Source organism: Garra rufa, chromosome 9, assembly GCF_049309525.1.
Source record: "Garra rufa chromosome 9, GarRuf1.0, whole genome shotgun sequence".
Lineage (NCBI taxonomy): Eukaryota > Metazoa > Chordata > Actinopteri > Cypriniformes > Cyprinidae > Garra > Garra rufa.
The window spans coordinates 16043214-16187392 of NC_133369.1; the positions used below are offsets into that span (position 1 = coordinate 16043214).

At 35.9% G+C, this 144179-nt stretch overlaps 5 protein-coding genes across 5 annotated transcripts; 4 read left to right on the forward strand and 1 right to left on the reverse strand.

The window, feature by feature from the left end:
* Positions 1-6001: 6001 nt before the first annotated feature.
* Positions 6002-22818, forward strand: capn7 (calpain 7). The gene is made up of 21 exons (XM_073847057.1): positions 6002-6419; positions 6603-6711; positions 8610-8767; positions 9786-9853; positions 10063-10269; positions 11207-11293; positions 11991-12117; positions 12274-12359; positions 12625-12718; positions 12846-12992; positions 14031-14137; positions 15408-15528; positions 15606-15750; positions 15962-16061; positions 16154-16289; positions 16379-16454; positions 16561-16706; positions 16790-16852; positions 16943-17073; positions 18187-18279; positions 21471-22818. Exons 1-21 carry the CDS (start codon positions 6318-6320, stop codon positions 21613-21615), a joined length of 2448 nt encoding a protein of 815 aa, XP_073703158.1. The 5' UTR covers positions 6002-6317; the 3' UTR covers positions 21616-22818.
* Positions 22819-24529: 1711 nt separating this feature from the next.
* sh3bp5b (SH3-domain binding protein 5b (BTK-associated)) lies at positions 24530-47888 on the reverse strand. The gene is made up of 9 exons (XM_073847364.1): positions 47623-47888; positions 46531-46593; positions 43548-43676; positions 32711-32875; positions 32502-32632; positions 31678-31720; positions 31196-31415; positions 29832-30143; positions 24530-25942 (listed from the first exon to the last, which is right to left on the reverse strand). The coding sequence occupies exons 1-9, from the start codon at positions 47701-47703 to the stop codon at positions 25749-25751; spliced, it is 1338 nt and encodes a 445-aa protein (XP_073703465.1). The 5' UTR covers positions 47704-47888; the 3' UTR covers positions 24530-25748.
* A 4614-nt stretch (positions 47889-52502) lies between these two features.
* On the forward strand, positions 52503-65440 carry mrps15 (mitochondrial ribosomal protein S15). Its single transcript, XM_073847124.1, has 8 exons — positions 52503-52722; positions 61600-61662; positions 61768-61843; positions 61966-62014; positions 62203-62287; positions 62390-62448; positions 64854-65045; positions 65136-65440. The coding sequence occupies exons 1-8, from the start codon at positions 52578-52580 to the stop codon at positions 65247-65249; spliced, it is 783 nt and encodes a 260-aa protein (XP_073703225.1). The 5' UTR covers positions 52503-52577; the 3' UTR covers positions 65250-65440.
* Positions 65441-68654: 3214 nt separating this feature from the next.
* oscp1b (organic solute carrier partner 1b) lies at positions 68655-80354 on the forward strand. The gene is made up of 10 exons (XM_073847211.1): positions 68655-68890; positions 72086-72240; positions 72575-72742; positions 73294-73374; positions 74367-74470; positions 75493-75621; positions 75836-75905; positions 76097-76236; positions 79051-79114; positions 79318-80354. Exons 1-10 carry the CDS (start codon positions 68779-68781, stop codon positions 79435-79437), a joined length of 1143 nt encoding a protein of 380 aa, XP_073703312.1. The 5' UTR covers positions 68655-68778; the 3' UTR covers positions 79438-80354.
* Positions 80355-84568: 4214 nt separating this feature from the next.
* On the forward strand, positions 84569-110903 carry stk40 (serine/threonine kinase 40). Its single transcript, XM_073846751.1, has 11 exons — positions 84569-84764; positions 87752-87878; positions 88211-88296; positions 89847-89990; positions 90974-91198; positions 92668-92720; positions 100745-100860; positions 104810-104954; positions 105823-105942; positions 106196-106280; positions 107670-110903. The coding sequence occupies exons 2-11, from the start codon at positions 87761-87763 to the stop codon at positions 107886-107888; spliced, it is 1311 nt and encodes a 436-aa protein (XP_073702852.1). The 5' UTR covers positions 84569-84764; positions 87752-87760; the 3' UTR covers positions 107889-110903.
* Positions 110904-144179: the final 33276 nt, after the last annotated feature.

Genomic DNA, 144179 nt, shown 5'->3' on the forward strand with positions numbered 1-144179 from the left:
GTCACTTTTTACAGTCTGCATTTAATAGACTATAGACTTTAATGTCCAGCTGTAATAGTCATCTAATGTCTTATCTTTAAGAGACTACAGGAGATTAAAGACTAAGTGAGTCCATCTGTTGTGGATGTGTGTATATGCCGTGGCTTGCAGCAGTTTGACTCATTCAGTATTTAAAAATCAAGAGATAATCTTTAACAGTATGTGTTCGAGTTGAATTTTTGATTTTATTCAGTTCTTCTTTACCATAAACACTAAAGTCAAATAATGTTTTCCTTGTTTATTTCTCATAAAATCATGAAAGCCACATTGAGTATCAACAACCGGATAACAAAGTCCAGACAGATTATTTAACATATCTTGTAACCCTAGAGGCCATAGTTTACAAGTCCATTACTATAAAACAACATTTTATGGTCAACAGCTCCTTCATATCAAAAGCTTAAGGTTAAAATTACACAGCATGAGATGTGTTTGTTTATGGATGTGTGTGTGTGTGTGTGTGTGTGTGTGTGTGTGTGTGTGTGTGTGTGTGTGTGTGTGTGTGTGTGTGTGTGTGTGTGTGTGTGTGTGTGTGTAGATTTGTGTCCACAGGTGGAATAGTTCAACACAGTGAAACCAGGTATAAGCAGGGTCTAAATCACCCATCATTGCCAGCTTCTAATGCTTCTTAAACACTTTCACTGACTTTAAGCTTTCTGTTGGCCGTATTTAACAAAATAAATAGATAGATAGGCTAGATGTGTTTTTTATGGAATCATGCTAGTTGTTATTGTGGTATGTTCAAAAACATTTTCATCCAAATTTTGTTTCGTTTGATGTTGAGAAATAAAGACTGTACACACATTTTACACATCCAGTTTTATAGGGCATAATTAAACTAAATGGTTAACTCATGCATGCTTGTGTACAGATGTTTTTAAACAGCTGCAACATGAGCGTAATTTTCCAGACATAGGGGAAGTTTTATGAATTTCACAAATAATTCCAACGCATTTTATTCATTTCTGCTGGTGGAAGTGGTGGGTTTTCCCACACTCTGCTACACGAATCATGGCGATGTCCAATTCGTAAATGAATCGTTCGAGTCTGATCTTTTCAGTGGATTTACAAAATGAATTGGACTGAACGTTTTGTTCAAATCGGAGTAAAGTGGTCAGAAACTCATTGAACCAACAACTATTTTCTGTCAAACATGTTTTTAGTTTTGTTTATTGAAAGTAGCCTATGAATTAAATTTCGGTTCAAAATGACTGTGCTCTGTCTCTGTCTAGGGAGATCCTAATAAAATTTAAATGAAAATAATTCATGTCCACGTTTAATTAAATGAAGATGACTTCACAACACAGATTTGTCACGTTGAAGGAGATGAGAGATGGGTCCAAATGCAGGTGAAAAGGGTTTTTAATTAAACAAATAAACAAACCAAGACAAAAGGCCAACACGGCACAAAACTAATAACTAGAACACAAAATAACAAAACTGAGAACAAGATCAAAGGCCAGGGATATCATGAACACAAAAGTACATCAAAGACACAAGACAATGCAGACCTGAAAACGGAATGAAGAGTGAGGCTGTATCCGAAATCGCCCCCTATACCCTATTCACTACTCCCTACATTAGTCCACTCGTACAGTTCACTTGAAGGAGTGAATGAAAACCAGCGAGTGAACTCGGACACTAATTGCACCGGAAGGACTGCCGCTTTTGCAAAGTATTGCTTTAACAATAATTTAAAACATAAGGTTCGAGTAGTAAGATTAAAGGATTTATCTTGAACTATGTCAAGGAGTTTACGTATAAACCCTGGTCAAACAATTTAATAATCAATTTACAACGAATTTGTACCTGTGTTGTACGCTGTATTACGCAGTGGACAAGCGCGTTGTAAAATGAACAGATGGATGATGATTCAGCTGCTGGCGCCATCGTCTGGCGAGACGCGGGAATTCAGTCGGCGCGCGACTCTCACAGTGCATTATGGGTTATCTCTAGCTGTTGAGGGTACATCGGTTGTACACTCGTTTTTCCGGTGCATTGTGGGATTGAATGAGTGTACTCGGGAACGTCCACTATGGTTTCGAATACCACTTAAAATGGCTGTCCCCTCAAATAGTGCCCAAATAGGGTATAGGGGGCGATTTCGGATACAGCCTGAGTGTTCTTATACAGAGTCCAGATAGTGAACAGCTGTGAGTGAATCAGTGTTAATGACAAAGACAGGTGAATGCCATCAGGAAGTGCAGTGTAGGGAAGGGAAAACAGCGACCCCAAGTGGCTGAGGGAGGCCCCACAGCCCAGATCATGACAAGATTATTTTAACCATGCACGGTCTAAAACAACTTGGCATCAATCTGTTTGCTTAAACAGAAATATCTCTCCTCACTGAAATGAATTAATCAAAAACAAAAACAAAAAACAAAAAAACATTTACCTGATATTTGGGCATGTTTGTTTGCAACATCAAAGAATGAAAGAGGCAAGATCATACTGCTCTACTATGTCTATTTAAAGTATGCACAGACTTATGGGAAATGTAGTCCCAAACTCATACATCACTCTGTCACATGAGTTAAATATGGCAGCTTTGAGTCACAAATGTTTCAGAATGAAGTGGCTGTCGCTCATGTACTGTTTGTAATCATCTATAGACCTCCACAATCAAATATTATGTTTCTAAATGAGTTTGCAGGCTTTTTGGGTAGTGTAGTAGGCTAACAAAGTTTGATAAAAATCCTACTACTGCATGGGGTGATTTTAACATTCATTTTTGTTGCACCAGTAAGACACTTTTAGGGACTTTTATAACCTTACTGACTCACAACATTTTACTCAGTGGGTAAAAGGTCCAATACATATTCAGAGACATACTTTGGATTAGGTTTTCACTCTTGGTCTTTCTATTTCAGATATCAAAATTTGCAACACTGGTTTTTCTGACCATAAATCTGTTTTATTTACTACTTTTCCTGGACAACCTGTTGCTACAAACTTGCAAATTTAAAACACTTGACACAGCAGGTGCAGCAGACAGAGCAGTTTATACTCCACTTCATATTTCTGGATCAGTGGATTTATTGCCTGGGAACCAAAATGCAGATGAGTACCTTATTGCCCTTATTGGTCAAAATACCTCTTCCACTGCTCCTTTAATATATTGATATATTGCATCTGGGTTCAGTCTGTCCATTTAAATGCTGGTGATGTTCAGTATCTCCCACTTAAATCTAACCATATAAATGCATTAAGAACTTTGTATGCATGTATTCAGGAATGTAAAGTCTGTGTAAAGGCAATTCAAAGAATTGTTTGTAAACACATTATATATGGCCTTGATGGAATTGCAGTCTATTTTGGAAGGAGAGAAACTATACTAAAAGGGTGGAAGGTGACTTTAGGGACATGGTAAATGAACTAAAAGAAAAAATAACTACAGTTTCACATTATTTATATGTATGATTAGATGCGGTTTAGCCTAGTCTATAACATTATTTAAAAATATTAGGTTTTTATAATTTCGTGGTATTATATTTCTTATGTAAGTTGATTACTCTGCCCTAAGGACATGATAAAATTGAATGCCTATATCAATAAAAGCTGTGTAAAATACAATGTCTATTATCTCTATAAGTGATTAATAAGACCTAAATATATAATTTGAGCCATTTCTTATAAATATGTGACTCATTTTAGAGAAAATATGAGTAAGTCAATCATAGAGACAGAAAAGTCACTGTATAACAGGAATGACATATACATTTTGCTAGATAAGACCCTTATTCCTCGGCTGGGATCAGCCTTTAAAGGAACACTACACTTTTTTTGGAAATAGGCTCATTCTCCATCTCCCCCCGAGTTAATAAGTTGAGTTTTACCGTTTTGAAATCCACTCAACCGTTCTCCTGTTCTGGCGATATCACTTTTAGCATAGCTTAGCATAGATCATTGAATCCTATTAGACCAATAGCATCGCGTTCAAAAATGACCAACGAGTTTCAATATTTTTCCTATTTAAAACTTGACTCTTCTGTAGTTATATTGTGTACTAAGACCGGCAGAAAATGTAAAGCTGCGAATTTCTAGGCCGATAAGATTAGGAACTACACTCCCATTCCAGCGTAATAGTCAAGGAAGTTTGCCGTAACATGGCTGAAGCAGGCGCAGTAATATCACACAGCACATGTGCAAATGCTAACCTAGCTGGGAACTAATTTCAAGCACTGCGTGATATTACTGCGCCTGCTTCGGCCATATTACGGCAGCAAACTTCCTTTACTATTACGCCGGAATGGGAGTGTAGTTCCTAATGTTATCGGCCTAGAAAATCGCAGCTTTACTTTTACCGCTGGTCTTAGTACACGATATAACTACTGAAGAGTCAAGTTTTAAATAGGACAAATATTGAAACTCATATTTCCAAAAAAAGTGGAGTGTTCCTTTAAGGCTACATTAAAACTGCAATTTGGACCTTCAACCAGTTAGCCACCATGGAAGTCTACTATATGGAGAAAAAATCTGGACTGTTTTTTCTCAAAAACCTTAATTTCTTTTCGACTAAAGAAAGAAAGACATGAACACCTTGGATGACATAAGAGTGTGTAAATTCAGGTCATTTTTATTTCCTTAAACATATTATGTGGCTTAGTATTATTGAATTTAGTAGATGTTAGTAGATCTTCTGATTTTTTTTGTCTTAACCCTTGGACGAGATAGGGCCGATTGCAGAACAGCAGAACCATACGTCACAGCAGTCACACGGCAGCAGCGCCACGGCAGCAGGCTCAGACGGTAGTGGGCGGAGTCTCCATCTGAGATCGAAAGTGGGTGAAAATAATGATCAACTTATATTTTTCAATATATTTTTAAACAGTATAAACTGAGTACAAAGCTCAAACAAAAAACAAAACAAAACTTGAGCAATAGAATGTTTTTATTTAGTTAAACTATATTTTTTACATAATCATTTCAGTATTAACCAATTTTTCATTGTACATAATACCATGTACTATACACTATACCCATCATAAACTGGATTTTCCAAAAAATATTACAAAATCAAACAAAACATATAGCACAGAAGGCACACATTTAACAACAATAATAACCACACATTACTCGCCTAACTAAATTAGTTTAAACCTAAAATAAATCAAAACTCTTTAAACATGCAATTAATCCAGAGGCATGATTTGTTCACACACTCATTAAGGAAATGTCCATATCATCCTTAAATTCAAAGTGAAACATGAAGGGCTCTTTGGCCAGCAGACTCTCATCATTTGTTTCTGCCATTATAAAAGTTCATTATGTTGCTGCACATGAAATATAACGCGAATAACATTAAATAAATATTTTTTTATAAGGTTACACACTGATTATTTATAACTTAAACCCCATTTTTCTACCCATCCGTTGGTCGCGCATATACGCCATGTTTGTAGTTTTTTACACTTTTTATGCGTATTTGTAGTTCTAATCAAATCCTCGTTCAACACGCAATGTGTTGTGGGCAATATAATAGCCGTTAGAGTGCGCATTAATCCGTACTTCGAATTCTAAAGGTAAATTGTAGTAGACCGTCCGGAAATCTTTGGAATACTTTTTAGGACATACCAATTCTATTTTCGAATACTATTTAGGACGGATATTTTGTGGGACCTGATTGGGCTGCAGCAGGAGACTCCGCCCACTACCGTCTGAGCCTGCTGCCGTGGCGCTGCTGCCGTGTGACTGCTGTGACGTATGGTTCTGCTGTTCTGCAATCAGTCATTATTGGTTTGGACAGCACTTTGGTCAACCTATGGTTGTTTTTAAATGTGCTACAACAAACAAACAAAACTTGTAATATTAGAAGTAAGGGTGTCGGGCACCACGTAATGAATGAAATAGGAACCACTAAGTTGTTTTTGAACCGGTTCTTTGAAATGATATTTGAAGGAACCGATTCGCGGAAATGACTCGGATGGCATCAGCTCTGCAAGCAATGACGCGTCGTGACAACATCAGGACACGCCCACCGCATCCGGAAGTACTGCGGGCTTGAGGATTTGTTTTGATGTCATCATAGCAAGTTAAATCGTTGTGGGTTCTCGCCTTATTTAGAGTAACTAAGTTTAAAACCTCATTGAAATCAGTATTTTTCAGTCTTGCCTCATTTTATTTCGGAGTTCGCGGACGGGAAGTTCACGTAACGAGAACAACTCAAGAAAGAAACGCAAATCCTCGGAGGAGCTGCTGTCTGTGATGAAGAACAGGTTAAAATGATTTGCCATACACCCGTTAAACTGAACTCGGTTATCAGGCAGTAAACGTCAATCATGGATTTTGCGGCTCTTGAACTCGATGCTATTAAATTTGCCAAATCAGCTGTACTTCATGACCAGAAGGGGAAATACAATGAAGCTGTTTTCTTCTATAAGGTAAGATTCTCCTGTTTGACATTTAGAGCTTATTTACCTTAAATTGCCTTGAAAGGTTTTATCCTTCAATGGAATTATCAGCTTGTTCCATGTTATGGCAATAAACAACTTTCACATTCAAATTAATGTATATTTGAGTTGAATTCATATCAAATCACATATTTTCTTTTGGGTTCTGAACAGGAGGCTGCCCAGGCTCTCATCTATGCTGGCATGGCTGGATCCAAACTAGAGAACATTCAAGACAAGGTGAACGAGTATCTGGACAGAGTACAGACCCTACTCAATGCCGGTTAGTTTACATGAACATATCTATTATGATTTATGAAGTTTTCTTTAGGGCAGAATTTTTTCTGCCGCTCTTTGTGGTCAGCGAAAGTGAAACCTCCTCGTTGTCGTAGATGGAGGAAATTTTGCTCATATTTTCCGCGGCCCAACCTTTAGAAAGCTTACATAGGTCATACCTCATTTGAAAGTGGTGTGAGTAACACAGCATTTGGGAATCACCAACAAATGCTGTCAGATTTTCTAGTTCACAGTTAATTTAATTCTCTTCCTCGTTCTCTTGTGTTATGTAATTTGAGAACAGCATTACAGTTGAGTAGTTTACAATAATGTTCTCTCATTAATTACTCATCTTTAGGACATCGCAAAATTGTATGAATTTCTCCCTTGGAACACAAAAAAAGATTGGATACTGAAGCTCTCAAGCTTCAAAATAGATAGTACTTTATATTCTGAAATATTCTAAAATGTAGCTTTGTGTGAGGAACAGACTAGAATATAATTTTTATTCACTTACAATCTTCATTTCAGTGAGCTATTAACCGCTGCTAAAATCAAATTTATTTTCCCCTTCAATGACTACTTTTTCTTTGTAGACCTTACTAAATGAGAATTTTGGATCATAAATTAATTAAATTTAATTTAATATATCAACATACCCTGTTTCTCTTAATGAAAATGTCTAAAAACAGGCAACACTTTTTATAAAAAAAATTGGACATACACTACCAGTCAAAAGTTTTTGGACAGTAAGATTTTGAATATTTTTTAAAGAAGTCTCTTCTGCTCAGGGCTCACCAAGCCTGCATTTATTTGATCCAGAGTACAGCAAAAACAGTAACATTTTGAAATATTTGTACTATTTAAAATAACTGTTTTCTTTTTGAATATATTTTTAAATGTAATTTATTTCTGTGATTTCAAAGCTGAATATTTGGCATCATTACTCCAGTCACTTGATCCTTCAGAAATTATTCTCATATTTTGATTTCATGCTAAAAAAATATTTATTATTATTATTATGTTGAAAACAGCTGAGTAGATTTTTCTAGGTTTCTTTGATGAATAGAAAGTTCAGAAGAACAGCATTTATCAGAAATAGAAATCTTTTGTAACATAATAAATGTGTTTATCGTTACTTTTGATTTTTGGTCAAGCGTCCTTGCTAAATAAAAGTGTTAATTTCTATACTCCCCCCTAAATACACTGACCAAATGGTATAGTGTATAATGTTTTTTATTTCAGATAAATGTTAATCTGTAGATCTGTCTATTAATCAAAGAATCCTGAATAAAATTACCCAATTGATAATTGATAAATATACCCAAATGAAATATTGATAATAATAGTAGTAGTAATAATAATAATAATAATAATAATAATAATAAAACTTACACTGGAGTAATGATGCTGAAAATTTTGCTTTGATCACAGTATTAAATTACATTTTAAAACATATTAAAATAGTAATCACTTGTTTTAAATAGTAAAAAAACTTCAAAATACGCTTTTGCTGTATTTTGGATCAAATAAATGCAGGCCTGGTGAGCAGAAGAGACTTTAAAAAAAACATTAAAATCTTACTGTCCAAAAACTTTTGACTGGTAGTGTAACTAAGGCAGATGTCAAGATTTTCAGTGAATAAGAACATAAATATATTTATTTTCTGCACATTAAGGCACCTTATGACTTAAGAAGATTTAGAATATAGTACACAAGTATTATGGACAACTTTTATTGTGCTTTTGCATACTTTTCAAAGCTTGCAAGCTTTGAAAGTCTCCATTCATTGGAAATGATTTTTTTTCAGGTTGAGTAAATGAAGGCATGATTTTTGTGTGAACTAATGCTTTAAAAGGTCTGTGTTAGAGCCGTTCATTTCATTGACTGAATCCCTGTGATTAGTTCAAGCACAGAGCACTGACCCTCTGAAGAGTAAGCATCAACTGGATCTGGAGAGGGCGTACTTCCTGGTGACACAGGCTTTTGAAGAGGATGAGAAGGAGAATGCAGATGAGGCTATTGAGCTCTATACACAGGCTGTGGAGTTGTGTATTCAAGCGGTGAGTCCTTATGTAAGGGGAAATGATACACTTTTGTTCAAAATTCTCAAAAAAGGACAATAAAATCAAAAAGATTTGTTTATTTTCTTTTGTTTTATTTAGCAAGGACACGTTAAATTAATAAACGTTTGCACTGTTACAAAAATTTCAGTTTCAAGTACACTACTAGTCAAAGGTTTTTGGACAGTAAGATTTTTAATGTTTATAAAGAAGTTTTCTCTTCTCACTAAGCCTGCATTTATTTGATCCAAAATACAGCAAAGCAGTTTTTTTAAAATAATGTTTTCTATTTGATTATATTTTAAAAAGTAATTTATTCCTGTGATCAAAGCTACATTTTCATCTTTATTACTCCACTCTTTAGTGTCACATGATCCTTCAGAAATCATTCTAATATGCTGATTTGGTATTATTATTATTATTATTGATTTGGTATTATTTATTATTATTATTATTAATAATAATGTTGTTGTTATTATCATTATCAATAAATATATAAGTATTATTTTCTTTTTTTGGGGGGGGGGATAAATACCTTTATTTAGAAAGGAAGTTTTAAATTGATTAAAAGTGATTACAAAGACATTTATGTTACAAAAGATGTCTATTTCAAACGCTGTTCTTCTAGACTTTCTATTCATCAAAGAAACATGACAGAATTCTACTCTGCTGTTTGTAACATAATAATAATAATAATAATAATAAATGTTTTTAAACAGCAAATCAGAATATTAGAATGGAGTAATGATGGTAAAAATGCAGCTTTCAAAAACATACAAAAGTCATACTAACACCAAATTTATAAACAGTAGTGTATATAAAGAACGATATAACTAACTATATATGTGGCCGCTTGCAGCAGTTCTGAAGTAATAAATTGTCAGTCTTTGGAACAGGTGGTGGTGTTAAGTTGGTTGTTCTGGTTTCATATCTCTTACTGCCGGTTATATGGGCTTCTCTGTAACCAGAAACTAAGCCAAGCCCTGTAATCTTTGAACTCTTTCTCTCTCCCACACAGTCCAATGAGACGTCAGATCAAGCACTACAGGGGAAACTGAAGCAGCTTGCTCGGCAGGCTCTGGACAGGTGCTTCACTGTTTACTCTAATACTAAGATACTACTACTCCAGTGTATTAGAAATGAAATACCACATAATCAACAGCAGTATCAACAGCAGTTGTGGCATATTGATGATTACCATTACCAACACTTTTGAAAATTGAATATTGCACAATCAGTACAATGCACATTTTACCCATAATGCATAATCTTTTCCTCTCATTTTCCTTTTTCAGGGCAGAGGGACTGAAAGACTCTCTTAGTAAACAAGCAAACCAGGACAAGTCTGTCTCCTCAGCATCCAGAGGCCCTGCTCAGGTGAGGCAGTTCTTTCCGCTAGGGCCAGACTTCTCCCTCCAGGACAAAACGCAGCCGGTCCGAGCAGTGCAGTCCAGTGAGCCACAGGGACAACGCTATACAGCGGAGGAGATCGAGGTGCTCAGGTAAGCGCAAAGCAAGGATGATGTCTGATATCTAATTGTGCATTCTCAGTTCCCCTGTTTACATTTTGATCACCTTAACCTGGCATCTAACAATCATTACAATTAATCTTACAAAAGTGATCATTTTATTCTAATGTTAAATGTATCTTCTTCTTTTTTTTAAATCTCAAAATAAATATCAGTTTTCTTCATGTTGTACATTTATATTCTTGTGATGCCTAAATTGGCTTGTGGCATTTAAAATAATTCTTTTTTTAATGTATAATGTTTAACAATATTATATAATTTTAATATGGGTTTTGTACATTTTTGTAAATCTGTTTTGTAAATCTTAAAATTAATATATATATATATTTTTTTTTTTTTTTTTTGTGCTGTACATTTATAATGGTGTGATGACTAATTTTATTTATGGCATTTAATATAATTAATTTTACATTTTATTAATATTATATCATTTTAATATGGGTTTGTTAATTTGTATAAATCTCTTTTGTAAAGCTCAAAATTAATAGCTGTTTTTTTTGTGCTGTAAATGTATAATGTTGTGATGCCTAAATTGACTTGTGGCATTTAAAATAATTATTTTTACATTTTTAATTGTAATTTTATTAAGACAAAATATTCTATAATTTTAATATGGGTTTTGTAAATTTTTGTAAATCTCTTATGTAAAGTTAAAAATGAATATCTTTTACTTTTTGTACAGTACATTTATAATGTTGTATAATGTGGCATTCAAAATAATACATTTTTAATTTTAATTATAACAAAATATTATATAATTTTGTTATGGGTTTTGTGGATTTTTTATTTGTATTTTCCAGAAATATTTCTTCATAATGCATAAAGAAAATTTTTTTTTGCTCTAAATATAATCTTATGAAATTATATTCTTACTTATTTTATTTTTTTATTTTTTTGTTGTCTTTTGTAGAAAGACCTCCAAGATAAATGGAATAGAATATGTTCCATTCATGAGTGTTGACCTGAGGGAACGTTTTGCTTTTCCTGTTCCATTCTCGTGAGTATTTGATGTGATTGTGTACTTCATACAAGTGCAGCTGTTTCTCTGACATTTCACTAGAATTTTTGTACCCTGCAACAGCTGTATTTTACTTTAACTCACACTACCTTTCCAAAGTTTGGGGTTAGAGTATTATTGTTTTAAAGAAATGATTACTTCTATTCAGCAAAGACACATTAATTTGCTGCCCCTATTGTCACTTTAATGTGTTTAGAAAAAGATTTCTATTTTAAATAAATGCATTTTTTAAAACCTTCTATTAATCAAAGAATCACATTTTCCACAAAAATAATGAGCAGCACACACACTTTCAACATAGATAATAATAAACAGTTTTATGAGCACCAAATCCGCACATTAGAATGATTTCTGAAGGATCATGTAACTGCTGTTGAAAATTCAGCTTTGCATCACATGAATAAATTACGTTTTAATATATGTTGAAATAGAATCCAGTATTTTAACTTGTAATAATATTTTACAATATTACTGTTTTTACTGTATTTCTAATCAAATAAATGCAGCCTTGGTGAGCATATGAGACTTCTTTCAAAAACAATAATAAAGAAAATCGTACCTATGCCAAACTTTTGATCAGTAGTGTGTTTAAAAGCAGTAGTCCTAACACTGAAATGTAGCATTTGTGTCAAATGACTATTTTTTATTTTTATTTTTATTTTTATTTTTTACATAGGGACAAATGTGGTAAACTGGCTCTGTCACCGAAGCAGAAAGCCATATTCTCACGCTGGGTTCGACCGGATGACATCTGCAATAACCCCACCATGATCTACACCGTGTCCAGCTTCAGCATCAAGCAGGTCACACTTTATGCATTTTTATGCTAAATTTGATATTTATTTACATAAATGTTGATATAATTTGATGACTATTGTTTAAAGCAATTTTGCCATTTAGAAAGCTCTGTTGTTTGTTCATCGCTGATGTAATGTTCTTTTGTTTGTTCATGTTTACAGACGGTTGTGTCAGACTGTTCCTTCGTTGCCTCATTGGCCATCAGCGCAGCATATGAGCGGCGCTACAACAAAAAGTTAATCACAAGGTACTTAGGTGCTTAGGCCTCACTGTTTACGCTAATAGTTTGACTCATGTCTAACCCTTGGATTATGAAGCTGGCTGCTTTTTGCATGCTTCATGGACTGAATCAAGCTTTAGAGTGTCAGGTGTCCTCAGGCTGGAATGTAAAACATTCCTGAACAAGCATCTTCACTTTACTATAATTGAAATGAATAATAATTATATAAGAATTATAGAAGTGAATTGGAGTTCCCACAATGATAAATGTTTATTTGAATGTTTGTTTGTAGCATCATCTACCCACAGAACAGGAAAGGAGAGCCAGAGTATAACCCTTGTGGGAAGTACATGGTCAAACTGCACATTAACGGCGTCCCTAGAAAGGTACGCAACCTCTCCAAGCCCCACCTCCTCAAATAAACCACGGTTTTTCTATTGTCGTCTTCATTGTTTGAAGATGAACAGGTTCAGGATTGTTTTGTTATAGTTCAGGTGTGTTTCTCTCTGTCAGGTGATTATTGACGACTTCCTCCCGGTGGATCGCAATGGCGAGCTGCTTTGCTCTTACTCCAGTAATCGCAATGAACTCTGGGTGTCGCTCATCGAGAAGGCCTACATGAAGGTCATGGGAGGATACGATTTCCCAGGCTCCAACTCTGTGAGTGGCACTTCAGACTCAAATGCTGCTCTAAACAACATTTTTGTTCACCAAGTTTAAAGAGATAGTTCACCCCAAAATGAAATTCTGTCATTAATTACTCATTCTTATGTTGTTCCAAACCCATTCATCTTTGGAACACAAATTAAGATATTTTTGATGAAACCCGAGAGCTTTCTGACCCTGATTAGACAGAGCACAGAAAGGTAGTAAGGACATTATTAAAATAATCCATCTGACATCAGTGGTTCAACCACTTTCTAAGCTACGAGAATACTTTTTGTGTGCAAAGAAAACAAAAATAATGACTTTATGCAGTGATTTGTTTTCTCACAGGACAGCTTGTTACTACTAGTACTATGGCGCATTCTTTGCACAAAAAGCATTCTTGTAGCTTCAAAAAATTACAGTTCAACCACTGATGCACATGGACTATTTTAACAATGTCCTTATTACGTTTCCCTTAATTTGTAGAAGATGAACACATGATTGGAATGACTTGAGGGTGTGTAATTAATGACAGAATTTTCATTTTTGGGTGAACTATCATATTTAATATTAATTGTACAGAAATGTCAATCGTCTTTAATGTCAGTTGTACAAAATAAATATGAAGGGATGCACATGTATTACAATTCTGGCTGATTTTTATGTTATGCTGAGGGTGACTGAACAACCCATAAAATTAACGATTCTTTGATCAATAGAAAGTTCAAGAGAACAGAGTTTATTTGAAATAAATCTTTTGTTACAATGTGAAAGTCGTTACTGTTACTTTTGAACAATTTAATGCAACCTTGCTGATCAGAAATATAAATTTAATAATTTTTACTATAATATACAATATTGTGAAATTAAATTACAAATGAATTAATTTATCACATTAACAACACTGATTTTAACTGAATTGAATGCATTGGATTTAAAACGGGATTTAAATGCTACAAGTGAATTTAGGCAACACAACCATTTGGGATTATATTCTGCATTATTGTCAGTGATAGTGTTTGGTGACACTTTCATGTTTTATCTTTGTAGAATATTGACTTGCACGCTCTCACTGGCTGGATCCCAGAGCGTATCGCTATGCACTCAGACAATCAGTCCTTTAACAAAGATGACACTTTCCGCATGCTATACCAGAGGTAAGCAAACATTCACAGTACAGACACAGTCCACTGGTGTGTATCGATTTCTTTTGCTTTAGTATGTAGCTACTTCAATACTTTACTGGTCTTATTGCACTTGCCTATCTTGATTCTGGGCATAAATAAATTCAGAGTTTTATTTATATATTATTCATATAACATTATAGTATTTAGTAATATTTGTATTTTTTTCCATTGTTATATTGTTAGTTTCGTTTTAATTCTGCTTTGTAATTTTTATTACTTTTTTTGTATTTCATTTAAATTTATTTATTTAAAAATTAATATTTTTGTCTTGTTTCCAGCCAAAATATCTAAAAATTCTTAAATCAAGAAGGATTTTCCAGACGAGTAACAATTATTATGTTTTCAGAAAAAACAAGTAAAAATTAAGTGCGTTTTTGCTTAAAACAAGCTAAATAATCTGCCAATCGGGTAAGCAAAAATATCTTATTTTAAACAGAAAACAAGATCATTTTTCTTACCCCATTGTCTTGTTTCAAGCTAAATTTAATTTAATTTGACTTGTTTTTTCTGAAAACTAGACAATAATTGTTACTTTCAAGAATATCCTTCTTGATTTAAGAATTTAGATATTTTGACTGGAAAAAAGCCAAAAAAAATCTAAGTAAGAAAAGCAATTTTTGCAGTGCACATAATGAGAACATATACTAAGACTTGTGTGTTGCAACATGTCAGTTCCAATATTTTTGGCACATCATCTTTTAGTTTCAGTCTTTTTGAAAATCTTACGTCGAATTGTGCCTTGTTTGTAAACCAAACCTCAGTAAAATAAAGTGAACGAAGGACCAAGTTCACCCACTCTTTCCTAATGTTAGGATTAGAAGGAAGGCCATGCAAAGACTTTTTTTCCCACAATTTGGTACTGCACAGTGTCTTTGGTTTCTGCATAGACCTGCGTTTGCCTCTCTCGTTATTTACACTACATGTGTGAATCGGTGGGCGGGGCTAAACAGACAGTGATGTAAGCAGGCGTTGATCTGCTTCTGTGGAAGTGGTGTTTAGTCACACTATTATGTCATAAAGTGACACATTCCACAACCTGACGTTTTGGAAGATTGGCTTCACTATAAACTTTTTAGACTAATGAAAAAGTTTAGAGTTCTGAAACTTACAGGATTATTTATAGTACAATGACCTCTTATATATCAATAGATCAAGGGAATTTCTTAGTTCATGACCCCTTTAATGGTTTCTGTTTTAGTTAACATTACAATACTTGTGTGTTGGTAATCTATTCTGGCAGGTTTCACAGAGGAGATGTTCTCATCACCACCGCAACAGGGGTCATGACTGAGGAGGAGGGGGAAAAGTGGGGTTTAGTGCCCACACATGCCTACGCTGTCCTAGACATCAGGGAACACAAGGTGTGTTAAACTCTTGCTTAGTGAGGACTCATGACTATGACAACAACATCATCATGAGCTCCTGCTTGTTCTCTCAGGGCAAACGCTTCCTTCAGCTGAAGAACCCGTGGAGCCACCTCAGGTGGAAAGGGCGATATTGCGAGCGTGACGAAAAGAACTGGACACCAGATCTTCTCAAATACCTCAATTTTGACCCCAAAACTGCACAAAAGTTTGACAATGGTAAGTCAGTGCTAAACTAGGAATGACAGAAGACATAAATGTGACCCTGGACCACAAAAACAGTCATAAGGGTCCATTTTGAGATTAATACATCAAATGAAAGCTGAAACAATGTATTGTTGGAAACAATGTATTGTTTCTAACTGGTTATGTGGTCCAGGGTCACATATTGTAAAAGAAGTTGTTATTGACATGTTTGTTGTTCTTTAAGGTGTATTTTGGATCATCTGGGAAGACTTGTGCCAGTATTACGACGTCATCTATTTGAGCTGGAATCCTGCACTGTTTAAAGAATCCTCATGTATTCACAGGTCCGTCTCATTGTGATTACATCTATATAGATGTCTATGAGGTCTGATTATTATAGATAATTAGAAAACATATGTGAATTATGCTATTGCAGTAGCTGGGATGGCAAACAGGGTCCGGTGAAGGATGTCTACAGTTTGGCTAATAATCCTCAATTCAAGCTGGAGGTGCAGTGTCCTCAAGGGGGTGCTGCAGTATGGGTACTGCTCACCAGACACATCACTGACAAGGTACTGCCACAGATTACAGTGCAATGCATTACAATCATTGTATTACAGTGAGTTCTTACAATTTTCCTACTTTCATATTCACTCTCAAGGATGACTTCGCTCAAAACCGGGAGTTTATTACTTTAGTAGTTTACAAGACCAATGGAAAGAAAGTCTATTATCCAGGTAAGCGAGCACATCATTTGAGAAATAAAATATATTTACTTGAATATATCATTATTCTTTATAGTTTATAATTTAATGTATGTGCTCGGTCCTTTTTTTTCTGAAGCTGAACCTCCTCCCTACATTGATGGCATCAGGATCAACAGTCCTCACTACCTAACCAAGTTCAAACTGACTAGTCCTGGAACTCACACCTTCACCCTGGTGGTCTCTCAGTATGAGAAACAAAACACCATCAACTACACACTAAGGGTATTACACAGTCAAGTGTGATGGATTTTATTTTCATAGAAATTAAACCCTATTAACCATTGCCATGAATATGCCATTTTCAGGTGTACTCGGTATGCAAGTTTAATTTCTCCAAAATCCCAACACCCTTCACCCACACCAAAAGAGTGAGTTAACACCTCTGTTTATAGTATTCTTAATGGGTGTTTTTGTTGGAACCTATTTCCAGACGGTTTAACACCTCTCTCTATATGTAGATAAATGGCCAGTGGAAGGGGGCCAGTGCAGGAGGCTGTGGAAACTACAAAGATACCTTCAAGAACAACCCCATATACCAGTTCAACATGGACAAAGCAGGCCCTCTGCTAATCGAACTCCGTGGCTCCAGGTCAGAATGCTTCAGATTTCAACGGTTACAATAGGAGTACTAAAACAATTGTAGTAAGCATATACACTACCAGTCAAAAGTTTTTGAACAGTAAGACTTTTAATGTTTTTTAAAGAGGCCACTTCTGTTCACCAAGCCTGCATTTATTTGATTCAAAGTACAGCAAAAACAATCACATTTACTATTTAAAATACCTGTTTTCTATTTGAATTTATTTTGAAAATGTAATTTTTCCAGTGATTTCAAAGCTGAATTTTCAGCATCATTACTCCAGTCACACGATCCTTCTAAAATCCTTCTAATTTTCTGATTTGCGTTAAAAATAGTTTTTAGTGTTATTATGTTGAAAACAGCTGAGTAGATTTTTTCTGGTTTCTTTGATAAATAGAAAGTTCAGAAGAACAGCATTTATCTGAAATGGAAATCTTTTGTAACATTATAAATGTCTTTTACTATCACTTTTGATCAATTTACAGCATCTGTTCTAAATCAAAGTATTTTTTCTGTAATACCCCAAAAATTATACTGACTCCAAGCTTTTGAATGGTACAGTGTATAATGTTACAAATGCTTTTTATTTCAGATAAATGCTGATCTTTGGATCTTTCTATTCATCAAAGACTCCTGAAAAAATGTACTAAACTGTTGATGTACTCAACTGTAATGTTGATAATAATAGCCATTATAATAATCTTTCTTGAATAGCAAATCATCATATTAGAATGATTTCTGAAGGATCATGTGACACTGAAGACTAGAGTAGTGATGCTGAAAATGTAGCTTTGATCACAGGATGAAATCACATTTTTAAAAATGGTACATTTTTGCTGTACTTTGGATCAAATAAATGCAGGCTTGGTGAGCAGAAAAGACTTTGACACCTAAATATCAGTCATCTTTTGGCCATTAGAAGAGGGTGGGATTTCATGGGTTGTTGGATTTCCCTTGACATGACGTGGGTAGGGCCATCCTGTACTACATTACGGAAGAAACACCTACACACATTCAGATCCCTTCTGTCTTTCTCTCTTTCTCTTTTCGCTGGAGAGTGTGAGGATGTATGATGTAGCGTGATGCCTGTGAATATAAATGAGTTTGGCTTTCTCTCTGCAGGCAGTACAGCGTGGGCTTTGAGGTGGTGACTGTTTCCGCTACAGGGGATTCTGGATCATCAGGCACTCAAAAGAGAGGGAGCGGGGATTACCGGTAAAGAAATACTCTTTGAAAACCCTGCGTCAACTTCCATTCTTCCATATGAGACGCATTGGCTGTGTTTGGGATGGGATGCTAGTGTATTGCTTATTGCACATTGCACTCAAATACAGCCTACTACAGTATGCTTTTAAAATTATTATGTAAATGATTGCACACTTATATAATTCTCTATCTGCAGTATGCTAAATATCATAATCTCAGGGTTTAATTCTGTTATTAGAACCTAGTTACCTGTAAAATAAAAATGGTTATTTGGCCTTTTTAAATCAGTTTTGTGTTGCAACATTTTCTGTTTTATTTTTTAATTATTCCAGAAAATATAAATAATTGTGGCTGGTTATACTTGACCTTCTATTTTGCAATGTGACAAATGAACCACAAGTTAAGCTTGTTTTAGGAATTGAGGACAAGTTGAGGATTTTTGATTAATAGAACGTTTAAAAAAAAATCCTTGCTCAATAAAAGTACTCAGTCCAACTTTTAACAGTAGCACATATATTTTCCAAGACCCATATAAGACTGCAAAAATAGCAAAAATAATATGGTAGCATCAGCATGCTATTCTGAACACAACCTTGTATATTTTATTTTAGTTAACTAACAGTCAGCTGGCCCGTGTTCCACTTTAGCATAAGCATGCAAATGCTTGAAACGCACAACCTTTTCTCACAAAGAAATCTAGGTCAGAGAAAGTTGATCATTTATACAATAGTCAGATGACTGCAAAATATGTTTGAGAAAAATATATTTCATGGTTTATATGGTTTCATGGTCTCATCCTGATAGAAGCAGCATGGTTGTTACCTTTGTTGATGGTCTGCAGTAGTTTAAAGTATGGAAGCCCGTTTCTGCAACTTAATAAAATTTTTTTAAAGTTAATTGTGACTTTTATCTCACAATTCTAAAAAAGTCAGAATTGTGAGATATAAACTCACAATGCTGACTTTTTTTTCTCAAAATTGTGAGTTACTAAATCAGAATTCTGAGAACATATCAGTCTTTTTCCTCCTCAAAATTGACTTTATATCAGTTTATATCTGACAATTCTAAAAAAAAATTAAGAATTGTGAGATATAAACTCGCAGTTGCAAGAAAAATAATTAGAATTGCGATAAAACTCGCATTTTTGTGAGTTTCATATCTTGCCATTTTGACTTTCTAACTCATAATTGTGAGATTCAATCACAATTCTGAAAAAAGTTAGTTGCGAGGAAAAAAGTCAGAATTGCAGTACAAACTCAAATTTGTAAATCTGAAAAACTCACAATTCTGACTTTATTTCTCGCAATTGTGAGTTAATATAGGAATTCTGACTTTACAACTCGCAATTGCGAGATTATATAGCACAATTCTGAGAAAAAGTCAGAATTGCAAGGAAAAACCCAGAATTGTTATAGAAACTCGCAATTATGAGTTCTAAAGTCAAAATGGCGAGATATAAACTCACAATTGCGAGAAAGTCAGAATTGCGAGATATAAACTAGCAATGCAAGAAAAAGTCAGAATTTTTCTCGCAATTGTGAGTTTATATCTCACCATTTTGACTTTAGAACTCGTAATTGCACATTTCTATCACAATTCTAAGAAAAAAGTCAGAATTCTGAGAAAAAAGTCAGAATTGCAAGATATAAAGTCGAAATGGCAAGATATAAACTCACAATTGCAAGAAAAGGTCAGAATTTAAGAAGTTTGTAATTCTGCAATTCTGATTATTTTTCTCGCAATTCTGACTTTTTTCTCAGAATTGTGATAGAAACTCGCAATTATGAGTTATAGTCAAAATGGCGAGAGATATAAACTTGCAATGCAAGAAAAATAGTCAGAATTGCGAGTTTTTATCTGACAATTCTCACTTTTTCTCGCAGTTTTTTTACAGTTTACTCTCTAGTTTATATCTCATATAAACATGAGAAAAAAGTCAGAATTGCGAGATATAATCAGAGAATAATAATCAGAATTGCGATACAAACTTCTTAAATTCTGACTTTTTCTTGCAACTGAGTTTATATCATAATTCTGAAAAAAAAGTTAGAATTGCAAGAAAAAAGTCAGAATTGCGAGATATAAACTTGCAATTTTATGGTAAAAAAAAAGTCAGAATTGAAAACTCACAAACTCATATTCGTGAGAAAATTGAATTGAATTGAGAAAATCTGAAAAATCATAATTCTGACTTTATTTCTCTTAGTTGTGAGTTTATATCGAAATTCTGACTTTACAACTCACAAGAAAAAAAGCCAGAATTGTGATAGAAACTTGCAATTATGAGTTATAAAGTCAAAATGGCGAGATAGTCAGAATTCAAAGATATAAACTTGTAATGCAAGAAAAATAGTCAGAATTGCGCTTTTATATGACAATTCTGACTTTTTCTCACAATTGTGAGTATATCTCACCATTTTGACTTGTAATTGCAAATTTCTATCAAAATTCTAAGAAAAAAAGTCAGAATTGCAAGAAAAAAAGAATTGTGAGATATAAACTCGCAATTCAGAGAACTTTTTCCCCCTTAAAATTGGACTTTATAACTCTCAATTGCGAGTTTATATCTCAGAATTCTGAGAAAAAAGTCTTGCGAGATACAAACTCGCAACTGAATAATCAGAATTGCGATACAAACTTCTTTTTATATCTTGCCATTTTGACTTTCTAACTCATAATTGTGAGTTTCTATCACAATTCTGAGAAAAAAAAGTCAGAATTGCGAGATAAAACTTGCAATTGTGAGGAAAAAAGTCTGAATACAAACTGACATTTGTGAAAAAAATTAATCTGAAAAACTCGCAATTCTAATTTATATAGCACAATTCTGAGAAAAAGTCTGAATTGCAAGGGAAAAAAAGTCAGAATTGTAATACAAACTCACATTTGCGAGAAAATTTGTGATTCTAAAAAAAACCTTGCAATTCTGACTATTTCTTGAGATTTATAACTTGCAATTGTGAGTTTATATCAAAGATTCTGACTTTATAACTCGCAATCGTGAGTTTATATCTTAAAGCTCTGAGAAAATAAATCAGAATTGCAAGTTTGTATCAAGCAATTCTAAGAAAAAAACTAAGAAAAATAGTTGCAATAACATTTTTTTTACAAATTCAGTGGTGGCTTCCGTATCAAAGATTTAAGTGTGTGTAACATTTTAATCTACCTTATACAAACAAATGTACTCTTTTTATCTTCAGATGCGGTTTCTGTTATATGGAAGTGGAGAACATGCCTGCCGGGATTTACAATGTCATACCCACTACCTTCCTGCCCAAACAGGAAGGTCCGTTCTTCCTGGACTTTAGCAGTGCCGCTCCACTGCGGGTTTCTCAGCTGCAATAACCGTCCCAGATCATCGGCCCACCACATTGTTCTGCAACTATGAGACACTGAATATGCTCTAGACAGCACTCATTGCTCACTACAGCATGGATACGCTCATTTACCAAAATAAATAAGCACCACCCACAGATGGTACCTGACATAGTGCCATATTTGTCATGTTAGCGTGTGATAGATAGTGTACGACTGCTCTGACTCCTGTGCCGTTGCAGTGCCATGCTTGGAGGAAGTGTGTTCAATCAGCCAAAAACACACTCCTCTAAGTTCTGCAGTCCAAAGTTGCATTCAAAGATGACGATGGTGTGTGTGTACACTCGACCTGAAATGACTGTTTTTCCACTCAGGAGACTGCAATAAAACAGGGATGTATATTAATGATGTCTGATGATAGATCAGAGGGATCTATTTCTGTGTCTGTATACTAAGGGCTCTTCCTCTGGTCTGTTTGCTGATGTCCAGGTAGAAAGACTTCCAAGTTGCAGGGCTTCTCTCTTCAGTGGGCACAGAATGAGTGCACTTTTATCAAAATGTATAAAAAGAACAACGGAAAGAGATATGCATCTATCTAAAGCATTGTGGGTTTTTATTTTATTTTTTGGTTTGTTTTGTTTTAGCTTTTTTCCCCATCATGTGCAATGCATCAAATGTCAGCTTGCTTTGTTTGAGTCACTGTCTACCAGCACAACAGAGTACTGTACGTTTACAGAACATAATAATCATAAATTCTGACTTAAGGTGATGCTCTGTAATGGGGATTACTTGAAGTTGCTTTGATGTATTTATTTGAGATTAAAATGAAGGTGTACAGACATTATAATTTTTTTTTACCTCACTAATTATTTTACAATACTGTTTTTTATTAGATAACTAACAATGGATATTACCATATACTTTTTCAGCATTTGTTGTACTTAGTTAATTTCCACATTTACATTAATCTATATGGCAGATGCTTGGTTTATATTTTGGCTGTATGTGTATTCCCATTACTTTTTTTTAGTTAAGTAATGCTTCTATTGAGCAAGGATGCATTTGATTGATCAAAAGTGAAAGTAAGGATATTTATAATGTTACAAAAGATTTCTATTTTAAATAAATGCTGTTCTTTTAAACTGAAGAATGGAAAAATGGCTGCTGAAAATTCAGCATTGCCATCAAAGGAATAAATTAAATTTCAAAACATATTAAATAAATTAATAAATGTATGTTTATTACCTAAGTCAAACTTTGAATAGTAGAGCGTATGCAAAATCACAGCATGGCGGGTCGTCTCAGGGAGCGGGAATTTCGACGCAACGCTTCTGTTTTGTAATGTGAGGTAAGATGTATGTAGCTAAATATTAAATATTTGACAGCTCTTTTATGTTCAAATGTTAAACGACCAAAACGTTTGAACAGTAAAGCGTATGCAAAATCTCCACAGCATGGCTGGTCGTCTCAGAGAGGGGGAATTTCGACGTGACGCTTTTGTTTTGTAATGTGAGGTAAGATGTAACGTACAGTTGAGCTCAAAAGTTTAGACGCACGTTAGACAAAACGTTCATTATTTTAACAAAGCTAAGAGGGATCATACAAAATGCATGTATTTTTTTTATTTAGTACTGACCTGAATAAGTTACTGAAATAATAGTTGAATTCTTAAAAATTACCCCGTTCAAAAGTTTACTTTAGGCTTGATTTCTTAATACGGTACGTGTTGTTACCTTAATAATTCACAGCTCTTTTTGTTTAGTGATAGTTGTTCATGAGCCCTTTTGTTTGTCCTTAGCAGTTAAACTGCTTGCTGTTCTTCAGAAAAATCCTCCAGGTCTCACAAATTATTTGTTTTTTAAGCATTTTTGTGTATTTGAACCCTTTCCAACAATGACTGTATGATTTTGAGATCCAGCTTTTGACACTGAGGACAACTGAGGGACTCATATGCAACTATTACAGAAAGTTCAAACACTCACTAATGTTCCAGAAGAAAACATGATGCATTAAGAGCCGGCGATACTTGCATGTTTCCCAGAAGACAAAGTAAGGTAAATTTACCCTTATCTTCAATTCAATTATGCTCTTAATGCATCACGTTTCCTTCTCTAAAGCATCAGTGAGCGTTTGAACCTTCTGTAATAGTTGCATACGAGTCCCTCATTTGTCCTCATACAGTCGAGGTTGGAAAGGGTTCAAATACACAAAAATGCTGAAAAACCCAAGAATTTGTGGGACCTGAAGGATTTTTCTGAAAAACAGTGGGCAATTTAACTGTTCAAGACAAACAAGGGACTCATGAACCACTATCAATTAAAAAAAAAAAAAAAACACCGCTGTGGATCATTTAGGTAAGAATTAAGAATCAAGTGTATGTAAACTTTTGAACGGGGTCATTTTTCTAAATTCATCTATTACTTTCTCTTGTGGACTATATGTGAACATCTTTTATGTAAAATATCTTTTTCGGGTCAGTACTAATTAAAAAAAATAACATGCATTTTGTATGAATCCTCTTGTTTTTTTTTAACAGTAGTAGTAACAGTAATTTTCTGTGATGTAAATTAACTACTCGATATTCCGCCATTTTGAATACTACCTTTTCTTCCCGTAAGAGTGGCCGCAGCCATTTATAAATATTATGGGTGTAGCTTCCAGTCTCATCAGCGTCCAGCTCTTTTTAAGCTGTTTTAGTTAGTGTCAAATTAGTGTCTTGCCATATTGTTTTAATGCATTGTCTTAATTATAAGCACAGTGGTTTGTAGTGCAAACTGTTTTACAGTTTACTGCACGTTGTTATTCTTCTCTTATTTAACCGGAAGCTTCACCCATAGGCGTACTTTTGCGTTAAAGACTATTCACAACTCAATGTGACGAAACAAACATTATGCACAATATTGAAATAATAATGCATCAGGTATCATTTCAGGTGTCATTTTATTTCAGTCTGAAAACAATTACACAAGCTTTGTAAACAACAGACTAAACGCCATAGACCACTTAAATACTGCTACCAGGTTTCTTTCCTCACCGTCGGTTCTCAAAACGATAACAACCGAAGAACTAACAAAACAAACTGGAGGAGAATGTTCGAAAAGGCCACAAAAAAAAACAAAAAAAAAAAACACACAAGGTCACACAGCCTACTGTCTAGACCTGAAGCTGTGCCATCTGTCTCACCGCCAAAGCTGAATGGTATTCAGTAACTGTCCCCTTCATCAGTGCAGCAAGATCCCCCACCGAGACCCATCCAATCATTCCCATAAGCCTTCTGCCCCCCTCACAGTGCAAGTACAGTAGATCCAGCATTATATGCTACTTTCCGAAACACTGCCCTCCACAAAGACATTGTGAATCTAAATCTATTGCTTTTTCTATTAACATTGAAAACAATGATTGTTCTTTACACAGACAGAGAGAATTGGGCGGCATGCGGTGGATTTGGCTTGTGAAGGAAGGTGAAAGTGACCAGTACGGATCAGCCTGTAGCTGCGGCAGGTCTCCGGATGACATTGAGGAGGTGACCTGCGATGCAGGTGGTTGGCTTCACTTCCTTGTGAGTCACTGTTACAGCGCACAAGTTCCTTTTTGAAGATGGAAATCTTTGTGAAGGACATGCAGGTGAGTCTGTTGAGCATCAGGCTGAAGTGAGATCATGCGCAGATGTCCTACATATACAAGAACTCAGTAACATGGTACTGCCACACAAATGACTCTGTATATGTTCCATGACACGCTTACAAATACATTAAAGACAACCAGTGGCATAAATCTAGAGCACAATGAATCTCTAATGCATTTTATAAGTAAAAAGACAAGTGCTCCTTAATTGACAAGTGCTAACGCCAGCCTTAGATCTTAACTGGAACGTTAATTGTGGTTTACACAGATGTTTGTCATCTTTTCAAAGCTTCTAAACTCAGTTCTATGCCCTTCCAAATGGCAGATTTGTCTCCTCAGCGCATTGTGTCACGGGTTGTTTTTCTTACACTCGTGAGATCGAGTGAATGTTCAGTCTGAAAGTTGGCGGAACATTCTAGACAGTGAGAGGAATGGGCTGGGATGACACACTGGTGAAGTGGAGGACGGGTGGCTGCCAGTGCCTCTCGCACGGAATGTGGATGAATGCATCAGATACGTTGGCGTAGCAGGCATTGCGGTCACATCCCATCGAGTAGGATTGTGGCTGGGGAGGGGTGCTGAGCCACGTTTTTTCTGCTTTCATTTCGGCTAAGTTTTAGAGACAGCAGGCGGAAACGGCTATCCAGGCCAAAGGTTGTTTTGGTGTTGCTGATGCTGTTATTGTTATTGAGAACGTTGTCCAGCACGGCCTCGGCACCTTCTGCTCGCTCACCTGTACACAAGGCAATTAATCAACCACACGGAGCAAAATAGAAAATGCAAACAATATACACTGCTGTTCAAGATTTGGGATTAGAAAGTTTTTTCTCTGATTTTTTAAATCTTTTCTGCTCAGCAAGGCTGCAGTTATTTGATTAAAAATACAGAGAAAATGGGAATATTGTGAAATATTATTGCAATTTAAAATAGTGGTTTTCTATTTTAATATACTTTAAAATAGAATTTATTTTTGTGATGCAAAGCTGAATTTTCAGCATCATTACTCCAGTCTTCAGTGTCACATGACCCTTCAGAAATCATTCTAATATGTCGATTTATTTTTTTTTAGAATCAGTGATTTTTTTTTTTTAGAATTATTTGATGAATAAAATGTTAAAAGGAAAAGCATTTATTTCAAATAAAAATGTTCTGTAACAATGTACACCACGGTTCAAAGTTTGGGGTCAGTACATTTTTTTCTTTCTTTGTTGGAAAAAAATTAATCCTTTTTATCAATATAACACATCCTTGCTGAATAAAAGTGATAGTAAAGACTTATATTGTTAGAAAATATTTCTATTTTGAATAAATGCTGTTCTTTTTAACTTTTTATTCGTCAAAGAAAGAAGTATCACAGGTTCCTAAAAAATATTAAGCAGCACAACGGTTTCCAACATTGATAATAAATCAGCATATTAGAATGATTTCTGAAGGATCGGGTCACACTGAAGACTGGAGTAACGGATGATGAAAATTCTGTTTTGCATCACAGAAATAAATTATATTTTAAAGTATATTAAAATAGAAAACTGTTATTTTATTTTTGTAATAATATTTCATAATAATATTTTTTCCCTGTATTTTTGATCAAAAGCATAAGAGACGTCTTTTAAAAACATTAAAATCATACAGATCCCTAGCTTTCTAATGGTAGTGTATGTGTATATTATAGAAATGTTTTGATTTTTACATTTTTAGTACTTTTTAAATAAATTACACAAATATATACCATAATACAAAAATAGTTCACTATATTATAAAATATAATGCAATGTTTTAATGTAATGCTTACTACAATAAAATGTTGTATTATAGTATTTTATAATGCAATATTTTATATTGTATATATTTATGCAATCTATATCTATATCTATATATATATATCTATATATATATATATATATATATATATATATTAGTGGTGGGCATAGATTAATTTTTTTAATCTAGATTAATCTAGATTAAATCTTGAAATTAATCTAGATTAATCTAGATTAAAATGGCTAATTTGAATTCTTCTGAAAGCATTCAGAATATGTGTGCTACCCAAATAATGACTAAAAGTAAGTCTTTGAGAACGGGTTTCTCAAGCCAGGTGGCGCATTAGACCAGGCGCTCATCTCCTGTTTCCAAAATGCATTACAAACTGCTTGACAATTGCATTTAAAACACAATTAACTATACAAACTTGTGTAACCAAGTACTTCTGCGCAAAAGGCTGTACGACGTGCGCGTTCCAGTAAAATATACAGGCGCGCGGGTATGGATAGCCTATCTGCGTGCATCTTACAAAAAACTGCGTTGCTTTTAGAAGCGTCAATTCAGTTGTTGCATATAGTATAATGTCTTTATTTCGGGATTATCAAAGTAAATTATAACTCAAACTTGAGATTTTACTGGGGCACAGCAGATTTTCACTGAGGCACGTGCCCCAGTAAAAAGGGTCTAGCAACGCACGCACCTGCCCTGAAGCGGCTTCATAACTGCATCCATGTCTGCACGTCTCATTTGATGTGGTAATTTCACAGAAGTTGAAGACTCGTTCTCGCCCCCTACATTGCAATTCAACTAGATATCCGTCATCCGCGCTAAAATATCAAGGTGAAAGTCATCATATCTTGCGTAGTTTAGACCCAGCTCCCAACCCAACTTTGAGAATAGATTAACGGCGATATTTTTTTTATCGCGCGATATGAGTCTCACGTTAACGCAGCACGTTAACGCCGATAACGGCCCACCACTAAATATATATATATTATATGTACATTTTTAGAATAAATTCATTATACATTTAATTTTTTTTACATTGTGTAATAATATAATCTGTTTTAATTATTGCACAAAATGTGATCTTTATATAATCTAAATTTTAAAATAAATATTCTAATGTAATATTTAATTATTTTTCTAGATATTTATATAAATTTATGTGTTAAATGTGACCCTGGACCACAAAACCAGTCTTAAGAAGCATGGGTATAATTTGTAGCAATTGCCAAAAAAAAAAAAAAATAGATGGTATGGGTCAAAATTATATATATATATATATATATATATATATTAGGGGTGGGCATAGATTAATTTTTTTAATCTAGATTAATCTAGATTAAATTTTGGAATTAATCTAGATTAATCTAGATTAAAATGGCTAATTTGAATTCTGCTGAAGGCATTCAGAATATGTGTGCTACCCAAATAATGACTTAAAGTCTTTGAGAATGGATCATAAAGCTCATAAAGCTGTTCTATGATAATTTGTTGATGAAAATAAATTATGTTCAATTAGATGTACTTGTGTTTACTAACTAACTAACACTGAAATTATTTTTTCTCCCTATTAGATTGTGTTTTTTTTTAACGTCAACACCTACCCAGCCCATTACATGTTACACCGTACTTTTATTTTGACAGGTTGCCGTGAAGTTTCTGTGTCATACAGTATGATATGATGCTAGTTTTCTCAAATGAAACAGTAAAGTGACACTCACAGCAGTTTGGGAGATTGAGTTTATCTGTTCATGTGAGATGAAAATGCCAAAAATTACCGGGAGCGTCACGTGTGTTTCAGTATGCGTGTAGTAAAAGCTCGTCTCTGCAATGCATACATACAGCTAGGCAAACGGAACATATCGGATTCATATTAAAACGGTCTTTTTGCATTTCAGTTTTCACATACACTAGTCCATATCGCGATTTGAATTAAGTGACAGACCAGCATTTGATTTATGAATCCAAAAAACGACGAATTTACGTGGCATTTCGCTATAGTAGATTCTGTTTTCATGAATGGAGGAGGACGTGATCCCGTCTGTGTTTTGGCGGAGGAGACTTAAACGCGCGACCGTATTCTACAGTCTTCGGTATACATCCGCGTTAAACTATCAAGGTGAAAGTCATCATAGCTTGCGTAGTTTAGACCCAGCTCCCAACCCAAATTTGAGAATAGATTAACGGCGATATTTTTTTTTATCGCGCGATAAGAGTTTCACGTTAACGCAGCACGTTAACGCCGATAACGGCCCACCACTAATATATATATATATATTTTTTTTTTTTTTTTTTTTTTAATGCCAAAAATCATTAGGATATTAAGTAAAGATCATGTTCCATGAAGATAAACTGCCTACCGTAAATATATTACAATGTAATTTTTGATTAGTAATATGCATTGCTGAGAACTTTATTTGGACGACTTTAAAGGTGATTTTCTCAATATTTCGATTTTTTTGCTACCTCAGATTCCTGATTCTCAAACAGCTGTATCTCAGCCAATTATTTTCCTGTCCTAACAAACATACATTTATTTAGCTTTCAGATGATGTATAAATCTCAATTTCAAAAAATTTACTCTTATGACAGGTGTTGTGGTCCAGGGTCACAAATGGACTTTAAAAACAGCAAATTTTACCAAATAAATTTGTTGTGCTTTTTCGCACTGAAACGCCACCTAGCTATCCATCAGTGTGATAAATGAACCCCTATAGAGGCCACAGGTGCAAGCAGGCAGGAAACCAAGAAAAATGACATCGTCTCGCAGGAGAAACAAGAGCAGGTCTAAATACAATCCCTCATGTGCAAGTGCAATGTTATTTGGGTCCCAATGCAAACTAAGAATATCTTACCCCTCTCTAGGTCGCACTCGGGGGAGGAGGCACCGCTGCATTCGCTGCGTGGGCCGAGGATGGGAGACATTAGGCTGAAATCAGACAAAGAGACGGTGCTGGGCAGGTCCAGACTGCAGGGCCGAGAGGATGGGGTGGGGGAGGTGGAGGTCGGAGAGCCAGAAGAAGAAGAGAATGAGGAGGAGAAAGGACAGGGCAGGTCTAGAGGGCTGTTTGGCCCAGAACTGAAGCTACTGTTGGACTGAGTCTCAGAGTCTTCCTCGGACATAGCACTGGTGCTGCAGTTTTCATCCTCGTAGGACCCAGATGCCACTGCAGGAAGACAGAGAGGACACTAAAACATTATTCGGTGGGCAAATATTTTTTGATTGAACTAATTGAGGACTCAGATAATTCTGTGTATCTATATATTATAGATAGACAGACAGACCATATATGTTATGTGGAGAGTTACTACATACAATTGAGGTCAAAAGTTTACACAATTTCTTTGTTTTTTTCAGCATTTTTGTTTATTTGAACCCTTTCCAACAATGAGATCCATCTTTTCACACTGAGGACAACTGAGGGACTCATATGCAACTATTACAGCAGGTTTAAACACTCAATGATGCTCCAGAAGGAAAAATTATGCATTAAGAGCCAGGGGTGTAAACTTTTGAACAGAATGAAGTTGTGTGCATTTTTCTTATTTTGCCTAAATATCATATTTTTTTTATTTAGTACTGCCCGAAGATATTTTACAGAAGATACTTACATGTTTCCCTGAAAAAAATAAAAAAAATTACATTTACCTGATCTTAAAATTCAAAAAGTTTTCATCGCCTGACTCTTAATGAATGGTTTTTCCTTCTGAAGCATCAGTGAGCATTTGAACCTTCTGTAATAGTTGCATATGAGTCCCTCAGTTGTCCTCCGTGTGAAAAGATGGATCTCAAAATCATAATCATTTGGAAAGGGTTCAAATACACAAAAATGCTGAAAAACCAAAAGAATTTGTGGGACCTGAAGGATTTTTCTGAAGAACAGCGGGCAGTTTAACTGTTCAGGACAAACAAGGGACTCATGAACAACTATCACTAAACAAAAAACAACACAGTATTAAGAATCAAGTGTATGTAAACTTTTGAACGGGGTCATTTTTATAAATGTAACTTATTTTCTCTTGTGGACTATATGTAAATGTCTTTAAATATCTTATTCAGGTCAGTAGTAAATAAAAATAACATGAATTGTGTACAATCCCTCTTATTTTGGTAAAAAAATTAACATTTTGCAGATTCCGCAAGTATGTAAACTTTTGACCTCAAATGTATGTAGCTCTGCTTGAATGAAAATTCAAGCGCAAGATAACTAGGACTCACTTGAGATTCCATCAGACTCCATTTTGAAGCCAGACAAGTCTTCACCAATGACACCGTCACCTTCTGCACCCACACCTCTCTCCCGCGGGCCTATGCCACAGGAACGTCTGCGCTCATGGATCTCATCAGAGATCATCTCCAGGTTTCTCAGAGCTGACTTATATTCCCCTTTAGCCTGCGTTAGCTTGGCCTGGAGGTCATCCACATTCTTCTTCAGTTGCTTAAGAGGGAAGCGCAGAAAACATTGAGCTAACATTGAAAAAAAGTATATGGAAACGTGGCCTAATAGATTGAAAACATCTTAATTTGTGTTCTGAAGATGAACAAAGCTCTTATGGGTTTGGTACGACATGAAGGCGAGTAATTAATGACAGAATTTTCATTTTTGGTTGATCTAACCCTTTAAAATAAGATAAAAACTATTTGCCATCAGGGTGGAGAAACAAACTTAATTCAAGACATTCTCAGAAAGTACAACTTACCTCAAGCTGCAAGTAATACTTTGCCTTCATTTCAAAGTAGGGCCTGAAAGAGAGAGAGAGGGACGAGAAAAAGCGATTAGAGCTACTGTAAAGACCTATAAATAGCATCGTACATATCACCATGGCAACTGTTCACATATGCTGACACATTAGGCAAATGCTGAGTGAGAAGATAAGAAGGGTTGAGCTCCTCTATGATCCTGTTGAGTCACTATCAATGGTGAGAAACCCACCCTTAGCTAAAGCTCCCCTCAGATATTCACAGGTTTAACATGAGCCTAGTCTCACGGACGCTTGACTCGCAACATAAGCTAATTACGGACAAAAACTACCTACTCAAATTGGAAGATGTAAATTTAAATTTTTTCAGGTGCAAAGACTATTACAAGCTTAAATTTGACTCTGGACCACAAAACCTTAAGTAGCACGGGTATATTAGCAGTAGCCAAAAATACACTGTATGGGTCAAAATGATAAAATTTTTCTTTTATGCCAAAAATCATTAGTATATTAGGTAAAGATCATGTTCAATGAAGACATTTTAATAATATGCATTGCTAAGAATGTCATTTGGACAACTTTAAAGGTGATTTTCTCAATAATTTGATTTTTTTTTACGTTCTCAGATTCCAGATATTCAAATAGTTGTATCTCAGCCAAATATTGTCCTACCCTAACAAACCATACATCAATGGAAAGCTTATTTATTTTGATGTATACATCTCAATTAAAAAAAAAATTGACCCTTATGACTGGTTTTGTTGTCCAGGGTCACAAATGGTTTTATTATATGCTTGTGTGTTTACTAAATAATTGGTGCATACTTAGACTTATTGATGGTGCGTTTGAGCTTTTTCTCCAGCTGTTTCATTCGAGTCATGGCAGCGGTGTATTTCGCAGCAGTCTCCTTGTGCAGTAGCTCACTGCGTGTTTTTATCTGCTCGGCCTCCATCACCTACAAACCAAAACATGCATTTTTTTAGTATTTTCTTGTACACCTCGATCTACCATCCCACACCTTAGCATCACTCACTCGCTGTGTTGCATGGTTAAGCATCTCCTGCCAGGCAGAGTCAAATTGCCGCTTATCATCCTCCAACAGCCTCTGTTCAGCCAGGGCGATGGTCTCTTTGGCCGCCCGCAGTACCTCTGTTGCCCTCTGGAAGTCTTGTGTGGATCTCTGTGCTTCCAGCTGAGTCTGTGGAACAGGTAAAGGGCAGTAGCATCAACCTCGCGTGTCTAATGATAAAGACAGCAACCAGCGCTCTGTCATGATTAAACTTTGAGCAGGACAGTGCTGACAGATTGTAACCCCCCTGCTCAGATTACCAGCTGGCTGGAGATCATGAGGCTCAATGCCTGACCATTTCTATCAAAAACACTGCTGCTTCTTGTAGCTTTATAACATTACGGTTGAACCACTGATGTCACATGGACCATTTTAATTGATGTGACTACCGGGCCATGAACATGGTAGTTGCATTGCTGTCTATGCAGTGATCAGACTTCATCAAAAATATCTTAATTTGTGTTCTGAAGATGAACGAAGGTCTTACGGGTAAACAAACACAGTGCAGTGCGTTTGTAATCAACAATGTCAATAATCTGTGAAGCATTTAGTGCTAGAGATGGAGAAACTGTACTCATGCACAGAATCTCCTTTATGGTGACATTTTAAAGCCACTCTTGAACTTCCTTTATGGTGAATTAAAGCCAGCTATGCTAAAGCCGTGCAAACATAATCCTTTTCTATTCCTTCACTTTTTAACTTTAATCTCCACATTACTCCCACTGACAGAAAAAGCCTGCGGAAACCTCTTACCGACTCAACCTACTTAGCCAAACAAAACTGGATACGTTTTCCGACCAATGGCAAGGAGGCAGTTTTACACTTTGAAGTGATTTACAGTGTAGAGAGACCATGTAATCAACTCAATTTAGAGAAAATCATACTGTAATTCATACAAGGTTGATGTTCTGCATTAAATCTATCTATCTATAAATGCAAATTAATGTCCCAGTCACATGTTAAGCATTTTACATTCATTCCAAAAATAACTCAAGGCAGTATTAATTTAAACAATATACACTAACGCTCAAAAGTTTGGGGTCAGTAAATTTTTCTTCTTTTTTTTTTTTTTTAAGAAATAAATACTTTTATTCACCAAGGGTGTGTTAAATTGATAAAGTGATAGCAAATACTTACATTGTCAGAAAATATTTATATTTTGAATAAATGCTGTTCTTTTGAGCTTTTTATTCATCAAAGAATCCTGAAAAAAATATTACAATTTCGAAAAAAATACTTTGCAGGGCAACTGTTGCAATATATAATCCAATATAGATCATTCTAATATAATTCTAATCATAATAAATCAGTATATTAGAATGATTTCTGAAGGATCATGTGACACTTAAGACTGAAGTAATGGCCGATGAAAATTCAGCTTTGCATCACAGGAATAAATTACATTAAAGTATATTACAATAGAAACCATTATTTTATATTGTAATAACATTTTGCAATATTACAGTTTTTTTTTCCTATATTTTTGATTAAATAAATGCAGCACTGATGAGCATAAGAGACTTTCTTTAAAAACATTACAACTCTTACTGACCCCAAACTTTTGACTGGTAGTATGTTTTATTTGTGAACTTATGTTCAGCTATGGTTTTAAATAGTTAACTTTTAACTATTTTTAAAATGTTCTGTTCATCAAAGCTCTGTAAATATTGATCACAGGCACAGATTTAATTTAAGTTTATTACTCACTAAAAACTCCTACAAATCATGTTTTCATGCCATTTTGTGTTTTATTTTGATGCAAAGTGGTTATATCCAAGTACAGTTTGTTTTCTTACTTTTTTTATATTAGTCGTTCCATTATCGCCATTATATTTTTCATTCAGAATGATTTGTGAACATGCATGAACAAGAGGCGGGATTTATTGCACGAAATAATCACAGCCGATCATAACCAGTCATCTCCAATCATATGGATATCATAATGGAGGCATTGCCTCCTCTCACATGACTTTTCCCCATTTATTCTCAATTGCTTTAGGCGGTCTGTTAAAACTCAATGGGCTCAGGGGAGATGAGAGAGATGCAGACTCATGCTGTAACTTCACCTGCTGCTGTTGCTGTTCGACTAGGTTTCTTTAGAAAAACAAGTCATGTTTTACACTTTTTAATGTTGTATTTCGTAATATTGGTGTCTTTTTATTTTTGCACTACACATTTTTTTTCTCATCCAATATTTTTAGGAGGCACTGCCTCCCTTGCCTCTTTGGAGGAAACACCCCTGATACAGACCTGTATAAAGCATAAGGTGCCTTTTGAAACCAAAAAAGGACAGCATGAATAGTCTATCAAACATCTTGCTTTGTTCTAAAGAAGAAAGTCATATAAGCTAGTCATAGCAAATATGATGACTTTCATAATAAAACTAAACAGTTTGAGCATGTATGTGATTCACATCTCTACTATAAGACCTTGAAAGCTATGAAACGGTACACACTGTAAATCGCAATCCCACGGATAATGCAAACATTTTTCTTTTTATCTGTCCTATCATTGTCTTTCATTCTTCATTTGAGACAGCTCAATCCATTTACGCTTTCTTTCCCTCTTTCTCCATCCTTCTTCACTCGCTCACAGGCTATTTTTAGCTCCGGCTTCAAAGTTGATGTGATGCTGCCGCATTGCCACGGAGAGCTGACAGCAGGGGATCTCTGCAGATGCCAGGACAGACCTCCAATCCAATCAGTAAAGGACACAGATGGATAGAAGGGCTGGCGTGGTAAGTTGTGAAATAACATGAAAATGTAAAAATGGCCAGTACACTATAAAGAATTCAGTAGGTGTCAAAACTTTGGATGCTTTCATGTTCATGCAAATGAAAAATTTAAAAATAATCGTTAAAATTATGTTCAGAGGTACTCTGAGGTCAAAAGATATTTCCTGAGGAGTAGCGTGTTAATACTAGCTGCTTCAAATCGGTTCCACTACACAGAAAGGCATTGAAATTAGCTATAGCTAACATATAACAAGTGGCGCAAAATGATTTTGTTAATATGTGATTTCAGTTCACAACAGAAAAAGTACTTCTCTCTTTGTTTATGAAAAAGTCCTATTAAATCAAAGCTTTATCCTCTTTCGAACCCTGACTTTATTGCCTGACCAAAAATAATGCAGAGGTGGTCTCAAAATGGGATGTTTTGGGTTCAGGGTGACCCAGTTGACATGCTGTTTTGATGTTATTAAAGGATAACTATTGCCAAAATGCAACCTGTGCTGTTTTTTTTACTGTAAATGAGACAAACATATATCTAAAAGCATAATTACGACAAACAAGCCATTTTTGAGATTGACCGTGATTTCGTTTTGTGGTCAGTGGCCGGTGAATGGGAGTACTAAGGGCATAACTTTGAGCGCATCAAAATCGATATTTTTACAACACTAAGGCGGCTCGACACACCATGAAACTTTGCTCTAAGTATCGCCTGGGTCTCTACACATGAACTCGAGCATTGAGAACATTGTTTGTGTACACAGCGTTTACTAAAAAGTTTTTGAACAACTCACTTTCACTGTTTGGGTTTCCGCTCGCGGCCGTCTTGCCAGTCAAGAGGTGTCGAACTCCGAATGCGAGGATGGATAGCTCCTAAAACATATTTCCATATAAATGCATGGCTAATATGTTGTTTTGTCGCAAGTGAAAAACAATATTAACCTTCTAGTTGTAAAAAGAGCCTCATATAAGCCTAATATTTCGTCCTATGGAGTCCATTCATTCGCATTCGGAGATCGACACTTCTTGACTGGCAAGACGGCTGCGAGCGGAAACCCAAACAGTGTAAGTGAGTTGTTCAAAAACTTTCTTTTTAGTAAACTCTGTGTACACAAACAATGTTCTCAATGCTGGAGTTCATGTGTAGAGACCCAGGCGATACTTCGAGCAAATTTTCATGGTGTGTCGAGCCTTCTTAGTGTTGTAAAAATATAGATTTTGATGTGCTCAAATTTATGCCCCTAGTATTCCCATTCACCGGCCATTGAAAACAAAACAAAATCAATCTCAAAAACGGCTCGTTTGTCGTAATTATGCTTTTAGATATATGTTTGTCTAGTTTACAGTAAACAAAACAGCCCAGGTTGCATTTTGGCAATAGTTATCCTTTAACCAATCGTCCTGGATGAGACTTGAAAATAAAATAATTTGTGATGTTTTTATGCATCTCATTTCACATGGCATAAAAACAAGGTCATTGTGACTCTTTCTGACCGGGAAATCATTCTACTGCAGACTAATGCTTTTATTGCTTCACCGAACACTGGGCCACTGGGTCTTCGAGTTTAAACGTGTTCGAAAAATTCTCTAACTTGTAAAGATTGATCGAAGGCTGAAGGCAACAGAGGGGTTATGACTCATAAACTGATGTAAATCTGCAGTAAATCTGCTTTGGTGTTCACCATTACAACAGTTTACCACCAAGAAAGCACACATTCAACCAAGCAAGCACCCACACAGTCCAATTCCCAATTCCCCAGCAGAGGTCATGAGGGCTCCTGCAAACGGACACAATTTTCACCCTCATTCCACTGTGTACTCCAGTTTATTAACTTTCTGCCAACACATATGCCATGTGAGGATGTGTATGGCAAAAATAATCAATCACAAAAGAGATGGAAAGATGATAGGAAGCCACATATGAGATAAAGGCATTTATAACCGCCTCTCTTGACTTATAGCCAAACATTGCAGAATATTATCTAAGGGGTTTCATTTCACTCGCACAATATGACTCAATGTCTGACTGCCAAAATTATGTAATAAAGGGACTAACAGATTTTCCCCACATAACAGAGCAAAGAGAACTGAATTTAGCACCGTTGCCACCAGATTTCCGAGCTTTAGAAAAGTATTAAGAGTTCAAGAAAGTTCGATCCAAGAAAGGATCATTGTGGTTAGTAGGTGAATTAAAGGTCTGGATTAAGTTTATTTGATGCAGGATTTAGGATCAGTTGGATAATAGTAATGCTAATATTGTGTGTTTCCACATATATGGGCCATTCTAATGAATTGGTCCAAACTACTATCCCACAACCAAAAAACACAAAAGCATTTAAGTATTAAAATCTTAGATGTTTACTAAGATCCTTTTATTATCTATACTAAGATCCTAAATATGATCTAAACCCACAATAATATTTAAAATATCAATAAGCTTAATATATATAAAATTATTATTTACTGGGTATTGTTTATAATTGGGAGGTGGCTGTCCTGAACCCTACACTGAAAAAAATGATTCATTGGTAAGTGGTTGCAATCAATTTATTTTAGCTACATTTAAATAATCAAAGTTTGTTGACTAATTTGAATTTTTTTTTTTACTTAAATGCAGCTAAAATAAATTGATTGCAACTTCTTATCTTAAAAAAAAAAAGGAAATTCAATGAATCATTTTTTTTCAGTGTAACTACTAAATTTCAACTTACGAAAATGTTTTTAAAAAAAATGTGTTTTTAACTACACCCCTACATTTATGGTCAGGAAATATTCATGTGTCCCTTTTGCTCAGAGCTACATGGTGAGTAGATAGGCCCATCATTTGGGATCAAAATGGGATGTTTTGTCCAAAATAAAGTATGCTGAATGTTAGGATAGTGTTTGGTTCAATGTATATTCAAACTAATGAATCCTTAAGTTTGAAATCACTATGATCTACTTTTTGTGTTTTACAAAGAAAAAAATGGATTTAAAACATAACGAATCTCATAAATCAGACTTGAAATATTGTTAAAATTGTAATTGTTATTAATTTACCTCTGAAAAATTTGAATAAAATAGAAGTAAGCTAAATCTTAATAGGTCAATATAACCCTTCTTATTAAATTATATATTGCTGTGTTTCAGTAGTGACAAATTTGGGGAGAGGACAAATATTCCAAAACTTTCTGCAAACACAATATGAGAATTAACTGCAAAATTACTAGAAATTTGGATATTATACAATTTTCAAAAATTGTGGAAAAGGACATTTTTTCCAAGACGTTTCTAACTCTTGACTTTAATCCAATTCTGTAGAATGGCCCACATACACACACACTTTGGGTTTACATGTTTTATGGGGACATTCCATAGGCATAATGGTTTTCATACTGTACAAACCGTATTTTCTATCGCCCTACACCTACCCTACACCTAAACCTAGCCCTCACAGGAGATTGTGCACACTTTTACTTCCTCAAAACTCACTGTGCATAATTTATAAGCCCGTTTTCTAAGAAATGTCCCCACAAGGTCAAAATTTACTGGTATTACTATCCTTGTGGGGACATTTGTCCCCATAACGTGATGAATACCGGGTACACACACACACACACAGGTTTACATGTTTTATGGGGACATTCCATAGGCGTAATGGTTTTTATACTGTACAAACCGTATTTTCTATGGCCCTACCCCTACCCTACACCTAAACCTAGCCCTCACAGGAGATTGTGCACACTTTTACTTCCTCAAAAAAACTCATTGTGCATGATTTATAAGCCTGTTTCCTCATGGGGACCTGAGAAATGTCCCCACAAGGTCAAAATTTACTGGTATTCCTATCCTTGTGGGGACATTTGGTCCCCACAACGTGATGAATACCAGGTACACACACACACACACACACACACACACACACACGAAAAGCACAAACACTGCTATAATCCTGGCATTAGGAGAACACTAGGTCACATTTAGGGCAACTGAGGTAGTCATAAAGTGAAGGAATTTATATTTAAACAATTTTTATGAGAAGGCAGAAGTGCTGCATTGGCACTCTGAGAGAGTTCAACATTCGCACAAAGCTGCAGGTGTTTTAGCTGTGCCGCCCATCTGACAAGAGCAATGGCTAATTCTCAAACTGAAGTGCTGAGTGAGACCATTGAAATCATTATTGGACATGACAAATCGGCAACATAAAGATCCTTCCCTGTGTTCAAGTGCACTCTGAGGACACATGGCAAAAGGATTTCTCTGGCTCTTCTAAAACAGAAGGGTTCAGTGTCATATGTAGACATGTAGTCTAATGTTTACAGCATAAGCGTTAGTACTCATTTCCACGCTCTACATTGCGCTTATATAATGATTAGCTAAACACGAGGATAGCAAATCATTATGCAAGTTATTTACACACTTGCAAAAGTCTCAAAGGTACAACAGCAAAAAAACAGACCGTTTAAGAGTTTTTAAAAATCTATTGCGTTAAAATGAATCAAAAGTGACAAAAAAGTATAACTTATAACACGTTTTAAAGCTTAATAATGTTAATATCCTTGTAAAATCATATACAAGCATTCTGGAAGAGCATTAAACTGTAGATAGAAAACTGATGTACATATAGAAGGAATATGTGCGTGCATTATTCAGATGAGCTCTTAATGAGAAATGTGTACTGAATTATTAATATCTGAACAGTGCTGAAAAATCTTTCAACCTCGAATAAGCAGACCAGTCATACGTGGTGATGTTACGGTTCCTGCATTCATTATACTTCATCGCTGATTCCATCTAAACTCAAGAGTCTTCAACTGCTTTCAAAGCTGAGAGACACTGACAACTGCTGCAGAGGCCTTGTGATCCATGAATTTTCTGCTGGACACTTGACGAGTGTACACTAACCTTAAAAGTGGGACAATCTAAACTCAAAGCACAGATTTCATATTCATATGAGAAAATACACTTGGCTCAAGCTTCTGAAAGTTATAGTACAGCTTTATGGTACATGAGACTGACCTCTTAAAAACAAGACAATGCATTTTATTCAGAGACACTGGAATGTACCAGATTTACAATATGCTGCAGTCTAAAACCACCACCTCATTCTCTGAATATAGCACAGTGTAAAATCTGACAAAAAGGGAAGTGATAAACCAAGAACAAAAAAAAAATTGCTCTAAATAAGATATCATTTGAATTAGAGGTGGGATTTACACTGATGGTTTTGACAAAAACTGGCAACATACGTCATAAGTGGCAACTGGAAATTTCTAAATATACTGGAGGAAATTTCTAAATATACTGGAGGAAATTTCTAAATATACTGGAGGAAATTCAGGGGGAGATGGTCAATGAGATAGAGGGGTGGGGGAAAGAAAGACACAGCAAACTGCAGAGAAAGGCAACAGTTAAAGCTCCACTGCAGTCAAGTTCACTGCAGAGAGACACAAAGAAGGGAAAAGAGAGACATGATGAGGGACTGAACATGCTAGAATAGACAAGCCTGATATCCATTTTATACATATGAATACAATATAAAATTGAGAGTAATTGCTTAGAATTGCTTCTACACCTATTTTTTTTTTTCAGTGTAGCTTAAAGGTGCCATAGAATGAAATCTGGTGTTTGCAAAAGACCACTGAAAAATAGGTCAATCCTAACATAACACCGACTATTACGCAATAGCCCCAATCGTTAATAGTTACGCCCCCAATATTTGCATAGCCCAATCATCAGAAGTTCTGCGGGTAGGCTATTGTGAAAAAACAAACTGAGGACAATAGCGAATATTGCAGATCACAGGAATAAATGTTATGTTCCAGGTTGTGCAGGGATTGTTAAGTGCAGGGATGAGTTGGTGTCTGTACTCAGAAAGGCACGGAAAACAAATAACGCATTCTAATAAAATAAAGCGAGCCACTGAAGGGACATGGTTAGCTTCTTGCTAGCGGTAGTCTGTTAAATTGCAGTACATAAGATTTCACCTACCACATAAACAGAGTAAGGAGAGATGACTGTGCGGATGATGGCGAATGATTTGCAGATCCTGATCACCGCTGACAAGCATCTAAACTTGTCAAATGTGCTAAGTACTGCCGCTGTAGTATAACGTTGCACAAAGCATGTGTGATCACCAATCTCAAAAATGAAATTAAAAAGTTATCGTGCTCTGCATATTATTAGCGGCTTGAGCTCCGTAATTAAATATATATTTTCCTCCATGTGTTTCCTTCCTGCTGTGTGAGAGCCGCTCTGTGAAACAGCCAATCAGAGCAGAGCTCATCATTATTATTCATAAACCTTCCAAATAAGGTAATAACAGACCATTTCATTCTAGGGACAAATCCTAAGGTTGTAAATGGACTTGTAAAACAGTTTCTGGAGAATTTTTGCCTTTTCCTATGCCATATACCTTCTATATAGATATCAAAGAACAATTTAAAATATTGTATCAATGCATTCTATGGCATCTTTAAAGAAATAATTTACTCTAGAATTCAAATTTCTTGATAATTTACTCACCACCATGTCATCCAAGGTGTTCATGTCTTTCTTTCTTTTTTCAGTCGAAAAGAAATTAAGGTTTTTGAGGAAAATATTCCAGGATTTTTCTCTATACAGTGGACTTCAATGAGGATCAGTGGGTTGAAGGTCTAAATTGCAGTTTCAATGCAACTTCAAAGGGCTCTACACGATCCCAGCCGAGGATCTAGCAAAACGATATGCCATTTCCCCCCAAAATATAAATGTATATACTTTTAACTACAAATGTACAAATTTAACTTATGCATTACTTAATCGTGTTGAAAAGGTCAGACATGGTTAGTTCTTCGTCTGTGTACTCCGGGTCAAAAAGTTAGGGTTGGGCGAAAAACTTCTCATTTTCTCCTCCAACTTTTGTAAAAGGTGTTTGGGTGTTTAATGCATGAAGTTGAGCTAGTGCAGGACAAGCATTTGTGGTTTAAAAAAAAGAAAATGTTGTTAGAAAGTGACTGTTTCACTAGATAAGACCCTTATTACTCGGCTGGGATCATGTGGGGCCCTTTGAAGCTGCATTGAAACTGCAATTTGGACCATCAACTTGCTAATCCCCATTGAAGTCCACTTATATGGAGAAAAATCCTGGAATGTTTCCCTACAAAAACCTTTTTGACTAAAGAAAGAAAGACATACACATCTTGGGGATGAGTAAATTATCAGGAAATTTTCATTTAAGGAGTGAACTAATCCTTTAATGTGTGACAAAAATGTCTTGGAAAGAGGCATCTAGTGTATCAAATTAGAATAACCTGTCATTATGAAAGCACATCCTTCAACGGAATGAAGACAGTCTAAACCAGTTCAAATGAATCATCACCACATTCTTCATAATGAAGGACCTTGTCAACCCAGATGGCACTGTTTCCATAAAAACAGCCATTTCTGCCTGAGGAAAACAATAACTTCTAAGGACACATCGCTCTCTTTCACCAATGAAACTGGCTAAAAAAACTGTGCTTTGTCAGAGAAATTAAATAGGCCATTTATAATTCTTCCTTCATGGAGTGAAAAACACAACACTCTAAACTACCTTGCCCCAGTTTTAGAACAGGTCAGCACTCCAATTGTAACTGATTCAGTCAATTAAAGTTCACAAAGTGTTGTATAAAAATTCACGGAACTTTACCTTCATAAGGAAGTCAAAGAAAATGTGATATTTCACACTTTTTTTCTCACTACCTTCAACACCCCAGCTGCAAAGGCACTAACCGAGATAAACTGATAATCTGCTCCTAAAATAGCACAGGCTCTTGAAAAAAAGAGAACTGAAATTTGAGCATTTAAACATCCCCTCTCTCTCCCTCTCAAGAAAAGTCTTTTATGCCCAGCTGAACGAAGCCAACCACCTGCGACAAATCTAGAGTTAATGCTACTGTGCCATCCAGCTTATAGCAGATAACAAGATGATAGCACAGCAATGTCCAGAGAGGGATAAAAGAAAACACACCACAGACAAAATAGTGGCATGCCAACTAAAAACAGACGTTGTGTGGGTGAAGTTGGCTTTAGGAAGATGATATCAGGTTCTTGTTTTGATTTTCTTGGCCTCACCTGCCGTGCCACCCGCCGGGCCTCCCAGTACGGTTTTGAATCCTCCACCGCTTTCCCAATCTTCTTCACCAGCTCGTCTAACTTTAGAGTGGCTTCCACCAGCACAGAGCGAAACTTTTGCCTGGCATCCTAGAGACGGACCAAATATAAACAATCAAATGAAATGGCTACGATTAGGGATGCACAATATATTGGTACCATTTTAGCTAATTTTACATTTTATTTATTTATATCATGTCTGTCAATATTGGATATATTGCCATGAGAATTTTCCATATTTTTACAATCAAGTTATGCTTGTCCTCATCTAATTCTCACTTAAAGGGATAGTTCACCCAAAAAAGAAATTCTGTTATTAATTACTCACCTTCATGTCATTCCAAACCTGTAAGACTGTTTATCTTCAGAACACAAATTAAGATATTTTTGATGAAATCCAAGTGCTTTCTGACCCTGCATAGACAGCAACATAACTGACACTTTGAAGGCCCAGAAAGGTAGTAAAGACATTGTTAAAATAGTCCATGTAACATCAGAGATTCAACTAATGTTACGAAGCTACAAAAATACTTTTTGTGTGCAAACAAAACACAAATAATGAATTTATTCAACATTTTTCAGGGTCAGAAAGCTCTTGGATTTCAACAAAGATATCTTAAACTGTGTTTTGAAGATGAACGAAGGTCTTACGGGTTTGGAACGACATGAGGGTGAGTAATTAATGACTTTTTTTTATTATTAATTTTAATTTTTGGGTGAACTAACCCTTTAATTTTAGCAAACATCATGTCTACTGAAGTTGAGATGGCACCGACAAACTTCGAGGAAACTACTATATTGATTTATGCTGACAGCATCTGAAATCAATTGAGTTATTGAAAACACAAGGAATGTTATGCATCTACATCATTTTAAACACTAAGAATTTATGAAAAGAATCGATTCTTTTGGAAATCTGGAAAGGTTCCAACTTGTCACGGCATTCGGTTCAACTGCTTTGCACTTAAAAAGTGTTATATATAAAAGGGAGAGAAATCAGTTTATCTGTAATCTCATTTGCAAGAAGTTCTGTGAAAATGTCTAAAGCCCACAGAAAATATGCTTTCCACTTGCGTTGTAAACAAGTTTTTTCATAATGGTAATTCAATCATTATTTTAGATTTATTGCCCAAGGCAAAGTAATGAGATTCAATTCCATTTGTCAAAACACAGATTGATTATTTACAACGGACAAACATTCCAGGAAAAGATAAAACACCAAGAGTTAAATCTTTGAAGTGCAACTTGGCCACTGACGCAACAGCAAGACTAATTTGGTTGAGAGCCAAATAACTCAATTATGGGACTCTAAGAGCAACCAGAAAAGTTGGATTCACGAAACTCTGCATAAACAGAGATATAAACTTCTACAGCATGAACTACTGACATTTCCACACTTTGAAGCTAGAAGATTACCTTGATGTCTTAAAGGGATAGTTCACCCAAAAAAGAAAATTCTTGATGTTGTTCCAAATCCGTAAGACCTTTGTTCATCTTCAAAACGCAAATCATCACCCTAGTGCCATTTTGGAGAGTACCACAAGAAAAAGAACTGTTGAATAAAGTTGTTAAACCACTGATGTCACATGGACTGTTTTGGTGATGTTCTTGGTACATTTTCGGACCTTGAACGTGGTAGGGCCCTTGTTGTCTACGGAGGGTCCGAAAGCTCACTGATTTCATAAAAAATATCTTAATTTGTGTTCCGAAGACGAACAAAGGTTTTACGGATTTGGAATGACATAAGGGTGAGTAATTAATGACAGAATTTTAATTTTTGGGTGAACTATCCCTTTAAGTTTAGAAGTCTTGGGGAGTAAAGACTGTCTGTAAAAACCTCCAAGTCTCTTGTCTTCCCTCACTAAATTTCACATACAGTTATCATATGCCCTACTTACTTAATCTACAGGAATCAACTTACTCATATGTTCATTGTGGAAGACACAATAAGAGTCCTGTTTAAGCCAAGTAAACAAAGCTGGACTGCAAGAAAGATCAGCAAACAGTTGACTATTTTTCTTTCGGCCTCTGTTTTTGACTCACAATCAGACCACAGACTGGCGAAGTCATCTTATTAAATTATTATATTAAGACATGCCCAAACAATGAGCTCAGTGACATTGGGACAATTCAGTGCGACCAAAGTGACCACATGACTGAGCCTGAACAGCTGAGTGTGTTTTTGTCTTAACATGTCCTAGTTTACTGCGTGCAGACAGTGTGTCTAAAAGGACAAAACAGCAAATAATAACACATCATATGTGACCCTGACCCACAAAACTAGTCTCAAGTATCATGGGTATATTTGTAGCAATAGGCAACAATACATTGTATGGGTCAAAATGATCAATTTTATGCCCCAAATCATTAGGATATTAAGTAAAGATCCTGTTTCATGAAAATATTTTGTAAATTTCCTACCATAAATATATCAAAACTTAATTTTTGATTAGTAATATGCATTGCTAAGAACTACGTTTGGACAACTTTAAAGTAAGCCTCAGATTCCATACATCAATGCAAAGCTTTATTCAGCTTTTAGATAATGTATAAATCTAATTTAAAAAAATTAAATGACCCTTATATCACATATTCCTTGTCACTTGATGTTGTGGCATAAATTAAAACTAAATTCTTTCATCTTTTCATCAAGTTTACTTTTTACAGTGTGTGAAACAAAAAGGTCTCTTTTTACTGGATACAAGTTCCAGAGAACACTTGATCTATTGCATAAGCCTGACATAGTAACACATTCTGTTCCTTGGTGTGCCATGGTACAAAATCCAAACATAAAACTAGTGACAGATTAACAATTTACCAAATGATATATTTTGAACATCTTAAATGCGACATGTTCCTATTATAAAGAAACTAGTTAAAAATGCAACATTCTTGTCCTTAGGGGGGAAAAAAATGAACTTTTGGATATTGTGTGGAATCATACCTCAAGCTCAGTTTCACATCTGTTAATGTCATCTGTAGACTGATTCAGCTTCTCAAGCTCTCCCTATAAAGAAAACTCAGAGTCAGAAATCTGAAATAGAAACATATCCCACTGTGAAAAAGAGAGACAATGCTATATATATTTAGATACGGGGGACCCGTGGAGAACTCTAAGCAGAAAGGCTACAATTGATGCAGTGTTGCCATGTACGCTTTTTATAATCTGTGCACCATTCAATCATAAAGTTGCTAAATGGATAGTCTCAGTTAGTGTTTTTTATTTGCGAATTGCTAGTTCTTGACATCCATAGTAGCCTACAATGAAGCATGATTGACCAGTAATTGCAATTGTTACTATATACTAATAGATACCCAGATAGCACACATACATCTGCAAGATGTCTGTTAAAGAAAACTTAAAAAAAAAAAAAAAAAAATGGAAAGCATCTGCTGTGTACAAACATCTGAAAGATATCAGTTTTACATACACTCTAAATCATAAACATCTTAAAGACACCTAATAGATATCTATTTGACATCTGATAGAGCAAACACTCCTAAAACTACGTCTTGCAGATGTAAATGCAGACGTCAAATAGATGTCTCCAAGATGTGCTTGTACTATCAGGGTATAGTTTGTTTCAACATTTAGTTTTTTTGCTTTTTTCGATTCTTATCCAAATTATGCATTTTATACAAAGTTTATTCAACAAAACTGAATATTGATATTTTCACTGCGATAAAAACCTATGGTCGCTTCTTTCAGACGTATTGTTTGTTTTGTCAGAGCAGGTGGCTCGCTTTTCCACTGAGATCTGGCAACACTGAATTGGGGCATTAGTGCACTCAGTGCCGCAGACGAGCCGTCAATAAAAAGCAAGTTGCGGCGAATTAATAAATAATTCCCCTCAGGATCAAAGAGTTAATATAGGGGTTAACATTCAATGTCACCGATAAGCAAAATGTGATATGAACCAACCAGCGAAATCAATTTGTAAATGTAACGAATGCATTTGAAACGCTCGCTCGCTCCTTTCATCTCATTCGATAAATTGACATGCCTTTAAACATAAATATAAAATGCTCAGTCTACCTGAATTCTCGGGTCCACCTCTTCTTCCTCGGGGGATTCAAATTCTTCATCCGACCTGTTTTCCTTGTCTGAGCTGTCCATTTTATTTTATTGTATTGCCAAATAAATTAATGGAATGCTAAGTGTATGCGTCCGTTAGAGATTATGAAACATTAATCGCCGAGATCATTCCCTCACAAAGTCTAGATTTCTCATTAACAGAGAGAATGCAGAGAGGCACACGCGTGTCCGAATCCCCACACGCTCACACACTCACAGCTGTGCCGTATGGGAGTCGTGAAGACAAGGTGAAGTCTGTCCCCGCCCCCTTTGCTTTTCACACTGCCTCTCTCCAGCTCAACACTTACAGGCAGTGAATGTCAAATTGCTGGCAATGACAAAAACGCTTTGTCTGAAGAGAGAGCACTGGCTTCCAATGTTGGTACAGGTGCCATTCGACACAAAATGTTGCCTGTTGTGCCAATCATAAATATGAAAACGAAATAATATAAAAATGAATAGCTAAAGCAAACTTTTACTATCGCAGGTGTTATTACTAATATAGAATCTGCAATATGTGACCCTGGACCACTAAGCCAGTCATAAGGAAAATAAGATTTATACATCATCTGAAAGCTGAATAAATAAGCTTTCCATTGATGTATGGTTTGTTAGGACAATATTTGGCTATCTGGAATCTGAGGGTGCAAAAAAATCAGAATACTGAGAAAATCGCCTTTAAAGTTGTCCAAATGAAGTTCTTAGCAATGCATATTACTAATCAAAAATTGAGTGTTGATATATTTATGGTAGGAAATTTACTAAATATCTTTATGGAACGTGATCTGTACTTAATATCCATACATAATGATTCTTGGCATAAAAGAAAAATGTATCATTTTGACCCATACAAATGTATTCTTGGCTTTTGCTACAAATATACCTGTGCTACTTAAGACTGGGGATCTCAAAATGTTACAATTACCATGATTTTAAACAACTGAATATCAGCAGTAAATTCTTACCATACAAGCCCTGCATAACCTTTTGTCAAAAAGCATAGTTCAATTTCAACCATTTTACTGTTTTAAAGGAGAAGTTCACTTATAGAATAAAAATCGCACCAATCAGTTATCCAAGGTGTTTAAATCTTTCATTGTTCAGTTGTAAAGGAATACTTTTTAGCCAAATGCTCGTCCTGCACTACCTCTGTGACGCACACGCATTACATAATATTGTTGGAAAGGTCATGTTAGTTCTTTGTCTGTGTACTTTGGTTCAAAAAGGTGAAAAACTTCATCTCATTTTCTCCTCTAACTTCAATATTGTCCGACATTGTTGTTTTACCTTTTTTGTAAAGGGTGTTTGACTTTGCACATTTGCTTTGTAAACACTGGGTCAGTGCTTCAGCCTACTTCACACGTGACCTTTCCAACGAGACTATGTAATGCGTGACGTTTGTCTGGGTCAAGACGAGCATTTGTGGTCAAAAAGTATATAAATGTTTATGTTTTTTAAGAAAATGACCAATCGTTTCGCTAGATAAGATCCTTATTCCTCGGTTGTGATCCCTTTGTAGAGCCCTTTGAAGCTGCATTGAAACTGCAATTTGGACCTTCAGCCTGTTGGCCACCATTGAAGTCCACTATATGAAGAAAAATCCTGGAATGTTTTCCTCAAAAACTTTAATTGCTTTGCAACTGAAGAAAGAAAGTGAACTTCTCCTTTAAGTCAGCTATATCCCAACAAATATTTATTAGCAGCTGAAGGCCTTAAAGCCTTTAACAATCATCTTTTCCAAATAAAAGAGGCACTCATTGCAAGGAATGAACCTCTGGGAAAGTTTTCCAAAAGCATTCGTCATTAATATCGCCATTATATAATCATGTCTCTAAAGCCAAAATGTTCTCAAGGCATATAGGATTAGATATGCCAGACAGTTTTGTTAACCTTCCTAGAACGCATGACATCAAAATCAGTCACAGGATGGTTTGACTTGTGATAAAAGGTCAACTGAACTTTATGTACAGATTTTTAGGGGGTGTGTGTGTGTGTGTGTGTGTGGAGGGGGGGTCCATATAATGGACTTCTATGGTGCCCTCGAGTTTGGACTTCCAAAATGCAGTTTAAATGCAGCTTCAAAGGGCTCTAAATGATCCCAGCCGAGGAAAAATGGTCTTATCTAGCGAAACGATCGGTTATTTTCTAAAAACATTTACAATTTATATACTTTTTAATCTCTAAACAGAGTACAGATAAGACGAGCATTTGAGGTTAAAAAGTATATCAATTGTAATTTTTTTTAGCAAATAACCGATCGTTTTGCTAGATAAGACGCTTCTTTTCTTGGCTGTGATCGCTTAGAGCCCTTTGAAGCTGCATTTTGGAAGTTCAAACTCGAGGGTGCCATAGAAGTCCATTATAAGGAGAGAAATTCTGAAATGTTTTCCTCAAAAAACATAATTTCCTTACGACTGAAGAAAGAAAGACATGTCATCTTGGATGACAAGGGGGTGAGTACATTATCTATAAATTTTTGTTCTGAAAGTGAACTACTCCTATAAGTTATTTACACTGTTAAAGAGTTGGATTCTCATGCTAAACATGGCCAAAGTAAAAAAAAAAAAAATGGACGTATAAAAGAGTATTTCTGTGCCGAATACACACTTCCGGGTTTCTTCATGGCCCTTCATGATGTCCTGAAGGGAACACATCGACCAGAACAAGAGCAAGAGCGTGCCCATCAACGTGCTTCATTCGGCTGCATGGGACTTACACGGGAAGATTGTCTCTAAAAAAGTGTGGCTTTGGTTGTAAGGCAAAGAGAGAAAGAAGAAGAGCTGTATCTTCCTGTGATAAAAACTAAAACTTCCTATGATAAAAACTAAAGACGTTTTAGAGATATGAATGATGCAGTACTACTCTATAGGTACTCAAGATTAACATATGATTGGGTGAGGCTGTGTGTGTTATGCCCCCTTTAATGTACTGCAAAATTTTACACCACAAGAGGGCAGCTATGCTGATATGCCCCTATTATATGTCTCCCTTGAGCTATTATATTTAAGTAAAAAATTAAAACTATTACACTGTTAAATTAGTTCTCTTTCCTGTCTCGTGTCTGCTGTCTATTAAGTGTAGTCTCTTCTGCACGTCTGATCTCAGATAAACAGAAGTGCATTAATAATCTCATTACTCAGTTGAATTTCTGATATTTTTCATGCTCTAGACACATAAACTATTGTTCTCTTGAAAGATGCACCATCCTCTGCTTACACAAGTTGCTTTAAGTGCAATCCTTTATTTAGTTTCTCTTAGTAAACACTTTATTTTCAAATGCTGTGTGCCACAACAAACACGTTTTTGAAAGATCTGCTAAACCACAGGTGCTGTTTGAGGACTGAGAAGCCTCAGGGCCCTTTTAATAGCTCAAAAAACATACTTGACACTTAAGCATTTCTTTGATCGTTTTTAATCTGATTGTAAACACTTTTTTGATTTATGTTTCAATATGTCAAAAAAATATGTTCATTAAAAATTCGACATCCTTTTTTCAGAGACTCCAAAACATAAATGGAATGCATTCAAATGTTCAAGTCCCAGAGAGGTAATAAGGACATTGTTAAAGTAGTCCATGTGACATCAGTGGTTTAACCTTAATTTTATGAAGCTATGAGAATACTTTCTTAAAGGTGTCATCAGATGCTAAACTAACTTTTACATGTTGTTTGAACATTAATGTGTGTTGGCAGTTTGTGAAACAGTCCAACTCCGACCGCCATTGTGTCGACTCAGGTGCAGGGGAAGACTCTAATGGAGCGATTGAGGTGTTCTGTTGTTGGATGTAATAATGAACATAGCAGTCGTCATTTACTCCTGACATCTGAGCCGCTGAAGAGGCAGAATATTTTCGTTTTTAAAAGGAAAGCTCCGATCCCGATCTACCTATGCGTCTATGTTTGTGTGAATCATTCGTGATGCAGCTTCACCGACAACAGAAGTGAGTATAAGGGTTTTTTATGCATCTTTGCAAATGGCCTTTCAAAATAATGTGCTTGTTGGCAAGTTTCGCCGATAAACGAGGCTAAATGCGGCTAAAGTAAACATTACAGCTCCTAATCCCTCAGCAGAGAGGGGCGGGGCGAGAAGAGCTCATTTGCATTTAAAGGGCCCATGCGTAAAATGAACTGATATTTTGCAGAGCTGATTTTGACAAGGTAAAAGGGTATTTTTTTTACACTACTATTGAGAATTTTTAATCAAAGTATATAAGAGACTTTTAATTAAGACCCTAAAGAATCATATGTGGAAAATGGGCATCCGATGACCCCTTTAAAAATAACGACTTTATTCAACAATTTCTTCTCCTCTACAGCGAAGACTGACACTGAAGAAAATAAATAGTTAAAGTCGTTATTTTTGTTTTCTTTGTGCACAAAAAGTATTTTCGTAGCGTCATAACATTACGGTTGAACCACTGATGGACTATTTTAACCATGTCCTTACTATCTTTGTGGGTCAGAAAACTTAAAACGTTCATAAAAAGAAATCTTATTTTGTGTTCTGAAGATAAACAAAGGCCATATGGGTTTGTTATGTATCACTTTAAGGCAAACAATTATGATACTAATTATCTGTTAAGAAAAAAATCTCAAAGGATAAGGGTCCTGACCTTTAAATAACAAAAGGCCAGACAGATAATGATAGAACTGTACTGTCTTTGTTATGTCCCTTTTCTAGGTCATAAAGCAAAAAACAAGACATATCCAAGTAAACACAAATGTTCACAGCAATGTCTTTGTTGGAAACGAAGGCTATAATCGACTCAATCGTCACTCGATTGCTTGAACTAACATAGAAATTTCTGCGCAGATTACTACTGTCTGTTTAAAGATGGCGACTTACATGAACTGAAGGGGCAAATGCGTTCTCCAAGACTATATACAAATTAAAGGCGATTCCTATACATAATCACAATGGTTTTAAAAAACGTTTTTCGATCTACGTTATTGGGTTTACGGACATGGAGTGTATTTTCAGGCGCGAGGCAGGGCAAAACTGTCTTACCTGTCTCTCAATGCAGATTTTATGCGAACTGGACGTTAACCGGTATTTGTAAACGTAAGTATTCATTTGTTGACATCCGAGCTCTGACTCTATGACTAATAGACTGCTTTAACATGCTGTCTTATAAGCACATATTCACAGACACGTGAGATTGTTATAGCCAGTGTGATATTGATAGGTCATCTCAACGCTTAACCGGTTTTATTTAATTCGCAAACATAAGTAAGCATTTTCTCTGACTTTGAGATTGAGTTTTCATTATGTTAGTCCAGGTGGACTTCTTATTATGGTTGTGTGCTTAAATTTGGTATAGCGTTGTTGTGAAGTGAGGTTTTATGGACAGCGTGTGCTGTTATATAGTATTAACCTCTAGTGGGCTCCAAAAGCCCGGTCACTGACTGAAAAAGCATCAAATCATCAGTGTTTTGTCATATGACCTTTATGTTTTGGCATGTCAACACATACTTTTAAGCTCTAGGTCTAATTCCTTATGATCCATAATATCTGTCTGTATTCAAATAGTGTTCTTTATCGTTGTTTGGCAAAAGCTATTTTCATCAACTCTGCACAATGTTGCTCAGACATTTTAGCTTTTTTGAGCAAATCATCACTTTTATATACATTTTGTGGGGATAGTCATATCCAGCTCATTTCTATATTAAATGTGACCCTGGACAACAAAACCAGTCATAAGTAGCACGGGTATATTTGTAGCAATAGCCAAAAATACAATGTATAGGTCACAATGATTGATGATTTCCTTTTATGCCACAATCATTAGGATATTAAGTAAATATCATGTTCCATGAAAATAGTTTGTAAATTTACTACCGTAAATATATCAAAATTTAAATAAAATTTGATTAGTAATATGCATTGCTAAGAGCTTTATTTGGACAACTTTAAAGATGATTTTCTCAATCTTTTTTGAGAAAGTAGTTGTATCTCGGCCAATGTTGTCCTCTTCTAACAAACCATACACCAGCTTGTTTATTCAGCTTTCAGATTATGTATAAATCTCAATTTTAAAAAACTGACTGACTCTTATAACTGGTTTTGTGGTCGAGGGTCACCAAAAACAAACAAACAAAATCTCTCAAATCCAATGAATAGAGGCAGATTAGTGCCATCCGGTGGAAATAAATTATAATGAATTAATATGTGACCCTGGACCACAAAACCAGTCATAAGGTTAAATTTGTCAAAACTGAGATTTTATACATCATATGAAAGATGAATAAATAAGCTTTCTATTGATGTATGGTTTGTTAGGATAGGACAATATTTGGCTGAGATACATCTATTTGAAATCAGAAATCTGAGGGTGCAAAAAAATCAAAAAGACTGAGAAAATCACCTTTAAAGTTGTCCAAATTAGGTTCTTAACAATGCATATTACAAATCAAAAATTACATTTTGATATGTTTACAGAAGGAATTTTACAAAAAATCTTCATGGAACATGAACTTTATTTATACTTTTATTATATATAAATTTCTTAATGATTTTTGGCATAAAAGAAAAATCTAAAATTTTGACCCATGCAATGTATTTTTGGCTATTGCTACAAATATACCCCAGCGACTTAAGACTGGTTTTGTGGTCCAGGGTCACATATATTTAATTATAATTTGTTAAATTAATATAAAAATTTGTATAATTTATAACATAAATAAATATTCATTTGTTTATTTCTGATGCAAATCAATCAGTCAAATCATATGTAATCCTACTAGATGTTACTTTTTTTTTTTTTTGCTCTGTCTCCTGTCTTCTTGTATGTTTACAGGGCTCCCACGAGTCCTTAAAATCCTTGAAAGTTTGTGAATCTTAAAAAAAATTCAAGGCCCTGGAAAGTTTTTGAAAATAAACATACATAGATAGAGGTCCTTGAAAGTGCTTGAATTTAATTTGTGCAAGAAGTTTTCTATAAAAAAAAATCCATATTATTCCCTCTGGACTGCTAATGTGTTATTTCACCAACACTTCGTGGCCTTTGCATACTAGCCTGCTTGATTTACGTTAGTTACGTGCATTTACATATTACACAGTACATGATTCCTGGAAAATGCAAGTTTCAAGATATTTGACTCCTCAAAGAAGATTACAAGGCCAGATGCAGAGCTTGTTGTAAATCTATCAAAGTGGATAGTATATATCTTAAAAGCTCTGGTTACACAAGCCTATGAATTTTCAATCAAATCCATGCAAAAGTTAAAAACAGATAATTTTAAAAGACAGTATACCAAGTATTCTATGCAAAACAGATATATGATAAATAGAATAAAAAATAAAACCCCCCAAAAATCTTGTGTTTGACACATGAAAACTGTAACAATGTATCTTTGCTCTCACTTGAAGTTAACCAAGGTGTATGAACCCTGGTTGTATTTCCCATACATTTTCTATGGTGGTCATTTTTGACCAGAACAAACACGAGTGACTATTTTTAAGACAATTTAGCATTTTCAAACATCATCAAGTGTCGTACCATTCCATTTAAGTAAAAAAAAAGTACAATTTCTTAATATCTTTAGGTCTAAAATGACTAAGGACCACTAGAGGTTTAAAACAGAAAGTAGCTAAGACAAGTTGAGAGAAAAAAAAGCAAAAGATGCTTGTCAGTGAGTGAGTAGTGATATGACTAAGTGTGAGTTATCATCCCAGCAATGTGAGAAAAGTAACGATTGTGGGTCTGCTTTGATGTTGCAGACTTGTTATGGGGGCTGGTGTAAACTTTCTATTTGAGTTATTTGGTTTGAATCCCCCCACAGTAATATTATAACAATATTATCATCATCTAATGCTTTAAGAATTTATTATTTTATGTTTCGGAAAAGCACTGCAATTATTTCCACTGCACATTTTGGTTTACCTGTAATACTTGACCCCAAATTGTTGTTACTAATTTACTAGTCTAAGTGTATTTATAGGAGTATTGTTTTAGTTTAGTTCTAGTACTTGTTCCTTACTGCCTTTTTAGGTAGTTGCTGCTGTCTAAAAAAGATTACAAGCACTTTACAGTACGGCCTTCGCTAGACAGCTTGTATCGTGTAGGATGCTAGACAGGTTATGAAGTAGCCATTCTGTTTATAGACTGTGATCTAAGTTTGTGGGGTATTACTATTAATGGTCCTTTAACAAATGATTTCTTATTTAAAGTGACACACTGTACATTTACTGTCCCTCTGGAGTAAACTGGGGTAGTTGCGGAGTGATGGCTCATGAATTATTCTTTTTTTTTTTTGTGATTTGAAACGTATGGGTTATTGACCTTGATCTTTGATCACTGAGCTACACCACCCCAATTATGAAAATCACTAGTAGAAATTTACTGTTCAAAAGTTTGAGGTTTGTAGGATTTTTGTAAATATATTTTGAACATATTTAAGTGTATTAAAAAATAAGCGGCACAAGTGATTTAAACAAGAAATGTTTAGAAAGAAATATAAGAATAATTTCTGTTCTAGAAATATTAAAATATATTTTTTGAAGGCTTGAGCAGGAATTAAAATATATTAAAAAAGAAAACAATAGAATCAAATAAATAAGACCTCTTTTAAAAACATTAATAAATCGAACCGACCCCAATCTTTCGAATGGTAGTGTATGGTGTTTAGCAGATCTATCAGTATCGCATCTATCAGTATCTTTATTACAGGGACAGTCCCGCAGAAAATTGTGGTGTGTTGCTCATGGCCCAATTTTTTTGTGGCTCTCAATCTGGCAACCCATTTACAGGCCCTGAGCTTTGACGCAAGTACATTTCTGGTTCCTGCGCATGATTTTTTGTTCTTGGGGCAAAAACTTATGTGTGTTGGGAAATGTGTTGAATTATCAGTTCCCGCAAGACTTATGAACTATGAAGGAGTGGGTGTATAGGTTAACAGTAACACCCCAAAAACCTTTATTAGGCTGATTCATGAAACCAAAATTTGGTGATTTTCTCATGATTTGAATTTGTAACTCACTCACATTTGCATAGAAATACAGCAGCAGATGTCTTACGCATCAGCAAAAACACTTACCCAGCTTTTTAGTACCTGAAAGTCTTTTTCTTAGTAATCAGAAGTAGGTCAATGGTTTAGCCTTCTTCGACACTTTACTACTTTAGTAGTACAATTCCACTCCAAAATGAAAATTCTGTCATCATTTATTCACCCTCATGTTGTTGTTCCAAACCTCTATGACTTTCTTTCCTCTGTGGAACAAAGAAATGTTTTTTTTTTCTTTCGTCTATACAGTGGAAGTCAGTGGTAAGCTATACTGTTTAGTTACACAAGAAAGTCATTCACGTCAGGTTTTGAATGGCATGCGGATGAGTAAATGATGACAGTTTGATTCTCTTGAACAGCCTTTTTTATTCAGTATGTTTGGCTCACGTCGACTAACCGGTAAAATACCGTGAAATGGCGCATTTCACAGACGATAATCTGTAAAACGCATCATTAGCACTGATCTATAATAGAATTATTATATAGATTAGTGATTATTAGACTTTTTTCCAAGGCTGCATTATATATTAAACCCAAAAAATATAATTAAGCATAATTGTGAATTCACAAACACTACGATTCAGTTAAATAAATATATGCCATGGTTTAACATATGCGTCAATTATTTACATGCGTGTAGGTTATGTAGGTGCGTCTCACAGCGGTTCCATTCGCAGTATGCTGTTTCACAGGAACTGTTATCATTTACATGTGTGGAGCGTCTCAAACTCCATCTCTGCATGTTATTGTGAGTTTGGGTTTAATATAACGCGTATCCGGGAACGCAACATGCGCCATTTCATCAGATTTGTAAGGTAAATCATTTATAAAGCTATGCAAATATGAATATCTTTCTCATGCTAAGTGTTTATCGCGATTTCAAAATAAAAGTTTGAACCCTCATTCTAAGTTTACTCATTTTGATGTCCACATATTCATTAAATTACCGTGGCTATACCATTTCTGTAATAAAGATATGGCCAAATATTAAACATTAAGTGGATTTTTGACTTAAATGTTGTTTAGTCGATTTTAAACAAGGATTAGATCTCGCAGTGAAGTGTAAAAACATCGTCAGGCCATTGGCGCCCTCTGCAGGCCTTTGTTGTAATGCGTAATGTACAGCAGCTCTATAAAATAATATATATATTTCAACAGTTTTGTTCAATAAAAACATGATTTCTTGCTTTTGATTCTTTATTTGAACTAATTATTATTGCCTCATTGCTATTATATATGTATTTTAAGACATTTGAAAGGCTATTGTTTACTTACAACTATTTTAATTACCACAAAAAATATTTTAGGGCCCTGTGAAATCTGTTTTATTTATTCCGTTTTATTTTTTTTATACTCTGTTTTAATGGTTAAACTTTTTTCAAAAAGCTTGTCTAATTAATTGAGTTTTGCAGATTTATTTTCTTTTCTGGATTCCATTTTTAAGGTTCCATGAAATTTTAATAATCAAACGCATCTCCAATAATTGATTTTATTATAAATAAAATTAAGTAAAATTGTTAATTTTATGTGGGAAATTAGTCATTTAGATTAATCGATTAATCAATAAATTAGTCAATAGATTAATCAATATAAAATAGTTGTTAGTGGCAGCCCTAGTCAATGTATAGTGCACTTTCCTGAGAAAGAAAAAAATGTTTAGAAAAAAATATAATAAATACATAATGAAAACATTATAACAGTGATATTAAAAATAATAATGATGACAATAACTATAAATCTGATGACATTTACAAGTGTTAAATAGAAAATTCTGTCATTGATTACCCATCCTCATGTCGCTCCAAATCCGTAAGACCTTCGTTCTCTTATATGTGATCCTGGACCACAAAACCAGTCTTAAGTCGCTGGGGTATGTTTGTAGCAATAGCCAAAAATACATTGCATGGGTCAAAATTATTGATTTTAATTTTATGCCAAAAATCATTAGGAAATTAAGTAAAGATCATGTTCCATGAAGATTTTTTGTAAAATTCCTACTGTAAATGTATCAAAATGTAATTTTTGATTAGTAATATGCATTGTTAAGAACCTAATTTGGACAACTTTAAAGGTGATTTTCTCAGGATTTTGATTTTTTTTGCACCCTCAGATTCCAGATTTTCAAATAGATGTATCTCGACCAAATATTGTCCTATCCTAACAAACCATATATCAATAGAAAGCTTATTTACTGAGCTTTCATATGATGTATACATCTCAGTTTTGTAAAATTTAACCTTATGACTGGTTTTGTGGTCCAGGGTCACATATAAGATATTTTTGATGAAATCCGAAAGCTTTCTGACCCTGCATATACAGCACAGCAACAAAACTACCACGTTCAAGGCCGGAAAGATAGTAAGAACATTGTTAAAATAGTCCATGTGACATCAGCGGTTTAACCGTATGTTATGTGGGTACGAGAATACATTTTGTGTGCAAACAGAACCCAAAATAACAACTTTAGTCCACCGATGTCACATGAACTATTTTATCAATGTCCTTATTACCTTTCTGGGCCTTGAACGTGGTTGTTGCGTTGCTGTCTATGCAAGGTCAGAAAACTGTTGAGTTTCATCAAAATATTTTGTGTTCTGAAGATGAACAAAGGTCTTACAGGTTTGGAATGACATGAAGGTGAGTAATTAATGACTATATTTTTAATGTAAGCGACTGAATAGAGTCACATGTAAAGTTTTACAAGTAAAATCCAAAGAAAAGCACATGAGAAGCTTTTTGTTACATATTCATATTCGTCTCTACCAGTGATGTGCGGGTTGATCCAAAATGAGCGGGTGCCTGCGGTCACCCGCGGTTACGAGTCATCCAAAAATATTTTTAATGATATTCGGGTCGCGGTCGGTCGGGTAGTTTGAACTAAAGATGCCAATTAAACCTTTGTAATTTATATAGTACTAGACAATTTTCTAAATACATAGACCTACACTTTATTGGCTGAATAATATTTACCTTTTGAATGGTGAGCGTTATGAACTGTTGAATAAATGCTGACGCGGGACAATATACCCGATTTCCCAACACCTTGAACTGAGGAATGCCATTGTACCATTTTAAACGCATATAGCTCAGTAATGTCAGTTTTATGTATTTTCTGAGAGGGGGTGGGATTTTTGTTGGGAAAGTCGAGGGAGAGACGCACACTTCGATTAGACTGGATAAACACATGCAGCATCTTAATTGTTAAGAAAATGGTATTCCTAATAAATGTCTCGAATATTTTGATTATGTCCAATGCTTCTCTTTCTATTTGGAATTATTAGACACATTTCTCCATGTCTTTTCCAAACGCCTGGGTCTGTTTAATTTCCTTAATTATAAAATTTCTAGCACTATTTTTAAACATTTATTCAAGCAATAATATATCAATTATCTCATGTATATGCTTGTTTAAAACCAGGGATTAAAAACGAATTCCAATTAAAAACTGTATTTTTTCTTTACATTTCCAGACAGCGAAACGAAAGAAATTAAACTTTAGCCTAGGCTACTTAATACATTCAAGGCACGCACTATCATTTCTTTATTCATTTGATACAACTATTATAGCTATACAATTAATATATATAAAATAATATTATTTATTACATATTCTTGATTCCTGTATTTATAAATGAAAACTTTGTTTTGAAGTGCATTCGTTATGTTTGTAAAAGAAAATTTGTTAACCTAGCCTATTAAGTTGATTTAATATTCTTGATAATTTTTAGTAGAAGTTAAAAGTTAAGAAAAAAGGAATTAGCTTGTTATATTTAGGGCTATAGGCTAATATTTTTCTTAACCTTTATTACACTGTAGATATAATAATTATATAAATTATATAAAATAAAATAATTCTTGATCATATTTAACATCGGAGAATCACTGACATAATTTAGAGTACTTCGAAGACGAAACTATTTAAATCTGTATAAAGGAAAGGCAAAATCTGTATTTTTCTCGTAATCAAGAACATTTCTTTTGACAAAATTACCTAATTAATGCCGAATGATGTTTGACAGTGAACGCATCTCCACCGCATAGCCGCATATAATCGCTGGTGTCAGTCGCAAATATTTAACATGCGGGTCAGGAAGCGGGTCGGGTACAATATTTTCTTCTTTTTTTTTTGCGGTCCGAGTTGCGGGCGGGTTAGTTGAAAACGTCGGTCGGGTTCGGGTGGTTTATACATTGACCAGCGCATCACTGGTCTCTACTAACAAAACTTGTTTTGTGGTGGTACATGACATTTCATATGCTAAATGCATCTCTGGCTGCAATACTACCATTTAACCATTAGGGAGTAAAGAGGCTGAGATCAACTACAGAGAGTTTACTTGCAAACCACAGCTGATAAACTCTAAATAGAGCTGTTTTTCTTCATGGTTTGGTTAATAATTGTTTAAAATGTGTATTTTAGGCATTTGAGGAACTGCTTAAAATTTACAGTAAATGTAAAACTGTAAGTCCGAATCCAGTGTTTGCCATTTTGTGCAAAAAAAAAAAAAGAGTAATAAATAATGTTAGAACATTTTACAAGTTCGTCTTGTTTTACCTTCTCATGATGATGACACCTTTTTGTTTGACGAGCTATCATGGCAGTCACTGACGTGTCTTTTTCTTGAGTGGGTGTGCGGGAAGGATGTGGCCAACCAAAGCACCCCCACCCTTGGTGACACTTTGTCACCATTGACGTGTGTTAAATAGTCTTAAGCTGCAGAGGAGAGCTTTTTGACTATCAAATACACTTTTAAACACCTCCTGGTTAAAGTGTTTAAATATTAATCATTTTAATTATTAAAGCAGACCTGCAGTGATACAACATGCACCAAATAAAAACAACATTCTCCTTAATTCTTCACTTATGCATTATTATTTTTTATTAAGCATTTTAAAGCACTTCAGGCTATACATATATTGACTTGACTTTTTGTTTCAGGTGATGAAACCCTCCTAAACCAACCAGTGAGGCAGTATGCTCGGCCTTCTAGAAAGAAACAAGGTAAGAGAAAAAATGAAATGTCTATATATAGTTAATTTGATAGCCTGCCCTTTTGATGTCAATTTTTGATGTTGCTCATTGGCTCTCTGCTTATTTTCTTTCCAGAATTCCCAAGTCAGCTTCAGGACCTGCATACATCCATGCTGAAGCATGAATATGCATCCATCCCACTTGCACAATCGTACGTGTTTTTATGCATTGACCCACTCACCCTTATGTAAATGCTGTGATTGTGTATTTGGGATTGGGAAGTACATGATTTCTTCAGACTTATTACTGCAGAATTATGTCATATCTTTGCAGGGTAGACGATGTGGTGAAGAAACTGCTTACGCTGGAGCTTGCGAATCATGTATGGGGTTTCATTTCCTTTTGATTCTTTCATAAATATCTTCATAATTTCATAACTATAGGTTGGAATAACTTCAGCTGTGGTGCATTTATGGTAGCTCAAGATTTGTATAGTTCTAGGTCAAGATGGACTTAGAACTATAAAAATGTTAAATCAACTTAATTATCTGTCATAATGTCTTTCTTTAGAGAGAAAAACTGCAATTGAAAGAGGAACAGCTTATTGCCAAGGTTCGAAGGGATGAGAACGACCGCAGCTCAACTGAGGTCAAAGGCAAGTTCTCTTTTTTTAACAGTTGACAAAGTCACTGCTTTAACAGTACTGGAATCTCAGAACATGACTCAATCACTTGAAATGTCCTGCTTTGCGTTACAGTGGCGATTTTGACAGCACGTATTCGCAACTTCCAGGAGCACTTGCACAAGCACCCTAAGGTAAACACAGCATTTCAGTAGCGTGACTTTTTTTTCGGCCTTTAGTAAAGGTGTCAGAACATTTGTTCCCACTCTACTTGATTAACACCCACAGAGGCAAACAGGATATCCTGTGCATGAGCTCATGTGTTATATAGTAATTGAAGCATATACACTACCGTTCAAAAGTGTGGGATTATCACAGCTTCCAGAAAAAATATTAACCAGCATGACTGTTTTCAATACTGACAATAATAATAGATAGTTTTTAGAGGACCAAATCAGCATATGTGACCCTGGACCACAAAACTAGTCAAAAGTAGCATGGGTATATTTGTAGCAATAGCCAAAAAACATTGTATGGTTCAAAATGATTAGGCTATTAAGTAAAGATCATGTTTCATTAAGATATTTAAATATATCAAAATTAAATTTGAGTAGTAATATGCAGTTATTTTAAATTGTAATAATATTTTACAATATTACTGTTTTTACTATATTTTTGATCAAAAAAATGCAGACTACTTAAAAACATTTAGAAGTCTTGATATTGTACAGTGAGCCCAAAAAGACACTTTATTTAGACACTTATTACACACTTTTACACACACAAAAACACTTTTTTTATATAAAAAAGAAGCATATTGTATATTGGTTAAAATAAAGACAGTTTAGACGGCTCTTTCTGATCATCTTTAGTAAAAATGTTCATAGTTATTGTGATACCCCTTTGATTGCTCTGCTTGATAAACTGAACTTCATACCCCACCCAAGTAATAACTTTAGACTTGTTGGTAAAACATTATTGCAAAAACAGCTGAAATAAGGAAGTTAGTTGTGGGAAAAGCTTCAGAAACATTTGTTTCGAGATGTCACTTTATTTCATAGTTTAAGTGTATCAATCATTATATATGCTAGTTTATATGAATAATTGACCCTGGATCATAAAACCAGTCATAAGGGTCAATTTTTTGAAAATCTAGAATCTAAGGGTGCAAAAAAATCCAAATATTAAGACAATCGTCTATAAAGTTGTTCGAAATAACCTTTTTAGCAATGCATATTACTAATCAAAACTTAAGTTTTGATATATTTACGGTAGGAAATTTACAAAATATTTTCATGGAACATGACCTTTACTTAATATCCCAATGATTTTTGGCATGAAAGAAAAATCGATAATTTTGACCAATTCAGTGTATTTTTGGCTATTGCTACAACGATACCCACGCTACTTAAGTTAAGACTGGTTTTGTGGTCCAGGGTCACAATTTTAAACACATTCATGTCATAAAAAATAATTTTCTCTTCCTAGTCCTGTTATTAAAAGGAATAGTTAACCCAAAAATGTCTTAATTTACTCACCCTCATGTTCCAAAGGAATACAAATAATAAAATTGTTTATATTCTCCCATCACATCCATCCATCCATTAAAAGTCTGTGCAAAAGCAGTCATGTATCTTCAGAAGACTTGCACTAAACTGCTTGGTTCAAATGGATTAATTTTACAGTGGATTACTTTTTGTACTTTCCAATGTGTCAAGTTTTTGGTTGTGTGGACTTTCAATGGATGGACATAAAAGTCAGAATAATACAAATATTTTCATTTGTGTTCCTGAAGATCAATAAAAAAACTCTTATAGGGGACATTGGATGCCCATTTTCCACAAGTTGGTATGATTTTTTTTTTAGGATCTTCATGAAATCTCCAACATACTTTTTTTAAAATTCATCTATGGCCGTGTAAAACAACATTTTTTACCTTGCAAATGTTCACAGCGACCTATTTCGGTGCATGTCTCTTTAAATGATAATGAGCTACTGTTCACCCCGCCCCCTTTTACATTTTGTTTGTGTATTTGGTAGCCCCTTTCACACAGCAATCCTGGTTAACTGCCGTAAAATTACCAGTATGACTTGACCAGTTAATACAGAAATACGCTGTTCACACAGGCAACGTGGTTCTGGCTTTTTAACAGGAAGAGACCTTTCACACATCAGCATCAAAATACCGGCAAATTCTGTAATCTCAGCAAAAAAAAAAAATCATTTGGGAAATTTACTGGTAATTGCCGGAACGAATTTACTGGTATTTTTTAAAAGGTCCTATTCACACATAATCTATTAACAGTAAATTACCAGCAAATATTGTATGTGGGCGGGGCCTGAGCAGTATGACGTCATACTGCTCAGAAAAACAAAACGGCTTGATAATTGAGATTGTTTAGGTTTTAGATGGTCAAAAAAAAGAAGTGAATGGATATTTATCATTGTAGGGTGGTTGTGTCCAAACACAACACACAAGATACATTTATATGCAAACACCATGTAAAAGTAAATTTCCTATTCTTTATGAATTTGGAACGAGATAATGACAGAATTTCCATCCAACAACATCAAAACCTCTTTTGTGTCATTGCATCAGGATAAAGCCAATAAAAGATGGATGCTCATGGCCATTGACAGGAGGAAGAAACAGTTGAAGCTTCTGAGAATGACTCGTTATGATTCCTTCGAGAAGGTGTGTCAAGAGCTCGGAATCACATACACTTTCCCTCCCGAATACTATCGGCGAGTCACTCGACGTTGGCTTGCCAAAAAGGCCTTCTGCAATAAGGTGACGTTCTCAACACAGCTCAGCCAAAACCTCCCAATGTTTTTGTAGAATTCAGGGTTTGTTGTTTACATAGTATTTTCTTCCTCTCAGGTCTTTCAAGAAGTCCAGAAACAAAAAGCAGAGCAGAGAGAGAAACAGAGAGCAGCGGAGGCTAAGGGAAAGGAACCAACATCCTCTACAGAACCACAAGGAGCTGTGGCTTAGTTATCAGTGTTCAAACAGCTGACAAGACTTGTGTGCTGACAAGTCCAAAAGAAAAATCTGATACATTCTCTTTTGATGTGACTTTCAAAGAAAAACTAAACACAAACCTCAAGCTCCATATCAAATTATCTGCATGTCAATGAGTTCTCTGAATTTTTTTAGATGCATCAAATAAAAGATCTTAAAATTCATTGTTTGCTCACCGTTCTATACGATACTGGTAATTATATCAGAGTAACTTCACAGAAATACTTTGATAACTTTAGTTTCACACACTCAGGAGTTTTGGATTGGCAGAAGTCTTGTGTCATATGCCAGACTGATGTGTTGTGGTTGTGTGGCATGTGCAAATGGTTAGTTGCTCTCAGTTCCCTGAACTCTGTCATTTTACAAGAAATGCATGACAATCAGGTGGACGATCTGAGGTCAACTATCAATTCTTTACTCATGTGAGATTATATATTGATTGTTACGAATTCTAGTTGGTCGCATTTCCTATTACAACTCAGACCTCCCACTCTGACTTTGAGATGCGCTTTGTCAAGCTTATATGCGTGAATCGGAAACGTTGCATACGAGAGTAGCAAACGCGGTGTGTTGGTGTGTGTCACAACTTCCTTTTCAGCTGCAAGCCCCAGATCAAGAGGCTCAAAAGAACACGAGGTACTTTTTTGTAGTCTACTATTTTACATTCTAATACTTTTTAAAGATAAAAAAACACTTGCATAGCCTTAATCTCAAAGCTGTTCGTTTTTTAGATTGCTATCAGTCAAAAAAAATTGTTATTGGGGATCTAGACTATAAAAATCCGAAAATAACCAGTCTTAAGTAGATCTGGTCTACATTTATGTTTTCTATAGACGAAAACACTTTTTGCGTATCAAAACATATAAAATATTCCGTGCTGTATAAGGTTTTTAAAGGTACAGTTCATCCGAAAATGTAATTATTTACTAACCTTCATGATGTTCCAAATCGGTATGATTTTCATTTTACAATGGAAGACAAAAGAAGATATTTTGAAGAGTGTTTTCAACACTAAAAGTCAGTGTGGTTGAAAATAATACTGGACACCATTGACTTTCATTGGAAAAGATACAAATTCGGAACTAAGTGTGGGAAAGTAAATTTAATTTTGGTGTGAACTGTTCCTTTATTAGTGCAAAGTACCCAAAAGGTGGAATGAAAAATATTATGAAATCATTTTCATTTTAAAATGGTACTTCGTAAGTTTTGTATAACAACTGATAGCTATGCATTTGTCACTCTTCTTACAAACCATCTAGGAAGCAAACCTCTTGAGCCATTTTCTCATTGTCTTTGCTGGACTGCTTATTTTGACTAACATGTCAAACCCAGTCATCACTCAGCCTGGTGCTGGATCTTATGGTACAAATGTGCAGACTGGAGAGTGGAGCACCGGCCTTTGTTCTTGCTGCAGTGACCTACTTGTCTGTAAGTTCTAAGATGAGTCAGCAAATCATCTGAAGTATATGCATATATCCATATTTTAGCTGTGATTTAATATTTAGCCCAGGGGGAATCATAACGAGTCAGTTTACTGCTTTTATCAGTGGCAATTTTTTGTATTTTTCTGCCGTCTAGGTGCCCTTGGCTTTTTCTGTCCGATAGGTCTCAGCTGTTACACAGCAAACAAGTACGGTGAGAATGTATGTCTAGCATGTGTACCTGGAGGATCGGCTGCAATGAGGACACACATGCGATTGACCTATGGAATACAGGTAATGTATACTACAAATGAAAGATGTTTAATTATTATTATCCATGCATTTATTGCTCTTCTCACACGGTTTGTATATATTAGACAACAGCATTTATTTATTTCCCCTGCAGGGCACAATATGCAATGATGCTTTGATGACCTGTTGCTGTGGACTATTTGAAACATGTCGAATGGCCAGAGAAATTCGTATCAGGAATGGAGAGACCTAGTTACTGTCTTTACTAATAACTGTTTCAAGATTTTAAAAAAGAATTTTTAGCGCTGTCAAACGATTAATCGTGATTAATCGCATCCAAAACATATGTTTTTGTTGAGATACAGTCAAATCATAACTTATTCAGACACCAGATATAATTTTTGATGTTTTACTAGTGGGTGCAGGACACTATAGTTCATGTAAGTGAGGATAGTAAAATAAAGTAAACTGTGACATTATACGTTAAAATTACTTATACAGTGGACTACCAGTCAAATTGATGATAATTTGGGACCAAAAATTATTCAGACACTGCACTGTAAAAAACAAGTTAAAATAATTTGTTACCCGGCTGCCTTAAAATTTTAAGTTAAGTTGTACTAAGTGACAACTTAGATATTTGAGTTTATTCAACTTAAAATTTTAAGACAGCTGGGTAACAAATTATTTGAACTTGACTCAACAAATCGTTTTTTACAGTGTGACCTGACCATGTTTTGCTAAAGTGTTTTTTCTTTTTTGCTAACGTGACCTTTTTACACCACAGACTGAAAGAAATTTAGCATTGCTTGGTAATTGGTCAACGGTTGTCTGAATTTTTGGTTTATTGTAAACTATTACAAACCTTTCTATCAAAGCTATCTGACATTATTAAGAATAATTTGTTCTAACACAGTTTAACTGAGTTCTTGTCATATTTTATGACCATTTTCTAAACTATAGCGAATAAACTGATAATGTGAGAAATGTTGAAGATGTCTGAATACGTTTTGGTTTGACTGTACATAATAAATATAAACAGTACACACACATTATGTAAACAAAAACTTATTTTGGATGTGAATAATCGCGATTAATCGCTAGACAGCACTATTTTTAGAAGCATTCAAATGAATTGAATCAACTCATGTCATTTGGTAATATTTTCTTAATTATTAAATTAAAACCAGGATATAATTCCTAAATGTACATTTTTCGGGAAAATCAAAAAGCATAGCTAATACTGTTGAGTTAGTCAAAAAGTAAAGAATGTTACATTGCCGTTTAAATTCAGTATTCATTAATACATTGTATGTGCTGACGATGTTGCTGTAGCCTGTAATGCTCAAAATGTGCCATCCTGCAGCATTAATATGTTACTGTACAGAAGCTGTGTGTCATATTTAATAATGAGCCAAACACAGTGCAGTGGAATTAATCATATACCTAATCATATTAAATAAAACTACAAAAACACGTTTTGTACGCTGTTTGCTGTTTTCACTCGCTTATTGTTGCTTCTAATACTTTTTGCCCTTCTTTTGTCAACAAACGACCATACAAATAACATAAAATACAAAAACGTACAAAAATTGATTGTGTTAACGTTACCTGATTTTCGTGGTGAGACTGAAACGTACTACGTCACCGTCGTGCAGCAGTACGAAAGCCTCCTATTGGCTGTTGTTGGCGGTGACCTGGCAACCGAGAAAAGGCTTACAGACGCTTATTTATTCTGCAGGATTTTCAGAGAGCGCGGATCGCGTTTTTTATTGACAACCTGTGATTGCTTACCGATACTAGCTGCTCTTCATCCATCTCCTGAGAGGATGTCGACGCGAACGCTGCCTCTGCTCTTCATTAATCTGGGTGGAGAAATGCTCTACATCCTGGATCAGCGCCTGCGGGCTCAGAATATCCCAGCAGATAAAGCGAAGAAAGGTAGATGGCAGCTAATATGTCAGGGAGTTGATGAAGCAAGTCATATAAACGTTGTATTTATGATCGTGGTTCATGATATTTCTTAAGAAGTTATTGGATATTCTGCTATTGCTATACATGATTAGCCAGTTAGCCTGTATATTTGAATACAGTGATCCAGTGGCCCAGTTCAGTCACAGCCTTATGGAGGAAACATGTCATTTTTTCAATGTTTTGTCTTTTTTGTAGATAGCAAGACACTAGGCACACATTAACATTTTTTCTTTTCCATACCCTGGTTAATTTTGAGATTTGGGCTATTTGCCTTCATAATGTGTCGTTTCAGAGTAGTGACAGGAAAATATCCAAATGCTATCTATTTCTGTCTGTACATTACAATACAGATTTGCCGCTTTTTCCTCATGCACTGATCCAGAAATCTCTGTAGTTATACTTACAGAACGCAGAGTGCATTTTAATTAAATAATACCTAATTTTCACATTCAAACATAACATTTTAGAAAAGTTTGAAAGTTGAAAAGCATTTAAGTATTCAAATCTTTGATGTTTGCTAACCCTAACTTAATATATACAGGTCCTTTTCAAAAAATTAGCATATTGTGATAAAGTTCATTATTTTCTGTAATGTACTGATAAACATTAGACTTTCATATATTTTATGAAAATAGAAGTAGTTCAAGCCTTTTATTGTTTTAATATTGATGATTTTGGCATCCAGCTCATGAAAACCCAAAATTCCTATCTCAAAAAATTAGCATATTTCATCCGACCAATAAAAGAAAAGTGTTTTTAATACAAAAAAAGTCTGTACACGGTGGCTCTGGATGTTTCTACTCCAGACTCAGTCCACTGCTTCCACAGGTCCCCCAAGGTCTGGAATCGGTCCTTCTCCACAATCTTCCTCAGGGTCCGGTCACCTCTTCTTGTGCAGCGTTTTCTGCCACACTTTTTCCTTCCCACAGACTTCCCACTGAGGTGCCTTGATACAGCACTCTGGGAACAGCCTATTCGTTCAGAAATGTCTTTCTGTGTCTTACCCTCTTGCTTGAGGGTGTCAATGATGGCCTTCTGGACAGCAGTCAGGTCGGCAGTCTTACCCATGATTGCAGTTTTGAGTAATGAACCAGGCTGGGAGTTTTTAAAAGCCTCAGGAATCTTTTGAAGGTGTTTAGAGTTAATTAGTTGATTCAGATGATTAGGTTAATAGCTCGTTTAGAGAACCTTTTCATGATATGCAAATTTTTTGAGATAGGAATTTGGGGTTTTCATGAGCTGTATGCCAAAATCATCAATATTAAAACAATAAAAGGCTTGAATTACTTCAGTTGTGTGTAACGAATCTAAAATATATGAAAGTCTAATGTTTATCAGTAGATTACAGAAAATAATGAACTTTATCACAATATGCTAATTTTTTGAAAAGGACCTGTATATATAAAATCATCATTTATTGGGTACTTGCAATTGAGAGGTGGCTGTCCTGAACCCTAACCCCTAAATTTCAACTTATAAAAATTATATTGAAATATTTTGTTTTTACATTTTACTCCATTGATTTAAAAAATGCCTTTTTGATTTTGTAAAAAAAAAGTGACGTACATTTTTTTTTTTTAATGTAAAAAAAAAAAAATGTGTCCCACATTTTCATGTCACTACCAAAACAGTGTATGTTTTAGTCCATTGTTTGCAACTGATTTTAACTACACCCCTAAAGTTATGATCAGGAAATATTCATGTGTTCCTCTCTTTCATAGCTACGAGGTGTGATAGTAGATCATTTTGAGGTAAATGTGTTCAAAAGAATGAAAAATCTGTGTGAAACTTATAGGAACGTCGCTACCAAACACCTTTTTTCTTTCTTTTTATAACATTTAGTTTTTATATGTGTATAGAACTGTGCTAACGAACCATGTGCTGATTAGCATCTTTAAGCTAGATTCAAAAGTATCTAAAATTTTCACTACTGAACCAGTCACGACCAAAAAATTTGGTGAAGTTTCAGTAGTGACATCTTAGTTTTTTTGGGGTGTTATTCCATAAAATTGTCCCTACCGAAACAGTCACAACCAAAATGTCATCATATTCCTTTATTTGGTAAAAATACAATTTGTGTACAGTTATGCAAATTTTTAATATTTAAGTATGTTCTAGTAGTGTTTTAGTATGTGATGTGGTCGCTACCAAAGCGTTACTGTCACTGCCGAAAATGTGCAATCACGACCAACACATGGGATGTTTTGTCAAAAGCAAAGTATACTGAATTGTCAACTAAGATGTCATAGTAGTGTTTGGTTCAATGTATATTCAAATGAATTAATCCAATGAATCCTGCTAACCTTATGAGTATTTTTTACAGTCTATGCAGGCAACACTGTGGCTCAATTACATTTGCTCAACAGCTTGTCAGTATCATGGTTTCCTGTCTAATGTACGTTCCTGTATCAGGGTTTCCTGTGTCTTTTTTGCATTCTGAAATATTGTTAACTTAACTTTGCAGTTTTGACGACATCACACTTTGGTATCAGATCCCACAGAGGTCAAAAAACAATAAGTTGCTTGCAGATGTGATGTCTACACATGTAGCTCAGGTTGTACCTGCTATTTAGTTAACTTCCTCTAAGGAACATTTTAAATATGTCCTTTTTGATTTGCAATCTTTGTAGCCACTGTAGCAGTTTGGCTAGAGGAGGACAGAAAAAGAGGTATTGTTAATAGTCTGCTTGCTTTGTTTTGCTGTAGAGAAAAGTAGAGTGCGTGTGCACATGCCAGCTCTCATAGGCACCCGCTGTGTAGGGGAAGATGGGGTTTTTTGTGCTATTATAACTGTAAGTTCACATGTTGAATGTTTTTGTGTGAGAAAAAACACCATTGTAAAATAAGAACCCCAAAGATTCAAGAATTTGAATACAGATATAAATAAAATCCTCCATATGTATGTTTCTAGCACTTGTGTTTTCCTCAGTCAACATTTGATGACAGTTTCCAACCCGCTTCTCTATGAAAACATCTGCCATGACAGTAAAGCTTGGTTTTAACTACATTTTGATTTATGTTATTTTTGTTTATCAATTTTTCTTGGCAAACCAGCTTTCTACAGTACAGACTGCAATCTGCTTGCTGGGTTTTCAGCTTCATATCTGCTCAGAATTGCTTTTGACTCACTGCAACTCTCTCTGTGTGTTTGTGTTATGGTAGTTATGAATGATATCATTACAACCATGTTCAATAAGAAGTTCCTGGAGGAGCTGTTCAAACCACAGGAGCTATACTCCAAGAAGGCCCTGAGGACAGTGTTCGACCGACTGGCTCACGCCTCCATCATGAGACTCAATCAAGCTAGTATGGACAAGGTGAAGACTAAAGTCAAGGATGCATTGTCATTTTCTTGAATAAACTGTTTGAAAATGTTTTAGTGCAATCCCTGCACATTTTTCTTTTAAGAGCTTTTTACAAATATCTTTCTACAAGTATTTTTAGTAAATCTAAATCTTTTTTACTTTTGAAACAGGCCAAAGTAACTTCTAGTCACTTCTATTTTTGTATTTTGATCATTACTGTACAATTCTCTTTAAATATTGTGTTATAATAAGCAAAATTGTGTTAAATGGCTCCCTCTGGTGTGTAATATGTTGAAATATGTAACGGCTGCTTGATCAACTCATTTTGTGCTTTCCCTGTGCACAGCTCTATGATTTGATGACCATGGCATTCAAGTATCAAGTCCTGCTGTGTCCTCGGCCTAAAGACATCCTCCTGGTGTCCTTCAACCATATGGATGCCATCAGGGACTTTGTGAAAGACACTCCCAGTATCCTCAGCCAAGTGGATGAAACAAACAAACAACTCATAGAGGTAGCAAGGTCTCTTCAATCTCTGTGTAAAGATGCTACTGCTCAGAATAATTCATTTTCAGATTATTTTCTATTATTTAATATAATTAACAGTTTGTTTTTTCCATTGTCAATAACTGTTAATGTAATATGTGACCCTGGACCACAACATTTTTGAGATTGCAATTGAGATTTATACATCATCTGAAATATAAATAAATGAATAAGCTTTCCATTGATGTTAGGATTGTTAGGATAGGACAATATTTTGGCCAACTGAATTGAAAATCATGAATCTGAAGGTGTTCTTAGCAATGCATATTACCAATCAAGTTTAGGAAATTTACTAAATATCTTCATGGAACATAATCCTTACTTAATATCTTAATGATTTTTGGCCTAAAAGAAAAATAGATAATTTTGACGCATACAATGTATTGTTGGCTATTGCTACAAATATACCTGTGCTACTTATGACTGGTTTTGTGCTCCAGGGTCACATTTTATTTCATATAAATTGTCAGCTTCGCTCTGATTTTGGCTTTGAAAGTGTCTTTTGCTTTTAACTTCTAGATATATACCCCTTTATCTGGTGGAGAGTTTCAACTAATTAGACAAACACTCCTCATCTTCTTTCAAGATATGCATATAAGAGTAAGTGTTTTCTCTATTTTAATATATGTACATTCAATCATTGATTACTCACCCTCATGTCGTTCCAAACCCGTAAGACCTTTGGTCATTTTAAGAACACAAATTAAGAACTTCGAGAGTTTTCTGACCCTGCATAGACAGCAATGCAACTGTCACGTTCAAGGTCCAGAAATGTAGTAAAGACCTTTCTTTTTTGTTAAAATAGTCCATGTGACATCAGTGATTCAACCGAAATTTTATAAAGCTACGGGAATACTTTTTGTGTGCAAAGGAAACAAAAATAATCACTTTATTCAACTATTTTAATGAGAGAGTATCATGAAGCAGACGTAGAACGTCCTTCTGTCTTAGTTCATCGTCTGTATATTCTGGTTCAAATAAGTAAGGCTGGGAAAAAGTTTCCAAGTCATCCTCTTTGTTGTAATCTTCAGACATGTTAACGAAGACTGTTGTATGTACAGCATGCGTCTTCTGTTTCTAAACAAGGCACAGCGCATCCGGGTTCTACATCAGAACGCCAGCTCCCGCGGCGTGGTACTTTCATAAACGCTTGTCGAAGACTGACACGGAAGAGAAGAAATTGTTAAATAAAATGGTTATTTTTGTTTTCTATATGCACAAAAAGTATTCTTGTAGCTTCATAACATTACGGTTAAACTACTGATGTCACATGGACTATTTTAACAATGTCCTTACTACCTTTCTGGGCCTTGAACGTGGTAGTTGCATTGCTGTCTATTCAGGGTCAGAAAGCTCTTTCATCAAAAATATCTTAATTTGTGTTCTGAGTATAAACAAAGGTCTTACGGGTTTGGAACGACATGAGAGTGAGTAATTACAGAATTTTCATTTTTGGGTGAACTGTCTTTAATATAGAATACTCATAAACCCGATATGTAAATTTAAAGTCCAAAAGTATTGGTCATGTTTATAAAAGGTGCAGAAAAGCCATATATTTAAAAGTGATATGAAACTTGTTTTTTTTTTTTTAGGTATCAATTTTCCTGAAAGACAAAGTACAGAACTCCAATGGGCGATTTGTCCTCCCCACATCAGGCCCTGTTCCGTATGGGACACACACCCCAGGACTCATAAGGTTAGCAGTGTAGGATTCATTGGATTAATGCAGCACACATTTAAAAAACACATTTATCAAGTATTGACATGACTAGAGAATTTAAAAGGCTAAAAATGTCAGGATTTTATTTGAACATTATGAATAAAAAGCCTCTAAATTCATAACTGAAATTGTCCATACGTTTGCTCTGAAATCACCTCCTTCATTTAGAACTGACAGAGTCTGATGGTAAGGGTTTATAGGTAATTGCATTATCAAGAGACTTGGACATTTTCTAAATATAGCAGGGTCTGTGTTAAGACTGTGACAGAAAGCAGTTATTTTAATAGAGGTTAGTTGTAGCTGGAATTTATATGTCCATGAACTGTTTTTTTTTTTCAATCAATATTTAAATAACATTTTTTATGAATTTATCAACCAGTCATAAGGGTCAATTTTGTGAAATTGAGATTTATAAATCCATCCGAAAGCTGAATAAATAAGCTTTCCTTTTGATATATGGTTTGTTAGGATAGGACAATATTTGACCGAGATACAAGATTTGAAAATCTGGAATCCTAGGGTGTAAAAAAATCGAAATATTGAGAAAATCACCTTCAAAGTTGTCCAAATTAAGTTCCTAGCAATGCATATTACTAATCAAAAAATACATTTTGATATATTTATTGTAGGACATTTACAAAATATCTTCATGGAACATGATCTCAACTTAATATCCTAATGATTTTTGGCAGAAAAAAAAATCTGACCTATACAATGTATTGTTGGCTATTGCTACAAATATATCTGTGCTACTTATGACCCAGTCCAGGGTCACATGTATTATATATTATATATATAATAGTATATCCTGGTTCTGTAATTGGTTACCTTTTTTTTTTTTTTGAGCTACCATATTAAATTAATGTAAGGTCATAAAACTTCATGTATAATAATTATTAATGTTTTCTAAAAGCATTAAATAATTTCTTAGTATACATGGTTTATTTAAGTTTATTTATGATTCGTTCATTCTTTGTTAATGACTGTTTAATTCCCAGGTTGTTTAGCTGTAGTGGTGAGGAGGTGAGAAGGATGCAGTTCCGCGACTGTGGCAATTACAGCACCGCTCTCCGTGAAGGTTCATTTGAAATGTATGGTGATCGAGTCATCAAGCTGGGCACAAACATGTGAGTATCATCCACCTTCTAATAATACTAATTTCTACTAATATTCAGTAGTGGAATCATATGACTCACACCTTCTTGTATCTTCAAATACAGGGGTGTAATTCATCACGTGTTATGTTTTATTTGTCGCAAAGCGGCATCTCTAATTGATATGTGAATAATTTAGGTGTAAACCTACGCATCAGCTGTGCAATTGTCCTGTTTGTTGTTTCAGGTACAGTGTGAGCCGCCCTGTTGAGACACACATGTCTGGAACCTCCAAAAACTCCTCACAGCACACCAAGGTAGTATTATGAATTAATTACACTTTGTTTAAAAATCTAGTTGACAATTATAAATTGTATCTTTTTCATATATGCATATAATTTGGAATGTCGGTACATTAAATAGATTATATAAACTTGATGGTTAAACAAAACTAATGACAATGTGTAATGCTAATGTAATATTTGACATGATTCATATACTTCTGAAGGTCAACACAACTCCTAATCCTTTGGCAAAAGAAGAGCTGAACCTGCTTGCTAGACTAATGGGAGGTCTGGAGGTGCAGAAATCAACTAACACTGACTCTGGCTTCCGTGTGAACCTTTTCGCCACTGACGAGGAGGAAGAGTGAGTCTTTATTTGAGTTTTGAGACTTTTTCATAAAGTCAAAATAGAATCTGACTGTCAGTAACAGATTGAAGGCTGTGTCTCACTGAAACAAGGAGTGGTATTTCACCCTAAAAGCTAAATTATGCTATTAATGAAAGCAAAATTCTTATTATTCTCAGTAATTATTCTCATTAGATTTTTTTTTTTCAATTAAATGGTTTTAGCTATACAGGTATGTGTCAAAAAATTAGAATATAGAGGGAAAGTCCATTTATTTCCATAATTGGTTTCAAATAGTGAAACTTGTATGTTATGTTAGTTCACTACACAAAGTGAAATATTTCAAGCCTGTATTTGTTTCAATTTTGATGATTATGGATTAAAGACAAAAAAACAAACAAATCTAGTATTTCACAAAATTAGAATATTTCATGTGACCAATAAAAAAAGGATCTTAAACACATGTTGGCCTTCTGAAAAGTGTGTTAATGTACTGTATTATGTCCTCAGTATTTTGTTGGGCCTCCTTTTGCACTAATTCCAGCATCAAGGCAGTGTGGCATGGAGGCGATCAGCCTTTGACACAGTTGAGGTGTTATGATAGCCCAAGTTGCTTTGATATTGGCCTTCAGCTCGTCTGCATTTCGGGGTCTCTGTTCCCTCATCTTCCTTTTGACAATACCCCATAGATTTTCAATGGGGTTTAAGTCAGGCAGGTTTGCCGGCCAGTCAAGTACAGTTATTCAATGGCTATTAAACCAGGTACTGGTAGTTTTGGCCTTGTGGGCAGGTGCCAAATCCTGCTAGAAAATAAAATCATCATCTCCAAAAAGCTTGTCGGCAACAGGAAGCATGACGTGCTCTAAAATTACCTGGTAGACAGCTGCATTGACTGTGGACTTGATAAAAGACAATGAACCCACACCAGCAGATGACATGGCTCCCCAAACCATCACAGACTGTGGAAACTTCACACTGGACTTTAAGCAGCTTGACTTTTGTGCCTCTCCGGTCTTCCTCCAGACTCTGGGACCTTGATTTCCAAATGAAATGCAAAATATGGGCAACAGACCAGTACTTTTTCTCCTTAGCCCAGCACAGACGCTTCTGATGTTGTTTTTGGTTCAGGAGTGGCTTGGAATTCTCCAGCTGTAGCCCATGTCATGCAGACGTCTGTATGTGGTGGTTCTTGATGCACTGACACCAGCCTCAGTCCACTCCTTATGAAGCTTCCCCAGATTTCTGAACTGTCCTTGCTTGACAATCCTCTCAAGGCTACGGTCATCCCTGTCACTTGTGCACCTTTTCCGGCCACATTTTTCCCTTCCTCTTAACACTTTGTTAAAATACTTCTAACTGCGCTCTGTGGGCATCCAGCTTCTTTTGCAATTGCCTTTTGACTTTTCCTTCTTATGGAGGATGTCAATGATGGTCTTCTGCACAACCGTCAAGTCAGCAGTCTTCCACATGATTCTGAAGCCTACTAAGCCAGACTGAGACAATTTAAAGGCTGAGGAAACCTTTGGAGGTGTTTTGTGTTAATTAGCTGACTAGATTGGGACACAGGCAGCCTACAATGTTGAACTTTGTCAGGATATTCTAATTTTGTGAAATACTGGATTTTTTTTTTATCTTCAATCCATAATCATTAAAATTCAAACAAATAAAGGCTTGAAATATTTCACTTTATGTGTAGTGAACTAATATAACATACAAGTTTCACTTTTTGAAACAAATTATTGAAATGGACTTTTCCTCGATATTCTAATTTTTTGGCACATATCTGTATATTACTGTTGAGGAAGATTTCTTCTTTTAAATAAATCAATACTTTTTGTCAAGAAGAATGCATTCATTTATACTGATAAAATATTTATATTCAAATAAATTACACTACCAGTCAAAAGTTTTTGAACAGTAAGAATTGTAATGTTTTTAAAGAAGTCTCTTTTGCTCACCAAGCCTTAAGTTATTTGATCCAAAAAAATACAGCAAAACATTTTTTTACTATTTAAAATAGCTGCTTTCTATTTAAATAAATTTTAAAATCTAATTTATTAAATTTTTACTCCAGTCGTCAGTGTCACATGGTCCTTCAGAAATCATTCTAATATGCTGATTTGCTGTTTAATAAACATTTTTTTTTTAATTATTATTATTATCATTGTTTAAAACAGTTAAAGTACATTTGTTTAGGATTCTTTGATGAATAGAAAAATCCAAAGATTAGCATTAATCTAAAATAAAAAGCTTTTTTTGGGAAAGACATTATAGAAATCAATACTTTTATTGAGCAAGGATGCTTTAAAATGATCTAAAGTGATGATAAAATATTTATAATGTTACAAAGGATTTCTATTTCAGATAAATGCTGTTCTTCTGAAATTTCTATTCATCAAAGAAACCTGAAAAAATTCTACTCAGCTGTTTTCAACATAATAATAAATGTTTTTGTTTTTTTTGAGCAGCAAATCAGAATATTAGAATGATTCCTTAAGGTTCATTGGACTGGGGTAATGATGCTAAAAATTAAGCTTTAAAATCACAGGAATAAATTACATTTTAAAATATATTTAAATCGAAAACAGTTGTTTTAAATATTAAAATTATTCCAAAATTATACTGTTTGTTGTACTTTGGATCAAATAAATGCAGGATTGGTGAGCAGATAGGACTTAAAAAATAGGTTTTTGTTTATGCAAAATACTTTTTTATTGTGGAGTAAAAAACATTACTGTACGAAGAAAGCGCAGCTATAAATGTCAGTGAAATGGATGCTGTTCATTGTGCATGAGATTTTCATAAAAATATTAAAACAGGTTATCCCCACAGGGAAGCTTTGATATCAAGACCAGATGAGCTTTCCTATGAAGTTATTAATATCCAGGCAACAAAGGTAAGTCTTCGTGTACACTTACGCTGTTTGATCCTTGGCCTCAGAAAACACTGTAATGCCTGATTACCAGTGATCCACACACACCGAGAGAAAGCTCTCAGCTTGTCTAATTGGTTTTTGACAGGCTAAAGATTTTCAGTCTTAGGTTAACTTTACTGTAAGACCATGGGAGTAACAACACACCTCTGACTGGTTCATTTCAGGACAAACAGACCAATGCAGAACTGGCTAAGATCATGGGGGAGTTTGGAGAAACGGAAGAACCCGCCCCCAGTTCAAGCAGCAAGGGTGACGACCTCCTAGCCATGATGGATGGACTGTGACTTAAACTTGATGTTCCCTTTGACTGAGCAGAGTAACTGAGCTGTTAAGAAGGATAAAGTGCTACAAACTCAGCAAAGAGGCCTTTTGTCTGGAGCTACAGTGACAACCGTATATATTTAGAACGACAGCTAAGCTCAACGAGAAATTCCCTCTTTGAGAGTTTCACGCAATTTTTGTCTCCTGCCACCCACCGAATGTGAGAAATGCAAATAGCAGGTGTAGAAATGTAATATGCATCTTGCTGTTCCATTAAAGTCAGTTTGGACCTACTGAGGCGGCACAGTCCATATCATCACGTACTTCAGCGAATGGTTTGATATCAGTCTTCACAGAAACGTCTGCGAGGCTTTGATGTCACAGACACTTCTGTGACATTTAGATCAGTGGACAGAATAAAACGCCTTTTCTGAAAAGTCTTAGTTGTCTAAGAGGACAATCTGTGCACATGGAATTCATTTAAATCAGTTTGATGTGCAACCGAGAGATGCAGGATATGCATCCACACAACAAGCGCTGATTAAGACAGGGTAATGGAGGAAACCGAAGTGCACTTGCGGTAAATATTTCATGCAGATCCCAAAACTGGTTTACAGGAAGCCCCAGGACAATTGGTGTGTTGTTTTTGTTCTTATTTAAAGGGATTGCAACAAAGTCAGGTATTTCAAACTCAAGAAATTCAAATGTCTTAGAGTGTGCAATTGTTGCATCATGTAAAGGGAAAATAGAAACATGAAACCACCTTCCATGGAAAAAAAAAAAAGCAATGCAATATGTATGGTGGATGAAATTGTCTATTTTTCATACCCATAGTAGAGCTTATTTATTGAGGTTAATGTATTGAATGTTCATTTGTGTCTGTTTACTGTTTCAATAGAAATAGATTTGAATGTGAAATAAAGTAGATCTTATTTGCAAATACTGCATAGACTGGTCTATATACCAAAGGTTCATGTTGGTTTTAAAACCAAAAATATAAATTTGCTATAATAAAAAAAAAAAAAGAAAGAAACCATGCAAATGTAATGGTCCCTTTGGGTCTCTACTGGTAATTTGTCACCTTTCTATTGGTGGCTTGTTAATTTCAAGGGAATGTCCCAAAACACACTCCAGGAACACATTTTTAATGGTTTTAGTGGTTAATAATTGTTTAGTGGTTAATGGTTTGTAATGATTGCAATGGTATTTGTAGTGGAAACCATTAGAATTCCTGTGATGGCTTCTGTTGTTTTTTTTTAGCAGGGATGTAGACGAGTTTGTTTCTTCCCTGGAGCAATTTTGAAGAAATGTGGCATTATTTAACTTGCTTACCAATGGATGAATGTCGTCAAAATGAGAGTCAAAACAGCTGATAAAATCATTACAGTCTTCCACAAGTAATCCACACAGCTTCAGGTCAGTAATGTCCTCTACAAACCTGTTTGTTTTTAAGAAACAAATCCATCACTAAGGCATTTTAACTTTAAACTGTTGCTTCTGACCAAAAGTTTACAGTCCATAATTGTAAATGCTAATAAACAATATTTAAGTTGTGCATATTTCTCTTCATATTTCTTGTTTTACTGGATAAAGCAATAGGCCTATTATCAATAGAGAACTCGTATTTTAGCCGGAAGTGAAGTTTTTAAGTTAAAATGACCCTTTATTTCTTACAAACACGCAGCTTTTCACTTTACAAGACTTTAATAGAGGTTTTGCACTTAAGTCATGGTTTGGTCAGGAAAATCATGTAGAAGCTGCTAAATCATATAGAGAAGGACTTATCAAGCAGGAAAGAGTGCAATATTTGGACAAACTAAAGTTAATAGGTGCAAAGATACGTACAAGCAGTAATAATTAAGATATTAGCCTAATATTTCACCTACCTGGTGGAAATCCTGGTTCAGTTTGGTCAACGACAAACGTCTTTTGTTCCTCAGACAGCTTTTTGCACTCTTCTCCTTGATTTGTTATAACCTTTGGGAGTCTGTAGTACTCCAAATGTTTTTCCTGGCCCGACGGATTTGTACAGCCCAAAACATGACAATAATTGATCTTTTTCAGCAGCAAAATTTGCGACTTCCGTTTGGTCCAGTGGCATTGTTTACGTTCAGTGCCGCCAAAAAGGACGATTGCGAACGCATCCTGAAAACAATCTATTGATGGATGAAGGCGTGTGGATTACTTGGGAATTATTGTTTATGTTTCTTCGTTTAAATCAAAGAAGAAACGAACTCAAATACATCCTGGATAGCCTGAGGTGAGTTAATTTGAATGGGATTTAAATTTTGGGGTAAACTATTTCTCTAAAGTGAACATAAAAAATTAAAAGCACTAAACTTCGTTCGTACATTCAAAGCTGAAGTCCCAAAATCAAATAGGTTAGTGCTTCTTTGTGAAAACACTAGATGGCGCAATGGAATAATGCTGCATTGTTGACATCTTGGCAACAGAAAGATTACCACATTTGTTATCATATTGTTCTTTTAGAGAAATGAATATAGAAATAGTCACTAAGAAGAAGTCACTCAAATGTAAGCTTGTGGCGTTTGATACGGTAGAGTTTTAGTGTGTAGGCCTGCATTTTAACACGCTGAACACCCACCACAGAATTTTGTAATAAATCTGTGGTTTTATGTGAAGGGAATGTAAACTTTATGAAAAGAAGCTCCTGTTGTTGCACCCCCCCACCCCCACCCCCAAATTCACAAGTCTCTATGGCACATGCTGTTTAAGCACTTGAACTGTTATGACTTTTCCAGACAAGCAATACTGAAAACCCCTGTGTTCATTTGAATAGTCGTGGGAGACGAGTCTCGCACCCACACAGTTATGAATGAATCGCTGTCACATTTGTTCCTCCATGGGAAAGAGCTTCTGATTTTCATTACCTGTGCTTTTTTGACTCCCACAGCACAAAATATTTTGACATGATGTGACTGTGCACTGCTGCATTTGTGGGACACTTGCAGATGTTCCAGAACATCATGATATTATTAAAATCATATATTTTGTTTGCATAAACACTGAAGAAAAATACTTGCATTTAGAAATTGCTTGATAAAGCTGTTAGTAATAATATAATTTTTTTATTTAATGACATTTATTGACACATCTCAGACTTTAACTTCTGAGACAGAGTGAAGCTATAAAAGTAAGTGATTTCATATTTCTTGGAAATATTTTTGGCATAATTTGAGAAAATGGCAGTAGGTTCACACAAAGCCCATTAAATCTTCTTGGTAATATTAAAACTACAGTAATATTTTAATAATGACACAAATAACCTAATTTCTTGTTTTAAATATATTGTTATTCCAGTATAACACTTCTTCCAAGAACAAAAGATGGTTATTTGAAGGAAAGTACGGAATGGTAACAAGGCAGACTACAAATGCTAAGTCCAAACATTATAGTAAGGTGTGCGCTCATGAAATTGTCCTTGCAGTCTTTTTCAATCCCACTGCTTTTTTATCAGACATGGGCACTAGTAAAGTATGATTCACAGTTTCCACCCCACACACCGTGGGTTGGCCAATGTTTAGCCACAGGCTTATAAAAGTGTTTCATGTGGTTTAAGGCAAAGGCCATGCTGAGTCAAGACAGGAAGACAGCACAGCCTTAAATCAGTTACTGCCCTTTAAAACACTCTCTGTTTGACATGCAGCTCTGCACCAGCCCACTGAATTGAAACTTGCTGTTGTGGGTGAAGCTGGTTAGTTTTGGGGGATCTAAAATTGGATACGATCTCGAGGGTCTTGTGCATGCAAGAATCCCCAGAGGTGTGCTGTACTCGCATAAACAGAGGTAGATTATTATTTATCTGTTTACCCTTTAGTCTTGGATGTAATCGATGTGGCATGTTTATTTCACCTGGCACTGATTCGGGACACACGTCCCACAGCTTTATCTGCAGCTTCTTAAAGTAACAACATTTTTATTATTAAAATAATGAAACATTAATTCTAGAATGTTGTTAACACAAATGCAACATATGTGACCCTGAACCACAAAACCAGTCTTAAGTATATGGGTATATTTGTAGCAATAGCCAAAAATACATTGTATGGGTCTAAATGATCATTTTTTTTCTTCGCCAAAAATCATTAGGATATTAAGTAAAGGTCATGTTTCATGAATATATTTTGTCAATTTTCTACCATGAATATATCAAAACTTAATTGTTGATTAGTAATATGCATTGCTAAGAACTTGGACAACTTTGGTTTTCAAATAGTTGTATCTCAGTCAAATATTGTCCTATCCTAACAAACCATGTATTAATGCAAAGATTCCTAATTCAGCTTTCGGATTATTTTAGCAAAATGATGACCTATATGATAACCTCATAACCTTTAAAACATGTCCTCAATGTTCTCAAAACTTCAATATGATATTGTATAGCTACACATGCATATTTTACAGAAAATACTATGATGGGCAATTGTTTTTCATGTCAAAACAATTTTCACTCATTAATTGCTAGCAAATTTCACAAAAAAATTACAAAGAAGCAGCAAATAATCTTTGAGTTATACATGAAATTTGGAAGTCGAACGTATTTCTTAGTAAAAAAAAAACCTCTAATAGCCTTTGTTTTACATAAAACGTTGAAATATATATATATATATATATATATATATATATATATGTGTGTGTGTGTGTGTGTGTGTGTGTGTGTGTGTGTGTGTGTGTGTGTGTGTGTGTGTGTGTGTGTAAATGCGTTCATTTAATGAGTGAATCCTACTTTTCTTAATATTTATAATAAATATTTGACGCTTTATTTTGTTTCTGCCAGGTTTTGACCCATATTGTGTGACGATAGGCACAAACAAAAATGTGAGGAATGTAAGACTCAAGGATTTTTGTTAGTACTGCTTGTTTATATTACGTATGGCAGTTGGTTTCCGTCGTAAACCATAATTTTTTTTCCAAACAAAACTGCTCATTTATCAAAGCTTGACTGAAGTTATGCAGTAGTACTCTACTGCTCATTTACATAGTGCGTACGTTTATCATTCCACACTAGGCGAAGAATGCCAATCTTGAGAACGCACGTAAGAGGGCGGGAACACAAAACGACGTTTTCTATTGGCCGCGGCGCTCCGTCACTCACAGCATGTGCGTCATTTCCGTTGTCAGGTGGTGCTGCTATGGAAAGATGTGATCAGTTGTCCTAAGAAGGCTTTTCCCTCAATACCCCTGTCGGTAATTGTGAGATTTCTCCAGTTCTTTTGAAACAAACCGCTACGTGGTGGAGTGTAAATGTCGGTGCACCCCTGCTGAACATTTGATCGGTCCGAAATGAGTGGGAATTAGTGTACGACAGAGGATTCCCTCGGCGGTTTTGGTAAGTTGTTAAATGGCCCGTCGGTCGGCAAAGGAGATTTTCACAGTCCGTTAAAGGGACACGGTGAACTCTTTAGCTTTCTGGGCTTTCATTTCATCTTGTAATTCGGACAAACGAGCGTTTGCAATGATTAAGTTATCGTTTTTTTTAAATATGCTGCGATGTAGACTATATAAGCAAGAATACAAAGTAAAATAAGCAAGTTTCGCTTGCAAACACGACTCGAATAGGCTTGTTGCTTTGTTTTCTTAAACACACTTATTCAAGTCATTTTTAATGGTGATTATTGTTGTAATTTTACTGGTTAGCTGGTTGACAGCGTACGCAGTGTAACGTACTCGGTTGTGATTACATTGCAGCGCTCTTATCTCTATTCCCTCTCCGCTGTCGTTTTAACTATAAATGGAAACATTAGTCACTTGTTTTTACACACGACAAATCCTAGACATCCAAATATCAAACAAAACGTGTGCAAAAACGCGCATCTAATACGGGTTGCATCAAGCTACCAGCCGGTGCTCGGAGGTTGCCAGGTTCTCAAGTTTGCATGCAGTGACAGCTAGTATATTTAGATCTAATAAAATATTAAAATGTTCTGCTACCGTGTGTATCAGAGCGTTTAAATCATGCAGGGATGATATTTTACTTCCCTGATGACTGGGATGTGTGTATAATGCCATAAGATGACCACACTGCATCTATTCAATCTGATGAATGCAAAGCAGTATGAGTAATCCTTCATATATAGCATGATTTCATCATCAGCATGTTGTTGTTTAAGGGGTGGTTCAACAAAAACCGAAGGTGCCAATATTAGAGACTAACAGCCTTGGTTACTATTCACTTGAAGTTTTTATTTTTTTTGCAATGAAAGCAAGTGCTGACTAGGACTAGCATCTCCTTTTGTGTTCCAAAGAAAAACGTCATGTTTAAAACAACAGGAGGGTGAGTGAATAACTGATCTGTTCTTTCTAAGAATTCCATTTATTAGCTTTGAATTGGATTCAAGATTGTATGCATATGTGCATCTTACGCTCCGTGAGAGAATTTAAACTTCATTCATGTCTGGCATGATCTAAAATGATTACAGATGGTTTATTACCCACCATGGATTCTTTCGTTTCCTTTGAGGTTGCAGGTCACATTCTCAGTCTTTGCAACAAGCCGTGGTGCTTTAAAGATGTCAGATCTCCAATAATGCATGTCAAAAGGGCTGATGAGAAAGCAATCACGTCTCTCACCCCCGTCTGTCACATTGTCAACAGTCTGGGTCCAGAAAGACAAAAAGCTGCAATCGTGTGAAATGATCTGCGATAACTGCCAACTGTACCCCCTCCTACGTCCTCGAGACAAGCTGTGTGATCTGTTGCAGAATTACATTTGAATGTCTGTTTCATTCAAAATTACAATGTGACCAAGCTTATAGCTTCAATATGAATCACAACTGCCTTTTTTGTTCTACTTTGCATGTCTTTGCTATTAAAGCACATTGATTGTCATTTCATCAATGGGATTTCATGTCCCTTAAGTTAAACAGAGTTGAGATTGATTTTGAACAGCACAAGGGGTGCAGAACTGTCCGCCATGCTAAATGTGCACTCCCACCCCCGCTTGCATCGTGATATGATGTCTGGAGGCTGCGTGTGTCACACTACCATCGGTGTCAAACAGCAGCATTTCATATTTCTGACAAATTGCTACCAGTGCAAACCCCAGGGTTTGTGTGAATCACGCTGTATCCGTCCATAGCACCATTCGCCTTTCTGTAGAACCACCGAAGCGATCATCAGATTATACAACAAGAAGTCTTTCATCCTGAATGTTTGACCATAATTAATGCACTTCTTGTGATATCTGAATGTTTTTGCTTTCGAAATGCACCGGTCAGTATTGCAATCTTGTAAAATGCAGATTACGCCACAGAGATTTGCAGATAAACCCATGCAGATTAAGGAACGGAAGGATTACAAATAGTGAAAGGGGAAAAAACATGAATTGCACCAGCAGAGTTCAAGATTCACAGGCTATTTTAGTTAGTTTGAGATCTGTGGGTGCTGAACGTTTGCCTTTCGCGAGGGACTTATGGTCAGTGGCGCCATATGTGAATGGGCTTCTATTGTCTGTCACGAAAGTCACATCAACAGTTCACACCTGCTGCTAATCTTTGCTCATGCAAATGCATACGGACCTGATGGGTTGTCATTCATTCGGTGGCAGAGTTGTTAATGGCATCTGACTGTTTTGAGGTGTCTGGGAGGGCTTTTGCTAGAACTCCTTCCCCCACCTGTTATTTGCCCTCTTTATAACTCACGCTTTGTTGGTGGTGTACTGAAAGACCTTATTTGATTGGCTATTCTTCCTGAAGGCAAGAATGGAATGAAGGTTTGATTGTAGTCAAGTCTTAGTCACATCTTTCTGGTTGCATGTATGAATTGAGGAGTGACTCTTCTCAACCCGTTTTCAGATCAGGTTGTTGAGTGATGCTGTCACAAAATGTTAGAGCTGGGTATCGATACAGAGTTCCTGAATCAATTGAAAAAGGTCAAAAGTTTAGGTGTTTCTTATTTTTTCAGTTTCTTATTCTCAACAAGGCTGCATTAAGTTGATCAATAATACAGTTTAAACTGGTTAATATCTGTTTTCAGTTATTGTGGAAGCTGTAATATATTTTCAGGATTCTTTGATGAATAGAAAGTTCAAAAGAACAGCATTTTTATGCATGTTTTCAGGATGCGTCATCAATCGGCCATATTGGCGGCACTGAATATAAACAATGGCACTAAACTGAATGAAACTTGTGTATTTTGCTGCTAAAAATGGTAGGTTATTGTCATGTTTTGGGCTGTACTAATCGGTCGAACTGGGATTTTTCGATGAATAGAGAGTTCAAATAAACAGCATTTTTGTTTTGATTTTAGTCAAGAAGTCACATCTTTCTGGTTGCATGTATGAATTGAGTATTGATGATTTCCCAAACCTTTTTTCAGATCTGCAGAATGTCTAAACGCCGTGCTTCGGAACGAGGGGCCGGGGAGTCTTCCGGCAGACCCAGCAAGCTCCTTTGTCCTGGGATATCTGGCAACAATGCTAAGAGAGCCGGTCCCTTTGTTTTAGGTAAGCCGCCTAGGGTAATGCAAGTGTATCTTTAACACTAGGCCTATTCTTTTGAGTTTGGAGGTCTCTGTTTGAAAAGAATTGCAGGAATGTTTTAGATTGACGGCTTCACTTCTGAATCCGCAGGTCTTTTCCTGAATGCTGCTATCACACTGCCATCTTTCCTTTGAAATGCACCCGTCACCCGCCAAATAGCAGTGTGACGTGGTGGTGCAGGGCGCTGTGATAAGAGTGTTTATGATTGGCCTCAAGGGAAATTGCTGTGCTCTGTACCGACTATAACTTTTGCATCTATTCACGCTCCTTTTCTTTATTCCTTGCCATCTCAACAGGCCCACGGCTGGGAAACTCTCCCGTGCAGAGTATAGTGCAGTGTCTAGCCCGAAAGGATGGGACGGATGATTTCTACCAGCTAAAAGTGAGTACCATTTTTAGGCCTTGTTTACATGGGTGTTAACATCTTGGTGGAGCACAAGTGGTCAGGCGAGACAGATCACCGTTTATATATGGCCCCAAATTCATGTCTTGTGACTATTTGTGATCAGATTGCATTGAGGAGGGAGGTTGTTAAGGGGTGCTATTACAAAATGTTAGAGCTGTATATCGATACAGGGTTTGAAAACTTATTAAAAGTTTCTTACTTTTTCAGTTTCTTATTTTCACAAAGGCTGCAATTATTTGCTCAAAAATACATTAAAACAGTTTAAATAACTGTTTTCTGTTTTTGGGGAAACTATAATACATTTTCAGGTTTCTTTGAATAGAAAGTTCAAAAGAACAGCATTTTTATGCATGTTTTCGCGCCATATTGGCGTCACTGATTGTAAACAATGGCACTGAACTAAATGAAACTTACGTATTTTGCTGATTATTGCTGCTGAAAATGGTAGATTATTGTAATGTTTTGGGCTGTACTAATTTTTGGACATTTGGAGTACTATAGCCTGCCAAAAGTTATAACAAATCAAGGAGAAGAGTGCAAAAAACTATCTGAGTAATAAAAAGTGTTTGTGGTTGGCCAAACTGAACCATGATTTCCAGGGCAAGTATCTTGACTACTTTCAAATTGTGGCGTAAGCCCAAAACCTTAATAAGAAAATAATGAGAATAACAGTAAAACTGTTTGCAATACAAACCTGTGTGTTAATTAATATAACACATTAAAATAATATGGTAAGACACCAATTTGCAATATCAAACCGCAAAGCAAGCTAAAAAAATAACTGGATGCAGATGACATTGGAAGCTAGACCCATAAAATTTACAAATGGCCACGCCACTCTTACGGAAAGAAAAAGGTGGATAAATATTGACATGTTGATGTTTATTCAGTAGCTGCTATGATGGATTCAGTGAAAAATCAATCAGACTTCTATCTAAAGATCTTGATTAACTGAAAAAAAAATCAATGTTTTTAACCCAGCCTAACAAAATTAGTCTCTGTTTACATCTTTATTGAGCATTGAATCCGCCAAAATGGCTTTTAAAACCAGATGTGATTTGACACAGAAAGACACAGTTTACAAAACCCCTCCCATGTGATTCAAACGTGTCCTGAACACGAAAGCCCCTGTGTGTCTCACTGTTTGCATGAACCTTTGACCTGCGTCAACAAATCTCCACAATACTGTCCAATTCATGACCGACTCTGGTTCAGAGAGATGACCATCAAACCTCTTTGTTTATGAACCAGAATGCTCGACTGAAAGGTGCTTGTCAACCTGGAGTCTAACCTTATGACCCGGCTCTTCCATGCCCCTGAGTCTAGTGTCCCTCAGATGTGTTGAAGGACATGTGAGGGACTTATCTTTGTCCCCTCTGTAGATAAAGCCTTTAATGGATCCTCTGTATTGCCTCAAGATCATTGATATCTTAGTATGCCATCACAGCGAAGATAAGAGACTCCCAGGAAGGTTTCGAACAGGATCTAGTGGTGTGGTGTCTTCTTACCTTCGACCTTTGTTGTAGATTCTCACCCTGGAAGAACGTGGGGACACAGCAGGAGAGACGCAGGAAGAAAGGCAAGGGAAAATGCTCCTGCATACAGAGTATTCCTTACTGTCACTGCTCTCCAACCAAGAAGGAGTGGTGCACCATCACGGCCTCTTCCAGGTAAGAACAATTCTTCATGATTCTTTCTGAAATAGATTTGAGCCACACAAATTTATAGTTTCTTCAAAATGTATTTTTTTTGTGTTCAACAGAAGAAAGAAACTCATACAGGCTTGTAAAGCCTTGAGGGTTTCGCATCTTATATCTGTTAATTCTGTTTTTATTAGCTGAACAGAGTATACATCTGTCCACAATCCTCCTTTTGAAATTAAAATCCACCAAGTTTTGTTTTGGAATCTGGCTGTGCTTTTTTGAATCAGTTTAATCGATTTGTGAGACGCCTAAAGATTCCCTCCCGTACTGTATTGTACTCAATCCCACGACTTGATTTGTTTTTTCATTGTTCCTTCAGTTGTTTTCATTTTCATAACAAAGTGTTCACAGTGACTCACCACTTACTTTCTCTTTGAGCAAGATGGTTTCTTTTTTCTCTAACTATCTTGCGGCTGTTTTTCAACTATATCTAGACCTCTCTTTTCTTCCCTGGTGGAAATCGGCTGTAGAACAAGCCGTACTGTGCTGTCAGGGCCATTCATTGAAACTCGCAGTATTGATTGGTTTATTATAGCTTCTCTCTAGAGTGGGCCAGTTAATTATGGATCGCCTCTCGTGTTCGAAGGCGCAGTCATTGCAAACACAAACCACACTGCCGATCGATTCATGGCCCTCGTTTGACCCCGGTCTCAGGTGACCGAAAGAGGCCTTTCATCATTCAAGCTGTTGCACATGGCGAGGCATAAGGAGAATCGCTGCTGTGCTTTTTGTACCACCAGTCCATTAGCGTCGTCTTGTTCTTTAAACCCTGTATTTTCTTCTTTCGCTCTATTCAGAAGCTTAATGGTGCGGTTGTGTGTTCGTTTGCTTTGTTACACATTGTTAAATGCACTGCTGGGTTGAATGAGGTAAGGTCTTTTATGCCGTCCCTGCAATTATTCTCTGCACAAAACTTCTAACACATTATCTCTTTCACTTCTCTGTCTCAGGACCGCTCCTGTGAGATTGTCGAGGACATGGAGGCCAACAAAGTGCGGAAGATGAAGAGACGAATCTGTCTGGTGCTCGACTGCCTCTGTGCCCACGACTTTAGCGACAAGACAGCCGACCTCATCAACCTGCAGCATTATGTCATCAAAGAGAAGCGACTGAGCGAGCGCGAGGCCATCGTTATTTTCTATGATGTGGTGAGAGTAGTGGAGGCATTGCATAAGGTGAGATATCAATTGGTCTGAAAGTCATTGTAAAATCAAAATGGACTTTTTCTTGACAGCTTTCTTAATGTCGCTAGCAATGCAGAATTAAGGAGTTAGTTTTCCTAGGAATGCAGGAACTGATAAAATGTCAGTTAATATATAAAAATAGTTTAAATCATTGTTCTTTCATCATTGTTTATTATAGTTTGAAATGTTAATATATATTTTATTTATATTATAATTTTAGTTATTTTATTATATGCTTTTTGACATATTTAAATAAATCTGTATAGATTTAATTCATTTTAGGTTTAGTTTGAGTCATTTTAGCACATAAACATTTATTTCATTTAGTTGCCTTGGCAATATTTTTCATTTATTTATTTTTTAAAAGAAGTCTCTTCTGCTCACCAAGCATTTATTGGATTTAAAGTACAGCAAAAACTGTAAAATCTAAAATATGTTTACTATATAAAATTACGGTTTTCTATTTGAATATAATTTAAAATTATTATTTATTATTTAATATTTTAATTTATTCCTGTGATTTGAAAGCTGAATATTAGTATCATAGAGTAGAATTCTTTTTCAGTTTTCTTTGATTAATAGAAAATTCGGAAGAACAGCATTTATCTGAAATAGAAATCTTTTGTAACATTATAAATGTCTTTATCATCACTTTTTATCAATTTAAAGCATCTTTGCTAAATAAAATATGGAATGGACTCCCAAGTGTTTGTAATGTGTAATGTTACAAAAGCTTTTTATTTCAGATAAATACTGATTTTCGGATCTTTCTACTCATCAAAACATCCTGAAAAAATTACTAAAAAATATTCTGCTGTTTTAAATATTGATAGTAATGATAAAAAATGTTTCTTGAACAGCAAATCAGCATATTAGAATAATTCCTGAAAGATCATGTCACACTGAAGACCGGAGTAATGATGCTGAAAATTTAGCTTTGATCACAGGAATAAATTACATTTTAAAATGTATTCAAATAGAAAACAGTTATTTTAAATAGTAAAAATATTGTTACTGTTTTTGCTGCACTTTGAATCAAATAAATGCAGGCTTGGTGTTGAGCAAAAGAAAAAAAACTTAAATCTTACTGTTACTGTTCAAAAACTTTTGACTGCCAGTGTAGATTTGATTTTTTTCAGTCACTAAAACATTTTAGTAGGTTTAGTTAACACAAATTCTTCAGTGCACTGTCAATCCCTTTGGATTCATTTGTATTATTTTTTAATTTCATTTTTTGCTGATTGTTACTATCCTTCACCTCATTGAAAATGTTTTATTTGGAAGTTTGTCATATTGCAGAAGTAAAATGGTTGTACATGACATTTTGTTTACTGTGTGATTCATCTTAAATTAAGTGGATGACTGTACATGGTGTTTTTCTGTAATGTTGTGGTGACTTAGGTTGAATGCTCTCCAAAGTTTAAAAATATAGTAACTGTTCCCTGTTTTTGCCTTTGTAGAAGAACATCGTGCATAGAGACTTGAAGCTTGGAAACATGGTGCTCAATAAAAGGTAAGACTCTTCTCTTCCTTTTTCTTTTTACCTGCTGTGCTGGTGGGGTTTTCTGTGCGCTCAACCCTCTGTTGGGGTTTCATGGAGCACCGTCTGGCCTCATTGACCTCTCTCCTCTTGAGCTCTTAGTGAGAGTATGATTCATCCCCACAGGCTAAAAAGGGAGGGAGGAGGGAGCAGTGGGAAACTATCCCAGTTAAAACGAGTGGGCATGGAACGTGCCCCTGGTTCGTTCCCTGGAAAAAAGGAGAGGATGGTGGAGCCAAGGAAGGGGGGCGGGCAAACAAGCGGGTGGGTGATGAAACCGCAATGCTGGCTTGAAGGCATCTGAGGTCGGCAAGCATTGTGAATCGGATAGGCCTAGCGGAATTCCCAATCCCTCATCCATAAAGACCCTCTCCAAACACCATATGCGCCGCGTGCATTTGTGTGTGTTTTCTGCCGTGTGTGTGTGGAACGGGTACGCTTTTAACCACAGTTCTGTTGTCTCTGCCATTTCAAATGTCCCCAGGATCGAGAGACTCACTGACTAATTGAAAATCTTCAGTTCTGCCTGTCACATTTGCCAGCATGTGCTGCTCGCTGCTGAGTTCTCGCATATTGTAGTTCGGTCACATAAGTGCACAGCTTGTCTAATTATGAAACCCGTCACACCATATAAGCTCAGTGGCATGTGTAGTGAGAGGAGGAGTGGAACTTGTTTCTTTCATCTTCTCGTCTTTCCTTGTCTCTTTACGGGCAACTGTACTACTTGCGTCCTGGCTGGTTGCATTGAAGGTATGCATTATGCACCTTTTTTTTTTTTTTTTCTCGCTATTAACCCCTTCGTCAAGCCAACATGAAGCAAAGCCTGAAGTTTTTCAGTCAGTAAATAATTTGGAGCAATTTCCTTTCTTCTTTGAGCAACTACTATGCTTTTGACTACACTACCGTTAAAGGTAATAAAGATAATGTACTTGCCCCCTTGTCATCCAAGATGTTCATGTCTGTCTTTCTTCAGTCGTAAAGAAATTGTTTTTTGAGGATTTTTCTCCATATAGTGGACTTCTATGGTGCCCCAAGTTTGAACTTCCAAAATGCCGTTTAAATGCGTCTTCAAATGATCCCAAATGCAATTTGCAAATAATCCCAGCCAAGGAAGAATGGTCTTATCTAGCCAAACGTTTTTTGCTTGTTTTTTTTGTTTTTTTTTTACTACAATTGATATACTTTTTAACCTCAAATGCTCATCTTGTCTTGCTCTGCCTGAACTGTTTTTTCCCGGTTCAAGGCAGTTAGGATATGTCGAAAAACTCCTGTGTTGTTTTCTCCCTCAACTTCAAAAATCAATTCAAAATCGTCCTACATTGCTGCAGAAGTACTGACCCAAAGTTAACATGCAAAGAAGATCAAACACCCTTAACAAAAAAGGTAAAACAGCCATGTTGGATGATTTTGAAGTTGAGGGAAAAAATAAGATGGGAATTTTTCGACGTACCCTAACTGTCTTGAACCAAAAAAAAAAAAAAGACTTCAGCCAGAGCAAGACAAGAGGAGCATTTGAGGTTAAAAAAGTATATAAATTGTAATTTAAAAAAAAGATTGTTTTGCTAGATAAGATCTTTCATCCTTGGCTGGGATCGTTTACAACCGTTATGGGATTGTTGAAGCCTATTAGAATGATTTCTGCATGATCATGTGACACTGCATGTGAATAAATGATCAAAATTACTAAGTATTTAAAATAGAACTAGTTTTATCTATATTTTTGATAAAATAAATGCAGCATTGATGAGTAAAGCAAATTCTTAACAAAAAACAACAAACCTCGCAGACCCCAAATTTTTGAATGGTAGTGTACAAGTAAACATTCAAGGAAGAGGATGTGTCATGGTGGTTATTTTTGTGGTGTTTGCTCGGAAATGCACCTGGCAGCTCGGTGGCAACACTTTGGAGTTTATTTATAGACATATATATGTAACCCACCATTTACTACCGCTGGTTTTTGCACAAACAATCTGAATTCATGTGTTAAATGTCAGAGCAGTGGCAGTGCAGTCTTGCTTGTGGAGAGATTGTGTCATTTCCCGTCCCGCTTCCTTTCTCTTCTAGTCCTGTTGATTTAGAAAAGTGACAGGAAAGCAAAAACAAAATATACTGGGTAGATTAAAATTTAGAATACAGCTAGGCCAAAAACAAAAATAGCTTTGTAACTTCCAAGATGCAGTGCAAAATTTTCTCAGAAAGTAGTTAGGAAATTATGAAAGTTGAGTAACACGTGAGTTTCAGTGCATTTGTGCCTGGAGTTTTTTTTTTTTTTTTTCTTAGTATTTTTTTTTTCCGTCTTAACATCTTGCATGTGCCGTTGTTGAGTCAAGCGTTTTACGCCTCTTCCACGGGAGTCAATTAAAAGGACAGGCATGGACCGGTATATCATTGCTGAACAAGAAAAACAAAACACACATCCACACATACTCGCACTCGTCATTGGACCCTATGGTGATGAAACCAAGCGGTCTGGTCTGTCTGCTTCAGTTCAGCAAGAAAGCAGAACACTGTGTCCCAGCTGGAGATAATACAACCCTCTGCCAAAGGATCCATAGCTCAGAGCTGAGTCACACTCACGTAACGCTGGCAGAGCTCTCTCTTTCTCTTTTTCACTCTCCAAATACCCCTCTGATCCTACTGTCTGTGTGACCCTGCCCAGCCGGCAGACTGTTGGCTTTGGGTGGAATGGAAAGTACTTGATATTAGTCATAAGTGGTCCATGACATGTATGCATTTTTTTTTTTTTTTTTTTGGGCCTTCAAAAAATACTGCTGAATCTGGTGGTCCTAATCGGCCTGTGCAAGTTATTGTGTCAATAACTTCTCTCACATTCCACAAGCGTTTGTTGCATTACTTCATACACCTCTTTTCCCTCGTTCACAGCGCCACACTTTGCTCTTCAGAGAGCACCATATGGCTATCGCCATCAAGACACTATAAAAGTGAACCAAATGCCTGATCTGCACATTTGCTTTCACTATTAGCTTTGTTCCTCTTACAACACTGCTTGCCCAAGCAAAGGAACTCCAATACCAAACAATTGCATCAAAATCCCACATTAACCTCACCCAGCAGAGGCAGTTCTGACCGGATTTCAGCATCGAGACTTCCTCTTGCGTTTAAACCATTTAACTTTTCCCATCAACAGGGGCTAATTTTAGCAGCACTGAGAGACCGGGAGGCTTCTGGTCTCTTCACATGAGCAGGAAGAGGCAAGTGAGCAATGAGAATGTCCTGAGGAGAAACGCTCGCTGACTCTTTTGCTCGGGGAAATAAGGCACATGGTCATAAGGCTGGACAAAAGTTTATATAAAGGTTAAAACTATTATGAAGATGAACTAAACACTTAAGCCCTGTTTACACTAGTAAACAGCATTTTAAAATAAAAACAATTAGGGCTTCAGCGATTCTATTGGAGTATTCGATTTAAAAATATCCTAGATTGCATTTTGCCCGTGTCGAGTATTCTGCAAAATACCAGAAGTGGCACATTCCACATATTAAACCTATTTAAAGCTGCAATTCAGTTAAATAAATATATGCGTTGCAGGTTTAATATATTAATTATTTACGTGTAACCTACATGTGTCTCCGAGAGGCCTCGTTCACAGTAAATGCTGTGTGTTGAACGTCTGTGCATGTTGTAAGTTTGGTTTATCATAACATTCATCTGGGAACACAAAGTGCACTATTTCATCAGATTTGTAAGATAAATCATTTATAAAGTTACACAAACACAGGAGAATACACCAATATCTTTCTCAATATGCTAACTGTTCTTCTCAATTTTAAAATAAAAGTTTAAACCCTCACTCTATTTTAAACGTTTTGATGTTCACATATTCAAGAAATTACAGTGGCTATAGGTTTTCTATCATACAGAAATGGCCAAATATTTAGGATTAAGTGGACATTGGAATGTTAAGTGCAAAAAAATCCAAATATTGAGAACATCAGCTTCAAAGTTGTCCAAATGAAGTTCTTAGCAATGCATATTACTAATCAGAAGTTAGGTTTTGATCTATTTACAATAGAAAATCTACAAAATATCCTCTTGGAATGTCATCTGTACTTAATACCCTAATGATTTTTGGCATAAAAGAAAAATCTATAATTTTGACCCATACAATGTATTGTTAGCTATTGCTACAAATATACCCTTACTACTTATGGCTAATTTTGTGGTCCAGGGTCACATATGATTACTTGCTTTTGATACTTTATTTGAAGTAATTATTATTGCCTCATTGCTATAATATAAGTATTTTAAGCAGGGCTTAAAAACGAAAAAAAAAAATCCATTCGGTTCACTCCGAGCAGAATCGATATTATAACGTTTCTGTTCTTGCATTCCTCATTAAACAATACGTTCCGAAAATGGTTTTCTAGAAAAAATACCGGTTAATAAACGTTATTTTATTGCACGGCGCGATCGATAGATAGTGTGTGTGCCTTTTAATAACATGTTTGGCTTTATGTTTACAAATGATTAAACCAAATTCCGTGTTTGTGTCATTTGAACTTCTTGTCTTTAAAACCGAAAGTAAACGAGTTCACCTGGAAACTCGTTACAAATGCGCTAATAATTTTTAAAAAACAATTTTCTTGTTTGATAATACTATAGCGAGATAAGCTCCTTCAAGACCATCCGCTTAACATCCTGACCACACGGCTTAATCTGCGATAAAAACCTGTTGACTTATTCCTTACCTAAAATGCATGATAGGCTATTTTCACTCAAACAAAACAGAACTCCAGATAGTTATGATTTTACATTTAATGCATAAAAGTAAAAGAAAACGTAATGCATTGTAACATTATAAAACAACAACAGATTTTTTTTTTTACATTTTAACACAACAGATCAACAACTTAAATTATAATATACCAAACAGGCTACTGGAAAAACTGGATGGGCTTCAGCAAAATATTTTATAAAAACAAAAAAAAAGTCAATCTATAGCCTACTTAAACTACAAGTTTTAATTAGGCTACAATAACTTAAACCTAAACATACCTTTGCACATGAAACAGCCAGGAGCTAACCTTAAGCTCGTTGCATCAGAAAGGGCTCTGCTTATGACGTCTGCTTGGCGGGCATTTCAAGTTGTATGCGTCACAGTCGCATTTGCGCACACAATTTGAATTCATGATTTTGGTCTGCCAAATTGATATAATAAAGAGAACGATAAAAATACCGTTATTAACCAGTTAATTTGGAATTTCTGTTTCCGTTTCTGTTCAGAACGATTAAAATTTTGTTTTTTGTTCCTGTTCAATGTCATTTGTTTTCGTTTTTCATTTTCGTTCCTTGAACCGGTTCAGTGCCCTTATTTTAAGTAATTTTAAGTAATTTTATTTATTGTTCACTTAGGTGTATGTCTATTACAACAAAAAAATATGTATTATACGCTTACTCGATTAATCGACAGATTACTTGATTGCCAAAATAATTGTTAGTGACAGCTCTAAGGGGCCGTTCACATGTAGCGTCTTTTGCGCGCTCAAATTCGTTATTTCAAATGTAGACGCGCGGCTTGCGCGCGCATAATGGAAACGGTGCGACGCGCTCGTTTTTTCCAGGCGCGTCCGCGCCGCATCGAGGTAAAAATATCTCAACTTCCTCACGTTTTTCCGTTACATTGAAACCTCTGTAGAAACATGGAGGAGCAGCTCATCATTGTGGTCCAGGGATTTCCTGAACTTTATGATTTGTCAAGCCCCCATTATTTTGACGCTAATAGAAGAAACAATGCATGGAGACGCATAGGCTTGGAGCTAGAGCGCAGCTGATGGTTGCTTAGAAACAGCAGACGCTTCCGCGCAAGCGCCTGTGCGCTTTGTTGATAAGGAAGAAAGCGGCGCGCCTAGCGTTTTCCACGCGTTTTTAGGCGCGACATGTGAACGGCCCCTTATTTTGACGCTAATAGAAGAAACAATGCATGGAGACGCATAGGCTTGGAGCTAGAGCGCAGCTGATGGTTGCTTAGAAACGGCAGACGCTTCCGGAGCGCAAGCGCCCGAGCGCTTTGTTGATAAGGAAGAAAGCGGCTCGCCTAGCGTTTTCCACGCGTTTTTAGGCGCGACATGTGAACGGCCCCTAACAATGATCACGTCACATGTCATGCATGTCACATGACCATTTATAATGAGCATGATGGTATTGTTTACACAGATACGCAGAGCGAATGTGGGCAGCTACGCCATTGTATTTAAAAGTCTCTGTTTTGGCCTGTTTACACTGAAATGCAACTCTACAGTCTACAGTGGTTTCGAAAGTCTCTTTTTTTGAAGGGTCGAAAATGTGGGAGTAGTGTAAACAACAGGCTTAACCGAAGCAAAAGCTATGCTTTTTGAAATGAAAACACACTAGTGTAAACTTTAGCCTTAGACAGTAGGAGCAGGTACATTTGAAATGGTTGACATTACAAGAAACTACCACGCAAAAAAGCCACAGTTATGCCATACAAGGCGACACAAATGAAATTGGTTAAATTTGCTGTCTAACCATCATTGCACAAAAAATGTGTTCGAAATTGCCTTGAATATACCAAATTTGTCCTTTAGTGTGAGCCATCTGGAGCTTAGCAGATCCAGTTCACGCATGAAAATATTGTTGCATTTGATGTGTTGTATTAGCTGTTAATGCAACATTAAAAGTAAACCAGTACACATGCAAGGTCAGATGGAAAGCCTAAACGTGTTTTCCACATAGTCCATTGTGACTAATCTCTTTTCTCTGTTAATCTAATTTAATCATGACCCTCCTTTTTAAATGAAGATGGTAATCAGCAGTAAATCAGTAAAGAAACTCTGCTGGGAAAAATCAAGCTTCAGGAACGGGCCTGTTTGTAGCTGTTAGGCGTAAGTGTGACAGTCACTTTCAGGGTGTGAAAGTGAGAGCGTAACTGGGGAAGCATGGGAAAAGAGGATGTAGCTATAGTGGTGAAGGTTGTTTTTTTTTTTTTCCAGTGAAGGGAGATTACAGCTGTGACTGTGTGAATTCTCACATCGGAGGTCCCCCAGTTCAGCTCTGTCAGCTGATGTGTTAGTTTTGCTCATTGTAAATGTGAATGCATTTTTTAGGTCAAAGCATTTGTGTGTGTATGTTAGAGTGCTTGTTTTCATTGCATGCCTGTCACTGAAAAAAAGTGTCGTTCTTTCTTTTCTGAAGTGCAAAGATTAGTCATCCCTGAGCTTGTGAGAAGCCACAGGTGACTCACTTGTTTGTCAAGTGCAGTCACGGTGTGTTCTCTTCATGTTGGGTTCTGCTTTCTGGAAAGGCAGAATGGCTCTCTGCCACAGATTAGATTTAATGACATAGACAAAAATATCAGAGGCATGTTTGCGCAAAACATGACTCGCCTAACAACAGTTAGAGTTTCGTTTTGATATGCATGTATAGTGTAAAAAAGTGTGTTTATATGTATGTACCCACATTGTATTTCAATAATCCAAACAGCCGGACTGAATTGAATATTGGAATTCAGAGTGGTTCTTTTAAGGGTGAATCACAGTCATATTAAAGTCATATAATAGTGCAGAATTCAAGGAAAAATATTTTTATTTGAACTGATGTTATTAGACTCCTTCCCCTCTAACCATCTGCTCTTTATTATTTTATTTTAGACTCCTTCCCGCCTTACTATCTGCTCTTTTTTTATTTAATTTTTATTTTATTTTATTTTAATTTATTTTATTTTATTTTAATTTATTTTCCCTCTAACCTTCTGTTTATTTTTATTGTATTGTTTCCTTTTATTTTAGAGCAAATTTATGCCTTTTCAAGGACAAGCTTATAAAAATAATGTCCTAACTCATTTTCTTTTATTTAAAATATAATTTTCTTGCTTTTGTGAAGAAGTATGACCTGTACATGATTACTAAAATGCACATCATGGATTTGACAAGCTATCTTTTTTTTTATCTAAACAGTGTGACTTAATGCGAGAATTCATGATTGTTTTTTAACATCATTGGCGTTTTGTCTGCTGCAGGACCCATCGGATCACCATCACAAACTTTTGCCTTGGCAAGCATCTGGTTAGTGAGGAAGATCTGTTAAAGGACCAGCGAGGCAGTCCAGCCTACATCAGCCCAGATGTCCTGAGCGGTGAGAATGCAGCTTCTGTATATGTATGTGTGTGTGTATGTTTATGTGTGTGATTCACATGACTCACCCTCCATGTCACCACTGTAATCAAAGCTTATAAACCCAACCACCTACACTGCCCTAATCAGGACAGCAGTCACAAACCGTCAGCCCAGATGAGCAATAGTTAGATTTATTGAAGTCATTATTTTTGTTGTGCGCCGCAAGACTTGACCTGTTAGCTCATCAACTACTCGATACCAAAACTCTTCCCTTAAGCTCGTTGTCATGGCCTGGAGCAGATCTCAGCAGTGCGGTGGATCAAATTAACAGTGGTTGTATCACGAGGTGTATCTTTCCAAACAATCTCTCTCTGTGTGGAACTGAAGTTCACTCAAGTGATGTAATTTAAGTACACGGGACTCGCTGTTTATCTTATGTGTCAAACGTTTATGTAGCACAGTCCAGTTAGCCCTACTGAATAGTAACACACAAAAAATATTTTGACCTTTTTTGGCTTTCACAAACTTAAAAGTGGCTACTCCGTTTTGTTTTTGGAGAAAATCAAGCGTGCTACAGATACTGTCAATAGAGATTATTTGGGATGTGATTAATTGCAATTAATCAATTTGACAGCACTTTTTTCTCATTTAATTTTGGTGATTTTTTTGCCTTTTATTAGGATAGGACAGTATGTAGACACACGCATAATATGTAAACACAACCGAGGTGCTAATGTGATAAATTACGATTAATCAGTTTGACAACACTTCTTTTTTTTTTTTTTTTTCTTTGGGTTTTTGCCTTTTTTAGGATAGGACAGTATGTAGAGACACAATGTGTAGAGACAAACTTTTATTTTGTATGTGATTAATCATGATTAATCGATTTGACAGCACTTTTTTTTCATTTATTTTTGCCTTTATTAGGATAGGACAGTATGTAATCACGATTAATCTTTTTGACACTTTTTCGGTTACATTTTTGGTTATTTTTTTGCCTTTTAGGATAGGACAGTATGTAGACACACAATATGTAAACAGAAACTTTTATTTTAGGTGCGATTAATTGCGATTAATCGATTTGACAGCACTTTTTTCATTTATTTTAGGTGTTTTTTGGCCTTTTATTAGGATTGGACAGTATGTAGACACACATAATGTTAACACAAATTTTTATTTTGGATGTGATTAATCATGATTAATTGGTTTGACACCTTTTTTTGTTATATTTTTGCCTTTATTAGGATAGGACAGTATGTAGACACATGTAAACACAAACTTTTATTTTACTGGATTGGTAAAGGTCTGCGAACTGGGACTCTGGATGCCCGAAGCACAATGGGCTGTACGTCGAGGCTATTGGCGCTGACTCAGCACTATTTGTTTTTACATTGCAAAGCATTTAGGATTGTCATTAAAGGGACTATATGCAACTTTTCCCCCAAAATAAACGTAACAATAGCCTCTTTATTTGACCATTTATGACCCAAACATCTCCTGATGAGCATACTGACACCTTGTCAGCTCACAGTGGGTGCACCTATAAGCCTGTATCCTATTTTTCCTATTTTCTGTCGGGTCGGATTTTTCGTGCGCTGTCTGCGGATGTGACGTCAAGCGCGTTCATGTTAAACGTTTCAGATCACTCTGCCACCACCTGTAGTCATATATTGCAAACAAACTTAGTTTCTCAAACAATATATGTATTTGACTGTTCTTACCTCTGTAAACATAATGTTGACTTTGCAGCGGATGACTTGAAGTGTGTACATACGAGCGCGCGCTGCGAGAGCGAGCAGAAAGGAAGAGCAGTTCCGTGTTTTTGGCCACAGGTGTCAGTCACGAGCTTAAATTTCAGAAAATTGCATATAGCCCCTTTAATGATGTATAAAGCATGCAAATACATTCATGTGGTTTCAAAATCCTGTGCGCTTGGGCATCTGTCCAACATCAAGTAATTTCCAAAAAGTGGCTTGCCTTTTGAGATGGTTTGTTTAATTCAAAGGCATGATCAGCTTAGTGAAATATTTAAATGAAGCCATGCCATGTTGATTTTAAGTGTATAATTCATTCAATATTGAAATTTCATTTAAACGGTTTAATACGTCTGTTTTATCCAAAAGTTTGTGTACTACTGTATGTGCGTTCGTCACGTGAACTTTGCGTGCAGAGTGTTGTTTGTGTGATACAAAGCTCTCTGCTTTTGAATCTAGTTCGTTTAGTTGACTCATGAGCTAAAATATCAAACGGCACCACCTTTCCAGAGCTGTCTTTCATGTGTTTTCGGGGTTTTTCCAAAACCTCTGGATGTAGGCTCTGGTTAGATGGTGCATTCCGAGCATGCATGTTAAATAGAGGTGCAGCCGTGCTCTTTTTTGCGGTCTCCATTCACAGTAAAATGACAGAAAGAAACCAGGAGTAAATCAGCCGAATATGACAGCAGAACAAAGGGAGAGCTGCTTCAGTGAGTCATCACAATGAGTCATGCAGAGAGGAACTACTCTTCCTGCTCTCTCTCTCTCTCTCTCTCTCTCTCCCCATCTCTCTTCCTCTCACTGTTTTTCCATCGCTCACTCTCTCTTGTCTCCCTCTCTTTCGCTTTCTCATGCGTAGGGTCAAAGTAGAAGCAGAGAATGTGTACCTTACAGAGAAATATACCACATAAATCATACTGTTTACCAAACAGAAACCTACCCAATTAACCCCTCGTTTAAAAGCTCCCATGACTCATTTGTACTCTTCTCGCACATTGTGTTCTACCCATTTATGGTGGTAAACAAAGCTGTATAGTGTGTGTGTGAAGAGGTTTTGGGCGACTTTAAAAGATTTTGACACTTTTGATCGCATGTGTTTTATATTTACACTTCTATTTATTAGTTTTGGGTTGGTATGATGTTTTAATTAGCTCATTGTTAGGCAACCAAATTCCTTTCAGTTGTCTTATCACACTGCTGCTATCTTTATGGGCTGAGTCAGTGGTACTTATAGTTCCTGGCAACAAAATATTGTCTTTTACTTTATGCATAAGATTATCGTGCTTTTTAAAACACTTAACACTTAAAGGTTGTATCAGCGATTTCTAGCCTAAAACATAAAGTGTCAAATTCAGCTGACCTTTATTCACGATCCGCTCGCTGCCTGCCCCATAAATTGTCTGTGAAAAAACCGCGTCTCTCTGGTCAGCCTAGGGTCCGAGATATGGCAAAAAAACAATCGGCGCTATCAACAATAACCACAGATAAACAAACCGTGTTCCAACCAATCAGCGTCAGGGGGTTCGTGTTGTGGACTTTCCTACTGGTGCAGGGATGTGAGGGAGGCGGAGCGAAAGTCCACAACACCAAACCCCTGACGCTGATTGGTTGGAACAATGTTTGTTTTTGCTGTGGAAAGGTTGGTAGTGCCGATTGTTTTTTTGGCATATCTCGGACCCTAGGCTGACCAGAGAGACGCGGTTTTTTCACAGACAATTTATGGGGCAGGCAGCGAGCGGATCGTGATGAAAGATAAGCTGAATTTTACACTTTATGTTTCAGGCTAGAAATCGCTGATACAACCTTTAACACTAAAAAATTCTGCTCTGGGATTTTTTTTTTTTTTTTTTTTTTTGAGTAAATCAGAATATTAGAATGATTTCGGAAAGGTCATGTGACTGGCTTAATGATGCTAAAAATTCAACTTTGAAATCACAGGAATAAATTACATTTTAAAATGTATTCAAATAGAAAGCAGTTATTTTAAATAGTAAAAATATGTAAACATTTTACTGCTTTTGATCAAATAAATGCAAGCTTGGTGAGCAGAAGTAACTTCTTGAAAAACATTAAAAATCTTATTGTTTAAAACTTTTGACTGGTAGTGTACTTGTGTTGGGTTTGTTACTCAATTAAGAGAGAGTTCCAGTCTGATTAAAGAAGCAAAATATTTTAGAGCTGCTTGTTAAACTTGCACTTTGTGTTTCCATGTAGGTCGACCATACCGCGGTAAACCAAGTGATATGTGGGCGCTCGGTGTGGTGCTGTTCACTATGCTCTATGGCCAGTTCCCGTTCTACGACAGCATACCTCAAGAGCTCTTCCGCAAGATCAAAGCAGCAGAGTACTCCATCCCTGAGTGAGTCTTGCTATTTTCTTTTGAATCAAATGTTGAAAAATGTTAATTGGCAAATACTGTGAGCCTTGTTTAAAAGGATAGTTCACTCAAAAATCAGAAATCAGAAATCAGAAAGAGCTTTATTGCCAAGTGTGTTCACACACACAAGGAATTTGTTTTGGTGTTAGGAGCTTCCAGTACAGAACGTACAAACATAGCAGACAAACATAAAGTTAAGGTAGTAAAACAATAATATTAAAAAAGAATATACAATAAATTATAAATAACAATGGTAATAAAAATACAGAAAAAGATGTCCATAGACAGAACTAGAATGTGCATATGTGCTATATATACACAAGGTTTGTGAGTTGATACACATGACCAGTACTGAGGTGTGTTAAGTGTGGTTCAGGTGGGATATGGCTTGGGGGAAAAAACTGTTCTTGTGTATGGCTGTTTTGGTGCACAGCGCTCTGTAACGTCGGCCGGAGGGCAACAGTTCAAAGAGTGGGCTGGGTGTGAGGGGTCTAAAGTGATTTTCTTAGCCCTTTTCCTGACTCTGGAGGTGTAAAGATCGTGGAGGTTAGGTAGAGGGATACCAATAATCCTCTCAGCAAAAAAATGAAAATGTATATCAAGACTTTGAATCATGACTAAAATATTGTTCTGTTCTTCATGTCAAATTGTTATATGACTTCAAAAGATGTATGGACCACTTTTGTGGTGCTTTTGCACCCTTTTTGAACCTTAGAAATCACTGGTACATTATTAATAAATCTTCTATGTTCTATTGAACAAAGTAAGTTATATAGGTTTGAAATAGTTTTTTTTTTTGGTGAGCTGTCCCTTTAAATGATATGTGTTTGTGTCTGTTTTGTTTGCGCAGGGATGGGCGGGTATCAGAAAGTACAGTGTGTTTGATCAGGAAGCTTCTGGTGCTTGACCCCCAGCAGAGGCTCACTGCCACCGAGGTGCTCGAGTCTCTGAGCGCCATCATCGCATCCTGGTGCGTCCCATCTCTTATCTGGACCGATTTATAGTTCCATTTTTAGCCGAGACTTCTTGTCGGAGATCACATAACTTCTTAGGAATTCATGTGATAGGGGTGATGTCATTTTAGGTCAGCGATGCTGTCTCGCCACATTTTTGCAATCCAGTGCAGTTTTCATTCAGTCATGCATTTAAAAAATCCCTTGGCTGTGGATCTGAAAATTCCCATTTGTCATTGACTGATTTATTATTATTATTTTTTTAAACAGGCAATCTGTGTCCTCGCTGAGTGGCCCTCTACAAGTGGTGCCGGATATAGACGATCAGCTTAACCACCCTGAACATCTTCAGGAGGTCAGTACCGTTTGTAGATGTTACAATAATCTGGAAGGACCTTTTTTTTTTATGTAAAACAATATGTACATAATTCTTCAAAGCAGTGGTTTTAGTTTTAGGTGGTGTGTATACAGTTGAAGTCAAAAGTTTTCATACACCTTGCAGAATCTGCAAAATGTTCATTATTTAACCAAAATAAAAGGGAACATACAAAATAAATGTGTTTTGTTTTGTTTTTTATTTAGTACTGACCTGAATAAGATATTTAAGATTACTTAAAAGATTTTTACATGCAGTCCACGAGAGAAAATAATAGTTGAATTTATAAAATAATGACCCTGTTTAAAAGGTTTACATACACTTTATTCTTAATACTGAATAGTCCACAGTTGTGTTTCTTTTTTGCTTAGTGATAGTAGTTTATGAGTCCCTTGTTTGTCCTGAACAGTTAAACTGCCTGCTGTTCTTCAGAGAAATCTTTCAGATCCCACAAATTATTTGGTTTTCCAGCATTTTTGTGTATTTGAACCCTTTCCAACAATGACTGCAACTGTTAGAGAAGGTCCAAATGCTCACTGATGCTCCAGAAGGAAACTCAGTGCATTGAGAACCAGGGGTGAAAACCTGTAAATGTAACCTTTTTTGTCTTCTGGGTAATATGTCAGTATTTTCTGTAGCTTCTGAAGAGGAGTACTAAATGAAAAAATTATATTTAAGCAAAATAAGAAAAATGTGCACATCTTCATTCTGTTCAAAAGTTTACACCCTCCTTAATCATCATGTTTCATGAGCATTTTAACCTTCTGAGTCTCTCAGTCATCCTCAGTGTTAAAAGATGGATCTCAAAATCATACAGTCATTATTGGAAAGGGTTCAAATACACACAAATGCTAAAAACCAAAGAATTTGTAGGGCCTAAAGGATTTTTCTGAAGAACAGCAGGCAGTTTAACTGTTCAAACAAGGGACTCATGAACAACTATTACTAAACAAAATTATTCAGGTAACAACGGTATTAAGAATCAAGTGTATGTAAACTTTTGAAGGGGGTAATTTTAACTATTTTCTCTTCAGGGCTATATGTAAACATCTTTTATGTGAAATATCTTATTCAGGTCAGTGCTAAATAAAAAAACATGCATCTTGTATGACCCCTGTTATTTTGCATAAAAAAAAAATAACATTTTGCAGTTTCTGTAAGGTGTATGTAAATTTTAAGTTAATAATGTGTTGGACAGTGGCCACCTCAAAGTCAAAAAAAGTTTTGCAAATGTTGCATTAAAATCACTGGGGCCAAAAAAATGTCTTTAGTGCCATTGAATCATGGATGATAATAGAAACTTCCTCTTTAAACTGCATGATGAGGTACTTTCTGGCACTGAAACAGTCTCTCGTTGTCCCCCCTCAGGCGAAAGTGACAGAGGAGTCGTCTCAGTACGAATTTGAGAACTACATGAGGCAACAGCTCTTGTTGGCGGAAGAGAAGAACACTATCCATGAGACCAAGAACTTCCTCAGCAAGAGGCATTTCGGTAATGTGCCTCCGGTGAGGCGCCTCGGCCACGACGCTCAACCCATCAGCCCTCTGGATGCCGCAATACTGGCCCAGCGCTTCCTCCGGAAGTAGCGCCGCCATTCTGCCCGCAGGCGGGGGTCACCGGGAGTGGAGTGAGCCACGGAACTGGGCGCACACTTTTATGTACGTTTGCGTGTGAGAGTGTGTGTGTGTGTGAGCACGCAGCATGAGTCTGGCAGACACAAACACGGGCCAAGGAACAGCTCTGCACTCTGTTGCTCCATTCGTCAGCCCAGGACACAAACTCTGCCTATGGGCGGCACACACAGGTCTAATAAGGCCACCAACACCACCTCCACCATGCCAATCCTTGCCCACACACATACTCACACAAACACACACACTTTCAGCAATACCCCAACAGAATCATGTAGCAGATCACACACAACCACCCGTTTTCCATCCGCCTCTCCCCCAGCACTTTCTACAGGAACGCCTCGGATCACATGATCAACCCTTTTGTTCTGTTCCACTCCCATCTGTATCTATGACTGCAAATCTACCTCTTACCATTTTTCTATCTCTCCATTTCCTCCTTAGTCAGTTTTTAACACCGCTCTCCGTTCTTACGAAAGCAGGACTCATTATGTTGAGGGGAGACAAGCACAGAGCATTAGCATTGTGGTTGTGTAACTATTCTGTGTCAAAACCAGTGATTGGTTTTTCCTCACAATCCAAATAAGCTTTCCCCCTTTCCTCTCCTACTAAACGGTAGCATTTTAAGTAAGATTATTCTGTTTTTTTCCATTGAAGATGTATCACAAGTTAGAAAGCTAAAAACCTCATATTACTGAAATCATAGCAGCGCATGTTTCTCCTTCCTCTATTTGAATGGGTTTCTGTTGGCAGCTAGCATCTGTGTCTGGATGCGTACAACCAAAAGCATAACTTGGCATCCGAACCGGCCGATACGGTACTTTTTTTTTTTTTTTTAAATCAGAAGGCAGCAGAACAAGTGATACGCCACTACAGCGGACTCTCGAGAGCTGAGCTAGGTGGTACTTTTGTGGGTGTCACGCAGGGGCTGCGCTTGGAAAAAGACGAGGTACGGGACAGCTGGTGATGGGATGAAACTGTCAGGAAGCAGGGCGGCTGAGCCGGCAGTCATGCGGAAGTCTAAGCCAAGATAAGCCCCGTAAGCACAGCCCTTAAGCCCTCCTTTCCTTTTGTGTCCCTCCGTCTAGAGCGCTCACCCTCTGAAAGCATGCCAAGCCATCAAAGTGCATCTTCTGCCGTAGTCCTGTATCTCCGGTGCTTTTGTTCCCCACACAGATTTCAGCTGCAGCTCAGGGATCGAAGATTGGCCGCTAGGGAACGTTTTTGGCCACAGTGATACAAGGAAACCCATCGCATAGGGGATCATTTCTTTTTCATTTGATTTTATTCTCTTACCTACCGCTCATTTCCATGTATGGTTATTAAATGCTTCATGATCATCAGGAAGGAAATGCCATGAAACCCACTCCACTCAATCTGTTTCTCATGTGAGAATATTGCAAGGAAACAGAACCTTAATGACTTTTTTTTCAGTCCTGTTTTAAGCTACCCCATGTGTATAAAGCATAACTGTGGGATATCTTGCCTTAGATTTATCAACAACTCAACCGTGAGCAGTGAATATGTACTTTTGATGCTAGAATATATCTTAGTATACTAGGCGGTTGGCTTGCATCGACCTGTGGACCTGTGGCTTAGTTTGCAATGCCTTTATGTCTGGCTCCACTCATGTCATTAGATGAAAAGGTCATTCAGTACTGTAGATCTCTGAGCTTGGCTTGTCCTTTTAATCTCCACTTTAATTTCCTCTTTTGAAGACGTACAGCCTGGTAGTATATCCGTACCTTTCTGTTTTCCTTTTAATTTATTTGCTGTTTTTAATTTTCATCTGCCATGGTAAATGTAGAGATCATGTATCACTCAAAAGCATTGCTGTGATCTCTCACGTTTTTTTCCTTCTATCTTCAGTGAAGGTTTTGTTTTATTGACTCTTTCCCTCTTTTTTTATTTTTAAGTCTTGAATAATTATTGCAACAATCCTGTCGGTATATTAAGCTACACTAATTAGGAGACTGACTTTGCATAGCTCAACTAAATTATCGTGCACATTAGCATGACATGTAGAGTTTCTTGCGAGATAAGGATGATACCGCACTCTGGCCAGTGTGAAAGACATCGTAATGGTGAATTGGCGTCAATAGTTCGAAGCATCGCACCAATGTTTCCACACAAGCCACCATTGAAAGCATTAGTTTTTCCCACCTCAATGTGAATATATTTGGTTGTAAAGCAGTATTGTAGTGGATAATAGGAAAATGACGCTTTGTGAGCAAATCAAAGTCCTCATTTTCAAAAAGGAGTGCCTCAAGGCTCTATCCTAGCTCCACGTAGAGTTCTCACGAAAGCCATTATAACAGAAAATTTGTACAGGTGCAATATGGCTGCTGTTGATGTGGTTGTGTAGTCTGTACCCAAAACCTAGATAAAAGAAATTAGTAAATATTTCTGTTTAAAACGCCCCCGTCGCAAGTGACTGCACCCCCCTCCCTTGCATTGACAGTTTTGTTATGTCCAAATTCTGTCTGCAGCATGAAAAGTGTACGTTTTTTGAGCTCTGTATACAAAGCAATTAGTGCATGATTCTAATTAGCAAAGACGTGCCACAAGATGCAGCAGAAATTGGAGTGGATGTGGGTGTTGTGACGAATACTCCAAAAAAATCTGCAAGGGAAGATACTGAACGTTAAGTTTGACTTAGATTTTCTTTTCTTTTTAGGCCACTTTGTGCAGATGTTTCATAAATTGGGAGATTTCTCTTTGGAATTGTTACTTTTTTCATCTTTTACTAAAACTGGAAAATCTAAATCTGGTGTAAAACAAAACATGATGATGAAACTGGTCAAAAGCCTGAACGTTTGATGTTGTAAGCTGCTCGGTTAGAATGGTGTCAAAGAAAAAAAAACTGGGTAATTGTACAGAAATGAAAAACAAATTTGTATAAAAGACATATTTTTGTACTTCATCAAATCTCTACATGCATGTCAGCAATAAACTTTGATATGGAAAATCTTTGTCTGTGTGACTGAAGTATAAAAGAACCACTTTAATTTAATCATCTCTTTGATAATACAAGTATTAGACTCCCTTTTTTGAAAAAAGATTTTAATTCTCAATAGCTCTTTATTTTAGGTGAAGTATTCAGTATGATTTTAAGTCCAAGAGCAAAATCCTCGCATTTTAGGTGCACTTCTGTCCTCTTGTGGTAGATCTATGGAATGACATGCAAGACTTGTAGATATTCCCAGACACATTTGATCTCTCATCTCAGTCTGAATTCAGTGGATTTTTTTTGATTGTGTGATATTGTTACGTGTTTTATTAAGATATAATTCTGAATAACCCTTAAAAATATAAACCCTTTATAAGCTATAAACGTGTTCTTTTGTTTAGTTTAAAAAGACTCATATTTATTGATTTGAATGCTCTCTCATCAGTTACTCATCAAGTATTAACAATTTCCCGTCTACAGAGGACTTTCACATCAGCACTTGTGTGTATTTGTGCACATTAATCATGTGAATCTCTATGTAGATGTTGGATCTCGGAGGTTGCTGGTCATTATTCGCCTTTCTCTCCTTAAGTAATATGTCTGCCAATTTGCTTTGCCAGAATAAGCTTCAATGTGAATCAAACCTTATTAATCAAGACGTGGACACGTAGGCCTACTTTGAAGCTGACTTCGTAAGTCCAAAACATTAAAATACATCTCCCTAGTGTTGTAAAACCAACTTTAGCCTAATAGTTTACAAGCCACTTATCTGTTGAAAGCACATTTTGACTGGAATCACTCCTTTAAGGTGTAGAGTTGTTTTACGATGCGTCATCAATCGGCCATTTTGGCGGCAATGAACGTAAATAATGCCACTGAGACAAACGGAACTCGCAAATTTTGCTGATTGTTGCCGCTGGAAATGGTCAGTTATTGTCATGTTTTTGGCTGTAGGCTACTTATTATCGTTTCCTGTCAGGTAGGTTAAATATTAGGCTAATATTTTAAATTAACACTGCTCGTATGTATTTTTTACCACCTAATAACTTTAGTTTGTAAAACTGTTGCACCCTTTTCTGCTTACTATGCCATTCTCTTTATGATTAAAGCAGCTTCCACACATTTTTCCATGGTTTAGACAGTATAAATTAGCCATGCAATCAATGCTGTTGTTTACATCCGGGTATCTCCAACATGGCCACGCATCCGGGTAACTGACCAAACCGTGATGTATTGCTGCCTTCATGTGCTATCGTAATTATGGTAAATACCAAAATCCGACATCGAAATTGCACATGATCACCCACTCACGTTGTAATTTCCACTGGAAAGCTCGAAATTTTTTATGATACCCGAGTTGCCGAGATGGGATAAACTTTGACCTTTCAACATGGCGGACAGCAACAAAACTATACTGAATGGTAAACATTGCATAATGTTAAAAGTTAAAAAAACTTATATAGGCTATATAACATATATATACTTATCTAGGCTTGTATAAAAACTTATATAGGCTAGCTAAAACAGAACCATTAGTTAGTATTGTCTTCAAAAAAACGATACCATTCATGATCAATAAGATATACAGCCTATCATTTATCGTTTGCGTTTTGATGCATCCTTTTCTTCCTGTAGCAGATGTATTAGGGAGTTTATAACCGTTTTAAAACTTTTACCCAAATAGCATGTGAGGACAAATTCCGAGTCCGCCATGTTTCTCTTCACTACGACAACAAAAGCACCTGAACACGACACACTGGTAATTTCCACTTCACAAGTGGAAAGCATCATCTTTCCCATATCACATGAAGGCAGCATAAGTGCAAACCCTCTATTCGGCCCTTTGATTTTGAACATCGAAAAACATTTACATGATGCACACAAGGCATCCATATGAGCTGTTGAACAAAACTGTGCTCGCAAAGCAAATTCCTCAGCTGTTTGTTTTCATTTCGCTGTGCCTGTCTCTAGTGTGCTCAAAACAACACATGGGAGTTTACATGCCAGATCACCAGAGCACATTTGGGACATCCTTTATTGATGATCTGATTTCCTGTTAAAACATCATCAGAATGCAATATGTGCTAGTCCTGCTTTTTTATAAGACTCTAATGGCTCAGTCTGCCTATGGTTAATGTAGCAAATTTGAAGTGTTTGATAAATGATGTTGCTGCTCCCCTGGGGTTCAGCACTAGTTTTACGACTCAAAATCACCATTAAATGTGTGAACCGCTACGCCTCACAGCAATGCCCACATTAAAGACAGAAAACAGTGCTGGCTAACTCAAGACTTTGGGGTTAAATTGGAGACATTTGTAGTCAATGCTTTGGTGTGGTTTGTGAAGCTGTTGTGTACTGCAGGGATTAAAGTTTCTAAACTTATAATAACCATTTTCTAGTCTTATTTAGTTCAATTGGCAGTGGGTTACATATAAATGTTTTAATTTATTGTATACAACATTTCTTTCTGGTCCTCAAATTTGATTGATAAGGGTATGATATTAGAGTGATAACAGAACAACAACTACCGCTTCACTGTTTGTAACCCTCCGTATGCATCATTTCTCAGAGCGAGCGTCATGGCAGACGCCCAAATCCACTATAATTTTAAAAACAGTGATTTTGTTTTACAGAATGTAGTTTTAAGAGTTTTTTTTAGGTGAGAATGTACTTGTTTAGACTTCAAATATGCAGTTTGTTAATAATGTCTATTTTGGATTAATGTAACGGGCAGTCTTTGGTCTCATTAATCTTTTATTTGTTCCAGAGCAAAGTTTTGGCTGAGGGCAAAATCTCATTGGGTTATATTTGATGTAATTTAATGCTGTATATCAGTGCTGCCTTTGTAATTTTGACTGAATTGAAAGAATACTATGACAAAGATATTGCTTTCCTTGGCGGACGTTCAAACTAATGTTTTATTGTGAAAATGAGATTGAGCTGAAGAATGAATGCTGTATGAGATGCAGGTAATCACACTCGCTCAGTCAATCTCTCTCTCATAACAATCTACATAATATAGTGAGCTTTTGATACAGTAATCCAATAAGCTTTCAACAAAGCAACTCAACGTTTCTTATTTACTAGTTCTAAAGTGACGTTTTCGAATTAGTAACAGAGGCTTAAACTAAATTGTTAAACTGTCAACGTGAGATTTAAATCCATGGCGGAAGTAGTTTGCACAAAAGAGGGTTTTTAAAAATGCTCCGTTGTTTGTTATTTATTAACACACTTATGCCACCAAACTGTTGTATAAACGCAATATCATGCTGTGATTACCTGCGGCCTTTCACAGCCTTGCCGATACACAGCCATATTGCACTGCTATTTGTGTGTTATACTGTTGATGACTAACTTTTACTGTAAAGCGCAGCGTGCGAAATCTTCCAGAAGTCTTAGAGGTTTGTAAAAATGTGAGGGTGAGTACATGATGTCATTTATTTTTTGGGTGAACTCTGTATTTGGTCTTTCACATGCTCTTTCATTCCTCTTGAACACGTAGCTTTGGCTTTGACAGGATGCAGGGGATTCATGACAGGATACATTTGTTTCCCCCTCTGAGCAGCAGTGGAGTTTTGTGTTGTGTAACTCCCAGAATACTACGAGTCTGTCTCAGTGACAGCTGAACATGTGTGTTGTCTCTCGGGTGAAGTCTGACGTCTGAAGGCCTTACTGATTTCTATCAACCATTTTCGTACCCAATTAATCACACGTGATAATGCACAGTGCTCTCTCACACTCCCCAATCGCCAATTTTTAAGTGTAAACACGAACATTCTCCCCAAGTAATTGTTTTCTTGCTCTGTTGAATCAGGAAGGTCGCCAAGCTATAATTGAACTCGTGATCCTCCAGAGAGGATCATCTTTGTTGTCCATTCAATTCTTGTCTCTTTTTTCCCCCCTCAGAACCCCATTCTAGGGAAGTATCCTCCATCCGACCCGAGAGCCCCATTGATTCCATTATCCGCTGGATGTGATCCAGACTCTGTCAATTAAAGCCTTCTGCCGTAGTGGAGGACGTGCTGAGTAACCCGCTGTGTCTCCGTCTCAGAGGCCTTTGTATCGTTGACCTTGAGCGTATGAGATACGACCGCTCTCGCTGCTTTCCCAAAAGACTTGACACTGATTTATCCGCCACCCTGCAAGGACTGAGCCTGTTTGCTTATGTGTGTGTATCTGCAGGAGCCTCATGGTAAGTTCCTTATAGGTTTGTCTCTATATCAAATAAAACAAAAAATACAGCAAATGTATGTTTTTTTTGTGACTTTGGAGCCCCCTACAGTAAAGTGAGTGGAATTCACAATCGTGAATATCAACCTTTTTCTTCAAGGTGGAAGTAAGCCTATGGGAGAGACTTCATTATCCTTATAATTAACATAATACATTAAAATAAAACTGTCTTAATTACACTTGATGTACACGTGCACTTGTTATTGCTGCAAAACAATCCGCCCTTTTTCACTGAATTTCATACCCGCTCATCGAACAGAACAGACATTTAGGGAGAGTTCGAAGCCATTTGCCTTGTCAGAAGTCAGTGGACCATCAGAATGATTTTGAAACTGATATTTTGAAGTAAAAAAAAAATGACATTTAGTAGCTTTAACTATCCTACTCCATAAAATATCAAGGGTATAAAGATATAAATATAAGGTATTATTATTATAATTATTTACCTGTGATAGTACTTTTACATGTTTAATGTTTAATCACACTAATTAACAGTAACAAGACGAAAAATGCAAGCATCATGTAAATTTGAACCTCACATATAGGGCCCTATGAAATCCATTTAATTTTTTTCCCAAATTACATTTTTATTTATTTATTTAGTTTTTTTTTTCTTTTTCTTTTTTTTTTTCAAATTTAGTTTTTTCTGTTTTAATTTTTCCGAATACCATTTTTTTTCTGTTTTATTTTTTCTAGACTCTAAAAATCTTTATCAAAAAGCATGTCTGAAAGCAAGTCTGATTAATTGAAATCATGAAACGTCATTTAACATCAATTAATTAGTAGTTTAACAAAAATTATGTTTTTAAGGCCCTATGAAATGCATGTTTTTTTTTATTCTTTGTTTTCTATTAATTTAATTGATTCCATATTAATGATATTATTAAATTGAAATAATCAAAAACATGTCTAACACATTTTTCATTTTTTTTTTTTATAAAAAAAACAATTAATTTATTATTACTTTATTTATTTATATTTTTCCCTCAGAAATACTGTGTAGTGTGCTTACATTTTTCTGGTAAATAAATTCTGTTAAGTGATTTTTCTGGTAAATATTCTTTAAAATAATGTTTTAATAATAATTTTATTATTAGCAGTAATACTATCATTAGATTAAGTAATATATTTCTGTCACAGTTTCTTCACCTTAAACTAAACTTTTATTTTGACAGGTTGCTGTGAAGATCTTTAAGTTTCTGTTTGTACATGATATATGACCATAGTTTTTCTCAAAAGGGAAACATTTCTAATGAAGCGACTCTCAGCAGTCCCTCAGATTTGTTTATGCGTTCATGTACTTATTATTGAGGCAGCAAAGGCTGAAAACACCTTCAAGTATGTGTGTAGTAAACAAAACAGCACATCTGCGCCATTCATTCACAGAAGAGATATGCAAAACATGCAGGTTCGTACTTAAATAGTATTTTTTAAAATGTAATATTCACAGACACTAGTCTATATCATGTTTTAATTTAAGTGCAGTAAGTGCACTGACCTACTTTTGATTCATTCATCCCAAATTGGGCAAATTCTGTGTTTTCAGTAAATTCCATTTTTATGACTGGATTCCACGATTCCGTCTTCAATTTCAAAGGGCCCTAAACATAGGTTTTAGACAACCTTCTGAAGGTTTTTTTGCACTCTATTCGTGTGAAGTGCCATATCTCTGTAGAAACGTTATCTTTCTGAACTCTTTCCCAGCCCAGGTACACTCTTTCCTCCATTCCCTACTTCTTTTTGTCACGTCTGCTTATTTCACGTGTCTCTGTGTATTTGAGAAATTGAAAACAGGCTGAGAGTGAGGCTGTCTTTCTGCACTTGCCTGCTTACTGTGAACATCTGGTTTGGGGAGAGGGGTGACCTCTTCAATGGGAGCCCTTGTCTCCTCTGTCAACACTGAGGGGTGCCAGAGCTGAGAGATGGACAGGGATGCCTATATGACTGCATATTTATGTGTGTCAGAGTGGATGACCAGTGTGTTCAGTACCCTAAGCATTCTGTTTTGTTTTTTTAAGCACTCACTGAGAATTTCTAAAAATTCTGGGCAATCTCAGAAACACATAGAGTGTTTTTAATGCAAACTGTGCAGGATGAGTAATTGTAAAGATCTGTATTTGAGGTTGGATGTTTGTCCAAATGTCCAGACTGAAGATTAATACTGTACAGTAGTAACCTGGTAATTTTTCCTGTCTAACAGGAAAACAGTGACTCTCTCTCTCTCTGCACATAGAAACTCATTGAGGTTACAAAGCGGCTAAAGTGTGTGTATGTGTATATATGTGCATTTAGAGAGAGTGATTACGACTCTAACAGCTGTCCTCCTTCATACAGGCCCATCTCTATGGAGAGAGACTCAGAGGAAGCACAAGTTCAGCTTCCAAGAGAAGTGGAGAAAAAATGGCAGGAAAGGCATCTAGAGCTCCATGCTGGATCAATCCTCTCACCGCTGGGAGTCGAAACAAGCTTTGGCAAAACACAGCATTGACATTCCTTTCAAACTGAAGGCAGGCAAATGCTGGTGTGCAATAATGTTTTTGCCATGAGATGTGTTGAAAACAATGTTCCGCCACACCCCTGTCATTTTATATCCTGGCAACCGATGTCCTGTTGTTGTCATTGCCTTTGGCTCCTGTGCAAAGGCAACTGTTAATTTAAACTGATGAATGACTAAACTTTTTTTCTTTAAAGGAAGAAAACACGCTTGGTAAAACCATTACACTTAGGAAACTGTGTTGAAAGAAACTTGATTTTTCTTTCTTTCTAAATCATTCATCTGTTCCACGGGTTACCAAGGATGTCTTCATGTTTTGGGACAAACTGATGAGCAGCAATTAATGCGTGAATGCTGAAACTTTAGCTAAAATATAAACGAGCTCGGATGTCTATTGATGCATTTGAAATGCAAGCCTTGCTGTGTGGCCATTAACGTCCTGGTAAGCCTGAAAATTTCCAGTCCTTGGCTTTTCCACGTACTTGCTTCCTGTTCTCCCCAGTCTCTCCCGAGAGATGAGGGGGGCATTTTTCAAGTTTCCTCTGTATCTAAAGCTAGCTTTGGTGTGGGTGGCTGGAAAAGTCTCCCTCGACATGCTATAATCAGAGAGCTAAACTTCAGAGAACCTCATAATCTTAGAAAAGCCCATCTTCATAGGACTGGATAAGTGTTCTGATGTTGGCATATCAGACGTTGACAAAGTGTGTTTGTGTGTGTGTGTGTTCTCTGAAAGAGTTACTCATCACTGCTTCCAGTATTGGCACTGCTCTGACTTATCAAACAACCCTTCCAGTCTTTATGAGTAAAACTTCCTGTTCTGAAGCACAATGTGGTGAATATTGTTCTCGTTTGAACTAAGTTGTTTCTGTTTGAATGTTACTTTATGAAGTGTGACTCCCACTTTCCTGGAATGCTTTTCGCTCAGGAGAGCGAAAGAGAAAGAGTGTTTGGTGTACACACACCAGCCTAGAGAGGAATGGCAACTTTGTGGTAAACAGCTATTTTTACTAAGCTTTTCCTCTCCGGCCTCTCAGTGACGGATACTGCTACATGCTCATCATAGGCTTATGTGGGAAATGCTAAATAGTGATGGGAGCTGTCTGGGTTTGGCCAAACCACGTATAGTGACAAACTGCCTTGCAGGGTGCAATTGTCCCTCTCTCAGCCTCACCGCTATGAAACCAGGGTGGAGTACCGACAGCTTCTTTTGTCACAGTTTATGAGCAGAGATGCCAGTGAGACCTGCTTTTTGCCAACCACCAAAGAAATAAATTTAGAGTCCATTCCGGTGGTCTGGCACACAGAACTGGTGTCTGATGAGCCTGTAGAAACAAGTCCCTGCAGAAAAATAAAAAATACATAACATACTTGCAAAGGAGTTATGTGGTTGGTTAGGTGTTCTTGGTGGTTGCTAAGGTGTTTGAAAAGGTAAAATGTGATCTGGGTAGTTTCCAAGGAGTTATGTGGTTGTTAAAGTGCTTAACATGTTGATAAGGTGTTCTTGGTGGTTGCTTGGGTATTGCTATGTGGTTGCTAAGGTGTTTTAAAAGTTGAAATGTGATCTAGGTTATTGTTAAGGTACTTAACATGTTGTTAAGGTGTTTTTGGTGGTTGCCAGGTTAATGTTATGTGGTTGTTAAGGTGTTTTAAAGGTTGAAAGTGATCTGGATAGGTACCCTGGAGTTATGTGGTTGTTAAGGTGCTTAACATGTTGCTGAGGTGTTCTTGATGGTTGCCAGGGTAATGTTTTGTGCTTGTTAAGGTGTTATAAATGTTAAAATGTGATACGTTGCTAAGGTGTTCTTGGTGGTTGCTAGGGTATTACTATGTGGTTGATAAGGTGTTTTAAAGGTTGAAAGTATTCTGGGTAGTTGCCAAGGAGTCATGTGGCTGCTTAGGTGCCTTATCTTGTTGCTAAGGTATTTTTGGTGGTTGCTAAGGTATTGCTATGCAGTTGCTAAAGTTTTTTAAAAGTTCAAATGTGATCTGAGTAGTTGCCGAGGAATTATGTGGTTGTTAAGGTGCTTAACATGTTGCTGAGGTGTTCTTGGTGGTTGTCGATGTGTTTCTATTTAGTTGCTAAGGTGTTTTAGAAGTTGTAATGATATGTGCGTAGTTGCTGAGGAACTATGTGGTTGCTAATGAACTTAACATGTTGATAAGATGTTCTTGGTGGTTGCTAAGGTGTTTTAGAAGTTGAAATGTGATCTGGCTAGTTGCTAAGGAGTTATGTGGTTGTTGAGGTGTGAGTGTTCTTGGTGGTTGCCAGGGTATTGCTATGTTGTTGACAAGGTGTTTTGGATAGCTGCCAAGGAGTTATGTGGTTGCTATGGTGCTTTGGGTGGTTGCCAGGGTGTTTCTATGTGATTGCTAAGGTGTTATGAGTGGTTTGAAGAAGTTTTAGTGTGTTGTTAGGGTGTTCTGGGTGGTTGCCAGAGTATTGCTATGTGGTTGCTAAGGTGTTATGAGTGGTTGCTAAGGAGTAATGTGGTTGCTATGCTGGTTTGGGTGGTTTTGCCAGGTTGTTTCTATGTGATTGTTAAGAAAGGTTTTTAGAATGTTGTTTAACACTGTTGTTTTGTGTGGTTGCTAGGGTATTGCTATATGGTTGTTAAGGTGTTTTAAAAATTGAAATGCGTTCTAGGTAGTTGAAAACGAATTATGTGGTTGCTAAGGTGCTTAACGTGTTGCTAAGATATTCCGGGTGGTTGCCAGTTTCTTCTATTTAGTTACTAATGTGTTTTGAAGAAGTTTTAGTGTGTTGTTAGGGTGTTCTGGGGGGTTGCCAGAGTACTGCTATGTGGTTGCTAAGGTGTTATGAGTGATTGCCAAGGAGTAATGTTGTTGTTATGGTGTTTTGGATGGTTGCCAGGGTGTTTCTATGTAGTTGTTAAGAAACGTTCTTAGAATGCTGTTTAATGTTGTTGTTTTGTGTGGTTGCCAGGGTTTTGCTTCTTTAATGTAAATAAATGTATTTGGTTTATGATTCATGGTGTCATTCAAATTTCTAGCACAACTATAAGCAATAGTAGCGATGCTTGTGGTAGCATGTGAAAAGAAATCTGAAATATATGTGCATAAAATATATAGGGGAAAGATTGAATTGTGAAAGGAAGGAAAAGCACTCATCTCCGCTTCTGTTGGTGAGCGCAGGCCAAGTTTTTTCCCCAAAGGTTGTATATGAACTCAATAGCAGCATATTTGTGTAACGTGAGAGTGTGTGGGAGAAGCCAGAACTCTTTTCTGGGTGAGATATATGAAACACCATAAACCACCATCTGCTGAAAGGGCTTGGATAGAATTTTACAGTGTAATATTATGGGCTGTAAAAAATAACTCTGGTGAGAAGTTAACAGTACATTACAGAAGTGACGGGTGGATATGATGGTGCCCCAGATTCTGCTCTCTAATTCACCCACTTCTTTGAAGGCTCTCTTACATTAAACTATAATCCTTGTCCCATCTCAAAAACACACAAGGTTCAATGAAATCACTGTCTTTGGGGAATTAGGCAATCGTTCTGAAATGCTGTGAAATCGATAGAAATGAAATCCAGTTCTTATGACGAAATAGCGGTAACCACAACACAATAGGATTTCACAAGTGTCCCTCGAGCACCCAGAGAGCTTCAAAGTGTGCAGTCATAATCACGTTTTCTCTGGGGTCACCCTCATGCTTTGTCATGAGTCATTGGGAGCATATCTATGTGATGATGTTTTGGACCCTGGGACCTTTTTATTTTTTAAAGATTTTCAGTTGGCCCCAATGTGTGTGTGTGGGTGTGTGTGCACGCACATATAAAATTGAAAGAAAGAAAATTAGGGGAGTGAGATAAGCTCCTAGGCAAGAAAAATGTGAGATATAAGATGGATGTGTGCTATTAACTGAAATTATTAAAAAAAAAAAAAATGTAAGGCCCTATATGTTTGATTTTTTTCTTAAATTTTATGTTTTCCATTAATTTCTGGATTCCAGTTTAATGGTTTCAATGAATTTTAATAATCAAAAGCATCTCTTAAAAAGTAATTTATTATTTATTTATTTATTTATTTATTTTTTTCTCAGAAATACTGTGTTGTGAAAAAAAATTATGGGAAATAAATTCTAGTAAAAAAAAAAGTTTTAATATTAATTGTATTATTAGTTAATATATTTTTTTTAAATTTAATTTATAACTTAAAGCTGCATTACATTTTTTGTTAAAAATGATCGAAAATCAATTGCTGAGCAAATACATAACCAATCAGTGTACAAAAGTCTTTTCCCAGTCTGCCCTAATTGTACTTGTTCTTCTGGAATGAATGTATATTGCCTTTAAATAATAAATAGGGTTGTTGCTGAGGAAATGTAACTAAATCAATATTAATCAGTTTAATTTGGACTTCTGTATTTGTTTTGCCAGATTCCTATGCTATGTGCTATTGCACAGAAGATGAAGATTTTGGAGATACCAGCTTTGAAGAAAAGGTAAGTTTGTTTTGCACGGTCGGTGTATTTATCATATGCAAACATAATATTCCTGTTGAAACATTACGGTTATTGAAATTCTAAATGAAAGTGTGTGTTAATATTCTCTGTGAATGGTGTTTTATTTCCAAAGGCCAGAAGCTGCATTCATTTGTAAAAGATCCCCTCCATTTCCTGTCATAATGCATTTATTTGAAATATGTGATAGCAGCTGTATATCTGTAGGGTTTTATGGAAGCTTTGCAGACGGTTCAGATTAAGAAGTCCGCAATAACAAGGATAGAGGAACTGTGTCAGAAGTCCATAAAATTAACCCGATATCATCTTTTCCTGTGTTAATTCCATTCAGCTACCAAAATAGGGTGGACTTTTTTGGACTCGGCGGAACCGCATAGCACTTTCGAAATATTTTGTTTGGATTTAAAAGCCAGAGAATGCAATACAGTGGAAAGTTCAAGTATCACAAGTATGACTATGTGATTTATGTTAAGCTGGATCAAATATGCGAACGATTTGTCATTACACGTTGAAGAAATTTGCAGAAGAGAGAACCAATGAGGCTTCTGGGAGAAGGAATGGAAACACATGACCTTTCTAAAAGGGAGACAGCGAACTCTTAGCTTTAGCCAGAGTCACAATTATTTTACCTTCTCCTCTGTTGGAATGTTTTTGTCACTTGGCGCCGGCCCTAGACTTGTATTGCTCTGCCTGGGCTTTGGTGCTGAAAACCTTTGCCGTAAAATGAACTGTAAAGGATGAAAGTGGTGCTTCTGTTATATATTAGCCTCCCCACATGCCTTCATCTACTTCTCTGCATGGCCACCAGCTCCATATACTTTAACATATGGGTATTTTATCAGCAAGAGGACCATTTCAAAATGCTGAAACCAGTGGATTCAGAGCGTATTAGACCAGTAGGACCCATAAATTGTTTTCAATAAGACCAGGAACATCCATTGAGAAAGTAAACTTTCAATTCTTATTTTAAGTTGACTATAAAATTGTGCAACAGTACTGATGGATAAAACAGTCTCATTAGTGCATCCAAAGTCGATTGACGAAGTTTGGTTGTTTGTTTCATCTGAACCATTGCATCTTTTGAATTGATTTCATGCATGTTGCACAGTTTATGTATGTTGATGTATGCTGCATGTGGTTTCCCCTCAGATGTAGTTGTTTACAAGTCAGAAGAGCCCAGACAGGTGGAAGGAAGCTTTCTTTTTTTCTCTTTCACATCAGCTGTGTTTACACTTGAACTCATAAATGGGCCACACACCCATCTGGAGGTTTGGATGAATATAAACCCTGTAATATCTATCAGCACCAGTACTCACTTTGCTTTTAAAGTGTGCTGGGCCGTTTGACAAAAAATCTGTACACAATTTTTATTTTTGGATTGTGGTGGTTTCACGATTTATAATATTTATATCCCCCTGACTGTGCCTTTATATGAATCAGAATGCATGCAACAGTTGCAAAACCACTGCGTTTTTCTTTCTATGAGAATGGCCATTTGTAAATTTTATGGGTCTGGTTTCCGATCTCATCTGCAACCAGCTATTTTTAGCTGTACAAAACAGCTTGTTTTGCTGCTTGATATTGCAAATTCCTGTCTTACCATATTATTTTATTGTATTCTCTTAATTATGAGCACACTGGTTTGTAGTGCAAACAGTTTTATCATTTACTGCGCATTGTTATTCTTCTCATTATTTTCCTATTGAGGCTTATACACCAGAAGTCTCGCCCATAGGCTTATTTCCGTGTTAAAGAATAATTTTTTTATGTAAATTAGATTGTATTATTTTAAAATTTTAAGCAAAAACAGAGTAGTCTGACCTTAGCCTTGTGAAATTGTAATATATAAAACATATCTGCATAAAAAGAACAACAGATGAGTTGAAGGAGAACGCAAATTCATTCTCTGCCAGCAGGTGGCACTTACAGAACAGCTGCAACATAGTGTTTCCTTAGTTAGCCTACCTGTAAACAAAGCAGCACTGCTTTTAAATACTACATTATATGGAGGTAAGATGAAAAGAAAATACCATCTAAACTTTTGACTTTTCTAAAAACAGTCAGTTTCCTTTAACTATTTCACACATCTTGAACAGTGATCTTGCTCTGTCTGCTCCAGTAGGCTATTTTCTCCTCTTTGCGTTCATCTTCAGCATCTCTGGCTTCTGTTCATGGCTGTTTACAGTTGGTTTATTTTCATAGTTAAAGAATTACTGGTGTGTTATGTATAGTTCTCTAACCATTAGTCAGAAATGTATACAGTATGAAGCCCATATGAAGGGACATAGTGGTGAAAAAAAAATCAGGATGAGTGAAAAAATTTGGGGGTGGGAGAAAAAAAAATTGGTCAAACACATTTGCGTTCCCTCAAGAAACTTTGTGTTTCCTCACACATTATTAATAGACCAATTCAGTGTTTGCAAACAGGGATGATGTTGTGGGCGGTGCTTATCTAATTGCAGAAAAGGACGGTTTTCATGGAGCCATGGAATAAAAGAATAAAAAAATATTATTTTGAGTTTATATTTACAAATTCGGACTTTATTCTCAAAATTACGAGATTTCTCCTGAGAATTGACAAACTATTGTTGAGTTAAATCAAGTTATAAAGTCAGAACTAGAAGACATAAACTTTGCGGGAAAAAAGTCAGAATTGAGATAAAATAAATAAATGTTATGTAAAATGTTAATAGTAATAGGTTTAAAACAATATTATGTCATGCTGTAACTCTAGGGCTAATACAATGCATCCCCTACGAACAACATATCTGAATATTATGTAGAGATATTGTTTAAATCAAATTTATGCTTTAAAAGTAGAGTAATCATAGCAGTTTTCCTTCATACACTGTCTTTAAAGTTTCATCCGTAGTCTTTAAACATCTCCGTTTAACTGGCGTCTTTGACGACAGTATTTTATAATAATTATTTGCATTTCAATTCTGGGATCAAAAGGCACAGAAATGTTTTTTTTCTTCTCTTATTCCATGGATTTTACCCGTTTCTCTCCACTTGTTACCAGTGTTTTTCTGCCACCACTATGCGTGCGCAGCCGCAAGTGACGTAACTGACATTCATAGACCATGAATTGGTCTATAAAGCATACAAACATGCAGAATAGCACAGAATATGAACATAACCTGCTACCTGATACATACAGGAAAGCAGATAGCCTGGAATATGGACAAAAAGCGGTAAATTGCACGTTAAGCGTTTTCCTCCCATAAAGAAAATATGGCTTAATAAAAAAAGCCAAATATGCTGTAGAAATTATTCAAAATATATTGAATTTATAGCTGAATTCTCCTCCAGTGTCACTGGTTTTGGGTATTAAGCCACATTAAGCATTTTAGAATGTCCCAAAACCATGCCTTGAACTAAGCACTGATTGTATTCCTTTATACTTGATTCCAAGTTCAAAATAAACACTGTAAACCACTCCATTGTGAACGTACAGAATGAACCACTAACTTACAAGCTGTAAAGTAACAGGAAGTGTTTGTCCAAACTCAACTGGTTTTGTGAGGGAACACAAATATCTTTGCGAGAGAACTCAAAAAATGGGAAAAAAAATTTTTCCCACCCTGAATTTTTTTTCACCACCTTGTCCCTTTAGGGGGTCCATAATACAGTTAACATGGATTCAATTCAGGACGCTGTCTACGTTGCTTAGCCAATGCTGTTTTTTTTTTTTTTTATCATACTATATGTGTAATTCAAACCGGTTTGAACTGGTATATCGTCCAGCACTACACTCTTTAAAATAAAGGTTCTTTATTGGCATCAATGGTTCCATGAAGAATCTTGAACATCCATTGAACCTTTCAAATGCAGAAAAGGTTCTTTATAGTCTAAATAGGTTCTTTAGATTTTTAAAATGTTCTTCAAAATGGTTCTTTTAAGAACTGTTTAATAAAAGTTAAAGTTTCTTTGGGGAACCAGAAATGGTTCTTCTATGGCATCACCGCAAAAACACCCTTTTGGAACCTTTATTTTTAAGAAATGCATATTATGCTTTTTGGTTTTGTGTTTACCTTAGTTAATCTCTCCAACAGAAAACACTGCCTGAAACACTTTGTTTGTAATTCCATTCCCAACCAGACCAATCATTTTGAAATTAGTAATGGGCACATAGTGCGCTCATAAGAACTGGAATGCCTCAATTTATCAAATTCCACACATCTTACCGCCCATGTGTGTTTGTTTAGTAAATGCTTTGGCTAATACAATTATGCTCTCAATTTCCAAATAAAACCATTTACTCCGTTTTCAACACATTTATACTATTTCTACAGAATTTCCGCAGATTTTGTCCACAAAAATGCGATTAAAAATCCACAGATTGCATTTGGGCCTACTGATGGGTTTTAAATGTGTAATAGAGCTAGCTTTATGGAAAACTTTGTCATGGTGATTGAATGAGGCTGCTCTGTGCAGAATGTGAGCTGACCCATCTGCTTCATTCCATAGTGTGTAAGGAGAGAAATAGCTGCTATCCATCACGGACCTATGTGATCCATCTAACCTCTGAACCACAGCTGTGTGACTGAAACGAGCTGTGAATGAAGACATGTCTGTCAGAACCTTTTTGAGAATTTCAGGTTTGGAAATTATAAAAAGGAATATGGGGTTGAAATGTCCTATTAGCATCTCTAATTCATGACCATAAAAAGCAAACACCACACATGGTGACTAAAAAACCTAGGAGGGGCTCATGGGTGATAAATGGTATGTTGAAGGGTTTTTTTCTGGTAAGATATTAATGTAAACAGCCTGACACAGTAAACTCAGATTACAAGACAAGAAGATAAGTTAACACGGCAGCTGAATTCCACTGACCGTATTTTTGCATTCCGCTGTCAATGAGTGTTACTTTACTTAAAACATTACAGCTCCTATGACCATGTACAACATGTCTTTAAAGCATGTTTGGCAGGCTTGTGTGAATATCACTTTTGTTTGTGATGAAAGGGCCCTTCAGAATATGTAAACACTCTTCAAAAGTTTGGAGTTGGTAAGATTTTTAAAATATTTTTGAAAGAAGTGTCTTATGCTTATCAAAGCTGCATTTATTTGACTCAAAATACAGTAAATTGTGAAATATTATTACAGTTTTTGTTGTCTTTGTGTGCAAAAAAGTACTCTCATAGCTTCATAAAATTAAGGTTGAACAACTGATGTCACATGACATGACATGACTATTTTAATGATGTCTTTACTATCTTTCAGGGCCTTAAATGGGCATTTCAGGGCATTTCTGTCTATGCAGGGTTAGAAAGCTCTTGGATTTCATCAAAAATATCTTATTTTGTGTTCTGAAGATGAACGAAGGTCTACAGGGTTTGGAACGGCATGAGGGTGAGTAATTAATGACAAACTTTTCATTTGTGGGTGAACTATCCCTTTAAGGAAATAAAGGTTTGAATTGTCTTCTAAAGCAGATAATGAAGATAAATAGATCAAATGTAAGCCTTTAATTACTCTCTAATTATAGTATTGAGCAACACATACACAGACTACATTAGCTATAACTACAGACCTATTTTTCATGTGATGTTTGATGTTGGTTAAAATCAGAAGGCTGAAATTTTAATTTCGTCATCATACAAAGTGATTATGTTGCTTTAGAAGACTTACAGTATATCAATCTTTTTATATGGATTAATTTCATTGTACCTTTATGATCTTTTTGAAGCTTGAAAGTGCTGTTGACTTTGATCATATAAACAAAAACAGTTAAGAAAATATCTTTGTATTCTACAAAACAAAGAAATTCATGCAGTTTGGAATGAGGTTAGGGTGGGTAAATAATGAGGGAATCTTTGATTTATAACAAGCTATCCATTTAAACTTGCTTGAAAGAGTTTAAATTCCTCAGATGTGTTTTTCCTAATGGTGACAAGCATTTCAGGCTAAAGCAGAAGCTCTGGAGAAGTCAGTTGTGCATGTTTGTTCTTGCTGAGTAGCTGTTTCGGATGGAGAAGGAATAATGATTAGTCATTTAATATTACAGTGATGTTTAAGGTGTCCTCACCTGTGAGAAAGCAATGTGAAAGGAGATGCCGGGTTTGACTGATGTTTACTTCATAGACAGATGTGCAGGCAAATGGCACCCTTTCAAAAGAAACACAAAACTGTCTAGGTGTGTTCAGGTAATCACAGACTACATATGCGTTTTAACCACCATGATTTGCATGTATCATTCAGGAACCTCAATTAAAATTATAGTGCAGTGGCATAAAAAGATTAATCACTGTAAAAGTGACTGTAAAACTGACACAGTGTTTGTCAGCCATTGTATTTTTAGGATATGTAACATTGTAGAGTAAGACAGAATATAGGTTGAAACAAATATAGGGTGGGACTTGATTGTATCCTTTTGGAAATTATTAGATTGTAAAAAAGGTAATTGCGACTATTTGTCTTGCAATTCTTTTTTTTTCTGTAATTGCAAGTTCACATCACACAATTCTAACTTTTTTCATAGAATTATGAGTTATAAAGTCAGAATTGTTTGATGTAAAGTTGCAATTGCGAGTTATAAAGTCAGAATTACAAGATATAAACTTGCAATTCTGACTTTTATCTCGCAATTGCAAGTTTATATCTCACAATTCTGACTTAACTCGCAAATCAGATTTTTTTTCTCAGAATTGCTTGATATAAACTTTTATAAACACAAGTCACAATTTTGTGATATAAACTCGCAATTGTGAGATATAAAGTCAGAATTGCAGGGGAGAAAAGTCAGAATTGCGGGATATTAACTTGAAATTGTGTTATAAAGCCAGAATTTTGAGATATAAACAAGCAATTCTAACTTTTTGCCTCAGAATTATATGATATAAACTCAATTTTTCCCCCTTCATGTGATATAAACTTGCAGTTGTAAGTTATAAAGTCAGAATTGCGAGGAAAAAAGATTAGCTGGAAATAAACTCACAATTGCGAAAAATAAAATCAGATTTTTTTCTAAGAATTGCGTGATATAAACTTGCAATTCTAAGAAAATATCAGTCTTATTACAATTGCAAGTTTATATCTCAGTTTGTATAAAGCCATTCTCTGAAAAAAGAATTGCGAGATGCAAACTTGAATTTGTGAGAAAAAGTCATAATATCTTTTTTTATTTTTTATTCAGTGGCGGAAATAGACTTCCATATAAAGTAGAATATTGCATTTAGATGAAAATGTATTGAATAAAAATTGTATTTCTTTAGAATTTTGTGCGTCAATTTTGGAATCATCCACAGGGCCGTGCAGAGACCTTTAAAGGGGCAGGTGCTCAAAGTATAAAAAGGGCATCTGAAACAAGGCATTAAAGAGCCCCTCGGGTCCATCACCTCATTGTAGGCATCCAGTTACTTATGTAACAAGTAACAATTTCGTTAATAAGACAAATTATGCATTATTTGAAGTTTTAATTGCGTTTCAGAACTCAAACAACTGAATCAGTCATATTTTTTTCACTATAAAATGGGCTCCATAAATAGGGCTGTGCTCAAAACATCAGTGCAGCAATACTGTACTGTATATTGTGACACATTCCTTGCTGATATGTGACCATGGACCACAAAACCAGTCATAAGTGTATTTTTTTCAAAATTGAGTAAATAAGCTTTTCATTGATGTATGGTTTGTTATAGGACAATGTTTGTCTGTGATACAACTATTTGAAAACGTGGAAGCTGAGGGTGCAAAACAATCTAAATATTGAGAAAATCGCCTTAAAAGTTGTCCAAATGAAGTTCTCAGCAATACATATTACTAGTTTATCGTATATTTATGGTAGGACATTAAAAATATATATATCTTCATGGAACATGATCTTTACTTAGTATCCTAATGATTTTTGGCATAAAAGAAAAATCTATAATTTTGACCCATACAATGTATTTTTGGCTATTGCTACAAATATTCCTGTGCTACTTAAGACTGGTTTTGTGGACCAGGGTCACATATATGTATTATTACAGTGGCCTCTAGCAGCCAATGCTGTGAAGCAGTTTTGAGAAAGAAACGGAACATAAAAGACCATTTTAATGTTAAAAAGATAAAAAATATTTTAATTGGACCTATTCATTTTGATTAGAAATTATTGTGTATTAAATTGTCAAACCTAAAGATTTTCTTCTCTCTGTTAAACACAATAATAAAGAACAGCTGTTATATTAAACTCTGACTGGTCACTATTGAAACTATATGTGGCCCCTGATGTATTGTATTGTAAGATTGTAGACAACAGGCTTTACTGCAGAGTATAGAAATAAAACAAACATATTAAGGAAGGAATTTTATTTCACTATTTAAAATATTTTAAATATCGATTTAAGGCAATTTGTGACCCTTTTTAAGAGCCGCAGAAATAAAATGAACAGTATGAGTAGGATTTGACAATGTACGGTAGAATATTAAGGCATAAAATGGCATGATTTATAATTCAGATACAGCTTCACACAAAACAAAATATCTTATACAATGGAATTTCAGCCTTTATTCCATTAAAAGGGATACATCGAGTTTATCATTTATTATATTTATTTAAAACTTAAATATTACTGTCTTATTTGTTTAGATTTTTAGAAAGCACATTAACTTCTTTTTCATTTACAACTCTGTGTTTGCTGCATAACAACGTAGGTCGATAATTGCAATAATTTGACCATAAAGAGCTGAAAAAATTTGGAAAAGAAAAGTCATTCTCTGTCACAAGGGGGCGCTGTAAGAGCGCTGAAATATTACGGTTTCCCTAGTAACAGCTGTATACAAATCAGTATTAACGCTGCTTACCAGGCAATAAATGAAAATGACAACGACATGTTTCTGAAGACAGTCGGTTCTCTTCAGATACATACATATAAAGACATCAGTGCTGCGTTTTGACTTTGAAACCTACAGCGTGCATATTTATTCAATGACATCATCGCCGTTTGAAGTTTAATCCAGCCCTATCGCGATTCTCGTCTTTCCGTCCCCAAATGTATGACCTCCTAAATTATAATTAAGTATTTTCTTATACTATTTAACATATTTAAAACTTTTTATGGCCTTAAATTTGATACAACTTAAGTTAGGAGTTGTTAAGGACCTGCAGGTGCCCTCTCCTTTATGATAGCCCGTCGGGCAGCCGGTGAAACATTTTGGTCGCCCGACTGGAAAACACAATAGCCCCGGGACGTCGGGCTAGCGATTTTGCGAGCCCTGCATTACATAAAAAAAAAAAGACCAGACCCAAGGTGCCCATGACAGACCTTTGACAGAAGGGCACTTTGGGCATCTGAGCAAAAGGGGCGGGTGCTCGAGCACGTGCCTGATCATCCACAATGAGATCTGAAACTACTAGGGAAAAAAACAGAACTTTCCCAATGCAGCTCATTTTATGGTTTTCTTTTGATGCAGAGGAAAATGAAACAGGCCTTTATGAGAGACAGTATCTTCAGTTTTAATTTTAGAGAGCCTCCCAGGAGAACTTAACCATGAGATACACTAATTAACTGGCAGCTGCTAATGGTCGTAGGTTTGCTGTGTGGTTACAGCAATCCCAGAGTAGTGTGGTCAGGCTCAGATTGTTTGTTTTAATGATTGGTGAGTCAGTTGTAAAGGAAGTGGAAGACATGGCATTGGGTCTGACCACATTATGACACATGTTCCTTTTTTGTGTTTAGCGGGAAGTTATTGTGTGGATATTCAAATGTTTCTGTATGGATCAGAGCTTCCAGTTAATCTTGAAATAAGGATGAATATGAAATATAAAAGTTGGAACCAAAAGTGCGAGATCAATAAAAAGTATTTTTGATTGCATTTTTCATTACAATATATATAGAAGCTGGTTTGGTTACAGAATAATAAAAAAAAGTAATTGAGGTTTTTCTTCTCACCAGTTCTGACTTTTTCTCACTATTCTGATTTTTTTTTTTACATAATTCAAAGTTCTGAGTTTATGTCTCAGAGTTCTAAGACTCAGATTTTTGAGAAACATTGTCAGAACTGTAAGATGTAAATGACAGTGGAATATCCCATCAGTCTGCTTTGTGTCAGAGGTTGAGCTTGTTGTGCCCTTGGGCAGTGCAAGCAGCGCTAACCTAATGCTAACCTGCAGTAAAGCTGCCAGCCTGGCTCCTCTCGACTTGCCCCATCAGCACACCCCTGTAATATCCCAAAAGAACATCGTTCACACACTGCCTGCCCCCTGCTTGCCCTCGATGACCCATAAATCTGCAGCGCTGCTTCTCTTTTATAGTGCTGCTCGAGACTAAACATGCCACATGCACAGGATTTAGCTTAAAACACCTTCTGTTCTTTCTTTTTGAAGCTGTAATTTCCTGCGTTTGCTTATGAATCTTTGTCACTTGCCGCAAAATTAGTGACTTCCTGATTGCACAGGCTGTATAGTTTATGCCTTGCTGCAGAGGTCAATGCTGATTAAAACAAAAAATAATTTCAACCAGTTTTTTTTTTTCCAAGTCTACAGTAAGTGGAGTTTTTAAATGCAGAAATGTGAAAATCACTTTATACATTAAAGGGATAGTTCACCCATCTTCAGAACACAAATTAAGATATTTTTGGTGAAATCTATTTCTGTCTCTGGAGGGTCAGAAAGCTCTCGGATTTCCTCAAAAAAGTCTTAATTTGTGTTCCAAAATGATCGAAGGTCTTACGGGTTTGTAATTAATGACAGAATTTTGTTTTTGGATGAATTTTCTCATTAATACTTTTGTTAAAACTTGTTTATTAACTGAGAAAGTTACTAGTTGAAATCCTGAGTATTTAAATTTTTACGGATTCACTTCCATTGTATTTTTTTTCTCAAAGAAGGACAAATACAAACATTTTCGTGGTATTAAATTGCCGTCAGTTGATCTTAACTTGTACTCAACCGAGAATACTTATTTAATTTAATGTGGGGAGTATTATGCTTATCATGCTCCAAGAATATGTCTTCTCACATCATGAGAAATGAGAATTAATAAAAGAGAATCTAACCTGCCAGGTATATAATTACGTTCTACATCTGTAAGAATGCTTTTTGGATGACAGGAGTCAGACAGTAAGTCTATCTTCTTGTATATACAGCGCGCTATAGCACAAAGGAAAGGATTGTGTGTTTTTACAGTAAGGATGTCTGTGAGGACAGGCATCCTATGGGAGGACAGAGGAACCAGGAAGCAAAGCAACAGAGCAGCAGAGCATGGTTTTTGCGGGTGATCGGTGTTAAGAATTTGACATCTGCTAGCCAGGCTATATGTCCCATAAGGGTAACCGTCAAGATTTGGGGGTTTTAGTCTTGTTAAAGGTATAATTCACCCAAAAATAACAATTCTGTCAGTATTTACTTAGTATCAGGAAACGGTTTCCTTTTAGTCTGCATGAACTATGATATAATCATCAGGAAAAAATAACTTTTACATTCATTAAAATTAAAGTATCATGATATCATGACTTTCATGGAAAATGCATATTTAGATTTTGTTCGTTCAAACCTGTTGTTACACAACTTTACATTTAAAGGTTCAATCAAGTGCATTGAAACTTCCTGTTTCAGTTGAAATTACGTCAACACATAGAATAACGCTTATTCTAGTTGTTGACGTAATTTCAACTGAAACAGGAAGACAGGGCAGTACATATCAAGCAGTCCTGCCCCCTTTTTTAAACAGCCAATAGCGTTTGTTTATATCACAGCTTGCGCCAGAGCCATTTAACTTGATAAAAGCCGCATTTAAAAGCATATGATAGCCACAATCTCATCCATATCGCTATAAAATATACCATTCTGTGTAGAATCCAGATGTATTCGATACATTTTGTGATCTGTGCCAACTTGCACATAAGGAAAGCATATTTATACTGTCTGAATTGTTTTCTATCCTCCTATATAGTGCACTACGTGCCATTTACACTATTGAAAAAGGTTCTTTATTGGCATCAGTGGTTCCATGAAGAACCTTGAACATCCATGGAACCTTTTAAATGCAGAAAAGGTTTTTTATAGTCAAAAAAAGGTTAAAATGTTCTTCAAAATGGTTCTTTGGGGAAACAAAATGGTTCTTCCATGGCATCACTGCAAAAACACCTTTATTTTTAAGAATGCACCATACAGAAAATACAAGTGACCAATTTCAGCTGCAGTTTGATGAGAAGCTGAAGTGCAGAGTGATGCCATCAAAATTGTTGATCCAAATTGGTAGAAATTAGGGACTGTGGGTTTTGAATGCTTATATATTCTAAATGTGAATTTTGTCAATGTTTTGGAGCACACTAGCTTATATATATAACTTTGAGGCTAACATATTCATACTAAAAGAAAAAAAGTTTAATTTTGATTTCATGGGGTCTTTAAATTGAAATATTTAAAAGGTTTGATTTTACTGACATAATATTTAATGAAGCGACATCGTCTTTTTGGTTCTAACAGGACGTTTTTCTTGCTTTGATGCTTTGATTTGCAAGTGAAGGCCATTACTGACCTTTTTTTTTTATGTGTAACAGGTTTTTCCCCCTGAGATTTACAGGCACAAATAGTACTTTTTCATGAGAATGTGCCTCATAATACAACCTATTAGGCTGCTATAAAACTGCAACAATGCGACAAATTGTAATGAGTTTCTGCAGAATGGCTGCCCTGATAAAGCCAGAAGCTGATAAACAGGAACATTAGCCTAGAACTCAGTGCAGCAATTGTTCCTGTGGGGCGACTATGTTAACACAGCTGAAAATCACTTCCTTTAGGTAGCGTTTGCGTCTTTTCTGCAAGAACCAGAAATAACCAGTGATTTCAAACTGACTTGGACTGGTTTCTTGTTGGCAGACTAACTTGTTTACTCTTTAACCAAATTACAGGCCAGAACGCCACAAGGCATCCACAAACGGTGTTTCCCCCAGAGTAGAGACTTAGTGACTGCCAGCTGTGGCATTTTTTTTTTTTTTGTGGGAAGGTTCATTTTGGGTCTTGTACCTCTCTAACAGTGCAGTATCACAGACAGGTCAACTCTTCAGAGAATGAGGATCTGTCTCCGGTTGAAACAATGAAGTCTACCCTGAGGCCTGCTAGTGAGTGCTATAGAGAAACATCTTGTTTGTTGTTAGTGGTGTTTCATTAATCTTGCAAATATGGCCTTCAGGTGAAGATATTTAGGCACATTATGTTCATTTGTCTTTGAGTTTCTCCACATGTTTCAGATTGAGGATTTTTATTGGATTTTACCCACTTATTATATGTTGTTTGCATGACTGAAACTATTCATTTTGCCTTCAGGCATAGCTTTTTAATGCAAGGTTAGACTGGGTCACTACTGCAAATGCTGTGGGAGATTTAAGAGGAACATATTCTTGTGCATTCCTAAAAAGTAATTTATTAATGGCTGATAGTGCTTGTGCTTTTTCTCCAAAAGAATCATGTAAATCATGATGTGCTGAAATAAATGACAGTGGCTTAAAGGAGACCTATTATGCCCCTTTTTACAATATGTAATATATGTCTAAGGTGTCCCCAGAATGTGCCTGTGACGTTTCAGCTCAAATTACCCTGCAGATCATTTATTATATCGTTTTGAAAGTGCCCGTTTGAGTGGAAGCTGAAAGCTGAGCGGAAGCTGTTTTCGTGCATGTTTTTTTAAATGCAAATGAGCTGCTGCTCCCATCTTCTTTTCCTCAATAGTACTGTGCCTTTACAGCTTGTACCTCGGATACTCTGATCTGTTTGGTTTTGATTACCATGTCTATTTCACTGAAATCGTCCATTTTAAACCATATTATTTTAAACTTCTGATATAGGGTTTTCTGAGCACACACATCCAAATCGAACACACAGAAAGCAGCTGTTATTTGGCATGTGAGTACTAAACTAAGTTCTCTTTCATGTCTTATTGCGCTCAAACTGTCAATTACACACTTTTTTGTTAAAAACATGAGTTACAAAAACAGTCGGTTATGTCTGTGAAGGTAAACAGCTGGGAAAGAAATCATATGTTTATATTAGATCTGTGTGGCAGTGGCGTAATATACAGTAAATAAATTTAATACATCCATTGCTCTCTTCTCCCTTGATTTCGTTTTCTCATGATTCAAGATAAATCTAAATTTTTTATACTCTTAAGATAGCATCTCTTCATAGATCTTTTGAAATAAAGCATAGATGTGTCTAAAAGAGAAGTTGTAGACAGAAAGACAGCTTTGTTAGCAGTGCCTCCGGCTTCTCACAAGATCTTCAGAGAAAGTTGGTCTAGATGAGGATGGAGTCACATGGCTGGCTGCCCGAGGCTAACTTTAGTATTAGCCCTCTGTCTCTTGAGACTAACAAAGTTAATATTTTGTGTCAACATTTATTACCGACAGAACTTACACAACACAGAAACATAGTTGAGGTCTCCCATATATACCCTTTCGCAGAGAACAGAAACAATAAAGAACATTCTCTTCAAATGCAACTAAATAAAACAATATTTAAAAAACAAACCTACAACCTATATTGAGTTTCTCCTTTAGTTTGAAAATAGCCACGGTCGTGAAAAGCATAATGCTGCTCAACACAAGTTTAGTGTGAAGCATCAGATGTAAAATGTGAGTATTAATGATTCATTTCTAAAGACTGCAGTCTGTCAGTACGCCCTCAACTGCCTTTCCTTCACTGCTGGCATAATTACTGGTTTAGCCTTGTGAGTTTGTGACACCAGAGCCCCATTAAGTGCTGATAATGGCAGGCCCAGCATTCCTACAGCTGAAGCCTCAAGGCTGACTGGAGAACTGTAGAACTACACATAGCCTCCCTGCACAAACATTGCCATTGCGTTTGTTGTGTGTCTATGTGTGTTTTGTGGAATGGATCTGTCAGGTCATGTGTTTAATCTCTCTGCCAAATTTTGCCTTATAAAAACATCTTGGGGCAGTTTAATTTGCATTCAAGCACTCTTAAGGGAGCATTTGCCTTATCTAGATTGCAAATTATGTTGTTCGTGTGTGGTTTGTGGTAAAGATTGCTTGTGAGTTAGTGTTAACTTATTATTTTATCAGTTCTGTCTTTGGCAGTCAACCTTTCGAAAATGTTAAACAGCTTGGATAGACAAGTCGGTTAAGTTAATATCACTATTAATATTGCTCATTTAAACAAATGCATAAATTTAACAGTTGTGGTGCTAAAAGGGACAGTTCACCCAAAAATGAAAATTCTGTCATTAATTACTCATCTTCATGTCGTTCCAAAATTGCAAGACCTTCAGTTATCCTCAGAACACAAATTAAGATATTTTTGGTGAGATCCGAGAGCTTTCTGAACCTGAATAGACAACTGAAACATTCAAGGCCCAAAAGAGTAGTAAGTACATCGATAAAATAGTCTATGTGACATCAGTGGTTTAGTGAGTCATTGCATTGTTAGTTCAAGAGATTCGTTAAAAAACACTGATTCATTCATTAATGAAACAAGTGAGGTATTTATGCGTGAGTCATTGAATAATTCAAGAGATTTGTTCAAAAACGCTGATTTATTTAGTATTGAAACACGTAAAGTATTTATGAGCGAGTCATTGAATAGTTCATTCAAGAGATTTGTTCAAAAACGCTGATTTATTCAGTAATTAAACAAGTGAAGTATTTATGAATGAGTGATTGAATCATTCATTTAAGAGATTTGTTTAAAAATGCTGATTTATTCAGTAATGAAACAAGTGAAGTATTTATGAGTCATTGAATTGTTAATTCAAGAGATTCGTTAAAAAACGCTGATTCATTCAGTAATGAAACAAGTGCAGTATTTATGCGTGAGTCATTGAATAATTCAAGAGATTTGTTCAAAAATGCTGATTCATTCAGTAATGAAACAAGTGAAGTATTTGAGTCATTGAATCGTTCATTCAAGAGATTTGTTCAAAAATGCAGATTTATTCAATAATGAAACAAGTGAAGTATTTATGAGTGAGTGATTGAATCATTCATTTAAGAGATTTGTTTAAAAATGCTGATTTATTCAGTAATGAAACAAGTGAAGTATTTATGAGTCATTGAATCATTCATTCGAAGAGTTTCATTCAAAAACACTGATTCATTCAGTAATGAAACAAGTGAGGTATTTATGCGTGAGTCATTGAATCATTCAAGAGATTTGTTCAAAAATGCTGATTCATTCAGTAATGAAACAAGTGAAGTATTTGAGTCATTGAATCGTTCATTCAAGAGATTTGTTCAAAAATGCAGATTTATTCAATAATGAAACAAGTGAAGTATTTATGAGTCATTGAATCTACCATTCAAGAGATTTATTCAAAAACGCTGATTCATTCAGTAATGAAACAAGTGAAGTATTTATGAGTGAGTGATTGAATCATTTATTCAAGAGTTAAAAAAAATGCTGATTTATTCAGTATTGAAACACGTAAAGTATTTATGAGCGAGTCATTGAATAGTTCATTCAAGAGATTTGTTCAAAAATGCTGATTTATTCAGTAATTAAACAAGTGAAGTATTTATGAATGAGTCGTTGAATCATTCATGCAATTTTTTTTTAAATAAGTCTTAAAAACCTTTTTGAAGAGACTGCAGCAATTATTATATTTTCATAGTAAATTACATGCTATTTTGCATAATTCAGAATCGTGGCAGAATCGTGATTCTCAATTCATCCAAAATCGTGCAGCAACATAATGCACTCCTCTTCTTTTTTTCTTTTAAACTCAAATTCTCTAGCATCAAATAAAAGAAATAATTTCTGAAGCCCTCCATACTTTCCTAATATCTCCACCATCAGAAAGGAAGGAAATGAAGGAGGCTTGTGAAAGTATGTGAGATCTTTCAGAAGCTGTGGGTCTTGGCCCGTGTGTTTGAATGGGGGGGAGGAGGACCCAACGATGCTTGGCTGCTGGGGTGTTGAACTGTTTATGTAATCCAGCCAGCCATCACCCCTCCCAGCCTTTTAGTCCCGCTCGCTCTGGTTTAAACCTCATACACCCTTCATCTCCCTCCTGTAGCATGAGGAAGAAACACTGAGGCCTTGTACTGGTCCAGGCTTGGGGTTCCGGGCCCGGTGCCGACCATGGAGGGACCACGTCAGTCTCCCCCGAGCCATTTCCTGTCTTAACCCTCCCATCTAATACCGAACAGACCTCATTCTGCTTGTGTTCCCTGTCAAGACTGAGCCAACGGGTGTGCCAGAACCATCCATGCTCTTTGCACTTATAAAAAACATCAGAAAACAGAGGTTAAACAATCTCCATAGTTTCAGCTGCTATAACAGCATTGAATCTTTCGCCTCATAGTTGTCGAGGGCAATGAGTTTATTCACTTTTGCTATGAACAACATCTGCTTATGAATGGGTGTGCCAGTTTCTCACTGGGACTGCGGTGGAAAAAACGTATGTATGTATTTGTTTGTTTCATCCTTATATAAGAGGGTGGAGGCTTTACCTGCAGGGAAATGTGATCAGTCCTTAGGCATTAATGAGGTTAATTAGTAGGTAAGAAGTTCCTGGAATTCTCCAGCACATATTTGCTGTCTATGCAAGGTCAGAAAGCTCTCGGATTTCATAAAAAATCTCTTACTTTGTGTTGAGAAGATGAAATTGAAAAAAATATATACTCATAAAAGGTTTGTTCAAGTCATTGTACGAGTAAATAGCATTTTAACAAATTATTAGAGGAGATTAAATAACTAATATGACACTCCTGATCTGTAGATTTAGTCATTTTGATCTTTTTCTTCTTTCAACAGAGCCGTGTTGATCTCCCTCTTGGAATCCTTGGCATTCATCTCAGCACATGGTATTTTTATGCAACAGAATTGGGCAATTTTCTATCGTACACACTTGCTCCTGTTGCAGTATCTGAAATAGCTTACTAATACTTATTCTTCGCAGCTGTAATTATCTCAGTCAATTATCAGATTAGCGGTTGGCTGGAAAACTAGTAACTTCTCTACGGGAAACTGCTCTCAATTAAAGACCTACTGTAAAAGGAGACAGTATAGCGTCAGAGTTCACTGGCGTACGGGACACCCTCACGGCTAACAATATTTAGTAAATTATAGTGGGTTAAAGAAGTTGTTCACTTCCAGAATAAAACTTTGCTGATAATTTACTCACCCCCATGTCATCCGAGATATTCATGTCTTTCTTTGTTGATATGTTTTTTTTCATAAGTTCTTTGTTTATACGTTTTCTGAAGAAAATGGGAGTGGTGCTTAGATAGTGTTGTAGTAAATGAGTCCAGCAAAACCAGACTCAAGTCTTGTGTCTGATTTCAAGACTAGTCTATTTTCTAAAACTAGTCAAGACCAGGTCTTTTAAGTCAGGCCAAGTTAAAATACTCCTGAAAATATGCTAGTTGATGTTTTTGTCTTTAAAAGATTTTTTTATAGTCACATTATCGCTAATAAATTCAGTTTTTTGAGGAGAACATTCCAGGATTTTTCTCCATATAGTGGACTTCAAAGGTGGCCAATGGGTTAAAGATCCAAATTGCAGTTTCAATGCAGCTTCAAATTGCTCTACACGATCCCAGACAAGGAATAAGAGTCTTATCTAGCGAAACAATCTGTCATTTTTCTTTAAAACAATAAAAATGTATATACTTTTTAACACATTTAATTCTCTTCTTGCACCAGCCCGACCTCACGCATTACATAATCACGTTGGTAAGGTCATTGGTGAGGACCTTTCCAATGTGACTTTGTAATGCGTGAAGGCAAGCATTTGGGACTAAAAATATATATATATATTAATCGTTTTGCTAGATAAGACCCTTATTCCTTAGCTGGGATCACGTAGAGCCCTTTGAAGCTGCATTGAAACTGCAATTTGGACTTTCAAACTGTTGGGTCCCATTGAAGTCCACTATATGGAGAAAAATCCTGGAACATTTTTCTCAATAACTTTCATTTCTTTGCGACTGAAAGAAGGAAAGACCTGAACATTTTTGGATGACATGGAGGTGAGTTAATTATCAGGAAGTTTTCATTCTGGAAGTGAACTAATCTTTTACAATTTCCCTATCTTGAGTTATTTTACTCTGCAAAGAACTCTTATAAATGTCTGGGGTCAGTATTAATACTTTTATTTGCCACTTCTAATCATTAAAATGATCAAAAGTGGCAGTAAACACATTTATAATGTTATTATAAAATATATTTTAAGTAAACGCTGTTCTTTTGAACTTTCTATTCATCAAAAAAACTGAAAAAAAAAAACGTTTTTCCACAAAAATATTAATCAGCACCAGTGTTTTATCAAACACTGATAATGATAGTAGACCATTTTGAGCACAAAAATCACTGAAAACTCAAGTAATAGCTGCTGAAATTACACTAGAATACATTCTTAAATATATTAAAAATATATTAAAATATATACGTTTGTATAAAAATTGAAGTAACATTTCACAATAATACTGTTTTTGCTGTATTTTTGATTAAATAAATGCTGCCTTCGTGAGCAAAAGAAACTTCTTTAAAAAACACAAAAAATCTTACCACATACTTTTGAATGCTAGTCTATGCTATATTTATAGATGTACATCTTGTTGCAAATCTGCAAACACAATGAATCTCCAATGACAAAGAGAAGTTGCTATAAACAGCCTTTATCATTTGTATAGGTCTCCATTATACATCTCAAGAGGGGTTAACTGAAGTATGACGTTCTTTTCATGCACATTCATCAGCTAACACACCTGGTGAGCTTTATCACCTCATTTCACCTCGGTTATGGTCTCAGCAGACAAGCATGATCTTGCCTGTAATATCCTCCTGTCTCCACCACCCATTGCAGCAGCTTTCTCACATGAGCACATTTGTGCATCTTAAGACTTAATGGTCTGCTTTTGACAAATATGCCAGTGATAAGTGCACATCGCTAAGCTTCCATGTTCTTGTAATTCACTCCTTTGTGGCGCTGGGTTTATGTGAGACAGGTCCAACCTAGACAGCCTTTGCCTCTCACTGGTCTGTCTCCAATTTTACTCCCCCATGCTCCCTACTGGCTTTGAAGAGCGGCTGCACTGGAGTGTAAATCAGCCCGTGGGACAGGTGGATATCTGCCAGTTGTGTGGAGATCCAAGCTGGAATGTCATAGAGAGTGGTGAAGACCACTGGATCTTCTCTAAAAGTGAGGGGAGAGGTGAAAATGATTGAATTGGACATTTATGTCTTTATTACATCAACACATATGATGCAAATGTGTCTGGTAGATAACAATGACAACTAGATTTATACGTTTTCTGAAGAAAATGGGAGTGGTGCTTAGATAATGTCGTAGTAAATGAGTCCAACAAAACCGGACTCAGTCCCGTATCTGATTTCAAGACTAGTCTATTTCTAAGACTATAAGACTAGGTCTTTTTTAGTCAGAGTCCAGGCCAAGTCCAAATACTCCTGAAAATATGTTATGTCTTTGAAAGATGTTTCTTATAATCACCAAAGCTGCATTTAAACAAAAACAGCAAAAACTGTAATAATGTGAAATATTTTTACAAATTAAAATAGCTGCCAAATATATTCAAAGCAGAATATTTGGCAGCTGTTACTTTATTCAGTGTCACTTGACTGTAATAAAAATCAGCATTTACTGAAATCTTTACTGCTACTTTTGATCAGTTATGTTTCCTTGCTGAATAAAATTATTTCTTTAAAAAAAAACTTACTGACCCCAGAATTTTGAACAATGGTGTATATATGTGACCCTGGACCACAAAACCAGTCTTAAGTCGCTGGGGTATATTTGTAGCAATAGCCAAACATACATTGTATGGGTCAAAATTATAGATTTTTCTTTTATGTCAAAAATCATTAGGAAATTAAGTAAAGATCATTTTGTAAAATTCCTACTGTAAACCTATCAAAATGTAATTTTTGATTAGTAATATGCATTGCTAAGAACTTAATTTGGACAACTTTAAAGGTGATTTTCTCAGTATTTAGATTTTTTGCACCCTTAGATTTCAGATTTTCAAATAGATGTATCTCGGCCAAATATTGTTCTATCCTAACAAACCATACACCAACAGAAAGCTTATTTATTGAGCTTTCATTTGATGTATATATCTCAGTTTTGTAAAATTTAACCTTATGACTGGTTTTGTGGTCCAGGGTCACATATTACAGCGGAGGTCAAAAGTTTACATACTCCTTGCAGAATCTGCAAAAGTTCTTGAGAAAAATCCTTCAGGTCCCACAAATTCTTTGGTTTTTCAGCATTTTTGTGTATTTGAATCCTTTCCAGAAATGACTGTATGATTTTGAGATCCATCTTTTCAAACTGAGGACAACTAAGGGACTTATATGTAACTAATACAGAGGGTTCAAATGCTCACCGATGCTCCAGAAGCAAAAACAATGCATTAAGAGCGAGGGGGTGAAAACTTTTTGAATTTGAAGATTAGGGTAAACTTATTTTGTCTTCTGGGAAACTGCAAGTATCTTCTGTAGCTTCTAAATGAAAAATATATGATATTTAGGCAAATTAAGAAAAATGTACACATCTTCTGTACAAAATTTTCAGCCCCTCGGGTCTTAATGCATCGTTTCTCTTTCTGGAGCATCAGTGAGTGTTTGAACCTTCTGTAATAGTTGCATATGAGTCCTTCAGTTGGCCTCAGTGTGAACCTCAAATATGAACATCTTTGAGGAAATTTTTGGTAGCACTTTATGTATAATGCATTATAAAAGTAGTTTTAATCAGTTAATGCATTATACAATCTCATGAATAATTGTAGCCACAATTAATACATTCTAACACATTAATTCATTGTTACACTTTGCACCTTAAATTCAGGTAATTATGTATGACAAAATATATTGTATTACACATTATGAATGATCATAATGCATCAATTATAATACCTTTTAATAACCCTATATAATGCATTATACATAAAGGCTTTAAGTAAAGTGTTACCACATTTTCTTATTTAGTAGTTATTTGTCAGTTTGAGGGATGTGGCTTAAACAGCTAGTTTGTAAAAAAAACAGCCATTTAGTAAAACAAAGTTACACACTAAGTTCAGATTTAGATACAGGCTTTGCATTAAATAAGTGTTGAGAAGTATCTTATCTAAAGCAAAAAAGTGAGTCCAGGCTCAGTTTAGTTAGCTATTTTTTGATAGCTGC

What these genes read in the sequence shown, in the direction of transcription:
- stk40 (XM_073846751.1), top strand. Translation starts at nt 87,761, where the DNA reads ATGTCTAAACGCCGTGCTTCGGAACGAGGGGCCGGGGAGTCTTCCGGC. An exon ending in TAGTGGAGGCATTGCATAAG is followed by an intron (nt 91,199 to 92,667) that starts GTGAGATATCAA and finishes TTGCCTTTGTAG; the next exon opens with AAGAACATCGTGCATAGAGA. An exon ending in AACATGGTGCTCAATAAAAG is followed by an intron (nt 92,721 to 100,744) that starts GTAAGACTCTTC and finishes TGTCTGCTGCAG; the next exon opens with GACCCATCGGATCACCATCA.
- oscp1b (XM_073847211.1), top strand. Translation starts at nt 68,779, where the DNA reads ATGTCGACGCGAACGCTGCCTCTGCTCTTCATTAATCTGGGTGGAGAA. An exon ending in CACACCCCAGGACTCATAAG is followed by an intron (nt 74,471 to 75,492) that starts GTTAGCAGTGTA and finishes TTTAATTCCCAG; the next exon opens with GTTGTTTAGCTGTAGTGGTG. An exon ending in GCCACTGACGAGGAGGAAGA is followed by an intron (nt 76,237 to 79,050) that starts GTGAGTCTTTAT and finishes TTATCCCCACAG; the next exon opens with GGAAGCTTTGATATCAAGAC.
- capn7 (XM_073847057.1), top strand. Translation starts at nt 6,318, where the DNA reads ATGGATTTTGCGGCTCTTGAACTCGATGCTATTAAATTTGCCAAATCA. An exon ending in AAAGAAAGTCTATTATCCAG is followed by an intron (nt 16,455 to 16,560) that starts GTAAGCGAGCAC and finishes TTTTTTCTGAAG; the next exon opens with CTGAACCTCCTCCCTACATT. An exon ending in CCTTCACCCACACCAAAAGA is followed by an intron (nt 16,853 to 16,942) that starts GTGAGTTAACAC and finishes CTCTATATGTAG; the next exon opens with ATAAATGGCCAGTGGAAGGG.
- sh3bp5b (XM_073847364.1), bottom strand. Translation starts at nt 47,703, where the DNA reads ATGGACAGCTCAGACAAGGAAAACAGGTCGGATGAAGAATTTGAATCC. An exon ending in TTAACCATGCAACACAGCGA is followed by an intron (nt 32,633 to 32,710) that starts GTGAGTGATGCT and finishes TTTGGTTTGTAG; the next exon opens with GTGATGGAGGCCGAGCAGAT. An exon ending in AGTATTACTTGCAGCTTGAG is followed by an intron (nt 31,416 to 31,677) that starts GTAAGTTGTACT and finishes TTCCCTCTTAAG; the next exon opens with CAACTGAAGAAGAATGTGGA.
- mrps15 (XM_073847124.1), top strand. Translation starts at nt 52,578, where the DNA reads ATGGTTTTAAAAAACGTTTTTCGATCTACGTTATTGGGTTTACGGACA. An exon ending in TCCATCCCACTTGCACAATC is followed by an intron (nt 61,844 to 61,965) that starts GTACGTGTTTTT and finishes ATATCTTTGCAG; the next exon opens with GGTAGACGATGTGGTGAAGA. An exon ending in AAAAGGCCTTCTGCAATAAG is followed by an intron (nt 65,046 to 65,135) that starts GTGACGTTCTCA and finishes TCTTCCTCTCAG; the next exon opens with GTCTTTCAAGAAGTCCAGAA.